The following is a 144,179-nucleotide window of genomic DNA, read 5'->3' as shown; positions in this document are numbered from 1 at the left end:
AATAGGGCTGAGGGTATAACTCGGAGGTAGAATGATCCTGGGTTCCATCTTCATTACTGAAAAAAAAAAAAAAAAGGAAGAGTTAAAAACTGAAAGAAAAAAAAAAGTATACAGGTGTGTGCTACCATACCCAGCTGAGAGTACATTACTTAGGTGGTAGATAGAGTTCTGGCAGTACTTGATAATAGATGGCCACAAACACTGTAGGTATATGATGGCATGTTTCTTCAATGAGTTGTCAGAATTAAGATATTCTCTTTTTTTCAGAAAGACAAATGTTCCCCTGCTAATCTTTTATGTGAGAAGTGTCTGATGGTAGTGTCTTAGCAGGTTCTTACACAGCAGGTGTATTTGGGAAAATGAACAAAATTTGTCTCTTAAAGGTAGAGGTGACATTTGCATGAGAAAGTCCTTGCAATCTGGAGCTGTGGAGCCTTTTGGAAACGATTGCTGAGGAATGTTTCCATTATTGTGTAATCTTATCACTCAAACTGCTTTAAGCATGCATACCTTTTTTTTTTAAAAGCTTATTTCTGCACATATACTCAGATTTTCTTTTAACCTTGTTTATAAATCTCTGAAATAGCTTTAGGAAGATTTAAACCATATTTTAAAAATAGAACTTTCAGGATATCAGGGTAGATGGAAATATGCCTGAATTTCCAAGAAAATCTTTGCATAATTGTTAGATGGGCTTTTTTTTAATTTTTAATTTTTAATTTTTTTTTACTTTTTGGTGCTACTGGGGGGGAACCCAGGGGCTTTTCTATCTCTGGGCTATACTCCCAGACCTATTTTATACTTCATTTGGAAACAGGGTCTCACTAGGTTACTGAGAGCCTCCCTAAGTAGCTGAGGCTGGCTTTGAACTTACGTGATCCTCCTGTCTCAGCCTCCAAGTGCTGGGATTACAATTGTATACCACCACACCCAGGTTAGATGGGCTTTTAAAATGTATATCATGATTTAGTAAGTACAGCTAGTGATGTACTTCTTCTCTTCAGAGCAACAAATCCTTCTCAGTTAGGGTCATTGAGAGCAGACATAGACCTGCTCTTTCAGATTGCTGAATTATAAAATATTTTTACCAAGATTTAAACAACAATAATAAAACAAAGATGCAGACTCAATCATGTTTTCTCAGAAAATAGTATTTCACCTTTGCCTAATTCTATTTTGTTTTGCTTTTATTTTACATTGTGCACAGTAATGCAGAATACTTGTGTTTAACTTATGTAGTACATAGTAGAAATGCAGGCCCAGATTTTATTCTGAAAGAGATGTACCATCAAAAAGCTTAGAGAACTAGGCCCGGAGGTGCCCCCTGTTACACCAGTGTTTGGGAGGCTGAGACAGGAGGTTCACAGGTTCAAGGCCAGCCTCAGGGACTTAGTGAGACCCTGAAAGGGCTAGGGGTAGAGCTTGGAGGTAGAATGCCCCTGGATTCAATCCCTAGCACAAAACAACAACAAAAAACCCCAAACAACAACAACAACAACAACAAAACCTTGGTGAGCACTGTTCTGGAAAGCCCTCCCAGTTCTCTTCTGTGCATCTCTAGCTGTGGCAGGGCCATTTTATATGCCTGTCCCCTGATAATAAGGAACTATTTATTTATTTGTTTGTTTATTTGGCACTGGGGATGGAACCCAAAGGCATTCTATCTCCAAGCTGCACCCCCTAGCCCCATTTTGTTGTTGTTGTGTTTTATTTGGAAACAGGGTCTCACCAGGTTGCTGAGGGGCCCGGCTAAGTTGACAGAGCTTTGGACCTGTGATCCTTTTGTACTATTACAAGTGGGCGTGACCAGACCCAGCTGAGAAGGGACCATGTAATGAGACAGTGTGCAGTGTTTGATATGCACAGGGCCCTTGGAACCTGGTCCTAGCTCTCCAGAAGGTTTGAACATAGTGGGGAAAATACATGTAATAAAAGACCGTGTAATAATATTTACTTAACTCCAAGTACCACAGGATGTGGTGGTATGTGCCTGTAATCCCAGTACTTGAAAAGCTGAGACAGGAAGATCACAGTTTGAAGCCAGCCTCAGCAACCTAGCCAGGCCCTATTTCAAAATAAAATTGGGTTGGGTGTGGAGCTCCAAGGTAGAATTCCCCTGAGTTCAATCCCTGTTACCACAACAAAACAAGACTAGTTATCAGTAAATGTTTAAGGGAAGGGTCAGGAGCAGACTTTTTCTAGTCCCCAGGGGCCAGTGGTATGTCCCATGGGGTATACTGAGCTCTGTGTGGGGCCTCAGTGGTTCTTTGGAAGTAAATGAATACAAATATATTAGAAAGGATTTAAGCCGGGCGTGGTGGCGCAGCTTGTAATCCCCGCGCTTGGGAGGCTGAGACAGGAGGATCACGCAGGTTCGAAGCCAGCCTCAGCTACTTAGTGAGGCTCTCAGCAACTTAGTGAGACCCTGTTTCCATATAAAATATAAAATAGGTCTGGGAGTGTAGCCTGGAGATAGAAGGCCCCTGGGTTCCACCCCCAGTACCTAAATAAATAAATAAATAAATAATAATAGAAAAGGTTTAAAAAAATTTTTTGCAGTACTGTGGATGGAACCCAGGGGCATTCTACCTCTGAGTTACACCCCCAGTCCTAGTTTTTATTCTTTACTTTGAAACAGGGTCCCACTGATTTGCAAAGGGCCTCAAAAAGTAACTGAGGCTGGCTGTGAACCACGATCCTCCTCCTGTCTCAGCTCCCAAATGCTGGGATTACAAGCTTGTGCTGCCATGCCCAGCTTCAAATTTTTTGAAATTTAACATTTAACAAATACTTTTACAGTTTGCCCTAAATAACTCTAATAACCACTCTTTAAACCTGAGCTTTACCTGTTTTTTTTTTAAACTTGCCCATGTGCTAAATACTTTTGCCCTTTCTGTCATACTTCAATTTTAAAGTTGAGCGGTATTCCATAACCAGTAAGTTGTTTACTAAAATGAGAATGTTTACCTTACGTTCCACTGATAATTAATGTACAAACTAATATGCTGGGTCTTAGCAGCTGTAGGGATTTCAAAAAAAATCTGTGCCATACTACTAGAACCTGTTTCTCTTTCAATGTTTTTAGCTAAAGTTGACAATATCTGGTTGCCAGGGAATAATTAGAACATTTTGAGGCAATGGATTTGTATCATGTCTAGTTCCCATCTATTGGCTCAGGCCAGATGATAGACATTGTCTGGGCTTGGTTGTGGGTATTATTCTTCCTTGATTTCTTTTTACCTTTGACCTTATTTCCCACCACAAAGACAGCAATGTGATCGAATAGATTACTGAATTCTGGAACTACAAATTCTTTTTTTCTTTAGAATTGTCTTTACTACTATATAATATCAGGATGTGGGAAGCTAAGACAGGAGGAATTGAGTCCAGCCTCAGTAAATTAGGAAGACTTTCAACAACTTTAACGATACCCAGTTTCAAAAAAAAAATTTTTTTTAAGTAGAAAGGGCTGGGGGTGTAGCTCAGAGATAGAATGCCTCTAGATTCAATCTCTAGTACCAAATAAAAATGTAAAAAAGAAAAAGAAGCTGGGTATGGTGGCACACACGTGCAATCCCAGCATTTGGGTGATTAAGACAAGAGGATCACTGTTCGTGAACAGCCTCAGCTACTTAGTGAGGCCCTTTGCAACTCAGTGAGACCCTGTTTCAAAATAAAGAATAACAAGCCGGGCATGATGGCACGTGCCTGTGATCCCAGAATTTGGGAGGCTGAGACAGGAGGATCCAGGTTCAAGGATAGCCTCAGCTACTTAGTGGGCCCCTTTGCAACTCAGACCCCATTTCAAAAATAAAGACTAGAAAATAGGGCTGGGGGTATAGCTCAAAGGTAGAATGCTTTTAGGGTTCATCCCCAATACTGCAAAAATAAATAAATAAATAGTAACAAATAGGGCTGGGGGTATAGCTCAGAAGTAGAATGCCTCTGGGTTCCATCCCAGTACCCCCTCACACACACACACACACACACACGCGCGCACACACACACACACACACACACACACACACACTCTATAATTATCTGTTGGGGAAGGGAAAGGAGTAAGTCAAGAAGAGAGGTGCTATTATGTTTCAGGTGTGATTCTTTCCACATCTAACTTCAGCCTTGAAGATATGTGGTGGCCCATTCCTGTAATCCCAGTACTTGGGAGGTTGAGACAGGAGGATCACAGGTTTGAGGCCAGACAGACTTGGCAACATAGCAAGATCCTGTTTCAAAAAAAAAAAAAAGTTAAAAAGGGCTTGGGGTATAGCTCAGAGGTGGAATACCCTTGGATTCAATCCCTTAAACTCCCTCTCCACAAAATATTGGAGTCAACACAAGAGGCTGAGTAACTACTGTTGCCCCCACCAGCCTGTGCATTCGTGTTTTGAGAAAAAGGAGACAATAATTAGAACAAATTTGGATCAGGCAGCTGATCAAAAAATAGCTAAAGCCCTCCTCTCATGCCTCCAGTTGGTGCAGTCACTGGCAGGCTCTATCCTTGGTCTGACCTGGCAGGGGCAGAGCTCACATTTTATTTTCTTAACGTCTCAGAGGAGCCTTTTCTGGAAGCTGAATGGTTATTTCAAAGTTGAAAAATTAAGTTAGGTTCCTGTGGAAATGTACGAAAAGAAAACATTTTTCTTGACTTCTTTGATTGATAGAGGGAACTTGGCTCGGGACACATCTCTAAGTCCAGTGGTAGGGAGGGGAGTGCCCCGGCCAGGCCGCAGACCCTGGGTCCCACAGAGGCTGCCAGCTGGGCCTGAAGCACCTCTGAAGCCACACGAAGGTGGCAGATCTGCCACAGATACCCTCACTTCAGACCTGAAATGATGTCCTTTCCCTCTGTTTGCTGCCTAACAAAGTCCTACATGATAAACCTCAATCGCCCCTTTTTGTTTTCCTTTTTGGTACTAGGAATTGAACCCAGGATCATTCTACCTCCAAGCTACAGCCCCATCCCTATTTTATTTTTATTTGGAAATAGGGTCTCGTTAGGTTGCTGAGTCTCACTACTTGCCGAGGCTGTCTTAACTACTCGTCCCAAGCACTGGGATTACAGGTGTACAACACCACACCTGGCTAAACGTCCCTCTTCACTCAAAGAGGCACTTGTCCAGACACTTGGGAATGAGATGAGCTAGAAAGAGAAGTTAGAACTGGGGAAAAAAGTCTGCGTAGAGGAGGAACTCCAGCCCCATGTGGATCTTTTATCTAGGGAGAGGGAAGAAAGAGAATTTGAAGAAACAGCATGTAATTGTATGATCAGAAGTTGACTAAGCACAGACAAGTTGGCAGAGGCTGGCTGAGGTTGGAAAGCATTGCTATGTGTTGGAAAATGTTTTACATTTTTTATTATGATAAAATATACATAACAATAACATACAATTTTACTATTTAAAACATTCTTTTGGTGCTAGAATTGAACCCCAGGACATATTCTACCTTTGAGCCATACCCCCCAATCCTTTTCATTTTTTATTTTGAAACAAGATCTCACCAAGGTGCTGAGGGTCCTACTGAGTTGCTGAGGCTAGCCTCAAATACTTGATACTCCTGTCTTATATATATTCAAAGAATGGGGAGTCAACCCAGGAACACTCTACCTGCGAGCTATACCCTCAGCCTTTTATACTTTGAAACAAGGTCTTGATAAGTTGCTGAGGCTGGTCTCAAACCTTCAGTTTTTTTCTGTCTCAGCCTCCCAAATTGCTGGGATTACAGGTGTGTACCACCACGTCTGGTGAATGGTTTTGAGTTCTATATAACTGAAATGTGCCATTTTGCGATTATCTTCACTCCACATTGCTTGTGAGATTGGCTTTTGTCAACGTAGCTTTAGTTCATTTGTTTTTACATATTTATATAGCATTATATATGAATACAATAAAGATTTACTTATCTACTCTTTGTTTTTACATATCAAATTGCTAAAAGGTTTTTTAAAGTAATCTAGTATAGTAATAAAGGAAAAGAAAATTACATATTATTATTACCTCCTGGGAGGTAAAGTTTTTAGGAAGTTAACAAAATTGAAAATTTCCATACCGTTGGGCTATCAATTTCACTTGTAGTTAATCCTTCCACAGAAATCACAGAAATACTTGTATAAGTATAGGGAAATATTTATCAAAAGGGTCATTTAAAAAAAGAAATATAGAGAATAAAGAAATTTTGCTTATTAGTTTACTTAAATGAATTATGGTTTAGTCAAATGATGGGGTATTGTGCAGTATTTGAATAGTGTCAGGCTAATTGGCACCTAAACAGGGAAAGATACAGGGAGCCTACTTCATGGAGGCTGACAAGCCACAGTGCAGCAAGCTCTCAAGAAGCTTGCTGAGGCTGACCTTGAACCTGCAATCCTTCTGTCTCAGCCTCCCAAGCACTGCCTATAGGTATGCCCTGCCACCGGGCCAGCCACAGCAGCAAATGCATGAGGCTGTTGCCAGGGTAACGTGGTAAACTGGTAAGCTCTTTTACAGTAACTTTTTTTTTTTTTTTACAAAATAAGTAAAAGGAATATAATCTAAACCAACGATTAAAAGGATAGTATCATAAACCAGTAATATAGTCATTCATTATCAAGTATTCCTTTTATGCATAGTTTTGTTGTTGTTTGTGGTGCTGGGAATTGAATCCAGAGGCACTCAACCTGCAAGCTGTAGGTTGCCGAGAGCCTCACTAAGCTCCTGTTTGACAGAATGTTGTAGTAGGTTTGTTTATAACAGCTACAGTGTCACTGGGCAATAGTGTCAGGTCCGTTAGAATTTTTTCTTTTCTTTTTGAGGAACTAGGGGTAGAACTCAGGGGTATTCTGCCTCTGAGCTACACCCCCAGCCCTTTTTTTAAAAATATATTTTGAAACAGAGTCTCACTAAGTTGCAGAAGGCCTCACTAAGTAGCTGAGGCTGTCCTTGAACATGACCCTCCTGTCTCGGCCTCCCAAGTACTGGAATTAAAAGCACACCTGGCTCATCCTTTTCTTCTTCTTTTTTTTCGATACTGGGGATGGAATGTACCTCCCAGCTATACCGCCAGCCCTATTTTTGTAATTTTTTTTTTTAAGTTTTGAAACAGGGTCTCTGAGTTGTGAAGGGCCTCGCTAAGTAGCTGAGGCTGTCCACGACTATGATCCTCTGGTCTCCTGAGTGCTGGAATTACAAGCATGCACCACCATGCCCGGCTTCTCATTAGAATCTTTTGAGGCCACTTTTGTATATGAGGTCTGTCAGTAACTGAAATGTGGCTAGCTCTTGACATTGTATCCTGTTCTCATGCCTTTGGAAAGATGGGTAGCTTCCCTGAGCTTCCAACGTAGAAGAGTAATAGAATCAGAATGGACAACATTCTAATTGGATGATCAAAACTCTGGTTTGAGATGAGAGTGGGAGAGAAGGTACTGGTTTAGCAGCACCAGGTGCTTGTGTTTTAAGCTGAAGATAGGCTAAAGAAGTCACAGAAAGCCTTTTTAAAAATTTTTTTTGCAGTACTGGAGATGGAACCCAGGGGAGTTACACCCTTGAGCTATACCTCCAGCCCTAAGTAGCTGAGGCTGTCTGCGAACTACCATCCTCCAGCCTCAGCCTCCTGAATGCTGGAATTACAAGCCTGGGCCATCACGCCCGACCATAGAAAGCCTTTTTATTAAATGGAGTTTACTTTGAAGATTTGTATAAAAGGCCTAATGCAGCCAGGTGTGGGAGTGCACGCCTATAATCCCAGTACTTGGGAGGCTGAGACAGGAGGATCACAGGTTTTCAGTCAGCCTCAGCAATTTAGTGAGGCCTTCTGCAACTCAGTGAGACCCTGTTTCAAAATAAAAATAAAATCGGTTTGTGACTGTAGCTCAGGGAATAGAATACCCCTGGGTTCAGTCTACACACACACACACACACACACACACACACACACACACACGCAAGAACATAGTACAGATGCATTCAACCAACCAGTTTTTCCTGGCATGCATTCAGGAACTTCCAGGCCTCCTTTCATTAAGGCTCATGGACATGAAAAATGGAAATTAGCCATCAATTGGTTATTGTTTTTTAAATGTCTTATTTTAAGCTAATGAGGGATTGTTTTAATAACAAGTTGTTGCTTGCTTTTATTCAATTGCTCTAGAATACTAACAAGGGCAAAATGGGTTAAGATTAGATTTATTCTATGAAAACATGACTTTCTCCAGGTTAAATAGCATTGGAGAACCAATCTGAGGATTTTCCTTCTTGATAAGTGAAAATCAGAAGTCTCTCATCTTCCTTCCTTCCTTCCTTCCTTCCTTTCTTTTCTTGCGGGTCTAGGGATGGAACCCAGGGGCATTTGACCTCCGAGCTACACCCCCAGCCCTATTTTTTATTCTTTATTTTGAAACTGGGTCTCACTAAGTTGCAGAGGGCCTCACTAAGTAGCTGAGGCTGTCCAGGAACCACGATCCTCTGCTCTCAGCCTCCCAAATGCTGGAATTACAAGTGTGGGCCACCATCCCTGGCTTCATTTTTTTTTTTCTACTCCCATACTCTATTTGAACAATGTTAAATACTAACACTCCCATGGTATAATTTTTCTTCTTACCAAAATGTTTGTTAGTAAAGAGTAACTCATTAATGTTAGGTTTGGGCTGGGAGGCTGAGACAGGAGGATTGTAGGTTCGAGGACAGCTTCAACAATGTAATAAGACCCTGTTTCAAAGCAAAAAATAAAATGAGGCAGAAGAATGTGGCTCAGATTAGAGTACTCAATCCTGGGCTCAATCCCCAGTACCCCCAAAAAGCTAGCTTTATTGTTGATATGTGGAAATTTTCAATTATATGACAATGATGTGCCAGCTAGCTTTAAATAAAAATGCAAAGTCAGACAATTCAGTCATCCATGTATTTTTAAACATTGTAGATTCTTTATTTTGGGGGGGAGGGTACTGGGGATGGAACCTAGAGACATTCTACCTCCGAGGTACACCCGCAGCCGTATTTATTTTTGAAACAGGGTCTCACTGAGTTGCAGAGGGCCTCACTAAGTAGCTGAGGCTGGCTGCAAACCTGCGATCTTCCTCCCAAGTACTTCCGCCTCCCAAGTACTGGGATTGCAAGCATGCGCAACTATGCTTGGTGAAATTTTTAAATTTTAATATAGAAAGTATACATTCATACAGAAATCTTGACTTTTGAATCATTGCCGTTAAAAATAGTAAACTATCCCAGCATATGGGAGGCTGAGACCAAAGGATCACAATTCGCAGACAGCCTCAGCTACTTATGAGGCCCTCTGCAATTTAGACCCTGTTTCAAAATAAAAAGAATATAAAATAGGGCTGGGGTGTAGCTCAGTGGTAGATTGCCCATCTACCACAAATATATATAAATAACCTTTCCAGTGTACTATCTTTAAGCTTCAGTGATCACATTTGGACTTTGTGTAGAGAGCTAATTATAATTAGTTCAATTTTTTGTCAAGATTCTTTTTTTTTTTTTTTTTTTTTTTTTTTGGTACCAGGGGCATTTTACTTAGCTATACCCCAAGCCTTTTTTATATTTTTGCTTTGAGACAGGATCTTGCGAAGGTGCTAAGGCTAGCCTCCAACCTGAATCTCCTGTCTTGGCCTCCCAAGTACTGAGATCACAGGTGTGCGCCACCAGTCTGGCTTGTCGATGGGTTTTAAATCATAGAAAGCAGACACCGATGGCTAATGGTTATTGTTGCAGGGGATAGTTTGGGGGGGAAAGGTGCGTGGTGTGTGTGTGGAAAAGTAACCCCCCCACCCACTATCACACAGACAGACAAACAGAAAAACCGTGGATTCTTGTCCTAAGCTAAGAATAAGTATTCATCGCTTGGACAGCTGCTGAAGATTTAAAGAAGTTTATTAAAAAGGTAGAAATATAGAGATAGTTACAGCCCTGTGCCGGAGTGGGGCACGGGGGGCAATTCGAGTGAAAATGCCAACGAACTCCAGTTTACTGAGTTTTTATCCTGTCTAAGTCTAGCAGGTCCCTCTGATTTTGGAGATCATGTTACCCCTTATCTCCAACCCCGGCTCTGCTTCTGTTATCTCTCCAGCCAAATTTATGGCCTAAAGGGGGAGACATCTCTGTCTCCAAACACAGGCCTAGATTTATGGCCTGAGAGGGAGGCATCTCTGTCTCCAGACACAAGCTTTTACCTTTCGTCTTCTCCCCCAAAATGTGTTAAATTGTTCTTAGGAATGCAAGGACATGTTAGCTAACCCTGGCTTTCTTAGTAAAGAAGACATATTTCAAGATTGGACATCTTTCCCAGTATTGACACATTAATACATTTTAAACCCTCTTCCCAATACCAGTACAGTTATCTCTATTTTTGAAGATGGGGATCACAGTGGATGTTCCATTCCTTATTTAGCTTTGAGTTCACATTATCCAAGATAAACCTTGTGCTTTTTTTTAGAATTGCTTTTTTTCCTTACTGTAAAAAAAAAAAAGCATAATATACAACCAGAAAAATTACTTTTTTTTTTTTGTGGTGGTATTGGGGGTGGAACCCAGAGGCTTTCTACCTCCGGGCTATACTCCCAGACCTATTTTATATTTTATTTGAAAACAGGGTCTCGCTAAGTTACTGAGAGCCTCACTAATAGCTGAAGCTGGCTCTGAACCTGTGCGATCCTCCTGTCTCAGCCTCCCAAGCACAGGGATTACAAGCGTGCGCCACCACGCCCGGCAAAAAATTACGTTTTTAATGGTACAATCCTGAGTGTTGGCAGATGCATTTACTCATATAACCACCACCACATTGCGGCTAAGAGAACTCGACTCGTTATCGTTCAGATTCCACCAAGCCTGTTTGTCATCCTACCTGGGGATCCATTTTCCATCCTTGTAAGTTTCCCTTCTCCAGGGTGTCTTGTGGCATCATGTCTGTGCAGCCTTTAAAGCTGGCTTCTTCTTCTTTTTTTTTTCTTTCTTTCTTGTGGTACAGGGGATTAAGCCCAGGGGTATTTGACCTTTGAGCTACACCCCAGCCCTATTTAAATTTTTATTTTGAAACAGGGCCTCACTCAGTTGCTGAGGCTCGTCTCGAACCTGCAGTTCTCCTGTCTCAGTCTCCCAAGTACGGGGATGACAGGTGTGTACCACCACACCCAGATAAAACGCTTCTGTGTGATGTCTTACACTTCCTGGCACTCTCCTTTTTATTGCTTGTGCTGTGTAGAAATGCGTCAGTCTGTCCGCTCATTAGTTTAAGGACACGTGGGTGTTTTCATTTTGGGGTGATTGTGAATTTAGCCTCTGGAACCATCCAGGTTCAGGTTTTTGTGTGAGGGTTGGAGTTCATTTCACTTGGCTAAGGAGCTGGGCTAGCTGGATCACTTGATAAGTGATCACAGCTGTACTGTAGCGTAAAAGCCTGCCATGGCTTGTGCCGCGGGGCCTGAGATTCCCCTTTGTGTGTGCTATCGGAGCTGCGGACCTTGGCAGACCATCCACTCGTGAACAGTGGCATGTCAGTCCTAACAGTTATATTTCAATCAATCGATTTGGGGGATACTGGAGATTGAACCCCGGGGTGTTGCACCTTTGAGCTATACTGAGCTCTTTTTTTTGTTTGTTTTTTTGTTGTTTGTTTGTTTGTTTTTGGTGGTACTGGGGTTCCTGGAAGCCCTTCTACCTCCGGGCTACACTCCCAGACCTATTTTATATTTTTTAAACAGGGTCTCTTAAGCCAGCACAGCTGGCTTCAGACTTGCATGATCCTCCTGTCTCTGCCTCCCAAGTGCAGGGATTACAAGTGTGAGCCACCACGCCCGGCTCTATTGTTTTGTTTTGTTTTTTTTTTTTTTGAAACAGGGCCTTGCTAAGTTGCTGAGGCCAGCCTTGAACCTGCAATCCTTCTATCTCAGCCTCTCAAGTACTAGGATTACAGATGTGTGCCACCATGCCTGGCTTTTAAATTAACTATTTCTTGCTGGGGATTGAACCCAGGGCCTCAGCATGCTAGACGTGTTTACTGGAAAGTTACACCCCTAGTTTTGGTTTTCTGGCCTTCATCTATAAAGAAAAAGCAAATACCATCATATCTTAATTTTGTTCAAAAGTAAATTTAATTTCCCAAAGGTTGCCATTTTATTAGTGTAACTGGCCATGATTCTTAGTGTCTTCAAGCCCAGGCTTTTCTTCTGTAAATGTGGATAAATTATTGCCTTTCAGTGAGCACTTAATGAGATGCTGCCTGGAAAGCACTTAGCAGCGGCACGAGTACACGTGAGCTATATGAAAGGAATGTGAAGACCAAGCCTGGGATTCTCAGGGCCGCTCTCAAGGCTTCGGAAGCAGAGGCGTCAGAGTGCTTCTGTGACAGAGAAGCACTCTGGTTTTTACATTACTGCAATTCGCCAAGGTCAGGTGGTCTTGGAATCAAGTCAGCGTTTCCCTGTCATGGTGAAATTTAAACACACACGGTAGAGTTTGCAAAGAAGTTCAGGTATCTTCTCTTTGACTCTTTCCCTACATATTCTAATGTTCTATTCTTTTAAAAAATTAGTTCTCGTGCTTTCTATTGAAACTTCATTTTTTTTTTCTTTTCTGTGTCAGGGATGGAACTGAGGTCGTGGCATGCTAGCATATACTTCTACACTGAGCCACATCCCCAACCCCTGGAAACAAATTTTTTGAAAACTATAATTTTAAGGTTGAAATGGGAAGATTGCAGGTTCAAGGCCAACATACAGTAACTTAGTAATAACCTGTTTCAGAATAGAAAATAAAAAGGTCTAGGTAGCCAGGCATGGTGGTGCATGCTTGTAATCCCAGTACTTGGGAGGCTGAGACAGGAGTTTTGCAGGTTCAAGGCCAGCCTCAGCAACTTAGTGAGGCTCTGTTTCAAAATAAAGAATAAAAAATAGGGCTGGGGCTGTAGTTTGGAGGTTAAATACCCCTGAGCTCAATCCCCAGTACTGCAAAGAGAAGAGGGGGGAATAAAAATTGTAGTATAGCTCAGAGGTAGAATCCCTCTAGGTTCAATACCCAGCACCACACACACACACAAATTATATATATATATATATATATATATATATATATATATATATATATATATACTTATTTAAAAATGATTGATGAGCTGGGTGTGGTGGCTCACACTTATAATCCCAGTACTTGGGAGGCTGAGACAGGAAGATCAGGGTTCCTGGCCAACCTCAGCTACTTAGTGAGGCCCTCTGCAATTTAGTGAGACCCTGTTTCAAAATAAAGAATAAAAAATCAGGCTGGGGGTATAGCCCGGAGGTAGAATGCTCCTGGGTTCCATCTCCAGCACCACACACACACACACACACACACACACACACACACACACACAAAATCGATGACCTGTACTTCCTGACGAAAAGGTGTGTTATTAAGAGTCCCATGTGAATGTATACTCCTGTTGAAATGAGAGCACAAACTTGCAGGGCCTCATGGCACATGCCTGTAATCCCAGTACTTGGGAGGCTGAGTTAGGAGGATCACAGGTTTGAGGCCAGTCCCAGCAATTTAGCAAGGCTCTATTTCCAAATAAAAATTAAAACAGGGCTGGGAGATAGCATGCCCTGTCAGTCACTAGTACCACAAAAAAAAAAAAAAGCAACTTATAAAAATGAGCCATGCCTATAATCTCAGTACTTGGGAGGCTGAGACAGAGGAACTCAGGTTCAGGGCCCGCCACAGCAATGTAGCAGGGACGTTAGCAAGTTAGTAAGAACCTGTTTCAAAAATAAAACAGGGCGGAGGTGTAGCTCGGTGGTAGAGCACTCCTTGGTTCGATCCCCAGTGCCACACACACACAAACGATACATAAAAATGAACCACAAGTTTCTCACCAGTTAAGCAATACTATGAAATAACATGCCAAACTTAGTTTTCTTAGATTAATATGTAGCATTAATTCTTTCTGCAGTTAGTTTATCCACCAAATAGCACATAAGGTCCTTCAAATTGAGATTTTAGTATCCTCAGCTTAGGAGTCGTGAATGTGTGGCATCTTCGGTCCAGGATGCAGTCCCCGTTCAAAGCGAAGCAAAATGTTTTCATGTTAGCTTTTTTTAGAGGATTACTAATAGTTCAGGAATTAGTCAGCTTATAAACCATCCTATTCCCAACTGCATTTCTCGTGCATTTGAAGGCTCCTTGCGTTCCCATTGTTGTTTATTCTGCTGAGCTAATAAATAGAAACCTCTTTAACCTTGTGTACTGGGTCTCTTGGAAAGCCGTCCTCTGGGGGGTGTGGCATCTTACGCCTGGGTTGTCTTTGGGGACCATGGTCTAAGACTGCACTGAAGTCCACTGTGCACTGGCTGCAGCTCCGGGCTGGACCTGGCTGAGGTTCTATCACGCGTACGTCAGTGGAGTGAAACCAAGTGTGGGTTAATAAAGTAGAGTGGACCCGTCATCAGTGTGTGGGGTCATGTCCTCTGATCCAGGTAAGAGGTTTCATGTTCTGGCCTTGTGTTCCCTTCAGAGCGTGTGGGGCATGTATAAGACTGCATGCTGCGGGACACTATGTGAACAGAGTGTGGTTTTGTTTTAAACTTAAGACTAAGCCTCACGTTGTTTTCCAACCTCGAGATTAGAATATGCACTTCATGGGTCCGGGCTTTCCTGGGAGGCTTCCTCTGGGTTAATACAACACAAATTTGTCTGACAGTAAAAGTGAGCCAGAGAAATCCAGTGCCATTTGTGAAGTTTGAAAAGTCAGCCGCTGCAGGAAGGAATGCCAAGAAAGAAAGTGAGGGCTCCTTCCTTTTCTCCCCCGCTTCCGTTTCTGGTGTGGACAGTGTTACAAAGTGTTTACCCCTCTAGCACAATGTGTGGCGTGTCCTATGAAAGCCAACGTTCCCACCACCCCAGCCTTGTTCTGGCAGAGTGTTTCAGGACAGCGCGTATTCCTCGGTTTTCCCAACACAATGACCTGTAGAGATAGGCATGGGTTTGCTTTAGAAAATTGCAAGTAGCAGTATTAAGCCACTGTGGTTTCCTTGAATATTCCAGAGGGCTAATTAGCAATGAAGTCTTTCAAACAGAAATGCAATTGCGCTGTGTGGTAAAATGTAATCATGTGACAGGAAGTATGTGCTAAAAATATTTGTAAAGGCTGAAATAGGTTCATTTTGCTTAGTTCTCTGCTCTTGTTTCTGCACGGATATAAACCTCTGCAAAGCGTTCACACGGTGAGCCAAGATGAACTGGAGCCGAGGGCCGGCGTCCTCCAGCGCCCCCTTCCTCCTGCTGTGGCACCTCTGTCCCCCCGGGAGGCGTGCGTGTACAGGAAGGCTGGGTTGCTCAGAGTCCTGCAGCAGGACAGCTGGAATCTATTCTCAGAAGCCGGAGCACCTCTTTAGAAGTAGAAGAAGCCAGAGCATCTTTAGAAGGAGAAAACAGAACTGCCTGTGGTGCACAGCTGGAATCCCAGTTCTTGGGAGGCTAAGATGGGAGGATCGCAGGTTGAAGGCCAAGCTCAGCAATCTAGTAAGACCCTGTTTCAAAATCAAACATAAGAGTTGGGGTAGGCTGCCTCTGGGCTCAAGTCTCAGTACCACCATAAAAAAAAAAAGGAAGCCATTAGGTACCCCTTTTCTAACAGTCCTTCAGTGCATCCCGTCTCTCCCAGAGGAAAGAGCCTCCGTCCTGTCAGTGGTGTGCAGGCCCTTCTGCTCTCGCCCCGGTGGTTTGCTCCCTGGTGTGCCTGTGGCATCTTCCGTATTTCCCTGTGGACATATCCACTCTACTTGTCTTAGGACTTGTGCATTTCCGTTGCTCGCATGGGGCACTAGTCCCCAAATATTTGTGTGACTCGCTCTCTTCTGTCTGCTCCCTTTCCCCCTTATCAGAGCACCCTTCCCTGACCCGCTGTGTGACAGCCACCCCACCCTGTAGCACCTCTCTCCATGCTTCTCTTTAGTGTGCTACATAGAAGCTTTTTATTTTGCTGATGGGTTGTTCACTGCTGTATCTGTAGGGTCTAGAGGCAAAACCTGCTAGATAGCAGGTGTTTTTTGTTATATTTGATGAGTGGATACATTTATTTTTAATTTATTTTTATTTTTTTATTGGTGTATTATATTCATACATCAAGTGGATACATTTATATGGCTTTTCTATTAGAAAATTTAAAGCAAAATGAACAGGTATAAGGCAGGTTAATACATTATAAACATGTGTGGTGTTCTCCATTTCTTCCCCTTGATTTCTCTCTTAAAGAATAAATATCAAGCCAGGTGTGGTGGCGCAGGCTTATAATCCCAGCACTCGGGAGGCTGAGACAGGAGGATCATGGTTTGCAGACAGCCTCAACTGCTTAGTGAGGCCCTCTGCAACTCAATGAGACAGTTTCAAAATAAAGGATAAAAAGTAGGGCTGGGGATGCTTGGAGGCAGAATGCCCCTGGTACTAGGGTTTCATCCCTAGTACCGCAAAATAAATTAAATAATAAATAAATATTATGGAGCTAGGGGTGTGGCACAGTGGAAGTAGAGTTTTTGCCCAGCAGGCCTAAGTTCCTGGGTTCAATTTCCAGTACTGCCAAAATAAATACATAAAATAAACAGTAGCTATCCTTACATGACAGTTTCTGGTCTCATTTGTTGAGCAAATTCTGAGTGATGAGCTTCTTCCTACTACAAGTTTAAGAGGCCAGGTTAATCTGTAGAACTATAAAGAACTGGGCATGGTGATGTACACCTGTAATCCCAGTACTTGGAAGGCTGAGACAGGAAGATCACAAGCTCAAAAACAGCCTTAGCAATATAGCGAGACCCTTTTTCTTTTTTTGTGGGTCTGGGGATGGAACCCAGGGGCGTTCTACCTCCGAGGTATACCCCCTACCCTATTTTTTATTTCTTACTTTTGAAACAGGGTCTCACTAAGTTGCGGAGGGTCTCACTAAGTAGCTGAGGCTGTCTGCGAACCGCGATACTCTTGTCTCAGCCTCCCGAGTGCTGGGATTACAAGCGTGCACCACCACTTCCAGAGACCCTGTTTCAAAATTTAAAAATAGCCGGGCACCAGGTATGGTGGCGCACGCTTGTAATCCCCGTGCTTGGGAGGCGGAGACTGGAGGATCGCGCAGGTTCGAAGCCAGCCTCGCTGGCTTAAGAGACCCTGTTTCCAAACAAAAATATAAAATGGGTCTGGAAGTGTAGCCCGGAGGTAGAAGGATTTCCAGGAGCCACTACCAAAAAAAAAAAAAAAAAGAAAAAAGAAAAAAAAGGCCTGGCTTGTAATCCTAGCATCTGGGAGGCTGAGACAGGAGAATTGTAGTTTGCCAACAGCCTGTTACTTAGGCCCTTTGCAACTTAGTGAGACCCTGTTTCCAAATAAAGAATAAAAAATAGGGGTAGGGGTAAATCTTGGAGGTAGAACACCTCTGGGTTTCATTCCTATTACCGCAAAAAAAAAAAAAAAAGTGATATTAGGCTGTATGCAGGATATAGGCCTTAATCCTAACTACTGGGGAGGCTGAGGCAGAAGGACCACAAGTTCAAGGTCAGCCTAGGCAATTTAGCCAGACTCTGGCTCAAAATAACAAGAGGCTGAGGTGTGGCTCAGTGATAGAGCACCTCGCTTTAGTACCACAATAAAAACTTTTAAAAAGTGACACTGGAACTGCACCTTGATTAATGTGTTTATCACAACAGGACCATTTAAAAAAGCAGAAACAATCAGAGGCTGGGTGTGCTGGTATACACCTGTAATCCTGGGAGGCTGAGACTGGAGAATCACAGGTTCGAGGACAGCCTCAGCAGTTAGTGAGTCTCTCTCTCTCGCATGCACGCACGCACGCACACACGCACGTGCTCACACATACATCATACACACAGTTTATATTGTTTTCCAGTGATGGAGAAAAAAGTTGTTGCTAGGACATTTTAGGCGCATGTCTTCTGGGGAAAGGTCCTCCCAGTGCTTTCCTTTGGGACCTATGTTCTCCTTAAGGCATTCTGAGCAAGGGAGTGTTTCGTCACTGAATGGACGCCGTAGTTACATGTTTTCTTTGTAGGAACAAAATCATATTAGACGTAGGCCAAGGATGACTTAAGTAATAAAGTTTTAAAATTCAGAATTGGAAAAGTAGTTGCTTTGATGAATTGGCTGATTTTTTTTTCTTCTTAACTTCCTTCTTCTGCCAGCCAGCAAAAAATATGGGAAATAGATGAGTGCCACAGTATTTGCTTTTGAAGTTTTGCATGCCTGAGACAATCCTCTACACTGTTAGAGGCTTAACACACGGAGCTATTGTGCTCCTGATCTGAAAAAGTTGTAAATCCTGCTGGGCTGATTCCACAGCAAAGAGTATGGAAAGCAAATCTCTAACTTCGTTAACTGTTAAATATTTGGTAAAATGGAACTTCTGTCAACATTTATGTTAAATAAGTATAAAAATACAGAGAGGATAGAGTAGGCGGTGTTACCCAGCTTTTCTCAGGCAGCCTTAAAAAAAAACTCTCTACTTTGTCAGATGTAGTTTTAAAATTGCTAATAGTCAATTGAGGTCTATTATCTACCTGTCTGTGAACTGTGCCTAAGCAGTCTCACTCAGACTTATAAACATATTTCTCTAATTTTTAAGGAACTTAAAACTTTCCCACAGTACCAAAATAATCATGCCAAATTTTTGACCTTTCAACTTCTGATTTTATTAACCCACCCTATTTTCTCCTAGGGGAAAAAAAATACACTTTCCAGATAAATAGCCTGGCATCTTCTAGCAGATCTGCCTAAACTTGAGGCGAGGACTACCGTAATTGTATTGGTGCATTTAATAAAATGGCTTTTTTTTGGGGGGGACTGGTGCCCAAAGAGCTTTTCCCATTTGGAAGGGTTGATTTTCTCTAATACTAACATGAGGCTCAGTGCAGGTTTGCAAAGTGAATGAGTAGTGTCAGTAACTATCAAATACTAGAAGACTGGGAGTCAGAAGGAAGCTCAGAGAAATTAGTTTACAGAAATCGTGTTAGGTCAAATATTTTAGCTGCTGGGACTCCCACTTACGGAAATCAAGTTCAAAAAAAATTAACCAGAAAAGCAAGTGCAAATAAAAGAGAATCGAGGACGGGTTTGCTCATGAAGAGAATATATCTTTTTGTGTGAAGAAAAGCAGTAGTGCATCCCTGTCTACTTGAGATGAGGTACGTAAAAACTGCTATAATTGGTTTTAACAGCATCCCTGTCAAAATGTATGAAACATTAGCCAGTTGGATTCTCTTCTTTCTGGACATGCAGAAAAAATTTTTGTGAATAAATGGAAAATAGTTTGGCAGTTGGCAGAAGGAAGAGGAGAAGCCACAATTCCAGTTAATTTATAAGCCAGACATCTTCAGTGAATGAGTTGGCTGTAGCTCTTCAAAAGAAAAAAAGAAAAGAAAAAAACATCCCACTAATTTCTGCCCTGCAAGTTCTTTTCTTACATCTGTCTTTATTTTATTACATTTATGAAATCAATAAAAGTGTTAATGTCATTGTTGCAGAAGATTCTCTGGCCACATTAAATAAGACATTAAGTCTTCATTATGTTCCTAGTTTCAATTTTGTTGGAAATTTAACCACAAAATCATGGCACTTATTTATATAACTTCTATTGTAAATACTTATTTGATCCATTTCTGTTATGCACCAAGAATGGTGGTTCACCCTTGACTGTTCACTAGAATCTACTAGGAAACTTTAAAACATATCAATATCACCAGGTGTGGTGGTGCGCGCCTGTAACCCCAGATTTTGGGAGGCTGAAACAGGAGAATCACAGGTTTAAGGCCAGCTCCAACTACTTAGCAAGATCTTATTTTAAAAAATAAAAGGCAGCCGGGCGTGGTGATGCACACTTGTAATCCCAGCATTTGGGAGGCTGAGACAAGAGGATCGCGGTTTGTGGATATCCTCAGCTACTACTGAGTGAGGCCCTTTGCAACTCAGTGAGACCCTGTTTCAAAATAAAGAATAAAAAATTAGGGCTGGAGGTGTAGCTCAGAGGTAGAATGACCCTCAGTTGCATCTCCAGTATCATAAAAATAAATAAAGGGCTGGGAGGTGTTGCTCAGTGGTAGAGTGCCCCTGGATTCAATCCTTAGTACCAATGGATGGATGGATAGATAGGTAGACAGATCATAAATAGACTGATTGATTGGTTAATTAGGGCCAGGGATGTAGCTTAGATGTAGAATGCCCTTGAGTTGAATTTCATTAAAATAAATAAATTAATTAGATACTCATATCCAACCCTCCAAATACTCTCCTTTAAGCGATGATTTGGGACTGTAGCCCAGGTAACTGAGGTCTCCTTCTTTAACGTGCCACTAGTGAGTCTAATGGTGGCTATGATTGAGAACCCTGAGCAAGCTTTAGAGAGATGGCCAGCCCCTTCTAGTGTGCTGGTTCCTATGCAAAGTCTATCGTGGGAAGATAATTTTGGCTAAACATATTCAGCAGGCAAACTAATGCAATAGCATGCTAAGCATGCAGGGTTCAGAACAATCAGAAACTAAAATTATAGCCTCTGAGACTGTTAATTTACTAAAGCCCCCCAGAGTGGGTCACAAGCCAGGATTCCCACTGAGTTATGATTCTGCGCGTGAGTTCCCTGCAACCCAGAGGTTTCTCCTTGCCTGAGGTGACCTTGCTAGATAAGGAAAGAAGCAGTATTAGACAATCATGACATTAATTAAGTTGGTTGCCCTTATTTAGGCCAATGTCTGTAAAGTTTTTCTGTAGCTGGGTGTGATGGCATACAGCTATAATCCCAGTACTTGGGGGGCTGAGATAGAAGGAACACGGAATCAGACAGCCTCAGCAAGCTGTTAAGCCCCTCAGCAACTTAGGTAGAGCCTGTTTTAAAGCAAAAGTTTTAAGCCGGGCGTGGTGGCGCATGCTTGTAATCCCAGCATTTGGGAGGCTGAGACCTGAGGATGGCGGTTCCTAGATAGCCTCAGCTACTTAGTGAGGCCCTTTGCAACTCAGTGAGACCCTGTTTCAAAATAAAGAATAAAAAAAAATAGGGCAGGGTGTGTAGCTCAGAGGTCGAATCCCCCTGGATTTCATTCCCATACCCACACACACCAAAGTTTTATTTTTATTTTTTAACTGAAAATAAATGGTATACATTTAAACTGTACTTGGTGCCCTCTCCCCCCACCCCTATTTTCCCTTCCCTCCCTCCCAACAATGAATGTCCAGGGTAACCATGCTACATTTATGCTTTTACACATATTCAGATGTAGCCCCTCATTAATCAAGTTCAGCCTTCTTCCTCTCCTCTCCTTCCATTCAGACTTTGCTGAGATTTCCCTTCCATTATCTGGAGTCCCTCTGGTATCCCCAGTGCTCCCTATATAGCTCAGTGGTGGAGCACTTGTCCAGCATGTATTAGGGCCTGGGTTCAATCCCCAGTATTGCCAAGAAATTAAGAAAAGAAAAAAAAAGTTTAAAAAAGGGCTGGGGGTAGCTGGGCGTGGTGGCCCACACTTGTAATCCCAGCATTCCGGAGGCTGAGACCAGAGGCTCGCGGTTTGCTGACAGCCTCAGCTACTTAGTGAGGCCCTCTGCAACTCAGTGAGACCCAGTTTCAAAATAAAGAATAAAAAATAGGGCAGGGGGTGTAGCTTGGAAGTTGAATGCCCCTGGGTTCCATCCCCAGACCCGCAATAAAAGGGGGACTGGGGGTGTAGCTTGGAGGTAGAATGCCCCTGGGTTCCATCCCCAGGACCATCCCTCAAGAACAAGAGTGTAATACTTCAGTTCTGCTGTGGTCTCCCTTGCATTTGCTTTGTTTACCAGCATCTCACACAATTATACACTTGAGTGTGGCTGCATTTCATTAAAATGTTATTGAAAAAAAGTGGTGGCTGGACTTGGCCTGTGACCTGGAGATTACAGACCTGTGACTAAGGGGCATTTACCTCTTCCAGACAGTGTCCTTGAGAGCTGGGAGGGTCTTTCCCAGCCCTCCTGTCTGCACGGGCAGGTCCTCTTACAGTGCCCTGGATGCACTTGTAACCTTTCAGTAGGAAAGAGGTTCATGTTAGCTTGTATCCAGCCATGGAGAGAAATGCTTTAAGGTTTGTGGCAGGATGTAATTTACTATGTTTCGGTATAATTCTTAAAGTGAATTAGATATTAAAATTCACTCTGTGGAAAGTCATTATCTTTTATGTGTGTGGGGGCACTGGAAATTGAACCCAGGGCCAGCCCCCAACCCCTTTACTTTGAAACAGGGGTCGCTGCTAACTTACTGAGTCCTGGCCTCAAACCTGTGATCCTCCTGTCTCAGCCTTCAAGAACTGAGATTACAGGTGTGTGCCACTATGCCCACCATTCGTTATCATCTTAATTTCTTGGAGCATATTCTAAGACTTTTGTGTGTGTGTGTGTGTGATAATACCAGTTGAACCCAGGGGCATTCTATTTCTGAACCACACCCCCAGTCCTATTTTTTAATTATTATTATTTATTTTGGAACAGAGTCTCACTAAGTCACAGAGGGCCTCAGTTACTGAGGCTCGCTTTGAACCTGCAATCCTCCTGTCTCAGGGATTACAAGTGTGCACCACTACCCCCAGCTTTAAGATTTCTTTTTTAACCTCAAAATATTTCTTAAACTTGGTTTTGTGGTACAGTAGGGTATCTTTAATGATTTTGTGAATACTATTTACCTCAGTTCATTAGGATTTAAGATCACCACGGTACCTGACACGTGGTGCATGGTGTCTTTGGTAAAATTGAACAAATACTGATGAGTTCTCATAGTCCCCCAAACACTGGAAATTGAGTTTCAAATTGTGAACCTGTTTCTAAAGCCAAACACATCTGACCTGAGCACAGGGCTCTTGGTTGTAGTGGAGAGCACAGGGCCCCCTGGCCTTGCCTCTGCTGACCAGCCTGCCTGCCTTCAGCCAGCTTAGAGGCGCCTTGGGAGCGCATCCTCACCTCCCCACCAGGAAGTCTGGGTCCCACTTAGTGAAGCCGCGGCAGACCAGCATGGAGGAGCATGTGGGAGGAGTCCAGTGGTGTCTGAGGAGTGTCTAAGGGTCCACAGGAGGGAGGCCTTTGCAGCCTCAGGTGGGAGGCCAGCGTCGGTCAGAGATGGAAAGCCACGTGTTGGGAAGGAATCTCAGGAGCTGAAAATCAGATGAAAAAGAGCTTCAGAATGGGAGCAGACAAGGCATCTAGAACTCCCTCCCAGCCTCTTTAGTTACCCCAGATCAGGATGTGCATTCAAGCCAGGCACAGTGGTCCCACCAAAAATCCCAGTACTTCAGAGGCTAAGGGAGGAGGAGCTCCAGATCGAGGCTGGTCTCAGCAACTTAGACTATTTGACAATAACAAATGAAAGGGCTGGGGATATAGCTCAGTGGTAGAGCACTCCAGGGCTCAATCCCAGTACCACTCCCAGCCTCCACACAAAGATTTGCATTCTCTTACCTAGCGTGGGTCAGGTTGGAATGCTGCTCCTCGGGTCTCATGAGTCCTGGCTGCACAGTCCTGGCTGGGATGGAAGCATGGGTTACAGCTATAACAGAGCAAGGTGTCATCACCCGCTCACTGGCTGAGCCAGAGCCAGAGCAACAGCTCCAAGTGTCCATAAGCCACAGCCAGATGAGGATATGCCATCTGAGATCAGCCTAACCACACGGCGCCTTGTGTAATCTTTTTTTTTTTTTTTTTTGCGGTACTGGGGATGGAAACCAGGGGCGTTCTATCTCTGAGCTATACTCTCAGCCCTATATTTTATTCTTTATTTTGAAACAGGGTCTCACTGAGTTGCAAAGGGCCTCAAAGTAGTAGCTGAGGCTATCTTTGAATCTGGATCCTCCTGTCTCAGCCTCCCAAATGCTGGGATTACAAGCATGTGCCACCACGCCCGGCTCATGTAACCATCTTTATGCTGGGTATAACATGCCTGCCTCACGCACCACATAGGGTTCTTGAGAAGAGCGAGTGAAACAACGCACCCAATGCACCAAGCACACTGCGTGCTTGGCGCAGAGTAAACACGCCCCACTGTGAGGCTCCACTGCCTTATTACAAATTGCAGTAGGAATAGTAGTAGTACTGAATGCAAGTCTGCTATAGACCATGTAAGTTTTAAAGTACTATGAAACCCAAAGTTATGATTGTTTGTATTTTTATAACATTCACGATAAATATTTTCTTTCTTTCACGTGGTACTAGGGATTGAACCCATGGGCATTCTACCTCTGAGCTATACCACCAGTCCTATTTTACTTTTTATTTTAAGACAGTGTCTTACTAAATAGCTGAGGCTAGCCTCAAGCCTATGATGCTCCTGTCTCTGCCTCCCAAGGGCTGGGATTACAGGTGTGAGTGCCACCATACCTGGCTAGGATAAACATTTTTGAGAATAGGCTCCTGAAGGAATGTCCCTTTGCCTCAGTTACCCGTGTCAGCAGTTTTGTTTAACACTGCATTTATACAGATTCCTCTTAGTGTCCAGAGAACACATCAGTGGACCAAAGCCTAGTTTGAAAACTGTTTTTTGCCTCAGACAGCATAGCCTATTCTCGTACCCCGCTGGTGTGTATACATGTTATAGGCCCTCAGTAAGAGTACCTTCTTGTCATAAGGAAGTGTTTTGCTTTGTCTTGGAGTATAAACCTACAAGGAAGAAACAAAGAAAAGTGTGTGTTCATTGCTTAGAATTAAAGGCTTAGTGAAGTACTTTTCTATTTAGAGGTCTTAAGATGCTTGTGTAGATGATATTAAACCACCTGCACTATTCTATTACTATTTTCTGTTTCATTATTACAGTACTTTATAGCTTATGCACAAAGAAGCACACAGATTTATTTTTGCAACCACTTCAAGGAGAGGAAGTTTCCTTGGCACATTCCTGTGGTTACTAAGTGGCCCACCTCCTCGTCTGCTAGATTGTGGGATTTTGCAGGTAAAAAGAGGAGAGGAAATGAAGAGAGAGTAGCCTGGCAGAGTTATGGAGCATGTTTTTATCTGAGTTTTAGGCTGAGAGCTGCTCCAGCTTCAGACTCATGTGCAGGACTCAGGGGTGCTGGGGGCTTGCATGGCCTCAAAGCCTGAGCAGGTTGGACTTTGAGTTTATGCTTTTCAGGTCATGAGGGCAGCCAAGATGATTACTGAGAAGTTAGAAGCAGGTGCTAGTCGTGGCCGTGGGAAAGGGGGAGTAGCCAGGGTGGCGGCTGCCGGAGCCACGTCCCTGGGGCAGCGTATCCCATAGTACATGGTGTAAAGGACAAACACCAGCAGCGTCTCCTGGACAAACGCTGGATTCAGAGTAACATGAGTTTTTGTACCGCACACCTTTCCAGAGCCTCTAATCTGCCACAGGCATTATGGACACATAAGATGAAGATTTGGAATGTGACCCATCACAGACATTTCATGCAGAATTGGGAGGTTGGGCCAGGGATGGGGACAAGGAGAAATAGCTTTGGGAAAGCTGGCGCTGGCCTGTGGCATGTGCTGTTGATGCGGCTGTGACTTTCCTGCACGTTCTCGGCTCCATTGAGTTCTTGAGAAACCAGAAACACCCAGAAAGTCCCCCAGGCTCACATGGAGTGCCTTCCCTTACTTGACTGATATTTGTTGCCACTACTAACAAAATTAAGAAAGCCAGGAATCTTAAAAGAAGGACAAATGATTGAGGGTATGATTACTGAGATCGAGAGTTTAAAAATAATAACAAATGGGCCAGAGCCTGAGCACAGTTGCAAATAGACTTTCCCCCTACTCCTAAAATTTCTTCTTAAAGTACCAAAGAGAGTATACCCAAAACCTTTAAAAATAAAATTGAAAAACAAGGGCAAGCCGGGCGTGGTGGCGCACGCTTGTAATCCCCGCGCTTGGGAGGCGGAGACAGGAGGATCGCGTAGGTTCCAAGCCAGCCGCGCTGGCTTAAGAGATCCTGTTTCCAAATAAAAATATAAAATAGGTCTGGGAGTGAAGCCCAGAGGTAGGAGGGTTTCCAGGAACCCCAGTACCACAAAAAAAAAAAAAAAAAAAACAAGGGCAAACAGAATACTTGGGCATGGCTGAGCCTGGTGACTAAGGGCAGACAGTAAACGCCACAGCCCTGCGGCTGCCGAGGTCACCAGACCCAGCCTGCCCTCTCCTTGTGTTTTAACTGGAGGTGTTCACAGCTCTCTAGCAAGGTGAACACCATCCTGCCCTCCTCATCCCTCCTCCTGCGACGTCCCCACTGGCCTCTCGGCGCATCTCACTTGCCTGGTTCACGATCACGCATCTCACTTGCCTGGTTCACGATCATCCTGTCCTGGGGTTGCCGTCGTTGCTTTCTTTTCTTTCTCCCTTAAGTATAGGAGGTTAAACCTGGGAGCATTCTACCTCTGAGCTACACCCTATTTTATTTTTTATTTTGCCTGAAGGGTTTTGCTAAGTTGCTGAGTCTGGCCTCAAACCTGTAATAGTCTGCCCACTGAGCCCAGCTGCTTTTTTTTTTTTTTCTTTTGGTGGAACTGGGGATTGAACCCACAGGCATTCTTCCTCTAAACTTCACCCCAGCCCTGTGTTTTATTCTTTATTTTGAAACAGGCTCTCACTAAGTTGTTGAGCGCCTCCCTAAGTTGCTGAGACTGGCTATGAACCTGTGACCCTCCTCCTCAGCCTTCCAAGTACTGGAATCGCAAGCGTGCGCCACCGCACCCGGCTGCCCAGCTGCATTTGCTTTCTAACTGTAAATGTCTCTTTCTTCCTTAATCATGGATTACTTGAGAGTAAAGATTGTGCCTTAACTGTCCTTCTGTTCCCAGGAATTAGCCAAGTACCACACACTTTTAATTAAGGAGTTATCAGTCAGTACATTTAACTAAGAAAAAGAATAGAATAAAGTAGAAACTTGTTAGGTTTTGTTAGAGTTTTGTGATTGATCATTGGATAGTCGCAGGGCCTACAAAACAGTTTGTGATTAGAAGGCCGAACGCTATACCCCAGCCCTATTTTATTTTTTATTTTAAAACAGGGTCCCATTATGTTGCTGAGAACCTATGTTACTGAGGCTGTCTTTGAACCTGTGATTCTCCTGTCTCAGCCTCCAATATTCTGGTATTATAGGCATGCCCTACCATGCCCTGTAATACTGTTATCTTTATTGAGTTCTAGAGATTCCTGTTTGCACACTTGTTGATAACTCATAATGTTATATTAATTTGCCAAAGAGTCACATTTTTGCCAGATTTTTTGGAAATGGTGTGTTGGTAATCCCAAGAGCAGCAGCCAGGCCGGCCCCGAGGACTATGGTAGCTGTTAAGAGGAAGCAGTGAGACTAAGTATATGCAGACAGGCCCTGACTAGAGGGGCGTGAGGCCAGGGCACCACACACCACTGAGCTCCACACAGGAAAGAGTTACACAGCATGTGTCGTGGGCGGCTGCCACAACCTGCTAAGCTGGTCCTACTGTGAATCCTGTGAGTTCTCATGTACACCTGGAGAAATGGAACTCTAAAGCTAGGAGCTCAGTCACTCAACAGATTGTCCCAGCCGATCATCACTAAATGGCAAAGGCACCCAGAAACCATACAACCAAGAAAACAATGATTATATGCAGAGGTAACTCACAGAAGGTACGATTCCTGTAGAGGAGTCCACTGAGTTTTTAATAATACATAGAAACTAGTAGTATACTTGACATCCTGTGGCCAAACGTCAAGTTGCTGGGGATCAAAGAAAGCTATCTGGGTATGCAGGGATGTCACATCTGACTTGCTTTTGTTACTGTCGTTGTTGAGCCCAGGGGCATTCATTCTACCTCTGACTTTTACCCCCAGCACCCCCCACCCCCTTTAATGTTCTCCTCTTGTTCCCACAACCTCAGAGGCAACTGTTTCTTTTTTCTTTCTTTCTTTCTTTCTTTCTTTCTTTATTTATTTATTTATTTATTTATTTATTTTTTCATACAGTACTGGGGATGGAACCCAAGGGCATTCTACCTCCGAGTGACACCCCCACCCCTATTTTTTATTCTTTATATTGAAATAGGGTCTCACTGAGTTGCAAAGACCTCACTAAGTAGCTGAGGCTGGCTTTGAACCTGCATGATCCTGCTGTCTCAGCCTCTCAAATGCTGGGATTATGAGCATGTGCTACCATGCCCAGCTAGTCCTTTTAATTTTTTTTTTTTTTTTTTTTTTTGTATTGGGGATGGAACCCAGGGGCTTTCTACCTCTGGGCTACTCCCAGACCTACTTATTAAGTAGCCAAGGCTGGCTTTGAACCTACAAGATTCTCCTATCTCAGCCTCCCAAGTACTGGGATTACAAGCGTGTGCCACCATGCCCAGCTTAGTCCCTTTAATTTTGAAGCAGGGTCTCACTGAGTTGCAAAGGGCCTCGCTAAGTAGCTGAGGCAGTCCACGAACCATGATCTTCCGGACTCAGCCTTCAAATGCTGGTATTACAAGCATGTACCACCAGGCCTGGCTGGTACCCCTGCCCTTTTTATTTTATTTTGAAATAGAATCTTGCTAATTACTGAGGCTAGTCTCAAACCTATACTGGGATAATGCAAGCATCACTGCACCTAGACTCCAGCCCTTCTGTCTCAGCCTCCCAAGTCTTGAGGTTATAGGTGTGCACCACCACTCCTGGCTCTGACTTGCTTTTTTGATATAGATGAAATCTGACATCAATTATCAGACCTATCTCTAGAAAAATGTGCTTATAGATGTTCTTGACATATTTACTAGTATAAAGGCTCAGAACTGTTATGAATCTTAGGCTCTGTCAAGAAGTGTGACTGCTTTGAAACTCAGCATGTTTCTGGTGGCTGGACCACTTCTCAGGCCTGGGTTTCATCACCAGTGCAGCAATAATGCAGGGTATCTGGATAAATTGGTGGCCTGGTCACTTCTACATTTGTTATGTTTAGCAGTAAAAGAAGGGAGCAAGAAACAGGTGTTAGGACAAGTTGGTGAAAGTTGTCAGACATCACAGCAGTCCATGAACCCCCTCCCACTCAAGATGGGTCAGCTAAAATCACCCTTTGCAAGGAGGCAGACAGAAATACGTGTGACCCATGCAGTTTCTTTGTACTCTTACCTTCCCCTCTAGGCACAACTGGAGATGCAAAGTAATTGGTGAGTTTTAAATCGACAGAGTTTGCTATAATTTTGACCAGTGTTGTTAGCTGAGCACAGCCAAAAAGGGAACCTCTCTCAGGTTAGAGCTGCGGATGGGAAGGTTGCCTCACATCCCTTTGTTGTGCAGTGGGCAGGGAAGTTCAGTTTCTGCCCAGGCCCAGCAGAACACACTGGATCATCCCCAGCCCAGGCGGGTGTCGTTGATGAGCGAGCACTCAACACTTGTGTGCAGGTGTGTGCAACCCCTACCAATAGCTGGTCACCCAGCGAGCAATGGAATGGGGTTTGGACCGTTTCAGACCATCCAACAGAATTCTAACTTCCAAGGAACCCCAAGCAAGAGTAGGAATTAGAAATCTTACTATTATCCTTTGCATGTTTTGGGGGAAATATTATAAATATTAGTAGTCTGAAATTGGATTTTTTTTTTGAGACTGTGTCTCACATTGTTGCTGAGACTGGCCTCTAACCAACTCTTGCGTGCAAATTGTCCTTCTGCCTTCAACTTTCCTAGTAGCAGAGGTTACAGGAGTATATGACTGTTTCAGATTGATCGTTTAAAAAATTATTTTTATTTTTGGAACCTAAATAGTTTTATCCCAGTTGCATGTGTGCATTGGCATCTGTGCTGAAGATACAATTGTAAAGTTTGCCTTTTTATACTTTTTCTTTGTTGATCCACCCATGGGGCATTTTAAAAATTGGATATATGCAATGACCTGTCTTTAAGGCTTGTTTTGAGTTCATACCGCTTTTGAACTCTAAAGACATCAAGCCATTTACTTGACAGTATACCACTCTTTAATTTTAAGTGGGGTGGGTTGATAAGGTGGAAATATTGTCAGCTTACAGTGCATTTTAGTGATCATAGTAAACATTAACAGAGCTGCAGATTACAACTGGAGACAGTCAGTTGCTGGGATTTTTCCTGCTGCTATTTTTACAAGACAAACATCTGGATACTTTCACAATTCCAGATGTTTATAAATCTGCTTCTGTGATGTGAAGAAATTATTTGGGTGTAGCCTTGTTTTGGGTTTTCTTTTTTTCTTCTTCCGAATAGTTAGGATTTGTATAGAAATAAACTTGACTCTTAGATTTTAGACAAAAATGGCAACGTATGAAATTTTATATAAACTGAGTCCTAATACAACTACTTGTTTGTTTGTTTGTTTGTTGATTCAACGGTATTGAGGATCGAATGCAAGGATACCACCGCTGAGCTACACCTCAGCCCTTTTCCATGTTTTTGAGGCAGTCCTACTAAATTACTGTGCACTGACCTTCAACCTATGATCTCTTGTCTCAGGCTCCCAAGTACCAGGATTACCCATGTGCACCACTGTGCCTGGCTATTTTTTTATTGTTGGAATGTAGAAAATGTCTCTTATGAAACAAACTGAGCATGTAGGCCAATAAAGGAAAACTTGCCTGAGGTCTCTAAAATTCATACATTCAGTGTAGTTATTGGGCCTCTACTAAGAGATAGGTGAAGTCCTGGCATTTAAGAGAACAAAGCTTTCTGTCTTCCCAGAGCTTATATACCCTTCCACCCCTTGCTACAAGGGATGGAACCCAGGGACACACTACCTCTGAGCTTTACCCCCAGACCTTTTCTTCTTCTTCTTCTTCTTTTTTTGCGGGTCTGGGGATGGAACCCAGGGGCATTCTACCTCAGAGCTACACCCCCTGCCCTTTTTTTTTTTTTAATTCTTTATTTTGAAACTGGGTCTCACTGAGTTACAGAGGACCTCACTAAGTAGCTAAGGCTGTCCGCGAACCGTGTTCCTCCAGGTCTCAGCCTCCCGAATGCTGGGATTACAAGCATGTGCCACCACGCCCGGCTGACCTTTTCATTTTTAATTTAAAACAAAGTCTTAGTAGGTTGCCGAGAGTCTCACTAACTTGCTGAGGCTGGCTTCAAACCTGCAATTCACCTGTTTCGGCCTCCCAAGTACTAGGATTACAACCATGTGCAGCTATTATTTCTTTTTAACTTGAGATCAGCTAGGCATGGTGGTGCACACATATAATCCCAATGCCTGGGAGGTGAAACAGAATGTCAGATTTGAGGCCGTACTGAGCAATTTAGTGAGACCCTGTTTCAAAGTAAAGAAATAATAAAAATAGGGCTGAGGGTGTGGCTTGTAGGGTATTCAATCCCTAATACCACAAAGAATAAAAATGAGATCATACAGCTGGGTATGGTGGCGTATGCTTGTAATCCCAACATTTGGGAGGCTGAGACAGGAGGATTACAGGTTTGAGGACAGCCTTAGTACTTAGTGAGGCTCTCAGAATATTAGTAAGACTTGTTTCTAAGTAAAAAAAAAAAAAAAAAAATAGGGCTGGGGGCATAACTCAGAGGTAGAATATCCCTAGGCTCACTCCCTAGCACCAAAAACAAACAAACAAAACCAAAAAACCTGTTCTCAAAAGCAGACAACATTTAAGTCAGGACCCTTCCCATGCTAACCTACCCCTGAGAGTAGTCATATTTGTGTCAAGGATAATAGTTCAGTTATAAACCCCTCTTACTGGTCTTTCTCGAGAGTTTAAAGTGTCAAATGTCTTGAATAAGTCGACCATCTGGTTACAGTTTGGGCTCCAACTCCCAGTTACACAACTGGTGCCCAAGTAAAGACCATTTCCAAATGCGAGTAGGCTGAGCTGGTCATAAACAAGCTGAAGTTTTACTTTTTGTTGCTGGTATCCAAGATGTTAGCAGATGAAGTGTTTTTTTGTTTTGTTTTTTTTGGTGGTACTGGGGTTCCTGGAAGCCCTTCTATCTCCAGGCTACACTTCCAGACCTATTTTATATTTTTTATTTCGAAACAGGGTCTCTTAAGCCAGCGAGGCTGGCTCCGAACCTGCGCGATCCTCCTGTCTCCGCCTCCCAAGCACGGGGATTACAAGCGTGCGCCACCACGCCCGGCAGATGAAGTGTTTAATGAACTGAGTGATGCTTGTTTTAGGCTAACTTCCTTATTTATTTATTCATTCATTCATTCCTTTATATTTAATATTGGAGTTTGAACCCAGGAGAATTCTACCTTTGAGATATGACCCTGGCTCTTTTTTTTAATGTTTTATTTTTACACTTTAATTGGTGCATCATAGTCTCACATTGCAATGCAGCTCATAGTGAGGATGATAGGATGATGTGTCTGCACAAGCACTTGGTGGGCTTTCCCCCCGCCCCTCCTCATTCTCCTCCTTCCCCATACAGGATATTGAGATTGACATTGGTATTCTCACAATTGCACATGATGGCGGTGGAGTGTTGCCATCATTAATTCTTACCCCCCAACACCCTCCCTTGGGCCACCTCCTTGCCTTCACCGGAGTTCCCTCCATTATCTCAAGTCCCTCTGCTAGCCCGATCACTCCCTAGCTTCTGCATATGAGAGAAAAATATGACCCTTGACTTTCTATAACTGGCCCATCTCACTTAGCATAATGTTCTCCAGATCTATCCATATCTTTTTTTGCATTTGTAGTACTGGGGATGGAACCCAGGTGCATTCTACCTCCAAGCTATACCTCCAGCCCTATTTTTCATTCTTTATATTGAAACAAAGGCTCACTAAGTAGCTGTGAACCTGTGGTCCTCCTGTCTCAGTCTCCCAAGTACTGAGACTATAAGCAAGTGGTACTCTGCTGGGCTTATTTTGTCCTGATTACTAAGCAGAATTCCATGACCAATAAATATATGAAAAAAATGTTCAACATCATTAGCAATCAGGAAGATGCAAATGAAAACTATACTGAAATGCCATCTAACCCCAATTAGAATGGCAATCATCAAGATGTCAAACAATAATCAATATTGGTGAGAATGTGGGGAAACTGGAACTCTTCCACACTATTGGTGGGATTGTATATTAGTGCAGCTGCTATGAAGATGAGTGTGGAGATCCTCTGCAAACTAGGACTGGATCTACCATATGATCCAGCTGTACCACTCCTGGGTATCTTTCCAAAGAGACTGAAATAAAGTCATAGTAGAACACCCAAATTGGAGGGGGCCAAGATGGCAGTGGCCACGGCCGCCGAATAGGACGTGTATTCCTCTGAGAAGCCCTGGACAACAGATTTTGGTTTAATATCTGATTGCGACAACATACAGAGACATTTCTTCCAGTCATGACTTCCTATCTAGAATATAAGAGAGAGAGTGGATAATGGCAGAATTAGAGGCAAGATGACAGTGAGGCACCCACCACCGCAAGAAAAGTGATTTTTGGAAGAACATCCCAGAAGAGATTAGAAAGTAGACTGCTCCTGCTGCACATGCTCGGAAATTCTTAACAACATATTCTGTAAGAAAAATGTTCCAGGCACATTGGAGGGAGCCTAGCATGGCCGGGCCGGGATGCTCAGCCACATGTCCCAGGGGACTCAGTGCGCCTGGCACCAAGCTCCTCTACGCGGCGCTGGAGGCCGTGATGCACTTGGGAGAGCAGATCCTGCTCTCCGCGGTGAAGCTGTGGGCCTCCACTCTTGGTGGGGAGATAAAATCTCTTGCTACTAAGTACTTGGGTTCACAACCTTTTCAAAAGGCACATACTGTTTTCGTTTATTAAAAATATTGAAGAGGGGGCAAGATGGCGGCGGCGGTGGCGGCCAGTATTTGGGAGAGGCACACAGATCCAATCCAATCCACCTCGAACTTTTGAAGATATCTCCCTGAAGGTAGACTGCTCCTGCCGCACATGCGCAGGAATTCTGGACAACATAACTGCAAGGAAGGTGTTAGGGGGAGAACTGGGACAGCAGCAGCTAGTATTCAGGAGAGGCAGACAGATCCAGTCCAATCCACCTTGAACTTTTGAAGAAATCTCCCCCAAAAGTAGACTGCTCCTGCCATACATGCTCAGGAATTCTGGACAACATACTATATAAGGAGGGTGTTAGGGGCAGGTCAGAGGGAGCCCTGCATAGTTGGGTTGGGCCGCTGGACTGCACATCCCTGAAGACATCAGCGCTCATGACTGCCTCGCTCCTCTGCACAGTGCTGGAGGCTGGGGTGCACTTGGAGCAGCAGGACCCGCACATGATGTACTTAAACATATCCAAGTCAATCGCTCAATCAAGCATGGGAACGAAGAAGGGGGAGGGAATGGGATGGGGATTGGATAAAGGCTAATTGGGTGATGTGTGCATGTAGATCCTCACAAGTTTTGTATTCCATTGGGATGTTTGACTACTGTGCACCAATAAAAATATATTTTAAAAAATCATAGTAAAATATGCATATCTAAGCCAGGCATGGTGGTGCACGCTTAAAATCCCAGCACTTGGGAGGCCGAGACAGGAGGATTGTATAGGTTCAAAGCCAGCTTTAGCTACTTGGTGAGACCCTGTTTCCAAATAAAATATAAAATAGGCCTGGGAGTATAGCCTGGGGGTAGAAAGCCCCTGGGTTCCATCCCCAATACCACAAAAAATATGCATATCCATTTTTATAGCAGTATAATTCACAATAGTCAAATTATGGAATCAATTTAGCTATCCATCAACAGGTGAATGGATTACAAAATGTTTATTTTGAAATAGGGTGCTGCTGGGGCTGGCCTTAAGCTTGTGTGGAAGCCCCCCAAATATTGGGATTACAGGTGTACCCCTCTAGGCGTGTCTTGGAGATTTGTTTTAAACAGTAGTCTCAAGCAAAGTTTCTGGCTATGTCCTTATTACCAGTGGCAAAACATCTGTGATCATGACTTCAATGCATTGAGGCAAAACTGCATGTTTAGTGTTCTCTGATTGCAGGCATTGTGGTACAGTCATGGGAGGTATTCTCCATAAACATGACACTTGTGTGACCTATTACCTGCAAAGGTTACTATCCAAAATTATAAGCCTAGTTTTGAATTTCAAGTTGTTTTTGTAAGACATGTTTTCCTTTCTAAATAGGTGTGTGTGTGTGTGTGTGTGTGTGTGTGTTTTACTGGAGATTGAACCTACATCCCTGGGTTTTACTTGTTGCCTCTGTTTGTGTAGCAGTGGAAATGAGCTACTTCTCTGTGTAGTTTTATTGTGGCTTGCGATTCTGAATGGAGGCTGAATTTGCGTTCTTGTATTGGCAGGATCTCCTTTGATGATTATGTAGTAGTTTCTTCCTGTGGTCTAGAGTTGAGCCATGGCTTCGGTCTTGTTCTGCCCCAAAGCTTTCCTTTACTAGACCCAAGCTTTAGTAAGCTGTTCTTGGCTCACCATGGAAAAGACATTCAGATCCCCCTAGAAAGCTAAGTGGTTGTTTGAAGTGTTCTGGGTTTGAGGGACAGACTTTGCCTACATCACATAGTTTTTCTAAAATTGTACTTAAGCTCAGGCACTTAAAAATTTGAACTTTTGTTCTTTCACTTTATGGTTTTAATAAGCCAGGTATGGTGGCATACTCCTGTAATCCTAGCACTTTGGAGGCTGAGACAGGAGGATCACAGGATAGCCAAGAATAGCCTAAGTAAGTAGTGAGACTCTCATCAACCTAGTGAGATCCTGTTTCAAAATAAAAAAGTTATATATAGGGCTGGGGGGTGGGGTGCCTTGGAGGTAGAATGTCCCTAGGTTTAAACCTCAGTAACCAATAAAAAAATAGTTTTAATAATGTCAAGTAGTCTTCCATAGCTTTTGCTGAGTAATGCTCAATCCAGCTGACAGATTGAAAAGTGTCTTTCAAAAACCATTTTAACTCCTTCCTTCCTTTCTTTTTCCTTCTTTCTTTCTTTCTTTCTTTCTTTCTTTCTTTCTTTCTTTCTTTCTTTCTTTCTTTCTTCTTTTCTTCTTTTCTTCTTTCTACAGGTCTGGGGATGAAACCCAGGGGCATTTGACCTCTGAGCTACACCCCCTGTCTTATTTTTTATTCTTTTTTTTTTTTTTTTTTTTTTTTGGTGGTGGTACTGGGGATGGAACCCAGGGGCCTTCTACCCCCAGGTTACACTTCCAGACCAATTTTTTAAATAGTTTATTTGGAAACAGGGTCTCTTAAACCAGCTGAGGCTGGCTTCGGACCTGTGCGATCCTCCTGTCTCATCCTCCCAAGTGCAAGGATTACAAGCATGTGCCGCCATGCCTGGCTTTTAATCTTTATTTTGAAACAGGGTCTCACTAAGTTGCAGAGGGCCTCACTAAGTAGCTGAGGCTGTCCGCGAACCGCAATCCTCAGGTCTCAGCCTCCCAAATGCTGGGATTACAAGCATGCGCCACCACACCTGGCTCTTTTTTTATTTTATTTTATTTATTTTGTATGTGTGTGGTACTGGGAATTAAACCCATGGGCATTCTTCCTCTGAGGTATAACCCCAGCACTAGTTCTCATTCATTATTTTAAACAAGGTCTCACTAAGTTGTAGAGTGCCACTGGTTCTCTGAAAATTTCTCAGACAACATTTGTAAATGTTAATATTTATAAGGTCTATTTTATCAAGGTAGATTTTAAGGGAGAGTCCAGAAAATAAAGTAGTAGTGTACTTTTTAACTAATATTATTTGCATTTGGATTAAGAGGGAATTTATTGACTCAATAGATGATTATTGGATTTATTTTTTCTTATTTTGAGTGACAGTTAAGGCTTTTATATTTTTCTAATAGTTCCTGCAGATATTAGAATCCTGCAAAAAAAGAAACTTTTTATTTCTTAGCCAAACAATAGTTGTATAAATTGACTACTTTAATTCAATTATAATGTATATCTGATAGAAATTTTATTTTCTTTTACTAAGAGTTTAGCTTATTGTTTATATCACCATACCAACCACAAGAGAAAGAAATTCAAAATGTATATAAAGAGAAAACATTGAAAATATGACTTTTTAAAGGTACCTCAAGTTCAACATACAACTTCTTGTATCAGAAATTGAAGAGCCGGGCATGGTGGCACATGCCTATAAGCCCAGGACTAGGAAGACTAAGACAGGAGGGTCACTATAAAAAGGACTGGGGACAGAGCTTGAAGGTAGAATGCCCCTGGATTCAATCCCTAGTACCCGAGAAAGAGAGAGGCAGAGGGAGGGAAGGAAGAAGAGCAGGCAGGAAGGAGTGAAGGGGGGAAGGAGGGAGGGAAAGAAAGTATGACTCATGGTGTATTTCAGTGTTGTTGATTTTGGTGCTTTGAGTTCTACATAAAGGAGATAGTGTTATCCACACAATCTCACATTTTCTTGGGAAACCCCTGGCCACTATTAGGTGCTTTGTGGATGCTCTGTGGCTCCTGACTAAGCTAGTGGACAAGTGGTTGGGTGTATTTGAGCCATTCCTCAGTCTTTGGTCAGTTGTCACATGGTGCCTTCCTGCTGTTATTTGACTTTCCTGATGACTGGTGACTGACTGGACACTGGAAAGAAATGCTTTTAACAGATTAATGCTGGGCCTTCCTGTCCTCTCTTCCACCCACATCCGAGCAGCTGCCCTTGGGCCTGAGGCTCTGCCCTCCCCGGGGAGTAGGAGACCTTGTGTGACAGTCCTTTGTTGACATGCATTAGGGGCTCCTAAAGCAGCCTGGTGTGCTGATGCACCCCGTAATCCCAGTACTTGGGAGGTTGAGACAGGAGGATTGCAGGTTCAAGGACAGCCTCAGCAACTTAGAGAGGCCTGCAGCAACTTAGTAAGTCTCGCTTTCAAAATAAAAAATAAAAAAGGAGCCAGGTGTGGTGGTGCACAATTGTAATCCCAGCATCTGGGAGGCTGAGACAGGAGGATCATGGCTTGTGGACAGCCTCAGCTACTTAGTGAGGCCCTTTGCAACTCAGTGAGACCCTGTTTCAAAATAAAGACAAAAGTAGGGATGGGGGTATAGCTCGGATGGATTCACCTTTGGGTTCCATCCCCAGTACTGGGGGGGGGGGAATATATATATATATATGCTGGAGGTATAGTTCAGAGGTAGAACGTCCAATCTCCAGCATAAAACAAACAAACATAAAAGCACAGGGAAAGAGGACTTTCCCAAGGGAACTCTTTGTCGAGATCAGCACATGTAAGAAAAGTGTTTTTCTGCTTAGTCTTAGAACTATGTTTTGCTGGATCAGGAGAAAATTTCCTTTCAAGGCCGAGCATGCTCCACGTCTGTACTTACCTGCCCTTTCTTTCTGAACTCACAGGCAGCAGTACCTGTCCAAAGGTCACTGGAATTCCACCTTGTTTGACGAGCAGCACAACCACACTGGTGGATCCGAGTGTATCTGAAGAGGCTCAGGGAATAAATGGGAAAACACCAGCACAACGCTCAGCTGCAACTCCAAAGCCACAAGGTGGGTACGGTGGGGGCGGTGACGGGCAGGGGTTTTGTGGCCAAGGAAGGCTTCCTGGAGGAGGGTTGGACACAGAGCCGTAAGCTCTCAAAGGAGGAATTGCTTTATCATTCTACAGAGACGTGTCAGTCTTTACACCCGAGGCAGGGGCCGATGACATTTCTTTACTCTGGTCCTTTTCATGTTGCTGAATTGTTGGCCAGTGTGTCTAATACATGTGTTGGGCACCACTGTCACGATGGGTCGCCTGCTCTGAAGCCGCGTTCAGGGTACTTTCAAGCGCATGGTTGGATAATCAAGGAGCAGGGACTTGAAAACGCCTCTTAGGAATGTCACCCGCAGAGGGAAGGCACGCCATCCCTCCATCCCGCACTGAGTGGCCAACAAAGGAAAGAAAGAGAATATCATGGTGGGAAGCTCGCAGTGTGTTTTCACATGGTTGGGCTGTAATCCCAGTACTTGGGAGGCAGAGACAGGAGGGTCCCAGCTTAGAGGCCATCCTTAGCTAAGTAAAAATAATAAAAAGGGCTGGAGGTGTAGCTTGGAGGTAGAATTCCCCAGGGTTTAATTCCCAGTATCATGAAGAAAAAAAAAAGGGAAAAAATTATACTTTGCTCATTAGACTGAGTTTATATATGGAAATGCCAAGATCCAAAGCAAAAATGTTATTACTTTAAAAAGCCTTTTTTTGGAGCCCAGTGTGGTGGCACACACTTGTAATCCCAACACTTGGGAGGCCCAAACAGGAAAATTGCATGTTCAAGGCCAGACTCAGCAATTTAAGCCCTTCAGAATTTAGTGAGACCCTGTTTCAAAATAAAAGAATAAAATAGATTGAGGATGTAGAGTCAGAGAATGCCCCTAGCTTCCATTCCCAGTAACACACACACACACACACACACACACACACACACACACACACACACACACAGAGCCTTCTTTTGGAAGGGGCATTTTATTACTTCACTGTCTTTCACAATCAGTGTATGAGATAAATCAGAGCAATGTCCTCCTTCACTGCCTCACTCCAAGACAAAGAAGTATTTCTAGGTACCAAGTAAATCACATTCTCTCCATGTGTGGCCCTTCCCTGGCACCTATGGCTAAAATGTTAGCCCCATTCTTAACTCTAACACTTTATATTCTCCTATGTCCTAGACTATAACAAATTCTGTAACAAATGCCACATTCTCGGTAGCTTATAGACAACAAAAATTTCTCAGCAGACTCACTTCTCAGACTGGAGGGTGGGAGACCAAGGCCAGGGCGGCTGCAGATTTCCTGTCTCCATCCATGCTGGGGATGGAAGCCAGGGCCTGCTAGGCCAGTGCTCTCCCCCTAAGCCACATCCCCACCGGTTTTCTTATTTTATTTAGATGTAGGTTCTCGCCGAGGTGGAGGGCCTGCTTCCCCATGGAGGCTAACATGGTGGTAGAAGGGGCAAGGTCTCTTGGGGCCTGTTTTGAAGGGCACCGATTGCAACGTGAGAGCGAGGCCCTGCTGGCCTCGTTGCTACCCTACGCCTGCCTCCTCGCAGCATCGCCTTTTGGGTAGGGACATCAGCATGAATTCTGGGAAGACACAAACGTTCAGACCATTGCCAATCCCTCCTTATTTCTTCTCCTTAAGGTCTGACCTGGTGGATATTTTACTGGCCCCCCACAGGGCTCTTCTGCAGTTTGCTCTGCCACGTGGCACATTGCGGGTCTACAACAATGCTGTGCTGTCTCCATGATTCTGCTGTTTTGCTTAAAGCATCCAATGTATATCAGAGACCGGCATCCTTGAAATGAGGCTGCATCTTAGGATTCTGAGATGCGCAGCCATATAGATTGGGTACTGTGTGATGACTTACTGACAACAAGGGTGCTCCCTGCCCTGTCTTGGAGAGGAGCCATTTCTAATTTCTCCAGGCTCTTATTGGTGGGGGGAGTGTTGGGGATTGAACCTAAGGGTGCTCTACCACTGAGCATCCCTAATTTTTTTTTGAGACAGGGTCTTACTACTTAAGCTGGCCTCAAACTTGCAGTCCTCCTGCCTCAGCCTCCAAGCTCCAAACATGTGAGTGACTGAGATTCCTGCAAACTCTTCACATTTGAGTGAAGAGTTCACATTGCCAGCTTCAGAATAACTTTTCTAAAGCTAATAGTTCTTTTCCTCTTAGGAGCTTTGATAGACAGCATTCTCCTACGAGTTTTACCAGTAGTGGTAAAACTCCCATATTGTCACATAATGTCTCAGTCTTTAAACCTAACTATTTTGAAAGTCTGGTGATTTTGAAAAGCCACACTAATTTAAATAATTAATGTAAATATAGAGTACTCAGTTCTATTTGCTTCTGAAGTGAAACAGCCCAGGTATAATAATCCATCCTTAAAAAGTGTATATTTACAATACATTTATTTGTAATCAACTTTTTAAAAATAGGAATTCTTTTTCAAATTTATTAAAACGAGTATTTGGTGTATGCATGTCTACACAAGATTTTTATCCCATTGTGATGTATGAATATAATGCACCAATAAAAAAAAATTAAGAAAAGACAGTATTTGAAGTCTTCAGAAATTCTCCAAACACTTGGTGCAGTCCTGGGGATTGAGCCCAGGGGCATTCAACCTCTGAGCTACGCCCCCGGCTGTTTTTGTTTTTTTATTTTTATTTGCTTTTGTTATTTTTTGTTTTGCCCTCCCCAGTGACCCCTCCTCTCCAGGCCGGCCCAGGCCTGTGTGGAGGCCAGGCCCGTGAGGCCTGCTCAGGGCTGAGTGAAGCCGCTCCTCAGCCTAGCTCCTCACTCTCCCCCTCACTGCCTACCGGTGGATGCTTTATTGTTCTTTTGCTGTTGTTTTTTGTTTTTCTTTTTGCTTGTTGATAGACTGAAGTGCCTAGAACTTAATACACATTCCATAACTATTTGTTGAACTAACGAAAAAGTAAATATTTTAAAACTGCAAACGTATGAGAATTCCTATAATACCGATGGTTTTTTGTTTATTTGTTTCTTTTGTGGTACTGGGGATGAGCCAAGGGTCATTCTTGCTCTGAACTACACCACAGTCCTTTTTATTTATTTATTTATTTTGTTTTGAAACAGAGGATCACCAGTTTACTGTTAGTCTTACTAAATTCCTGAAGCTGGTTTCCAACCTGTGATCCTCCTGTCTCAGCCTCCCTAGTACAAGGATCACTGGTATGGGCCACCATGCCTGGCTTAGTGCAGATAGATGTTTTGAAAGGCTGAATTCAAGCTAGACATGGTAACACACTACTGCCATACCTCAGTAAAGCTGTACAGCCCTTGAGCCATCTCCAGTCACCTGCCCCCCAATACCCCAAGCCTGCCAAGCTCCGTTGGCATTTCCTTGATCATTAGTGAGGGTGAATGCTACTTTCCCTCTTTGCATCCTTTGAATTGTAGGTTCTTTTTGTTAATAATCTATGAGTTATCACTTTCTTGTTTTGGGTTGGGTTTTGTTTGTTTTGTGATATGGGGGATTAAACCTAGGGGTATTCTACCTCTAAGTTAAACTGAGGTAGAATAGAAATAAAAATTTAGGTAGAAAGCTGAGTATGGTGGCACACACTTGTAATCCTAGCACTTGGGAGGCTGAAACAGGAGGATTGCGTAGGTTCAAAGCCAACCTCAGCTACTTAGTGAGGCTCTCAGCAAATTAGTGAGACCCTGTTTCCAAATAAAGCATAAAAAATAGGTCTGGGAGTGTAGCCCAGAGGTAGAAAAGCCCCTGGGTTCCACCCCCAGTAACTATCACACACACATACACACACACACACACACACACACTCACACACTAGGTAGAAAGGACATAGATTGGGAAGGAAAGGAAAATATGGTTTTAAATCTGAAGCCGGATATGGTAGCACATACTTGTTATCCCAGCATTCAGGAGGTGGAGACCAGAGGCTCATGGTTTGTGGACAGCCTTAGCTACTCAGGGAGGTCCACTGCAACTCAGACCCTGTTACAAAAATAAAAAGACTAAAAAATAGGACTGGGGTTGTAGCTTGGAGGTACAATGTCCCTGGGTTCCATCCCCAGTACCGTAAAAAGCAAAACAAAACAAAAACCTGAAAAACTTCATAATCTTTAGTTTCATTTTAACAGAGATATTTATTCTTTAAAAGAAAAAAAAAAGCTAGGCCCATACTTTTGAACCTTAATGGGCTGGCTCCATATGGAAAATTCCTGAGGCAATAAAGTCCTGAAAGAGCTTCACTTTTTGTCTGAGTACCATTTGCCTTCAAGGAGAAGATTCTAAAAAAAGTCACACCTTTTTGTTAAAGAGCCCTGCACCCCTGCACCTGGCTCCCTGTCTCCACTGTTATGGTTTGGGGGTGAAGGTTACCATTTGGGGTGACTGTTCCCAGGCATCTTTGTTAGACCCCTGGGGATAATTCCCCAAAAATACCACAAAAAGATAAAAAGCACGGGTTCTTGTCCTGAGCTAAGGATAGATATGCAATAGCCCAGACTCTTGCTGATGATTTTAAATAGTTTATTAAAAAGATAGAAATACAGAAGACAGTTACAGCCCCATGCCATTCAGGAATGGCATGGGGGAGGAGGGGTTGAAGGAATTCACTGAAGTAAAAAACACAGAACAGACTTCTTATACATGGCATCCTCCATCTTGTTCATGTAATTCTGACATAGTAAAAGTCTCTGTAAGGTACCTCCCCTTACTTTCCCACCAAAGTGTAGTTTCCTGCCAAGGTGTCTCTTTTCACTAAGATCATGGTTGAAGGTCGACCCCCTCCTCCCATCCTAGCTACATCGCCTTTAGAATGAGGACGAGGAAGTCCTAGTTCCCCTCTCCTATGAACTTGCTAATTACCTTTAGCTAGGTTAATTTACATTAGAATAGTTCCCTGCTTCTTGGCAGAAACCAAGTCTTTTCACAGATTTGCCCCTCACCCAATTTCTGAAATATATTAATAATCAAAGCTTTCTCAAATCTTCCCAGGCCATTCCCAACTGGTACATCCACTCCTGGGGAGTTGTATCTCAAAGGGAATCACTACCTAAAGTTACAAACAGGAGGCTGCCATTCATGTTGCCCCATTTCCAGCCATGTGCCCCTTGCCACCCCCTCTCTAGTGGGCCCTATAACAAAAAGATAGATTCAATCTGAGGGGCTCTGCCTGCCTCTCTTTGCAGCCGTTCTCATACTCTTGAGACGGCCCGAGTTTCCCCTGAATGTGTATCTCTACTTTCCTTGAATTAAACTTCTGACTTTGTCTCTGACTGGCACGTGTTGAAATTATTTTCACCATGGAAGCCAAGCACCCTCAGCCCTATATATTTTTTAATTTGAAACAGGGTCTCACTAAGGTGCAGAGGGCCTGGCTAAGTTTTGAAGCTGGTCGCGAACCTCTTGGCTCTCAGCCTCCCACGTACTAGGATTAAGATGTGTGCTACCATGCCCATCTAGGGGTCTTAACATATAATCAGATGGGTAAGAAGACTTAGGCAAAAATAAAGGTGAAATGTCATTTTATTAAAATATCAAGAAATTCAGTCCAGGAAGATAAGGATGGCTCCAAGATATTATGAAACAATATGACATGGTAATTGGAAAGATGTGTGAAGGTTTTTGAGGCAGGGTGAGAGGGCCAGGGGTAGAACAGTTATTAGGTTTCCTAAAAATAGTAATGCGAAGGTGAGTTTCCTAATAGTAGGAGGCGTGAGAGTTTGCCAATAGACCAGGAACGTTGCAGGAAACATTCCAGGTGATGCAACAGCCCAATAGGAAGCTTATAATACAGTGTGAAATTCAGTGTGGCCCGAGCCTTGGCTGCGCGGGGGCAGGAGCAGAAAATAGCCTGCTGTGCTGTTTTTACTGGAACCTAGACACACAACACAATTTTCACGAACATCTTCTTGAAACTGTTTGTAGCTTCCAGGATGTATTGAGGTATTCCTATTCATTGAAAAATGTCATAGTAGACATTTTGAGTTCAGGAGGTTTTGCTAATTTGTGAAGCTTGCCTCAAACCTGCAATCCTCCTGTCTCAGCTTCCCAAGTACTGGGATTACAGATGTGGGCCACCAAGCCTGACATAGTTTCATAATAGGTTTTTAACAATCTGAATTATATTAATATGTAAGGAAGGAAGGTTAATTACTTTTTTTCTAATTCATGATCTTATATGTATAGAGGAAGAAAAATTTTTCCTCAGTGTTTTAAGAGTCTATGGCTAGACCTAAGAATTAAACTGAAATAAGATAAACGAGAGAAATGCATACAAGTTTTGATACTTTTTTTTACATATACATGAGAATCTCCATAAGAAAAATGGAAACTGTACCAGTATTGGGAATGGCCAAGGAAGATTTGAGAAATTTGTTTATTAATAAATTTCAAAAATTGGGTAAAGGGCAGATCTGTGGAAGGACTTGGCTTCTGCCAAGAAGCAGGCAACTATTATAAATTAACCGAGCTAAAGGTAATTAACAAGTGGGAAGAGAAGGGGAGCTAGGACTTCCTCATCTAAAGGCAGATTTGCATAATAATGGATAATCTACTTTGAATGGGAGGAGTTCATCTGACCTTTGGGAAAGGAGAAACCTGGGTATAGACCAAAGTTCACAATGGAAAATTAAGAGGATGGGCTTTACCTATGTCAGAGTTACATAAAGCAAGATGGAGGATGTCATGTCTATGAAAAGGCTGTTCCATGTTTTGTATTTTGGTGATTTTGTTCAAAGCAGCCCTTCATGTCACCCCTGTGTAACATGAGGCTGTAACTGCCTTCTGTAGTTCTATCTTTTTTGTGTGCGTGGGGGGGGGGGGTCTGGGGATGGAACCCAGGGGCATTCGACCTCTGAGCCACACCCCTGTCCTATTTTTTATTCTTTATTTTTGAAACCAGGTCTCGCTGATTTGCAGAGGGCCTCACTAAGTAGCTGAGGCTGTCCTCGAACTGCGATCCTCCGGTCTCAGCCTCCCGAATGCTGGGATTACAAGCGTGCGGCACCACGCCCGGCAGCTATTTCTATCTTTTTAATAAATTTCTTTAAATCTTCAGCAAGAGTCCAGGCTATTGCATATTTATCCTTAGCTCAGGACTAGAACCTGCGGTTTTTTTTGAAGGGAATTATTTTCGGGGGTCTAACAAAGGTCCCTGGGGACTGCTCCCCTAAAAGATAACCCTCACCCCCAAACGGTAACATTCATCTTTCACCGTAACAACTTTAAGTGTAACAGAAACTTGAAGCCATTACAGCTGAGTTCTTAAATACTGTGTTGAACAAAGAAATTGTGAAAATACGATTTAAAAAACAGGAGGGGGGCTTTTTCTCAGTTATTGTGAAAAAACTAGAAAGATAAGGGTTCGTTTAACAAGGTGTGTTTATACAGATTTTTTTCTCAGCCTGAACTGCCTATTAATGGTGTTGAGAATGCTTCTTTCCTTATGGTATAGGAAAGACATCGTCCATAGCCCCTCCCCCTTCTGTTTGGAGAAAGACAAAAAGGGGGTTCAAAGTGCTCCTGCTCTGTTTTTCTAATGTTTGTGTGTGTGTGTGTGTGTGTGTGTGTGTGTGTGTGTGTGTGTGTGTTACTGGGGTTCCTGGAAGCCCTTCTTCCTCCGGGCTACACTCCCAGACCTATTTTATATTTTTGAAACAGGGTCTCTTACGCCAGCGCAGCTGGCTTCGAACCTGCGCGATCCTCCTGTCTCCGCCTCCCAAGCGCGGGGATTATAAGCGTGCGCCACCACGCCCGGCCTAATGTTTTTTTTAATAAAAAAAAATCCTTACACCGACATAGCATATTTAGGGGACATATTCTGTGCTCTCAGTTACATTTCATATGAAATTGTTGTTGTTGTTGTTGTTGTTGTTGTTGTTGTTGTTGTTGTTATTTGGTACTGAGGATTGAGCCCAGAGGTGTTCTACCTCCAACCTACACACTCATCCCAATTATTTTTTCTTTATTTTTTGAAACAGGGTCTAACTAAGGCCTCAGTATGTAACTGAGGCTGGCCATGAGCCTGCGATCCTTCTGTCTCAGACTCCCAAGTACTGGGATTACAAGTGTGTACCACCATACTTGGCTGATATACTAATTTTAAAACAATAGCAAAGCCGAGCATGGTGACACACACCTGTAATCTCAGCACTTGGAAGTCAAAGTCAAGCAACTTAGTGAAACCCTATTTCCAAAAAAAAAAAAAAAAAAAAAAAGAAGAAGGTACACACACCTGTAATCTCAGCAAGATGGATAACAATAGTTTCTCATGATGAAAAATCCACTTTGTATGCTGGGCGTGGTGGTGCAAGCTTGTAAGGTAGACAGGAGGATCTCGCAGGTTCAAAGCCAGCCGTGCTGGCATAAGAGTATAAAAATAGGTCTGGGAGTGTAGCCTGGAGGTAAAAGGGTTTCCAGGAACCCCAGTACCACCCCCCCAAAAAAAAAATCCACTTCGTAGCCGGGCATGGTGGCACACACTTGTAATCCTCGCACTTGGGAGGCTGAGACAGGAGGATCGCACAGGTTCAAAGCCAGCCTCAGCTACTTAGTGAGGCTCTTAGCAACTTAGTGAGACCCTGTTTCCAAATAAAGTATAAAGTAGGTCTGGGAGTGTAGCTCTCTACCCAGAGGTAGAAAAGCCCCTGGGTTCCACCCCCAGTACTACACCAACAACAAAAAAATCTACTTCATAGATACATATCTACACATGTGATCTGAGCCTTAACTATAGAGTGCTTGGAATTGGCGTAGAAGCTGGGATGTGTGAGAGATGAGGAGGCCTTGGAGTAACTGTGGGAAGGAAGGGGAGGAACCTTGGACAGAAATAGAGAGCTACGGTCAGGTGGGCCTTGTAAATCATTTATTTATTTCTTGGTGCTGGGATTGAACCCAGGAGCATTCTACCTCTGACCCACATGCCTAGCTCTTTTTATTTTTTATTGAAATAGGGTCTCATTAAGTTGCTGAGGCTAACCTCAAATATGCCATCCCTCTGTCTCAGCTTCTCAGGTAATGGGGTTACGGGCTTTCACCACCATGCCAGGTTCTAAGTGATTTCATAAGGGGTGTAATATTAGAGGAAAGGAAGAGCTTCCCCATTGGGCTATATATCTATGAGAACAAGGACCTGTTCATGATACCTAGAACACTGTGTGGTGCACAGCTAATGTTGAATATGCATTGAAAAAAATGAATGATTCTGAGATGAAGGATAAATGATTTTACCATTTATAGAAATGGAGGACATGGATGAAAGCGATGTTGGTTTGCAGGAAGTAATACATGGAATTTCAGACATAATGGACTGGAGTTGCCGATAGAACACCCACATGTCCAGAGTGCGTACACACACACACTGTAAAACAAAGATGTGGAGTGGGGAGAAGATGAGTTGGGTCCCTGGGGCAGTGGCTGACAGCATTGATAGTTTAAAGTTTAACAAGGGGAGTCGGGCGTGGTGGCACACGCTTGTAATCCCCACGCTTGAGAGGCTGAGACAGGAGGATCACACAGGTTCGAAGCCAGCCTCAGCTACTTAGTGAGGCTCTCAGCATCTTAGTGAGACCCTGTTTCCAAATAAAATATAAAATAGGTCTGGGAGTATAGCCCGGAGGTAGAAAGCCTCTGAATTCCACCCCCAGTACCACCTAAATAAATAAATAAATAAATAAATAAATAAGTATTTAGCAAGAGGAAAGATGTGGAAAGGAGACAGGACCCAAGTGCAACTCTCTGGGGAGCAACTGGCAGCAGAGAAGGGAAAAGACAGACCCTGTTGATATAGAGGGTGGTGGCTCTGGGCTAGTCTCCCCAAGGCTTGGAAACTTAGGCCGCAGAAGCTGTTTCAGTAACTGGAGGATCTGTTTCCTTCAATGTTACTTCCTTTTGATACAAAATATTGCATTGAAACATTAGTTCTTGTTTTAATTAGATACAGATTTTTAGCATCTTCAGTACCGAGCATACAAAATATATTTTTCCTTTAAAATGTGCAGACATTCCTCGATTACTGCTTAACTTTGGAAGACTCTCTTTCATCAATTAGTCTTTTGAACAAAACACACATTATTGTATTATATACTAATAAACGATGAAAGAAGAACAGAAGTCTCTTCTAAGACAATGTTTCTAAAACTCTTTGGCCTTTTATTTACCATCTTGAGATATTTATCTTCTCCATATACCATTTGTGCTTCTTTCTTTAAAATGTTTGTATTTCTGACTCGGTGTACATTTATTTAGGTGATCTCTCTTGCTGAATTAGATGCTTCCTCGTTGCTTCTAAAATGCATGTGCCCTCAGTACCCACCATTGCCAACAGCGCTGGGCGGCTTCCCCTAGTGTCTGAGCTCCTGGAGGACACATGAGTTGGTTTCTCTCTGTTCCTCAAGTATAGCAAACTCAGTGCCAGTCGACCTGCAAACACCGTGGGGCTTTGTGTTTGTTCATTTGGTTTTGGTGGTGGTGAGGATTAAACCCAGGGGCATTCTATCTTTGAGCTGTACCTCTAAACATTTTATTTTTTGTTTGGAAATAGGGTTCCACTAGGTTGCTGAGACTATCCTCAAACTTGGGATCCTCCTGTCTCAGCCTCCTAAGTGGGGTTCCAGGTGCAGGCCACCACTCCTGGTGTAAATATAATTTGTTGGTTTGCCCTTTTTGGTTTGTTTTGTAGTACTAGTGATTGAACTCAGAGATATTTTACCTCTGAGCCTCACTCCCCAGTCTTATTTTATTTGGTTTTGTTTTTAGTTTTTAAGCAAGGTCTCACTAAGTTGTGAAAGGCCTTGCTAAAGAAATTGCTGAGGCTGCCTCGAACCCTCGATCCTCCTGTCTCAGCCTCTCGAGTGCTGAGATTATAGGCTTGTGACACTGCACCCAGCACGAATAGAGTTTTGACCTTGGGTTTTCTTCAGCAGCACACAAATTTTTATTGTTATTTTATTCTTTTTAAATATCACGAGTGTATCACAGATTGTCTAACAATGACATAAAATTTATAAACCCTTGGAAGAAAAAATACACAGTGCTTTGAAACAGTCTCAGAGACTGTATTAGGGATGGGTTTGTAAACTGAGTGGTAGGGAATGTGCTTCCAATGCATGAGGCCCAGCATTCTATCACCAGCAGCAAAGAAAGAGAGAGACTGACAGGCAAGACAGACATACTTAGATTGGCGAAGTTTGAGAAACTGGCTGATGTGTGTCTTTTTGTTTCAGTTCTTCAAGCATCAAACAGTGTCTCGCAGGTAACAATAAGGAATGTTCAGTGATCAAACTAGGCAAATTGATTATAGCAATTTGGCTATTTATAGCAATAATGAAGAACTATTCACTTCCTTCCAGTATTCTGGGTACAAATGTTGAAATTATTTCTGCTGTTAAAGGTGTTTTTTGCATGTGAAAGCTTCTGTTTTACTACAGTTGTGTTTGTGGGGGCACTAGGGATGAGACCCAGGGGCTGTCTACTTCTGAGTTGCACCCCCCAGCCCTTTCTTTTTTGAAACAGGGTCTCAGTAGGTTGCTGTGAGCTGTGATCTTTCTGTCTCAGCCTCCCAAACCTGTGATCTCTCTTTCTCAGCCTCCCAAGTATTAGGTTTACAGGTATGCACGACTACACCCAGCTTACTACTACTTTAATTGATATCTTTTCTGCACAGAATTTTTTTTCCATAAAATTAGCAAATGTTAGTGGGGCATGGTAACACACACTTTTAATCCCAGTATTTGAGAGGCTGAGCATTGTGAGTTCAAAGCCAACCTCAGCAACTGAGTGAGTCTCCCAGCAACTTAGTGAGACCCTGTTTCCAAACAATAGTTTAAAAAAAAAAAATAGGTCTACGGTGTAACTCAAAGGTACAAGTCCCCTGGGTTCCATTTCCAATGCTACGAAAAAAGAAAAAATAATTGCACTTAAAACCCTTTCCTTCCCGATGGATAGCATGTCGACCATTTTCCCCCAACCTATCTTGGAAAATATCATTTTCTTTTCTTTTTTTTTCTTTTTTTTTTTTTTTATGGTACTAAGGATTGAACCCAGGGGCATTCTACTTCTGAGCTATACCCCCAGCCCTATTTCTCTCCCTTCCTTCCTTCCTTCCTCCCTCCCTCCCTCCCTCCTTCCCTCTCCTTCCTTCCTCCCTTCCTTCTTTCCTTCCATGTTTTCTTCCTTCTTTCGTTCCTTTGCAATACTGGGGATGGAACCCAGGGGCATTATACCTCTGACCTACACCCCAGCCCTATTTTTTAGTCTTTTCATTTTTGAAACAGGGTCTCACTGAGTTGCAAAGGGCCTCACTAAATAGCTGAGGCTGTCCACGAACTGCGATACTCAGGTGTCAGCCTCCCAAGTACTGGGATTACAGGCATGTGCCACCATACCTGGCTGAAACATACCATTTTTGTAAACAAGAGGCATGCCATTATTTTCATTTGGCTTTTCTTCCTATGTTAAGAGAGTGAATGGGCTGGGCGCGGTGGTGCGCACCTATAATCCCAGTACTTGGAAGGCTGAGACAGGAGGATTTCAGGTTCACAGCCAGCCTTAACAACTTAGTGAGACCATTTCCAAATAAAAACAAAATTTAAAAAATCAATTGTTCTGCCGGGTGTGGTGGCGCACACTTGTAATCCCCGCACTTGGGAGGCTGAGACAGGAGGATTGCACAGGTTCGAAGCCAGCCTCAGCTACTTAGTGAGACCATGTTCCCAAATAAAATATAAAAATAGGTCTAGGAGTGTAGCCCGAAGATAGAAAGCCTCTGGGTTCCACCCCCAGTACCATACACACACACACACACACACACACACACACACACACACACATCAATTGTTCAATCCCTAGTGCGGTGGGGGGGGAGTACTTAACTGCTAAGCTTGTAGTGGATTGTGATATATCTTTTTCCTTCTCTGTAATAAATTGGTAACTGGCACAGAAATGATGAGATCTAGGCCAGTGCACATCCAGCAACTGTCAGCTCACTGAATCTATAAAGGAGATGAGATAACAGAAAGCCAGGGTGACCAGCTGCGGGAAATGGGGCATGCAATTAGAAAGAGACACGATTCCTCACCCTTCTTCCAGAGGTAGGAGAATGGTTTCCAAAAGAAAATAAAGATGATTCTAAGCCAATCATAGTGGTGAACACCTTTGTTCTTGGAAAGCTAAGATAGGAGGACTCACAGGTTCAAGGCCAGCCTCAGCAACTCAGAGGGGCTCAGCAATCTAGCAAGACCCTGTTCCCAAATAAAATGGGGCTGGGGGGTGTAACGCAGAAGTGTTCAACCTGTAGCACCACAAAAAATAAAAAGGTTATTCTATTTGACCTGGTAAGGCCAAGTATAGAAAAATATATACATGTTACAAGCTTTCACCTTAAACATTCATCTTAGAGAAATATGTTGCAGAGGCTTTTCTGCAACCTGTGATCCTCCTGTCGCAGCCTCCCAAGTACTAGAATTAGAAGTGTGAGCCACCACTCCTGGCTGTTTTTTCTAAGTGAAGGAATATTTTTACCGACTTTTGACGTGTTAGATTTTCTCATCTGTAGTCTGTAAGGGAATTTCTGCAGATTGTAGTATTTTGTGAAATTATCCATTTTTATCCCGTGAATCCAATGAACATTTACTAACAAACCAATTATCTGCAGTATGTCAGTTCTAACCCAGCCATCACAATGTAGAAACCATAGGGTAGAACTTCTCTACCCTCCACCCCGATTTGCTGGGTTTAGGACACGCAGAGTTCATGGTGGAAGGAGCTAGACTCTGGGTACCAGTTACCTTGTCAGCTCAGCCTTGTCCACCCAGGCCAGCCCCTCATGAACACAACAGGGAAACAGTGATACCCACCTAGACCCTGGGCTTTGCCGTGCAAAACCATCTATGATCAAATGATACAAAGTGCTTCTGTGAATGCAATATTGTACAATTGTTGTTGTTGTTGTTTTTCTGTTGTCCTTTATATTGCTTAACCTGGTAGCTCTGAATTCTGGTGTATCTGTTAGCACTCTATTTGAAAATCTGTCTTGTATCAATCTATCTCTAGGGTTTCTGTTTTGGGTTTTTTGTTTGTTTGTTTTGTTTTGTTTTTTTGGTTCTAGAGATTAAACCCAGGCGTGTTTTACCTTTGAGCTATACTCTAGCCTTATTTTACTTTTTTATTTTGAAACAGGGTCCCACTAAGTTGCTGAAAGCCTTGATAATTGCTGAGGCTGGTCACAAACCTGCAATCTCCCAAGTACTGGGATTACAGGTGTGCACCACTATATCTAGTTTCTAGGATTTCCTTCCTTCCTTCCTTCCTTCCCTTCTCCTTCCTTTTTCCCTTCCCTTCCTTCCCTTATCTGTCCTTCCTTCCCTCCTTCCTTCCTTCCTTCCTGTTTTTCTTTCATACTGAGGATGGAACCCAGGGGCAAGTACCTCCAAACTACACCCCCAGCCCTATATTTTTATTTTTTATTTTGAAACTCAGTTTCGGACGGAGAAAAGTGGCACTTACGAGTCCCACTAAAAATTGATCTCTATTACCACAACATCAGCACCTTTCATAGCCAGAAAACACCATCAGCAGAGAAATAAAAACTGTAAATACAAGGGACAGAGAAAAAGAGGGCTGGCAGAACAACCAAACACCACAAAAGAAACCAGTCTGTAGTGCCGCAGGAGGAGCCGCGGCACAGAGCCACGCCAGCACCATCTTCCCTTGCAGCACCAGGCTCCAGAGAGGAGGAGGACTCAGAACTAAGCTCAAAACCAAAGAGGAGATACGCCGGCCTCACAGCTGAGGATGCAGCAGCAGCAACATACTGCCTGTGGCAGTAGCAAATTCACCAGACGGCTCCAGATCAGTGCACTCAACAGCCCACCAGGCTCCAGAGAGGAGGGGAGGACAGCGAGCTGAGGTGAGCCACTGCAGAACAGCCAGGCAGAATTCAGCAGTTTTTTCGGCACAAGGAGCATCTAAAGCTCCCAGGGCCCGGGCTCAGCACACCCTTCAGGGACTCAGAGTGGAGCTCAAAACCAGAGAAGAAATACGCCAGCCTCACGGCTGAGGGCGTGGCAATTGTGGCATACTGCCAGAGGTGGCAACAGCAAGTTCACCGAGTTCACTACAGCTCCATCAGCGCACTCAACAACCTTGAGTCAAATTGCAGCCCCTAGAGGAGAAATCCCAGTACTGCACTCCCAGGAACTTGCGCAGATAGTCTCCCTGGGTCAGAGATTTTTGCAGTCCAACCCAGTGGGGGAGTGGCGGCGGCAGAGATAATCACACATAGTTGCAGCTCCCCGTGGAAGAATGCCCAGCCTGGCACCGCCATGGTCTAAAGCAGCCTCGATTGACTCCCTGGATCTGAGACTTTGTGATACAACCTAGTAAAGGAGTAGTGGTGACTGAGATACCACAGACTCAAGATCCAGAGCACCTTAAGTGAAGTCGTAGTAACCCAGGGAAGAACCCAGAGAAGGCACAAACTTCCGAAATCATGGGAAAGAGGAATAACAATGGAGCAATGAATGCCCACAACCCCACAACATCAGAACCTGATAACACAGAAATTCAGAGATCTCTAGAAGATCAAATCAGGAAAATAACTGTAGAAATAATAGAGGTGTTTTGAAAAGAGTACAGAGATTGTCAAAAAGAGATAAAGGATGCAATCATTGAAGGCCTCAATTCAAAGTATAAACAACCGATTAGACCATATGGAGAATAGAATCTCGCTCCTAGAAGATGATCACTCCAAAAATGAATGCATAGTCTCTAATTTAGAAAAAAAAAAATCCAGCAGCAGGAATTTGACATTGAAGAAATATGGGCCCATTTTAAGAGAGCTAACCTAAGAATAATTGGAACAGAGGAGTGAAAAGAAGGTGAAACCAAAGGAATCAATAATCTCTTCAAGGAAGTGATAGCAGAAAATTTTCCAAACATAGAGCAAGAGGTCGATACACAGGTCCCGGAAATTTATAGATCGGATCAGAAAAGAGAATCCCCATGCCACATAATTGTCAAAATGACTAATGTGGAAGCCAAGGAGAGAATCTTAAAGGCAACAAAAACAAAAGGCCAAGTGACATTCAGAGGCAAACCAATTAGAATCACTCCAGACTTCCCAAACCAAGTCATGAAAGCCAGAAGGGCGTGGAGTAACATATTCCAAACTCTGAAAGAAAACAACTTCCAGCCAAAAATTTCCTACCCAGCAAAACTATCAGATTAGATAGGGAAATAGAAGCTTCCATGACAAACAGAAACTGAAGGAATTTATGTCTTCAAAACCAGCGCTAGAGAAAATACTCAAGGAGATTAACTGCAAAGAAGAAATAGGTAATACACGCCAGAACCAAAGAAACAAGATTTCCCATCTAGTATACAACTAAGCAAAGAAGAATTAACAGTATCTCAAACAGAAATAAAATCTTAATATGTTAGGAATTAAAAATTATCTCTCTATAATCTCACTGAATGTAAACGGCCTCAACTCCCCAATAAAAAGACATAAAGTGGCAAAATGGACTAAAAACCAGAATCCATCCATCTGCTGCTTATAAGAAACACACCTTACAAGTAAAAATAGGAACAAGCTCAAGGTAAAAGGCTGGAGCAAGATAATCCATGCTAATGGAACTCGAAGACAAGCAGGAGTGGCAACTATGATATCAGACAAGTTAGACTTCAAACCCAAACTTAATAGAAGAGACAAAGAAGGTCATATTTTACAGACAAAGGGTCAGTAAAGATGCCTTAGAACTAAAGAACACCATTAACCAAATGGACCTGTTGGACACATATAGAACATTTCACCCAACTACAGCAGAATTTACATTTTTCTCAGCCACTCACGGAACCTTCTCAAAAATAGATCACATCCTAGGACACAAAATGAGCACTAGCAAATTTAAAAAATGTTACATACTTCCCTGTGTCATTTCAGACCATAATGAAATGAAACTAGAAATCAACTATAAGAAGACCCAGATAAACAACATAAACATGTGGGGACTGAACACCACACTTCTGAATGAAGAATGGGTCATAGAAGATGTAAGAGGTGAAATCAGGAAATTTCTAGAAACAAATGAAAATAAAGATACAACATATCAAAACCTCTGGGACACTCTGAAGGCAGTATTAAGAAGAAAATTTATAGCACTGAGTGCTCACATAAGAAAAACAGAAAATCTTCAAATAAATAACCTAACGACATACCTCAAAGCCCTTGAAAAGCAGGAACAATTGAATCTCAAAGCCAGTAGAAGACAGGAAATTATTAAAATTAGAGCAGAAATTAACGAAATAGATAATAAAAAAAATACAGAAAATCAACCAAACCAAAAGCTGGTTTCTTGAAAAAAATTAACAAGATAGATAAACCACTACCCAACCTAACTAAAAAAAAAAAAGAGAGAGAGAGAGAATCAACCCAAATTATGAAGATAAGGGATGAAAAAGGAGACATTACTACTGACAGTGTAGATATTCAGAGGATTATCAGAAACTACTTTGAAAAACTATACTCCAACAAAATGGAAAATCTGGAGAAAATAGACAACTTCCTAGATAAATACAACCTTCCTAAACAGAGTCAAGAAGATATAGAACACTTAAACCAACCATAAACAATCAAAGAGATTGAAACAGCAGTAAAGAGCTTACCATCAAAGAAAAGCTCAGCACCAGATGGTTTCCCAAGTGAATTCTATAAAGCCTTTATAGAAGAGCTAACCCCAATACTCCTCAAACTATTTCACAAAATAGAAAAAACTCGGAGAGGACTTCCGGGAAGATGGCAATGGAGAAAAGCGGGACTTACAAGCCCCGCTAACAACCAATCTCTATTACCACAAAATCAGCGCCTTTCATAACCAGAAAACACCATCAGCAGAGAAACAAAAAGTGTAAATACAAGGGACAGAGAAAAAGAGGGCTGGAAAAATGAGACACCAGAAAGAAACCAGACCGCAGTGCTACGGTCGGAGCCGTGGCGCACAGCGGCACGGGCGCCATCTTCCCTTGCAGCACCAGGCCCCAGAGAGGAGGGGAACTCAGAATGGAGCTCAGAGCCAGAGAGGAGATACGCCGGCCTCACGACCGAGGACGCAGCAGCAGCGAGATCACCGGACGGCACCAGACCAACGCATTCAACAGCCCACCAGGCTCCAGAGAGGAGTGGCGGACAGTGAGCATTCAATAACAAAATGGGCAAATGAACTAAATAGACACTTCACAAAAGAAGAAATTCAAATGGCCAATAAATGCATGAAAAAATGCTCAACATCTGTTGGGGTCTTCACGCCACCTGACAAAACTTCCGATGAATCAGCTACATGTAGCACCAAGCACATATGGAGGGTGTAACTACTCCCCTTGCCCCCGCTAGCCCAATTTGGCAATGCTGAGCCTTATTGGCTCATATAATGCTTCCGTGCTCTTGAACTCCTCGTGCATTGTATAATGATTGGCTACAAGTTACGTGCTTTGCGCATGCAAGAGTGACCTTTAGCATGATAGGTTATAATAGTTTACTGTTGGAAATCCCCCTTGCAGTTTTTTGCTTTAAATTGGGTTGTCTGAGAGAAATAAACGAGATCCTGCTTGACACGACTCCCGGCTCCGTGTGTTGCTGCTGTTTGAGACCATCAGCACTCAACCTTCCACTTTAGTCCCACCGCTGACGGGCTGGACCCATCAAACATCATTGGCAATCAGAGAGATGCAAATCAAAACTGCGATTTCACCTAACACCAACTAGAATAGCAATCATTCAAAACACAACAAGAGATGCTGGCGAGGATGTGGAGAAGTAGGAACTCTAAGACATTGTTAGTGGGATTCCAAATTAGTGCAACCATTTTGGAAAACAGTATGGAGAATCCTCAGAAGAATGGGAACAAATCTACCATTTGATCCAGCAATACCACTTCTGGGTATCTACCCAAAAGAAAAGAAACCAAACTACCAAACTAATGCATGTGTATCTATGTTCAAAGCTGCACAATTCACCATAGCCAAACCATGGAACCGGCTAAGATGTCCATCAACAGATGAATGGATTACAAAACTATAGGATATGTACACAATGGGATTTTATTCAGCCATTAAAAAAAACTCAATTACATAATTTTCAGGGAAATGGATGGAATTGGAGGACATTATGCTAAGTGAGATTAGTCACAGTCACAAAAAATAAGAATTCATATGCCTTCTCTAATATGTGAGTGTTAGGGAGAAATGGGTCATAGGAGGAACTCTAGATGAAAAAGGAAATCCTATAGAGGAGCAAACAAGGCAACCTAAAGGAGGAGAAAGGAGGGGGAAAGAGGAAAATCTCTAAAACACACAGTGTACTTAAACATATCGAGGTCAACCACTAAGCCAAGCAAGGGAAGGAGGTACGGGGAGGGAATGGGGTGGGAATTGGATAGGGGTTAAATCAGTGATGTGTACATGTATGTACACACAAGTTTTTTACCCCAATATGATGTATGCATATAATGCACCAATAAAAAATTTTTAAAAAAAGAAAAAAGAAACTCAGTTTCACTGAGTTGCAAAGGGCCTTACTTAGTAGCTGAGGCTGTCAGAGAACTGGGATACTCCATTTTTCACTCCCCAATGCTAGGATTACAAGCGTGCATTACCATTTTCTAGAATTTAATTTCTAATTAATCACATTTTTTCTTTCTGTGTAGATGAGTAACTACTATTTTATCTCTTTCAGCATTACAGAGTAACGGTGCAGCCCTCTATAGAGTTATAGTTGTTTACCAATGTCATATTTAAGATGAAGTAAAACTAAAGCAACTATTTAACTTTTGAGATAGGCCAGATGTGGTGGTGCATATCTGTAATTCCAGTACTTGGGAGGCCAAGACAAGAGGATTGCAGGTTTGAGGCCAGTCTCAGCAACTTAGTGAAGCCCTTAGCAACTTACTAAGCAAATTTCAAAATTAGAATAAGGTTGAGAGTATAGACTGGAGGTAGAGTGTCCCTGGGTTCAATCCCTAGAAACAGCAAATAAGAAGGTGAAGATAGAATTTGAAGATAGGCTCCCCTTGGAACATGGAACAAATGTTGAAGTCAAGATCCTTGGTTAAGGTCCAGTTCCAACTGGTCAGGCCCTTTACAGTAGTTTATAATGGTGACAATTTATGCACCTAGGATACAAGAATTGTTATTGTTTAATAACAAAACATCAGTGAAAAGTTGAATTCTGTTTTGTTTTTCCTGCAGTGCCTCCAAAGCCATTACATCTGCAGAATTCCCCTTCATCTTTGTCCACTATACACCAAACCCCCAGGCATAAAGCTTTACCTAGTGCACGACCCAGGATGGAGGAAGTCAAATCTACCTCTGCGTCTTGTGTCTCAAAAGAAAAGCCCAGTAAGGTCTCAGATCTCATCAGTCGCTTTGAAGGAGGCAGGTAAGAGCTAACTTACCACGGGAGATGCCGGAGGGAGGAAGAAAGCTGACTTCAGAAAAGACAATAGAATCATAGATTTCCTAAGTCAAAATATATATTATCTTACCTTACATCATAAAGGCTTGGTAGGCCTTTAGCGAACACATTTTTAAAGTAACTCAGTCTCAGAAAGCCGGGCGTGGTGGCGCACGCTTGTAATCCCTGCACTTGGGAGGCTGAGACAGGAGGATCGCACAGGTTCGAAGCCAGCCTCAGCTACATAGTGAGGCTCTCAGCAACTTAATGAGACCCTATTTCCAAATAAAGTATAAAATAGGGCTGGGAGTGTAGCCCGGGCGCAGAGCCACAGGTGCCTGCTCTTTCCGACATCGTGCTTTTGTATGGACACACTTCCTTGTTTCCTGGAGCCCCTCTCTGCCCTTCCTGGGGCCACCCTGCTGCCCCCACCCCCACCCCTGCATCCTGTGTGTCCACGTGACTCTTGTGCTTGTACATCCAGAGCTCGCTCTTTTTTGACCAATTTTATTTAATGTGAGTTTTTATACCCATTTGGTCCCTCACCCCATACCCACAGATAGGCTTTAAAAAGGAATATTATCAAAAGCAACATTGATACTTAAATTTTGCTTTTTTACTTATATTTAGTTTTATAGTCTTTAGTTCTAATGTGTGGAAAAAAGAGCAGGTGAAATATTGTATATTTCTTACTTAAAGATAAAAGCAAAGCTATATAAGTTTCTGTTCTACTTAGAAGACCCTCAACTATATTTTTAAAAATATTTTACTACACCGGGCATGGTGGCGCACGCTTGTAATCCCCGCACTTGGGAGGCAGAGACAGGAGGATCGCGCAGGTTCGAAGCCAGCCGTGTGCACTGGCTTAGGAGACCCTGTTTCCAAATAAAAATATAAAATAGGTCTGGGAGTGTAGCCCAGAGGTAGAAGGGCTTCCAGGAACCCCAGTACCACCAATACACACACACACACACACACACACACACACACACACATAAACACACACACACACATATACTCTCCAGCACTGACTTAAGTAGAATTTTATATTTATATATGTAAATATAAATTTTAAAAAATATATTAATAATTATATAAAATTTTCTTGATCGCACTAGGGATTGAACCCAGGGGAGTTTTACCTCTGAGCTTTATTCCCAAACCATTTCTATTTTGAAATTTTTGTGTGTGTGTGTGTGTGTGTTGTACTGGGGATGGAATCCAGGGCCATTCTACCTCTGAGCTATGCCCTCAGCCTGATTGTATTCTTTTTTATTTTGAAACAGAGTCTCACTAAATTGCTGAGGCTGGCTGCAAACCTGAGCTCCTTCTGTCTCAGCCTACCAAGTCCTGGGATTACAGGCATGCGCCACCATGCCTGGCTAGAAACAGGGTCTAAGTTGCTGAGGCTATCCTCAAACCTGTGATCCCTCTGTTTCCTCCTCCCAAGGACTGGGACTATACACATATGCCACAACATCCAGCTTAAATAGCATTTTATGAAAAAAGTTTATCAGAAAGGTTTTGTCTCTGTTACCAGAAGTCTAAATCGAATTAAACAGAATACATATAGCTTTACTTTAATCCTTGAAGTCAAATATTTCCATTCATCCCAGTGTAATACTTGGGGATGTTTTCCTATTAGGTGATCTTTTGATTTGCAGGATTCTTTGTTATTTATGTAATGGAATTATAGTTTGGAAATATTTTCGGAATGCCCTGGAGATTATGGCCAGGCACTAAATTGCAATGTTCCTTATTTAAAATAGGACTATATTTAGTTACACATTCTGGAGAAAAATAATTGAGAAGCTCTTCTTCATTTTTTATTCCTGATCAATTGAGGGAACTTTGGTCATAAATCTTTAAACTTTAGCATCTCCCTCCAAATAGAATTTATCATGTCTTTGCTCTTGTGTATTACAGCATTCTTTTTAAGAATGATTTAATTCCATTAATTTACTTTTCAGGGTAAGTTGAATCAATACTAGAAAACTCCTACCTCCTGTTAAAGATTCTAGCAGCCGTGTCCGGTGACTGCGTAGTATGTGGCGTGAGTGCCCACCCCTAGGTTTCAGGGTGGTTTGGGAAGCCCCAGAGGGCTCAGTATTCCAAAGGCTGAGACCTCTAATCCTCACCATTTTGGTAATCCCACTCTGCATTATTTTGAAATGTGCCCAGTTTTTCCACTTAATAATCTGTTTTATTTCACACTTTCAAGCTGCACAAATTCAAAGTCATTTTCAATGTAAAGGTAGAAGGTTTTTTTTTAAATAAAGATGTGCCGCACTTTATGATGTGGTAAGCAGGCATTTTCCGCCTGCAGATGGAGCATAATGGAATTACTTTGGCAGGTCTAGTGGAGGGATATGACTTGAGGCGGAGTCTACTGCCAATACAAACAAACAACGATCTGCTCCCCGTGCAGCATCTCCAGGGAAGACTGGCCTGGAAAGTGAGCGAGTGGGTTGATCTCTATGCCTGAAAGACCATGGGACAACATTTTCTCTTCTGGTTTATAAAATGTTCCTTGTTTATTTTCCTAGGATATATAAGAATTTACATGTATGCATAAATGTTCCTATATATATGCATATGTCATATATATGTACACACACACTCATATATATGTGTGTGTGTGTGTGTGTGTGTGTGTGTGTGTGTGTGTGTGTGTGTGTTGAGTCTGCAGCACTTCAGTGGAAAACTTGTATTTACAATGAAGTGACATCCATGTGTCTGCAGGTGGTTTTCAGTTTGAATCTAGTTATTCCAGCCTAAAGTAGCATTTTGTGAAATAAAAGGAGCCCAGTAGACGCTGAGTTGTTACCACAGGAAGTTGACTGGGAGAAGGGACAGCTGGTGGAGTGGAACCTGGTAGAAGGGTGGTAGAATGCTTGCTCCGTCACACTGCTGCTAAGACCTCGTTGGAGTACCACAGTTTTATTGTGGATAGAAATTCCAGTAACACCACTTTATTAAGAAGAGTGATTGAAGCCGGCATGGTGGAACACACTTGTAATTCCAGTACCTGAGTGGCTGAGACAGGAGGATCACAAGTTTGCGACCAGCCTTAGCAACCTAATGAGACCCTGTTTCAAAACAAAAACATAAAAAGCTGAGGGTGTAGCTCAGACAGAATGCCCCTGGGTTCAGTCCCCAAAACAACAAAAAATGTGAGTACGAAAAAGTAGATTTTTTTTTCACTGCTGTTTCCTTTTTCTCTTCCTCCCTTTTCTTTCTTTCTGTCAGAGTAAGAGAGAATAATCTTTTTATCTATGAAGACTTCAAGCTTGCAGAAATAACACTGTCCTGAAGACAGACATTGTCCTTCCCCAAGGGCTTTGTGAGGCTCTCTGTTGCCCTCCTGATCCGCATCCACAAAGCTCAGAAATCTCTCACTGGTTCTGTTGCCTTCACTGGCCCCTCGCTGCCTCACTCTTCCACCTGCGTTTGAACCCTTCGTGTCACTTAGTAGGGGACATGTCCATCAGAGCAGTCCTGGAAAGTCCGAGCGTGACCACGAGTGGTTCAGAGGGTCTGTCGAAGCTCTCCCCACTAGGCTGTCAGACACTATGTGGTCAGGAAAAGAAGGATATTGGATTCCAGACTCCAAGGACTGCTTGAGAAATCATCTAGGCCAAAGGCGTAGTCTCGAAGGCGAATGTCAGTGGTGTCCCTTTTGTGTATATGACCACCTCCAACTTTTATATGTGAAACATTTTCTCCTTCCAGGCCGAGCATGGTGATGCACGCCTGTAATCCCAGTACTTAGGAGACTGAGACAGGAAGATCTCAGGTTAAAAACTAGCCTTGGCAACTTAGCGAGACTCGCTGCAACCTAGCAAGATCCTGTTTCCAAATAAAAAAATCAAATAGGGTAGGGGTGTAACTTGGAGATACATGCCTGTGGTTCAGTCCCCAGTGCCACACACAAAGGATGTTTCCTTTCCTTCCTGTTGGGCTAGACTTGGCCCCGTCTTTCCATTCCCTTCTCACTTTCTTTCCGTCTTTTACTCTCTGTTTCCATTCTCTGATCCAGAGCAGCAGTGAGCAGGTGGGTGGCATGAAGAGACGGCCACTTCCTTCTTCACACTGCCCGTGGGACCTTGCTGTCCCTGCCATCACCTCTGCCTGCCTGGGACGGTCACCAGCCCTGGGCTTTGTTCCCACTTTTTCTCAGCATCTGAATCAGCTGCTCCTCATCCCGTCCCAGTATTCTCTCGTTTGCAACATGGTGAGACCGTGGGGAGGTTGAGGCTTGGACTCAGCCGTCTAAATTGTGGCTTTGCCACTCTTTACCCATGTGACTGGCCACAGGTGCAGTTGTCTAAGCCTCAGTTTCTCTGTTTATGGGTCCCTGCTTCTGGAGTTTTGCTGAGAGGGAAATGCAGCGGCTGGTGTTAAGGGCTTACCTTCCTTTGGGGCACTTAGGAAATACTAAATGTTGGGGCACTGAGGAAACACTAAATGTTATGTGCTGTTGTACTGTTACACTCATCACCATTTATCACAGTTATTCATAGTCAATCCAAGGTGTACTCAGAGGCATGCGATGGTGCATACCTGTTATCACAGTACTCAGGAGGCTGAGATAAGAGGATCGCAGGTTTGAGGCCAGCCTCAGGAACTTAGCAAAACTCTAAGCAATTTAGTGAGACCCTGTTTCAAATAAAAAATAACATAGGGCTGGTCGTGTAGCTTGGAGGTAGAATGTCCTTAGGTTCATTCCCCAGTACCAAAAAGAAAAAGAAAAAAAATGCATATTTATTGAGCATTCTGCATGCACCAGGCCTTGTGCTACAGGAGCAGTGAAGCAGAAAGCAGCAGGACCTTCACCTCACGGAGGCCGCGTCTCTCCTTGCTGTTTCCCCATCAGGTCATAGGGATCTCTGAGCCTGTGTCCCGAGCACTGTGGCCGGCCCCGTGGCCACAGCGTCCTAGGCTGGACTGCCAGCACGTAGGATCATTGCTGAGTACAGGGAGTGGGACTTTATGGTCTTGTTAGCAGTGTCAGGACAGTATGTAATGTCGAGCAGTAATAAGGACTTAAAAAAGAGTGAGGCGCAGAGCTAGTGATGGGGACTGCGATTTAGACTCATGTGTTTATATGTGTGCATTTGTTTATTATTTTTGTGTGGTAGTGGGGATCAAACCCTGTGACATTCTACCTCTGAGCTACACCTTAGCCCTATTTTTATTTTTTAATGTTGAAACTCAGGATCTCACTGAGTTGTGGGGTGCCTTACTAAGTTGTTGAGGGTGGCTTGGAATCTGCGCTCCTCCTGTTTCAGCCTCCCAAGTACTGGGATTCAGCATGCACCCGCGCTATGCTGGGTGTGCGGGTTTTGTTGTTGTTGGGGTGTGTGTGTGTGTGTGTGTGTGTGTGACTGGAAATTGAACCCAGGGGCATAATACCTCCAAGCTAAACCCCCAGTCCAATTTTAATTTTATTTCTTATTTGGAAACAGAGTTGCACTAAGTCGCACAGGGCCTTGCTAAGTTGTTGAGGCTGGCTCCGAACCTGCAATCCTCCTGTCACAGCCTCCCAAGTTCTGAGATGACAAGTGTGGGTCACGATGCCCGACTTTGCGGTTTTAGGTAGACCTATCGACAGGCCTCTAGAGAGGTGACATCTGAGCAGAAAGCTGAGTGATGGAAGGGGAGCCGAGCCATGTCGAGGGAGGCTGTCCTGAGAGCCGAGGCTGAACGGGCTCAGGGCACGCATGCCCGCCCTGGGAAGGGCCAGACAAGGGCACCGGTGGGGGTGTCGGGACTCGGGCCCTGGGTCCAGGGGGCATAGAGTCTTGTGTCATCAGGACTTGACTTTCCTCTGAAGTCTGCAAGGCAGCCCTCAGAGTTTGCTTTGACTTATAGAGACTAGATTGAAGAATGAAAACAGAAACCAGCTAGGAGACCAGGTACTCACAGCACATATAGTAAAATTATTGAGAATGATTTCTTCTTTCCAAAGAAAAATAGCATTGCAGCTCATAACCAGTTCACACACTGGAGGTCGTTATGTTTGTTGTTAAAATGTTAAGGAAGTAAAAACCTTGAGAACATCTGGGTATGGTGGCACAGGCCTGTAATCCCAGTACTTGGGAGGCGGAGAGAAGAGCATCACAGGCTTGAGGCCAACCTCAGCAGCTTGGCAGGAGCATGTTTCAAAGTAAAAAATAAAATAGGGTTAGACAGGCGTGGTGGCGCACACACGGCTCATGGACAGCCATGTCTACTTAGTGAGGCACTCTGCAACTTAGTGAGACCCTGTTTCAAAATGAAAACAAATAGGGCAAAGCGTATAACTCAGAGGTCAAATGCCCCTGGGTTCCAATTCTCAGACCCACACACACAAAAATAAATAAATAAATAAATAAATAAATAAATAAATAAATAGGGTTGGAGGATATAGCTCAGAGGTAGTATTCCCCGGGTTTAATCCCCACTAGCTCAAAAAAGAAAAGAAAAAAAAATATCTTGAGAAAAGATGATTTATTAAATGTACTTCTTACATCTAAGTCTCTACTAGTACTAGTAAAGTAGTAAGGTAATTGTACTATTTTAAGCAGCTCAAGGAAGAGAGACATCAGACTCATCGTCTTAACTATTTCAGAGTAGATGGCAACTCAAGAACCCGTTTCAAAGACCATCAGAGAGAGGGAAGAAAATGTCCTTTGAACTGTCGTAAACCCACCTGTATTCTCAAACTTTTCTGTGCCAGTGTGTTGATGCTTCTTCCGTCTTTTGTCTTCTAGCACCGTATCAAATTATAGTAATGAAATGAAGAAAGATTCTGCTCTGAACCTGACCGCACCCCGAACCCCGGGGCGGCATGGACCAGCACCCGCACCTCCACAGAAGCTCCTGTCCCCGCACCCACCTCCGAAGCTGGGGGCCGGCGCCGACCAGACTCCGGGGGCACCGACGTGCGTGGCCAACGGCGTGGCGGCCGCGCGGGGCCAGATGGAAAGGGAGGACCCCGGCGCTCCTGTGCACACTGCCGAGCCCCCCCTCCACGCACACCTGGCCAACGGGGAGCGAGACGAGGGCAGCGCCGCGCCGGCGTCGCCCACCAGCGCCCCGAGTGCGTCTGACAGTAGCTGCAGGACTCCGAGCCTCGGCCCCGAGCTCGGCCTAGGAGAAGCAGGGGCAGAGACAGAGGCCAGGGTCCCGGAGAGGGAAAACGGAGAGAGCCCCGTGGAACCGGACCAGCTAGACCAGCACCCCGAAACGAAGGTAGAGCGCAGGCGAGCCCCTGAGCAGGGGTCGCCGCCGTCCGTAGCTGTCGCCACTGTTCACAGCCGCAGTGACGGGGCCGAGTCTCCAGCTGCCCAGCGGCGCTCTGGCGCCCCGTGCCGGGCGGGCGCGACTTCGAGGCAGTGGCTTTTGAACTTGCTGTTGTGATTTCAAGTGTTAGAATGGTGCCGGAACTTTGAAATGAGAACTCTGCCTCCCAGTGTTCTTTACGCAGGAGGGAAGTGTTCTGTTGTGGCTCTGTAGAAGCGCAAGGCAATTTTCTATGATTTATTTTCTTGATGTTTTCTTTCATTTCTCTTTCTTTCCTTTGATTTTTCGTGTATATGTGTGGTATTCCTATATTGAATCCAGGGGCATTCTACCTTCAAGCTGTATCCCCAGCCCTATTTAATTTTGTGTTCTTCAGGGTCTCCAAGTAGCTGAGAACCTCACTACTCACCATGGCTGTTCTTAAACCTACAGCCTCAACAACCTAGCAGACCTTCAACAACTTAGCTGTTCCCTGTTTTAAAATAAAAAGGGCTGGGGCATAGTTCAGAGGTAGGACAGCCCTGGGTTCAGTCCCCTCCCCGGTACTGGGGAGGCACAGGGTTCACCAGAGTTGAGTAATTTATTAGTAGGAAAAGAAGTCCCAGAGGTCTGAGTGGCTTTCCAAGGTCACCCGCCGTCTGTGGCTCACCAGTGCCCAGACACTCTGTGCTGTGACTCCCAGGCCAGTGTTGTGTCTCTGAGACAAGTCGCAGACCTAATGGCTAAAGGCAGGGTTGTCAGCGAGAGCCCCAGCCGTAGCAATGGACTGCAGAGATGGGAGTCAGATTCTTTCTGAAGAAGGAAGGGGCTGGGTAAACTACCCAGGTGGTGTTTCTGCTCATGGGCAGAATCCATCCAACAAAGTGCTTGATTTGCTGGGGATTATATTTATAATTTACCTGTGCTCAGGTAAATCAAAGTGTTGAATGTTCTTAATAATTAAAAGGAAATCTTATTTTTGTTGTTGTTGTTTTTGGTACTGGGGATTGAACCCTGGGACATTCCACCTCCAAGCTATACCCCCAGCCTTATTACTTATTCATCTATTTATTTATTTATTTAGTGGTACTGGGGGGGTGGAACCCAGGGGCTTTCTACCTCCAGGCTATACTCCCAGACCTATTTTCTCTTTTATTTGGAAACAGGGTCTCACTAAGTTGCTGAGAGCCTCACTAAGTAGCTGAGGCTGGCTTCGAACCTGTGCGATCCTCCTGTCTCAGCCTCCCAAGCGCGGGGATTTACAAGCATGTGCCATCACGCCTGGCATATTCATTATTTTGAAACAGGGTCTCACTAAGTTGTGGAGGGCCTCAAAAGTTGCTCAGTCTGGCCACAAACCTGTGATCCTTCTGTCTCTGCCTCCCAAGTATTGGGATTACAAGTGCCCAGCTAAATCTTAAAGAAAAGAAAACACTAAAGTATCTTGATTCAGTGATATATACCTGCAATCCCAGTACTTGGGAGGCTGAGACAGGAGGATCGCAGGTTCGAGGCCAGAATGTGACAACCTAGACCCTGCTTCAAAACAAAAAATAAAATAGGGCTTGGTCAGTGGTATAGCTTAGAGGTAGAATCCGGTGGGTTCAATCTCAGTACCACACACACATACCAAAAAAGATAAAAGTTAGTAATCAGAGTCAGTAGTCACCATGGGCCTAACAGAACTAGGAAATCCTGGTGCTACTTCTGTCTTTTCCACCAACTTGCAGTTTTTTGTTTTGTTTTTGGTTTTTTACAGTACTGAAGATTTGAAGATTGAACCCAGGGGCATTCTACCTTCAAGCTACACTCCTGGCCCTGTTTTTTATTCTTTATTTTGAAACAGGGTTCTCACTGAGTTGCAGAGGGCCTCACTAAGTAGCTGAGGCTGGCTGCAAACCTGCAGTCTTCCTGTCTCAGTCTCCCAAGTACTGGGATTACAAGCGTGTGCCAACACACCCAGATCTTGAAGACATTTTTGTATAATTCCAATAACAAGCCCATTGTAATTTTGTTCTTTATTCATATCAGTTTAGTACTTTGGGAATATTTAAAAATTATGACGTTTAGACAGTACTTGGGATTTCTTGGTTCACAGGTACAATATAAATATCAGATTAGAAAGCTGTTTATATCTCTGAAGACAAGAATAAATTTGCATTGCTTAGTTTCTCTTACTGATTATATATAACTATGTAGGAGAGTTGAAAATCTAAAACTTGACAATTATCAGAATATTTATAGATGGCAAATCCAAGTCTTAAATCTATTTCAAAAATTTTTATGGCACTATATCTTCATTGACATTAATATGGGCAGGCACTCCAAAGGACTGATTCTAAAATATTAGAGTAAAACGTGACTGACGGCAGGGTGTGGTGGTACAGAGATGGAAGGATTGCAGGTTTACGGGCAGCCTTAGCAATTTATCCAGGCCCTCTGCAACTTAGTGAGGTCTTGTTTCAAAATAAAATAGGGTTGGGGTTGTATCTCAGAGGTGGAATGCCTCTGGGTTCAATCCTGAGTATAACAATAAAAAGTGATTGGTGGTTGTATGTAGAACTGGAAGTAAAATCAACCTTTGACTGACTCTGTGAGGTGCAGATCCCAAATACCCAGAGTCCATGGCTCGTCTCATCCAGCTAGAGAAATATATATATATTTTTACACTCAAACAGCGAAAGTTTAAATGAGGAAGTAGGTGGGGAAAAGTGACTCAGACTTGGTAACTTATCTGAAACAGTAGAGAAACAGGACATTGCAAAGTGAATCTCTTTACTTCTTGATATCCTGGTCGGTTTTACAGCCATGGTGAGAAGAGGAGACGGTTGGCACCAAGAAAGCCTTTTACAGCGGGACGATGCCCCCAGCCAGTGTTTCTAGAGTAAGAGCTGTTTTCTTGAAGGGAAATGGTTTCCTTGGTGATGAAGCTGGTGGTTGTCCGGTGGTACTTTTTCTATTTCATGTTACATGCTGGAGTGTATACGTGTTCATCGATGAGCCTTACTTGATTTGGGAGAGATTTATGTTAGTTTTATTAAACTAGTAAAACAGAGTAGTAGAGCTGGCCTTTCTCCTAAAAGGGCTTTTAGTCAGTGGATGAAACATGCTGTGTGTGGAAAAGAAAAAGGAAAATATTCTCAGCAGAACTGTTAATCCACACGCCCCATCTCTCCCATCTGGAAACTTAGACCTTAATATCTACATGGTGACAGTGTGTTTGTCCCCCTTTGCCGCTCTGGGGCTTGCTATATCGCCTTTCCTTTTTCTAAAATGCAGACATGAATGTTTTTGTTTTGTTTGGTGTTTTGTGGTACTGGGAATTGAACCCAGGGACATTCAGCCCATTTTATGTTTTGTTTTGAAACAGGGTCTTGTTAGGTTGCTGAGAGCCTCACTACTTGCCCAAATTGTCCTCAAACCTGTGATCTTCCTGTCTCAGCCTCCCTAGTACTAGGATTATAGGCATGTGCCACTATGCCCGGCAAACATAAATGTTAATAGTGTTAAGATGGTAGATTTTGTTAGGTATATTTTACTAGAGTTCAACAGGAAAATCTTGAAAAAAGAAAAAAAGAAAGAAAAAAAAAAGTACAAGTCAGGCGTTTTGGCACATGCTTGTAATCCCAGCATTCAGGAGGGTGAGAATTAGGCCCTCTGCAACTTAGACCCCGTTTCAAAATAAAGAATAAAAAATAGGGCAGGGGGTATAGCTTAGAGATCAAATGCCCCTGGGTTCAATCCCCAGAACCACCAAAAAAAAAAAAAAAAAGTTAAGCCAGATGTGGTGGCTCATGCCTGTAATTAATTCCAGTACTTGGGAGGCTGAAACAAGATCGCAAGTATGAGGCCAGCCTCAGTAACTTAACAGACCCTCTACAATTTAGTGAGATCATTTTTCAAAATTAAAAATAAAAAGAGCTCAGAGGTAGAATGCAACCAAGTTTAATCCTTAGTATCAAAAAAATAAATAAAACCAACTAGGGCAGGAAATCATGACACTCCTGGCTGGTATGCTCAGCAAGGTCAAAAAGCGCATGCCTGTAGTTAAAGGGTGTGACTATACTCAAGGTCCCTCTCAGTGATAACAGAATTTTATGCTGCTGTATGGAGATATGTTCCCAACTTAGCATAGGCCTCCAGATTGTCAACTGCTTCTTTAAACTATCTTTTTTACTTCCTGGTATACTTTTTTTTGGCAAATGCGTAATCATACATCATAGTGAGATTTTAAGTGATACAAAGGTACATGCATATAGCATTTGGTGTTTATTTCCTTCTTCTGAGGAAAGTTAAACTGTCTATTGTATTGAACTCTTAAGACATAATGTAATATTTTGAGTTTCACTATGTAGACAACTGAAAAATTACTTCTTTGTTGTTGTTGTTGTTGTTGTTGTTGTTGTTGTTGTTGTTGTTATTTTTGCACTATTAGGAATTGAATCCAGGGGCCTTCTACCCATGAGCTACACTCCAGCCCTATTTTATTTTTCATTTTGAAATAGGGTCTCACTCAGTTGCTGCAGGCCTCACTATGCTGCTAAGGCTGGCCTCAAACCTGTGATCCTCCCGCCTCAGCCTAGCAAGTACTGGGAGTATAGGCACATGCCATCATGCCTGGCTTACTTCTGTCTTTATATAGCCAGTTTTAGAGATACACATCTGAATAGTCTTAAAAAAATTCACTTAAATCAATATTAAATTAGTAGACATTTTCCAAATGTCCCCAGGCATGGGAAAATGAGGAGCTAGAGAATGGAAGGCACGGTTGCAGAGTTACTTTAGGAAAGTAGATGTGCATTAAAATAGCATGAATCATCAGCATTAAAAATTGGGAGCCGGGCGCAGTGGCGCACGCTTGTAATCCCAGCATTTGGGAGACTGAGACAGGAGGATCACAGTTCGCGGCCAGCCTCAGCTACTTAGTGAGGCCCTTTGCAACTCAGTGAGACTCTGTTTCACATAAAGATAAAAAAATAGGGCTGGGCGTGTTCCTCTCAAGTAGAATGTCTCTCAGTTCCATCCCCAGTATGGGGGGGGGGGGGTTTGAGAACTAAGCCAGGCCTGGTGGCATATGCTTGAATCCCAGTACTTGGGAAGTTGAGACAGGAGCTTTGCAGGTTCAAGGACAGCCTCAGCAACTTAGTAAAGCCCTCTGCAACCTAGTGAGACCCTGTTTCAAAATAAAAAAAAATTTAAAAAATGGGACTAGGGGAGGGTGTAACTCAGTGGTAGAATTCCTGTGGATTCAATCCCTCGTACCACAAAAAAAAATTTTTTGAGAACTGACTTGAAAATAGTCTCACTTTGTGAACAGTTCCACTGATTTTTAGGGAATATTTTGATAACCAATCAGCTGGGCATGGTGGTATACCCCTGTAATCTCAGTAGTTGGGAGGCTGAGGCAGGAGGGTTGAAAGTTCAAGGCCAGCCACAGCAACATAGTGAGATCCTCAGGAACTTAGTGAAACCCTGTTTCAAAATGAAAAAATCAAAAGGGCTGCGAATGTAGGTCAGAGGGAGAATGTTCCTCCGTCAGTCCTCAGCACCACGAAAGAACTGAAGGAATATAGTGAGCACTGATGACGACTTTAGCTGACACTTGCCAGGTCTGAGATCTCTAAGTTAAGTCAGGTGTCACAGCAGAGTAAAAGATTGCAGTAGTTAAAAAGCAGCTTTTATAGAGAAGCTTATTAAAACCCACCAGTTACAGGGACTGGAAGGGAGTATCGTGTGTGAGCGCACACTGCGTGCCCACCCCAGAGCGTGGCCTCCAGGACGAAGTCCCGCCGGCGTGACGGGCGTGGGTTGTCTTAAATAGCTCAAACTGTAGTATGCGAACTCTGCTGTAAGACTCGAGGAAATTGTTCAATATGTTTTAGAATGAATTTCATTAAAAATTGCTATCTTTCCCCCAATTTACATACTTGAATTGTTAGGCATTGCTCATGTTTAAATCCATCAAGGCAAGTGCTGCATTTCTTTTCTTTTTTTTAAATTTTTTATTGGTGCACTGTATTCATACATCATAGTGGGATACAAAAAAACTTTTGTAGACATACATGCGCACATTGCCCAATCATCCCCCACCCAATCCCCACCCCATTCCCTCCCCATCCCTCCCTCCCATGCTTGGCTTAGTGGTTGACATCTAGTATTATAGCAATTTATCCAAAATTAAAAATGATAATCTCACATAACAGTTTCATTTGTCTGATACCAAGCTTTTGATAACTTAAAGATAACATTTCAATATTTCTTTTTGCTTTCTTACCAGAGAATATTTTTTTCTTTTTTTTTGGGGGGGGGGTGAAACTATCATATATTTATATATTTATTTTTCAGAAAAAATTTATCCTAATATGGAATATAGACTCTAGATACCCAAAACAATCTCGAAAAAGAACAAAGCTAGGCCGGGCGTGGTGGCGCACGCTTGTAATCCCAGCATTCGGGAGGCTGAGACCAGAGGATCGCGGTTCACGGACAGCCTCAGCTACTTAGTGAGGCCCTTCGCAACTCAGTGAGACCCTGTTTCAAAATAAAGAATAAAAAATTGGGCAGGGGGTGTAGCTCGGAGGTCAAATGCCCCTGGGTTCCATCCCCAGACCCGCAAAAAAAAAAAAAAAAGAACAAAGCTAGAAGATATATATTTTCTGATTTCAAACCATATAAAGCTACAATAATTGAAACAGTGTAGTACTGTTCTAAAGGCAGATATATAAACCATTGGATTTAAATAAAAGCCTAGAGATACATTCTTCCATATATTGTTATTTTTGATAAGGTTTCCACGAACATTTGGTGGAGGAAATAATAATCTTTTAACTAAATATTGTTGAAAAATAATAATTACATAAAAAGAATAAAATTGGACCCTTACCTAACACATATACAAATATTAACTCAAAATAGATAATAGACCTACATATAAATCTTAAGACTATAAACTTTTAGAAGAAAATCTGGGTCATAAAACCTCACAACATTGAAATTGGCAGTGATTTCTTGGATATGATTTCAATGGCACAGGCAACAGAAGGGTATACAAACTCCCTAAAAAATAAAAAAATATTGTATATCCAAAGACAGTGTAAACAGAGTTAAAAGTTACTGATAGAATGGGATAAAATATTTCCAAATGCTATATCTGAAGGTATATTAATATTCCAACTAGAAATCCTAAAAATTAACAATAAAAGCAAACAATACAATTTAGAGATAGGTATAAGACTAACATAAATAATGAATCTCCACAGATAACTAATCTTAGTTGTCTGTTGGATGGAAAATCTTGTTTCTCTGGTTCTGGTGTGTGTTACCTATTTCTTCTTTGTAGTTAATCTCTTTGAGTATTTTCTCTAGCGCTGGTTTTGAAGACATAAATTCCTTCAGTTTCTGTTTGTCATGGAAGCTTCTTATTTCTCCATCTGATTTGATAGAAAGTTTTTCTGGGTAGGAAATTTTTGGCTGGAAGTTGATTTCTTTCAGAGTTTGGAATATATTACTCCAAGCCCTTCTGGCTCTCATGACTTGGTTTGGGAAGTCTAGAGTAATTCTAATTGGTTTGCCTCTGAATGTCACTTGGCCCTTTGTTTTTGTTGCCTTTAAGATTCTCTGCTTGGCTTCCACATTGGTCATTTTGACAATGATGTGGCGTGGGGATCCTCTTCTCCAATCCTGCCTAAAGGGAGTTCTATAAGTTTCCTGGACCTGTGTATCGACCTCTTGCTCTATGTCTGGAAAATTTTCTGCTATTACTTCCTTGAAGAGATTGTTGATCCCTTTGGTTTCACCTTCTTTTCTCTCCTCTATTCCAATTATTCTTAGGTTAGCTCTCTTAAAATGGGCCCATATTTCTTCAATGTCAGATTCCTGCTGTCGGATATTTTTTTCTAGATTAGAAACTATGCGTTCATTTTTGGATTGCTCATCTTCTAAAAGCGAGATTCTATTCTCCATGTGGTCTAATCGGTTGTTTGTGCTTTGAATTGAGGCCTTTACTTCATTAATTGCATCCTTTATCTCTTTTTGGCTCTCTCTGAATTCTTTTTGAAACACCTCTATTAATTTCTACAGTTATTTTCCTGATTTGATCTTCTAGAAATCTCTGAATTTCTGTTTTATCGGGTTCTGATGTTGTGGGATTGTGGCCATTCATTGCTCCATGACGGTCCCTTTGCCGAAAAATCTGCTGAATCCCGCCTGGCTGTTCCGCAGCGCCTCACCTCAGCTCACTGTCCGGGCTCTTCCGCAGCAGCTCACCTCGGCTCGCTGCCCACTGCTCCTCTCTGGAGCCTGGTGGGCTGTTGAGTGCGTTGGTCTGTAGCCGTAGCCGTCCGGTGAGCTCGCCACTGCCGCCAGCAGTAAGGCGCTGCTGCCGCGTCCTCGGCCATGAGGCTGGCGTATCTCCTCTGTGGCTCTGAGCTCCATTCTGAGACCCCCTCCTCTCTGGGGCTGGTGATCTTTTTGTTTCTCTGGTGATGGTGTTTTCTGGCTATGAAAGGCGCTGATTTTGTGGTAATAGAGATTGGTTGTTAGCGGGGCTCTTAAGCCCCGCTTTTCTCGGTCGCCATCTTCCCGGAAGTCTTCTGCATTTCTTGATAAACCCATAAAAATGGGAAACCTGTCTTTATACTTTCATGAGCTCTTATTATCCAGGGAATACTTTAACGGGTTATCTTGGTATATTTTTCTCAAATTTATTCAGTTTATTTTCTCTATATAGATTAACATAGATATATTAATAGATATAATTCTTTCATATACTAAATTTATATTTAGCTTTCTGTAGTGGGCCAGATATTAATGTATAGAATTGTTCTTGTGTTTTTGGTGCTGGGGCTTGATCGTAGGGCTGTTCTACTCTGCACTACACCTGCAGTCCTTTTGATTCTTTCGCTCTGCAACAGGCTCTCACTAGGATGCTGAGAGTCTTCCTACATTGCGAAGGCTGTCCTCGAATCTCCAGTCCTCCTGTCTCAGCCTCCTAAATGCTGAGATTAGCACCACCATGCCTGGCTAGAATTGTACTTCTGGGGCCTGCCTGCCTGCCTGCCTTCCTTCCTTCCTTTGGCACTAGGAACCCAAGGACATTCTACCTCTGAACTATACCCCTACACCCCTATTTTTCATTTTTTATTTTGAAACGGTCTCATGAGTTGCAAAGGGCCTCATTAAGTAGCCGAAGCTGTCTGTGAACCGTAATTCTCGCTCCCGAGTGCTGGGATTACAAGCATGCGCCACCATTCCCGGCTCTACATACCGCTTTTCCGTCCCATGCCCGCCAAGTTTCATTGTAATTGTTAAAAGTGCTGATTGATTTGGAAACACAGATAAGACAGTTGTGCTCAGAGAATGCTCACTAGGAGTGGGCTGCTGGGATTTGAAGCAGCTAGGGTTTGAATGATGAGTGGGTGGTCGCCAGCTGTCGAGTGTGTGCTGAGCTGGAGATTGAGCAGAAGCATAGGCAGGACCTGGAGGCCGGAGAGACACACATGGGAGCAGAGGGGAGGACATTTCTTTATTTTGAGGTAGGGTCTCTATGTTGTCCAGGCTGCTCTCAAACTCCTGGGCTTGCTGTCCTCCTGTCTCAGCCTCCCGAGTAACCACAGGCATGTTCTGCTTCTACTGCCCAGCCAAGGGCTAGGCTTAAAAAAAGCCAAACACCGACTACAAAGCCTTGTGTGCTTGTTAAAAGGTCATATATTTTTGCCGGGCATGGTAATACACGCCCATAATCTCAGTACTTGAGAGGCTGGGACAGGAGGAATGCAGATTTGAGGCCAGCAGAACCCAGTAAATTAGAGACCCTGTTTTAAAATAAAAAGGGCTGGTTGTAGCCAAGAGGTCAAATTTTTTTTAAATATATGCATTTTCTTGTCCTGAAAACAGCAGAAACATTTTTAAAGATTTTTTTAACTGACTATAAAGTGAACAAGCCTCACTGAAAAGCAAGAAAATTTAGCAGACCAGAGAAAGTACAAAGACCATTCATAATTCCACATACCAGAGAAAACTGCTTAGACCTCTAATAGTCTAGCTTGTGTGTCTGAACGAAGGCTTGAAAAGCGTATCCAGTAGCGTCTGTATGTTGGCTGTTGTCCTGTTCTTTTGGGTGCAGCGTGCTGTTTTCCTATGCCCTCTGGCTGTGAAAACACTTAACTGGAGCTCGGAAGTGACTGTGATCACACATCTCTGGGTTTTAGAAGAACGAGTTACACGAGGGGGAAGGCAGGTGCGGGGTCGGGCTCAGCGCGACCCACAGCAGAGGGCCGTGGGCAGAGGCCCTTTATGAAATACAGGAGGTTGGGAGGAGAAGCATTTTGGGGCAAAAAAAAAAAAAAAGCGGATCTTAGCCGGGTGTGGCGGCACACGCTTGTAATCCCTGCGCTTTGGGGAGGCTGAGACAGGAGGATTGCACGGGTTCGAAGCCAGCCTCGGCTACTGAGTGAGGCTCTCAGCAACTTAGACCCTGTTTCAAAACAAACAACAACAATATATATATAATGTCTGGGAGTATAGCCCGGAGATAGAAGGCCCCTGGGTTCCATCCCCAGTACCACCAAAAAAAAAAAAAAAAAAAAGCAGACCTTGATATACTGATTTTGAGAGACTTCTGGAAAGTCTAGGTACTTCAGTTTTCCCGTAGCTGTGGCCAAAATATTCAACAACCAACTTAGAGAAGGCAAAGTTGCTGGGGCTTACGGTTTCAAAGGTTTCAGTCCATAAGAGTGTCTCTGAGGCAGAAAGCCAGTGACCGAGGGATGAGGCTCTCACAGGATAGCAGTAGAAAACAGAGAGAGGCGGAGGAGGGGCCAGTGGCATATTTGGTTCCTAAGACCACGCCCGTACCATAACCAACCCTGACCCTTCTCCAGCAAGCCCGCCTCTGAACCTCCACCGCTGCGGGTATGCTTTCACACAGGAGCGTCTGAAGGACAGTTTAAACTCTGACACCAGGTGAAATTGTCTGCCACGGAGGTGGAATGTTCTGGAAGCATGCTTTATTGGTTAAGCATGCAGGCTTTGAGTTCAAATCCCTGCTCCATTACTTACCAACTGGCTGAACTCAGACACGGCTCCCCAACTTGTCGAGGACATGGAGGTTGCAGAGAGAAAGGCTAGTGGTGGCGCTGGGGTGAGAGGTACAGGAGAGTCGCTAACTGGGTTCTTTTTGTACTACTGATTTTATGGCACCTGCAAGGCACTCATTTGGAAATACTGAGTAGGCACATGAAGCCCAAGAAGCAGGAGGAAGACGTCACACTCGTGTGATTGATAAACTAAAGTGGACCGTGTAGGAACAGCAGGTGCACGCAGGGAGCACAGACATAATGGCTTAGTGATGGCAACGAACTGCCCACGAAGGGGAAGGAGAGAGCAGTGTTTCAGAAGCCCGGAGCTTGGAGGAGGTAGCCAGCTTTAAGGAAAAAACATGGTCAGCGTTTAGAATTAAAACTAGAAGTGAACCTGGAAGCTTCAGTGGAATATTATGGCTAACTAGCTCAGTGAGTTAAGTAGCTGAACTAAACTGAGTAAATTTATGTTGCACATATACTATGGCAAGGTGCTATAGTGAATAAAAGAGAAAAGTTAAGCTGGGCACAGTGGCCCATGCCCATAATCCCAGTCACTTGGGAGACTGAGACGGGAGGATCACAGGTTCAAGGCCAGTCTCAACAATTCCATAAGACTCTCAGAAACTTAAGACTTGTTTAAAAAAAATTTAAAGGGCTGGGAGTGTAGCTCAGAGGTAGAATGCCCCTGGGTTCAATCCTTTATATCAAAATAAATAAGGGGAGGGGAAGAGGTTATAGTTGAGTGGAAGTTAAGATTTGCAAATGACTATTATTTGTGATATCATAAGTTAAAAGGAAAAGGAGATAGTCTTCATCCAAGTTATATCCCAGCCCAACCTCTGTGTTCAATTCCCAGTTCCCCCCCCCCCAAAAAAAGAGCTCAAATATAGAGCCATGGTCTAGAGCTTTCTCTGGGTGAACTCAGTGTTATTAGCAGAGGAGTTTGGGGAGAGGCTGGATGGCGGGGGCCCTGCGGGACCACAGTGTGGATGTGTCCAGTTGGGGAGTGTCCCTTGGAGCTGGCGGGGTATCCTGGATGTGGAGCTTGGAGTGGTTGGCTGTGTGGTTGACCATGGTTCTGACGGCCTCAGCCAACGATGGTGGGCCAGGCAGTACTGCCCCCACCTTGCTGAGTGGCTTGGAATTCAAGAAAGTAAAAGCAAACCGCAGAGTGAGGAGTTAGGCAGGATCACAGCAGTGCCTGGAGGACACGGAGTCGGGCAGAGTTGGGGTTGGACAGCTGGTGAAACGAGCAGGAGAATTTGAAAAGATCTGGTGCTTGGAGGACACCATGTACAGAGACATCCAGCTTAGTGTGGGAGAAATGGAGAGGTAAGAATTTCAGAACAGCAGCTGCCAGTGCCCACCTGTCATCCCAGGACTTGGGAGGCTGAGACAGAAGGACACAGGTTCAAGGCCAGTCTAGGCAACTTAGCAAAGCCTTGTCTCAAAATAAAAAAATCAAAAGGGCTGGGGATGTGGCTGGGTAGTAGAGCCCATGGGTTCAGTCCCTGTACTGCAATTACAGAAACAACAATAGAGGAATTGTATGTGGCTTTAAAAACAAACAGAAAAGGGGGCATATACCATGGGCCTAGTGGTCGGGCTCTGGGTTGGAGAACCAGCTCAGCCACTTACCAGCTCTGGGACCCTGAGCAGTTGACTTAAACCTCTCTCTGCTTCAGTCTTCTCATCTATAAAGTAAAATTATCTATCCTCCGATGTTGTTATGAAGCAGAGATCACTTAAGAAGTTAGAACAGTGTCTTGATGTCTCAGAAAAGCTACGCATTTGCTAAACACAGGAATTCTGTTTTTTCACTTACGAGTCAAGAGATGCCATTGGAGAGATCCAGGAGTCGGCATCTTTTCAGTCCATATCCATCCAGCCCTCTCCGTCGGCTCTGTGTGAGCCCGTGGTGCTCCCTCTCTGGGATGCAGAAGGAGAGTGCTGCGAATCAGGAGCATCTGAGTGAAGCACATAGAATTGTGTATACAGTAGGCACTCGATGCCGTATCTCATCTACCATAGCTCCCCGCGATGTCCCGCTGCTTAGTTGCATGAGAAGGATTCTTCGCAATTTGGAATACTGCAGAATGCGGGTGGCCAACACAAGCCAGTTTAAGGCGCCTAGAAAGATGACCGTATGGCATATGTGACGTTCAGATATCCTTGTACTCTCACGGCAGGGCCTCACCTACTCCCAGGTGATGTCCAGCACGGCGTTTAAATGGCATGCCGAGTGGCGCACGCTTGTAATCCCCGTACTTGGGGGGCTGAGACCGGAGTATCACAGGGTCACAGCCAGCCTCAGCAGCTTAGTGAGGCTCCATCCCCAGTGCCACAAAAATAAATAAACTGATAAATAAAATGGCACAGCTAGATTTTAATGCAACTCACAAATTGTGATACAAAAACAAAATGTTTATTCCCTAAGTAGTCTCAAATTTTTATAAAAGAATGGGCTTCCTAGAATACTGAGGTGCGTGGTTCTGTACAAAGCCATACTCTCATCAGGGTGCAGTGGGGTATGCTTGTAATTCTAGCAACTGGGAGGCTGAGACAGGAGGATCCCAGGTTTGAGGCCAGCATCCGCAACTTAACAAGACTTTCAGCAGTTTAGCAAGATTCTGTTACAAAATAAAAAGAACAGGAGGATCACAGCTTTGAGGCCCACCTCAGCAACTTATCAAGGGTCTCAGCAACCTAGCGAGACCTTGTTTCAAAACATAACAAAAATGGGCTTGGATTATAGCTTGGAGGTAGAATGCCCCTGGGTTCCATCCCCAGTACTGCAAAAAATTAAAAGATAATTAACATAGATCATTTATATACATATGTCTTAAACATAAAACCTAATGAGTATATGGGGAAAACTCATCAGAACTTTTAGAAGTTTCAAGTAAACATTTTTAGAGAAAATACTCTTTCTGCTTAAAATAAAATTACATATAAAAAATTATTTCAGAGTTAAGCACATCAATATCGGACTCATTGTAGAATAATTAAAGATGCTGCCTGCAAGGCATCCTTTGGGAAACGAATTGCTCGTTAGCATTACGCCTGCTCCCTGCTGGCGGATGACACTACAGTTTTGAAGAATGAATCGCTGGCTCCACACAAGCGCTTTCTGCCTGTCCAGTTAATGAACTCTGTGCGCTGCAGCCGGGACTCTTGGTCCTGCTCCCTGCCATATGGGAGAGGCATGCCAGAGGCCTGGAAAGAGCTGCAGGAGCTGGTGACATCTGCAGATGACGAGGCGCATTCATGAGTCAGTGAGCTCAGCTAACACCCAGGCCAGCCCAGCCCGGGGAGCGGAGCAATCTCCCCTACAGGGGACTGGGACTGTGGAGCATACGGAAGTAGCCTCGGTGGGGCATTAAGCAGAAAGAGGGAATTAATTATGTATTTTATTATTCTAACAGAAGTGTGTCTTTTTCAATTCTGGTAGTTTAGATGTAACATTTTTGTTATGAGGCAGTACACTGGGAATCAACTATCAACATATGGGAAAATATCACATATTTGGGAGTTAAAGTAGCTATGTTTAAATTTAAATAATTTAAATTATGCTTAAATAATGAAGAAGGTATGGTGGCGCACACCTGTAATCCAGTACTTGAGAGGCTGAGACAGGAGGATCCCAAGTTTGAGTGACACCAGCCCCAGCAACTTAGCCAGGCCCCATTTCAAATAAAAATTTTTAAAAAGAGCCAAGGATGTAGCTCGGGTTTAATGCCCCTGAGTTCAGTCCCTATTACCAATATAGTAAAACTAATAATTGCTGGTATATAAGGGCTCTAGCCTAGTGTGTGTGTGTGTGTGTGTGTGTGTGTGTGTGTGTGTGTGTGTGTGTGTTTGAGAGAGAGATAGACATAGACACACAGACAGACAGGGGATGGAACCCAGGAACATTCAACTTCTGAGCAATATCCTCAGCCCTTTATATTTTGAAATAGGGCCTCACTAACTTGCTAGGGCTGTCCTCAAGCTTGCAGACCTCCTGTCTCAGCCTCTCAGGTACTAGGATAGCAGGCATGTGCTACCACACCCAGCTATAAATTACTTATAATTCATAGTTATTTGTAAATTATTTTGAAATGTCAAGCCTGTTTGTTAGACTTGAGTAGGAAGGAGTGACTTGTTTAATATTAAACCAAAATTATATAACCATTACTGTTTCCCAAAGGATCACAATAAGTGACATCTTAGTAGAAGTACCTAATGTCGAAGTAGGGGTTATATAATTTTGAGGTGACAAATGTTAAGAATCAGTATTTACTTATTTAACTTTCCTATTTAAAAAATAAAAAATAATATCAAGCTAAGTTGGGTACAGATGCCAATAATTCCAGACTTGAGAGGCTGAGACAGGAGGATCACAGGTTCAAGGCCAGGGGTGCCCTGACTAATGAGATCTTGTTTCAAAATAAAAAGATCTGGCCCGGTGTGGTGGCGCACGCTTGTGATCCCCGTGCTTGGGAGGCTGAGCCAGGAGGATCGCACAGGTTCAAAGCCAGCCCCAGCTACTTAATGAGGCTCTCAGCAACTTAGTGAGACCCTGTTTCCAAATAAAATATAAAATGGGTCTGGGAGTATAGCCCGGAGGCAGAAAGCCTCTGGGTTCCACCCCGAGTCCCACCAAAAAATAAATAATTAAAAAATAAATAAAAAAGGTCTGGGGATGTAGCTCAGATAGAATGCCCCTGGATTTAATCCTCAGTACACACACACACACACACACACACACACACACACACACATCACGTTCCATTCTGCAGTGGGTTTTGTCAGCAGGTGTTTGTATTTTGCTGGTTTGTCTTCTTTTGCACACATCACTGTCTTGCTTTTCATCGTGAAGGAGGGTGAGAGAACCAAGCTTTACACTGGGTCGCTACTTAGAATTCTGCATCCGCCTGCATGCTTGGAATCTGCTAGAGGCCCAGGATTTTGTTTTGTTGAATGTCTGTTTCCTGGAAAATAGGAATAAAAATTGTATCTGTTTTATAGAGATATAGAAATTAGTGAATTTCTATAAAATGTTCATAACAGTATCTGGCACAGCACAGACAGTAGGTGTTAGCTGTTCTTACTATGGTGGTGGTGGTGTATTATTTAGTTAGTTATTTATTTTTAAACAAATTTTTTATTGAACATAAATGGTATACATTTAAACTATACTTGGTGCCCTCTCCCCCCCGCCCCCATTTTCCCTTCCCCCCTCCCACCAATGGTTGTCCAGGGTGACCATGCCATATTCATAATTTTACACATATTCGGATGTAGACCCTCATTAATCAAGTTCAGCCTTCCTCCTCTCCTATCTTTCCATTCAAACTTTGCTGATATTTCCCCTCCATTATCAAGTGGTGTATTATTTAACCTGAAACAACGCTCCATGATTCCATGACATCCTCATCTCCACCACAAAGGCCCTGGTAACTTTTCTGCAAGCCTATATATAAGCAAGCAATTAAAGTGTATGTCAGCAAGCCTGCTTTGCTTATCTTTGTGTTGGCTGTGGCGAGGTCAGGGACCTAATGTGTAGAAGACCATCTGTGTGGAAGCTTTTATAGCTTTCAGTAATAACTCCTGGCAGCCCCCTTGGATTTTGCAAAATATGACCGGGATATCCACAGTTTGTCAAGTTCAGCTAACATATGCCTTGCAGTCAGCAAAAGATGGTTTGTCTTTCTTTTTTAAGATTGTTTTTTATAAACTTCCTTTTTAAGATCAAAACCTCAGGGGTGACTCCATCATAGAGCAATAATAGTGTAATCTGTTGGTTAACATTTTCTGGCTCATGAACGCCATTTTCTCATGGCCCAAGTTCTGCAGGATTGCTCTTTTTAAAGACACCATCAGAATTAGGAGCAGACCATAGAAAATACCAGGAGTGAGTAAAAAAGACACATCACCACTCCTAGAATAAAGCTAAGGGCTTAAAAAGAACATTGAGTAGTAAAGTGACACAAGATGCAATCGGCCCATTCGGTGTGATTCCATCTTCATGACATTCTGGAAAGGGACGAGTCAGTGTTTACCAGGAGCTGGCACGGTAACCTGGAGTAGGTTGACAACAAAGGGACGGGAGAAAAGTTTGGGCATGGTCTAAACGCTCTGTATCTTGACTAGGGTAGTGGTTATATGATTGTATGTACCTGACCAAACTCCTAGAATTATACACTGGAAAAGGTGAGTTTTACTGTTTGTAAAGTATGCCTCAGTAGAACCCACTTAAAAAAAAAAAAAAGACTAAAAAAATGGGGCTAGGGATATAGCTCAGAGGTACAATGCCCCTGGGTTCCACCCCCAGTGCCACACCAAAAAAAAAAAAAAAAAAAAAAAAGAGGCTGGGTGTGGAGGCAGACACCTGTAATCCTAGTACTTGGGAGGCTGAGGCAAGAGGATCGTAGGTTCCAGGCCAGCCTCAGCAACTTAGCAAGACCATGTTTCATAATAAAAAATAAAAGGGACTAGGGTTTAGCTCAGAGGTAGAATGTTCCTGGGTTCTAACCCCAGTGCCCCCCAAAAAGAAAGAATTGGGGAGCGAGTGTGTTGGTGCACACTTGTAACCCCAATAAGTACATGGGAGGTTGAGACAGGAGGATCATAGATCACGGCCAGCCTCAGCTACTTAGTGAGGCTCTCCACAGCTTAGTAAGACCCTATTTCAAATTAAGAATAAAAAATAGGGCCAAGGGTGTAGCTCAGAGGTAGGATGCCCCTGGGTTCAATCCCCAGTACTGCAAGAAAAAAGGGAAAAAATTGGGGAGCAGAGGGCGTGGGGAAGAGTGCCAAGCAGGTAACAGCAGTGCCAGTACTTTGCCCTGAATTTATTAAATTAAATCAAAACCTTGACTAAATGAGGAATTTGATGACTTCCTAGCTCTTATTTTAATATTGTTCAGACCATACATTATTTACATATTATAAATACTTTGCATAAAAATACCTTATTCCAGCCAGGCATGGTGGCACACACCTGTAATCCCAGCACTTGGAAAGCTGAGACAGGAAGATTGCAGGTTCTAGAAAACCCTCAGCAATGTAGTGAGACTCACAGCAAGGAACCTAGTAAGACCCTGTTTCAAAACAAAAGCTGAAAAGGGTTGGGGGTATTGCTCAGAGGTCGAATACCCCTGGCTCAATCCCCAGTACTTAAAAAAAAAAAAAACACTCATCCCAGTGTGTATAATCACAGACACTCAGGAGAGTGAGGCAGGAGGAGGATGAGTTCAAAGCCAGCCTGGGCTACATTGAGTGAGAACCCATCTCAAAAAAACGAATTAATAAAAAATAGCATTTATACCAGCCTCAGCAATTTAGTGAGACTATTAGCAACTTAGTGAGACTCTGTTTCAAAACAAATAATCAAAAGGACCAGGGGTATAGGTCAGAGATAGAATGATTCTGGGTTCAGTGCCAGTTCCACAAAAATAGATAAATAAATAAATCAGCAAATAAATAAATACATTTTAATAGGACTGAGACCTGGGGCTTTGAATAGTTAATGAAGCCTCTTGGACAAGAAGTGGAAATTCAACAGGCAGTTAAAGGAAAGGTAAGTCTTAGACACCTGGGGAGGTGAGCAACGGCATGTGCCAGGAAGAGAAGATAGAAAAGAGAAAGGTTTGGAGGTGGTCAGGAATGTGTTAAAAAAGGATGACACCCATGTTCAATTGACATGTTTGGAGGGAGAGAGGCCCCTAAAGATATAATGAGAAGCAAGTAGAAACCAGCAGAAGTTTGAACAACCTTAAATTGTACGTGGATTCTGGATTTTATCTTCTCAGTGAGGAGACTTCTGAAGGCTTTTATTTCAATGGAAAGGAAGATTATGTGTGCAAAACAAGATTTTAAAAAGATCTTTATACAGCAATATAGAAGGTTGATTAGAGCCAAAATCATTTGGAAACTTTTTATTGGCTTGGACTTAACAGGGGATGTACAAGCTAGACACTGTTAAGAATTGGAGAGCCAGGCTAGGTGGCACATGCCTATACACCCAGCCCTTGGGAGATGAGATGGGAGGATTGCAGGTTTGAAGCCAGTCTCATCTGCTTAGTGAGAACCTGTTTCAAAATAAAGAATAAAAATAGGGATTGATGTATAGCTTGGAGGTAGAATGCTACTGGGTTCAACCCCCAGTAATTATACACACACACACACACACACACACACACAGAGAGAGAGAGAGAGAGAGAGAGAGAGAGAGAGAGAGAGAGAGAGAGAGAGAGAGAAGGGCAACACACAGGGTGGCAGTTCTGAGCACTTATGGATAAATGCTGAAGACATAATACCATGAGTAGGACTTGGTAGCTTTCTGAATTATTTCATGGGAACAAATCGAGGTTAAAGTAATTCAAGGTTCCAAAGTCAGATAACTGGGAAGAGATAGTGGCATTACCAGGCTGGGAAAGTCTAGGGTATGGAGGCTAGTTAGAGGCTCTCCAAAGAAACTGATCTGACATCCTGTCAAAGTAGTAATAAATATAGAGCAGTAGTTAGCATGTGAGAGTATGGTGCATTCGTTCTTTCGTGCTGTGTTACTGAATGTCAGTGGTTTCACTGAAGCGTTATAATGGACATAGGAGCATGAAGCTAACAGACTTCTGATCATCAAGAGCCGGCAAGTTTGTACAAATATACTGAATGGTTAAATAAATATATGCTGGGGAAACAGTAAGGTAGAATTTAATTTAAAAACAATATGAGTGGATCCAGGTGCATGCCTGTAATCCCAGCAACTCAGGAGGGTAAGGCAGGAGGAGGATTCCAAGTTCAAGGCCAGTCTGGGAATTTAATGAGACCTTATCTCAAAATAAAAAGGTCTGCGAGCAGGATGTGGCTGCTAATAACTGTAATCCCGGTACTTGGGAGGCTGAGACAGGAGAATCACAGGTTTACAGCAACTTGGTGAGACCCCTTCCAAAATAAAAAATAGGGCTGGTGATGTAGCTCAGTAATACAGCACTTACCTAGCATGAGAGAGGCCCAGGCTCGATGCCATTAACTCCAGAGAGAGAAAGAGAAAGAGAAATACGTGTGTCGAGAGGCGAACGAAGGCATAGAAAACACAAAATTAACGAATTGATCATCAAATCTCAGCAACAGACACACGGAAATATATTCTACTATTATATAGAATCAAAATTTTTCATAAAATTTTTCATAAAAAGTTTCCTTAAAGGCAAAATGTTGCATGCATAGAGCCAATGATTAGACAAGATGTCTGAGAGTGATGAAATCATTTCCAAAGAGGGGCCCAAGAGAGGTGGGCGAAAAAGAGGAAAGGATAGAACTGGGGAATGGATTCGTTCAGTTCCGGTGGGATGTCCTTCATGGCTGAAAGGAATTGTGTACCTGATAAAACTGCTTTGATCAAAGAATTTGATCAAGTGTTTCTTACTTGAGAAATGTCACCCAAACTTCCTTTTCTAATGTGTGATTATCTGCTCTAATTTTAGGAGACAAATGAACAAAAACTTCACAAAATAGCCAATGAACTTTTGCTCACAGAAAGAGCTTATGTCAACCGACTCGACCTCTTAGATCAGGTAATGTTGTCCCTTGAAGAACTGTTTAATGTTTTGGGCATCGTGCACCATCTCAACGGAGACACTGAAGCATTTTAGAAACTGCAAGGTGGGCCTGTTTTTAGCTAGTGAAAGCTATTTGTTCAAGGAAATCTTTAGCTCTTTCATTGGGTATAAACATTTTATAACTCATAAGAGTAGAGGCTTCTGTCCAAGTTACAAAATGACCTTTTCTGTGTCTCATAATATTAAACATTAATCTACTTCTTGGCCATTTATTGTGATCCTGGGGGGGGCGCATGTAACTATTTTAACCTAAATAAGGTACGGTTTCTCATGCTACTATGAATATATCACTGATTCCATTTGTCTCGCTTGCTGTTTAGCTCTGTGTGAGTGAGCTTAGCTGATGTGGTCATAGGATTTTTGTTTTTATTCAACCATGTATGGAACATGCAATATTCCTAATGTAAAGTCATTTAGTCGCTCGTGTGTGTGTGTGTGTGTGTGTGTGTGTGTGTGTGTGTGTGTGTGTTACTAGAGATTGAACCCCGGGGGCATTCTATCTCTAAGCTACACCCCTTGTCCTGATTTTTTTTTTTTTTTTTCGGTCCTGGGGATGGAACCCAGGGGCATTCGACCTCTGAGCTACACCCCCTGCCCTATTCTTTATTTTGAAATAGGGTCTCACCAAGTTGCACAGGGCCTCACTATGTAGCTGCGAACTGCAGTCCTCAGGTCTCAGCCTCCCAAATGCTGGGAGTACAAGCCTGCGCCACTATGCTCAGCTCTGATTTTTTTTTTTTTAAATTCTTTATTCTGAAACAGGATCTCACTAAGTTGTAGTGGCCTCACCAAGTACTGAGGCTGGCTGCAAACCCAGATCCTCCTGTCTCAGCCTCCCCAGTACTTGGATTACAAGTGTGCACCACCACACCCGGCTTCATTCACTCTTTTTTGAATGTGCTAATCAACTTTATCATATTTGTACTTTCATCATGGCAGAACCTTGAATATGATTTCAAATATATATTTGGAACATTTTTAAATGCACCATAAGAATAACTGTTGAAAACTAAAGCATTGTAATCCTGCTTCAGCAATTTAAAAAAAACTGTCATTTGGCAGACTATGAACACAGACTTCAGCCAGGCATGGTGGCACACACTTGTAATCCTAGTACTTAGAAGGCTGAGACAGGAGGATCACAGGTTTGAGGCCAGCCTCAGCTACTTGGTGAGGTCCTCCACAACGTAGTGACACCTTGTTTTGAAATAAAGAATAAAAAATAGGGCTGGGGGTATAAGTTGGAGGTAGATGCCACTGGGTTTAATCCCCAGCACTGCCAATAAATAAATAAATAAATAAATAAATAAATAAATAAATAAATACAGACTCCTCTTGTTAAAAAGAGAAAATGCCCATGTTTGAGTTTTAGTTGAAAGAAGAAATTATTGCACTTCTGCCACCAGAAACCTAGAGTTTCATGAAAGCAGACATTCCTGGGTTCACTTTATCTGCCTGCTAGGGTAGGCCTTAGAACCTGACTATATATAATATAATCTCAAATATCACCTGGCTATTTCAAATAGGGAGGTTATAGCTCAAATACTCATCATAAAACAAAAATTCATGTGGAGTTTGGGCCCTGAAACAACTTTTCTTCCACATAGGAGTTATATCCCTGGGTCTTTTAGGTATTTCCACCACGTAACTATTTCTTTTCCTCTTCTCAAGTTCTTTCTTTTTTAAGCCAAATTAACTTGGCTGCATTTGCTGATCTTTTAGAACTTTAGAGTTTAATTACTATAGTATCCTGTCTGTTGGAGTCTCTAAGGACATAATTTTTGTTCTTTTTGCCTCCCAAGAAAATGCAGTAGAGGGGAATTTAGAAATTAACAGCCATCTGGACATTATGAAGGAGCAGATCTCCTTCTGCCAACATATAACAGAGTGGCAATTAAGAGGTATAGTAGCCCTAGTGGAGTATAGCTAAGACTGAAAGGTGTTTCTTTTTTCTTTCTTTTTCTTTTAATTGTCTTTAATGAACCTATTATGTCAGATTATTCCCCATATTTTCAGTGTTTTAAATTTTCATGTATTATTATTTACTAAAAAGCCAGCATCTGAGAACTGAAATAAACTTTTGTTTATGTATTAGGCATTATCCACTCATTGGCCAGATACTAAGCACCTTTTCTATTGTAGAAACTAACTCATGTATATAACCTCCTCTCCCAAGGTACATCCAAGTTTAATTAAAACAAAAAATTTATGTCAACGAATTTTAATAAAGTACAATATGTAATAAGTTTTAGAGAAGCCATTTAAAACATAAAGGAGGTAAAAAAAATGCCACATTTACTGTGTTTCAGTGTTTGCATATCCCTTTAACTCGGAATCAGAGGGCAGATCCTATTAACCTCAACTGGAAATTCTCTGGCACAGAAAGATATATTACTTACCTTGACCCTCCACAGTTAGGGGCATAGACCAGGTTAGAATCAAAGATTCCTAATTCTTACTTATGGTTCTTCCAAATGAAAACCTATGTCTACTCCTGCATTTCAAATGATTGACTTCTTGAACCATGAATTTCTCCACTTATTCCTCAAAATGTTGTAAAGATCCCACTACAGGCCTAGCATGGGGCTTATTGGTAATCCACAAGGCTAAGTAACATTCACTTTATTCTCTTACTTAGGTATTTTATTGCAAACTATTGGAAGAAGCAAACCGAGGCTCATTTCCAGCAGAGATGGTGAATAAAATCTTTTCTAACATTTCATCAATAAATGTCTTCCATAGTAAATTCCTCTTGCCAGAGCTGGAAAAACGAATGCAAGAATGGTAAGAGGAATAGATAGAAATGATACGTCTAAGGCACTCATACAAGATGCTATGTTTGAGCTTTTAAATCAAAATAGAAATCCCACACACAGCCTTAGCTAGACATTGTGCCATGTTTTTACATTAACACTACTTACGGAAGAGTGATTCATTTTCAGCTTTAGCTCTCTACTCTCCAAACTATCTTTTGACTAGTGAAGACAAGATAATCGGATAACGTGGCGCTTCAAGAATTCCATGGCAGTTCTTACTGTGCCGTTACTAAACTGCCTTTGAAAAGGTGCTTCTTGTGTACCGGTCTCACAGCGAGTGGCTCTGATAAAGGGCAGGGTGTGCGTAGAAAGTGATTCCCCCATCGGGAGTCCTGTTCACACGCTCATTCTACAAGAAATCTTCAGGGCTTGTTTCTGTGTTTGTCGCAGGGAAACCACTCCTAGAATTGGAGACATTCTTCAGAAATTGGCACCGTTCCTAAAAATGTATGGGGAATATGTGAAAGGATTCGATAACGCCATGGAATTGGTCAAAAACATGACAGAGCGTATTCCCCAGTTCAAATCAGTGATTGAAGAAATTCAGGTAATAATACAGTTTGGTTCAAGATTATGAAGTAAGTTTTCATATAAATCATATGGTCTTTTAGATCTAAAATTAAGATCTAGAGATTTGTATCAGAGATACCTATATTCAAAAATCTACTCTGTGATGAATCATGCAAAAATACCTCTGCAGAGTTAAAATATTTACTGAGCACAAGCCACATAACAAGTGGCTAAGTCTCCATGTGCTCATGTGCTCTTTTTTTGTCTTTGTATTGTAACACTCCAAGATAATCTCCCCAGCCCTATTTTATTTTTTAATTTGAAACAAGGTCTTGCTAAGCTTCTGGGGCTGGCCTCAAATCTGTGATCCTCCTGCCTCAAGCTTCCCAAATACTGGGATCACAGGCATCTGCCCCACGGCTGGCTCTGTTTGCTTTTAAGACTAGGAAGAGCCCGGCTTTATTAGGGTCCATGTAGATTTACAAAGCAAGTTCCCAGTTTGTGCTTCTCACATTCTTTCAGAGGTTGAAATGTTGGAAGGAATATAAGTAAATATAAAGGATAATTGCTATGAACCCTGAGGTTATTACTTAATATCTATATCCTGATTTTCTTGTATTTTACCAAACCTGGATAATACATTTTAGTAACACCATGCTAATTTCCATTTGATTCTATAGTCAGAATTATTAATAACTTACTCCTTGGTATCATTTAAATGTTGAAAATGCATTTTGAACCTCATGCAATATGCTTAGGGACTGGAATTCTGTGGCTCTTTGCCTTCTTTTAAGTCATACATATAGTTTTTATGGCATCTTCTTAAACTCTAACTCTAAGGAATTTTTTAGTTACTTTGCTAGTGTTTGCTTTTGTGATTATAATGTGCATCTTAATATATCACACCCTACTTCAGGGTATGCTTTTTTTTTTTTTTTTGGTGGTACTAGGGTTCCTGGAAACCCTTCTATACTCCCAGACCTATTTTATATTTTTATTTGGGAACAGAGTCTCTTAAGCCAGCGTGGCTGGCTTTGAACCTGTGCGATCCTCCTGTCTCTGCCTCCCAATCGCGGGGATTATAAGCGTGCACCACCACGCCCGGCTAAGAATGCCCTTACTTTTAAATGATGGTTTTATTTGATACCAAATTGTTGGCTGATGATTTTCCCCCAGCGCTTTGGGAGACCTTATTTCCAAATTAAAAAAAATAAAATAGGGCTGGAGGTATAGATTGGAGGTAGAATGCCTCTAGGTTCGGTCCCCAACACCACAAAAAAGAATAAAAAGGAAATCCAGCTTTTTTTCTTGTGTGTGTGTGTGTGTGTGTGTGTGTGTGTGTGTATCACTGGTGACCTCTGAGCTAAATCCCCATCCCTTTTATATTTTGAAACAGGATCTTGCTTAGTTGCAGAATCTGTTCTCAAACCTGCAGTCCTCCTGTCTCAGCCTCCCAAGTACTGGGGTTACTGCTGTGCATCTTCACACCCGGCCCCACTGCTTCCTTTAACTGAACATATTTTAACAACACAGATTTCGCCTGTCCCCTCGGGTCCTCTTCCTGGACTTGCTCCCTGGTCTGTCTGTCTTTCTGCCCCTCCTCAGAGGTGGCGTCAATGCTCCTCCCCTTAGAACCCGTAGTGAACTTGTTTGCTCTGAGTGCGAACACCATGTGCCCACGTGGCTCCCTTGCCCTGCGGTGCTACGTCATGGTGTAAGTTCCGTGAGAATTTTGATAGGATTTTCTACTCTGTGTAATACGAATAACAGCACATCTTGTTTTTCTTCTTTTACATTAACAGTTTATTGAAAGCAAGCAGTACAGGCTTAATTTTCCCCTAAAAAATGGAATTTGGTTTCTAATAAAAAAGAATGTCTTCACCTAATGAAAAATTCAACTTCTTCAGACAGATAACACGAGACCACATCTTTTCATTCTCCTGTTTGTAGTCTTTTTATTTTCAGTTCAGAGGAAATGGCATTTATGATGGCCTTATTATGAAATAGTTTCTTCTAAGTCCAGAGACAGTCAATGTAGTTGCGCTTAGTAAACCTCACTAAATAGGTATGTTTTTTGAAAATTTCTATAGAATATTTTTAAAATGTGACTTCAAACCCTTGTCATGGCTAATTGAAGTGGTTGCCAGTTGTCTGGGATTCTCTTGCTTAAATTTTTGCTTGATTTTTCTTTTTCTTTTTTCCACTTTATTTTGTAATATAAAAGCCGTATGTTGTAGCCACAGCTGGAGCCTGAGTCCTCTGCACAGAGACTCTGGTGCGGTTTTTATAGGATGGTCCGTGGACTCCTGTGGCAAGGGTGGGCCATGGTCAGGTCAGGCCAAGAGCAGCTCACCCAGCCTGTTGTACCTGAGAGGGAGACCTAGTGGACACAGTTCCTGTCCAGAGGCTAATAGCAGCAGCTTCTTGGGCACAGGAGCTGACATGATGCCAGTGCCTCTGGGGCAGGAGGCGCACCAGCACAGAGCCACAGCATCCTGTCACCCTACAAGGGACACGTGGGGCTTGCTGATCTTGTTCCCCCAGAGGCTACCGCCTTGGAGCCCTTGACACCCAGACCAGCGTGGCCATTGTAGTTCCCAATAGTGACATATGCCTGAACCTGGTCCACTGGCCTGTACAGTCTGCTTCTGCATAGGCGTAATATTCAAAACCCATCCTTGAATGATGCACCAAGAAAAAGACTCCTTGATGGGCAAGGCGAAGAGATAGACCTCCTCCCAGGACAGATCTTCATGTCCTTAACCAGGCGACCCAGCTTGGTGACAGGGATCCACTCCGTGTCCTCGGCCTTGTCCTTGAGATCCCCAGGGCTGCAGCCCTGACCAGGGCCAGGACTAATCTGCCACGACCTCCCAAGTCCCAGCCTCCGGACCCTCCCACTGCCAGCGTCATCTGCCATTTGGAGTTTTCCGGGAGAAGAAGCTCTACTTGATTTTCTTGTCTGTTCTCACACTACATCAGTGGTCCAAACAGTAGACTTTACTGTTACAGGAAATTTTTTTAATGATATGCTTTTTTTCAAGTTTTTATTTTATTTTACTGATGTGTTATAATTATACATTCTAGTCAGGTTCAATGTGTTAAAATCTTAGATGCACACAGCTCCTTGTGTATTTCCCTCCGCGTCCCACCCTGCTCCCCTTCCCTCCCCACGGGCATTAGAGAGATTGGTAATAATACCACCTTCACATATTCCCATAGAGTCACTGGACTGTTTTCTCCCCTCCCTCCCGCCCCACGCCCTTCCACTACTCTATTTATCTATCTTTATGTTAAAGTCCCTCGTGCTCTCTTTTTTTCTCCAGCTTCCACAAGAGAGAGTAAACATACCACCCTTTACTTTAAAAGACTGGCTGACTAATCACACTTAACATAATATTCTCTAGTTCCATCCATTTTCCTGCCAATGGCTGTATGTATATATATCACATTTTCTTTGTCCATTTACCAACCCAGGTATTCAACAGAAAATGGGGCATTTTACAATACATGTTCTTGGCTGGGCATGACACACACTTGTAATCTTAGTGCGTGGGAAACTGAGGAGGATTGCAAGTTCATAGCTAGCCCCAGCCTCTTTGTGAGGCCCTCTGCAACTTAGTGAGACCCTGTTTCAAAAATAAAGAATAAAAAATAAGCCTGGGGGTATAGCTTGGAAGTAGAATGTCCCTGGATTCAATTCCCCGTACCATAAAAATAAAATAGCCGAGTGTGATGGCGCACACTGTAATCCCAGCATTCAGGAGGCTGAAACCTGAGGACTGTGGTTTGTGGACAGCCTCAGCTACTAAGTGAGGCCCTCTGCAACTTAGTGAGACTCTGTTTCAAAATAAAGAATAAAAAATGGGCAGGGGGTATAGCTTGGAGATAGAATGCCCCTGGGTTCCATCCCCAGACCCACAAATAAAATAAAATAAAAATAATAAAACTCACATTCTCTGGTTCCTTTCTTCCCAGATTGTGACTTGATAGACTGGGTGGTGAAATTCCTGCAGAATTTCACTTTGCAGGGAAACGCTGCGCTGGGTGAAAGTTATCGTAGTGACTTGTTGAACTGCCTAACGTGGATGATTCTTTAAAACCCTTGCCTGTTACAGAAGCAGAAGATCTGCGGGAGTCTGACTTTGCAGCACCACATGTTGGAGCCCGTCCAGCGGATCCCTCGGTATGAGATGCTCCTTAAGGACTACCTAAGGAAGCTGCCCCCCGACTCCCCGGACTGGAACGATGCGAAGAGTAAGCGCATTGTGTTTCCTTTTTCCTCCACCATGGGATAATTAAGGGACCTTGTAGTTTCAAAGTGAGATGCGTATCACGGCGACCTTAGTCAAATGTTATTGTCTGAAAATAATCTCACTGGAAATTGTTATCAATGCCACTGTTATGTAAGCCACTTCTGAGCCCAAATCACAAGTTTAGAGCGATGCAAATCACATTTCCTGTTCTGGATTCATGTTACTCACTAACTGTTAAATATAAACTATGGTCTTCCATCTGGAGTAGCAACACACAATTACCCTCTCACAGGAAGAACACTGCCGCTTTGAATCACAAGTGCTTGCTGTCTAACTAGAAAGGTGGGTGCATACTAAAAAAGCTAAGATGATATATACCTTGTAAAAGTAATCTAAGCAAAGTCGGCCTCACCTCCCCTAAGATATAATAGGACACGGTGCTTCTTATTGACTAATAACATTTTTCCCAAAATAACTTGGTCAAGTTGTATTAGTTGTCTTTAATTTTTCCATTAGATTCAAAAGAAAGGCTGCTTTGAACTGGGGGTGGAACCCAGGAGCATTCTACTCCCAACTACACCTCCAGCTCTCTTTACTTTTTGTTTTGTTTTGTTTTGTTTTGTTGTTTGTTTTGTTTGTTTTTGGGGTACTGGGGATAGAACCCAGCGGCTTTCTACCTTCAGGCTACCCCCTGACCTATTTTATACTTTATTTGGAAACAGGGTCTCACTAAGTAGCTGAGGCTGGCTTCGAACCTGCGCGATCCTCCTGTCTCAGCCTCCCAAGCTCTGGGATTACAAGCGTGTGCCACCACGCCAAGTTCTTTATTTTTGTTTTGAAACAGGGTCTCACTAGTTGCTGAGAGTCTTACTAGATTTCTGAGGTTGCCCTGAACTTGTGATCCTCCTGTCTTTGCCTCCTACGCAAGTGCCACCACACCTAGCTTGAAAGGCGTTTTTAAGAGTCACAAATCCTTAACACCAGCCATGTTCATCTAGTGAGACTCTCAGCAACCCAGCAAGACCCTGTTTAAAAAAAAAAAAAAAAAAGCCGGGCGTGGTGGTGCACGCTTGTAATCCCCTCACTTGGGAGGCTGAGACAGGAGGATCGCATGGTTCGAAGCCAGCCTCAGCTACTTAGTGAGGCTCTCAGCAACTCAGTGAGACCCTGTTTCCAAATAAAATAGAAAATAGGTCTGGGAGTATAGCCCGGAGGTAGAAAGCCTCTGGGTTCCACCCCCAGTACCACCAAAAAAAAAAAAAAAAAAAAACATAGGGCTGGGGGTGTAGCGTAGAGATAGAATGCCTGGCTGAGCGCTAGGTTTTATCCCCACTACCAAAAGAAAGAAACAAAAAAGAAAAGAAAACTCACAAATTCTAGTAATACTTTAGTTTTCACACACACACACACACACACACACACACACACACACACACACACCCGTGCTAGGGATTGAACCGAGAGTCTCACATATATGCTGTACCACTGAGCCACACCTCCAGCCCTCTTAACACAGTTTGAAAAATCAGTAAGCTATAATTCTAGTACTTATTGAGACCTTGTTTCAAAATAAAAAATATAAAGGGCCAAGAAAGTATCTCAAAGGTAGAATGCCCCAGAGTTCCTGAGTTCCATGGTACCTTAAAAAAAATCAGTCAACTATTAAAAATATAAAGTAAAGCCAGGTAATGATGGCACACTAGTAATCCTAGTACTTGGGAGGCTAAGATAGGAGGATTACAGGTCATAGCAATATCACTTTCAAAAGCACAAAATGAAGCAGGGCGTGGTGGCGCACGCATGTAATCCCAGTGTTCGGGAGGCTGAGACTGGAGGCCCTTCACAACTCAATGAGGCCCTGCTTCAAAATAAAGAATAAAAAATAGGACAAGGGGGTGTAGCTCGGAGATCAAATGCCCCTGGGTCCCATACCCAGACCTGAAAAAAAAAAAAAAAAGAAAGAAAAAGAAAGAAATCAGGCTTTGCATATAGCTCAGAGGTAGAATGCCCCCTCCACATACTCTGGGTTCAATCTCCAGTACTGCAAAATAAATAAATAAAAAGATAAGTGAAAGTTTTAGAAATGGCTCGATATTAACAAACACAGTCTTAAAACATTGCTACTTTCCCTTATAATTTCTCACCTTCTGTTGTAAGTGGACCTTGAGAAAGACAAGCAACAGAAAACACCTTTGGCTGAGTGAGAGCCTGTATCTTTTCTTGACACAAGCTGTCTCTGATAGGTTCCTTTCACCAACCAAGTGACTTAGTGACCACAGGAGCTTCTCTTTTCCTTTGCCTCTTCTACAGTTTAGCATGAATTTGACTCACCATGTTCCCCCAGCCCACAACTCTCTGAACTGCGTCATATCCCCATTTTTCCCCAGGGGGCCTGAATGCTGGGTCCCATGGTGAAGCTGCTAGTGGGTTGGAGGCAGAGTCACCTGATCCTCCTCTCCCTCTCTTCAGCAATGGCCCCATCTTTGTCTCCTTCATCCTGGATCCTGGATCAGGTACACAGAATCACCTACAACTGGAGCATTCTCAGAGATGTAAACACAGAGGCAGTGTTTTCTGTAGTCAAAGACTTTGCCTAAGAAACCTAGGTCAAAAACAAAATTGTGCGCTAGCCATGGTGGTGCGTGCTCATAATCCCTATACTTGGAAGGCTCAGACAGGAGCACTGCAGGTTTGAGATCTTCTCCAGTGACTTAGTGAAACTCTAAGAAACTTAGTAAGATCCTGTTTCAAAATAGAAATAGGTAGAGAGCATCCTGGGGTTCAATCCCCAGTGCCACACACACACAAAGAAATGTGAGCCATAGCTGGGCATTTTATTACTCTTTGTGGGAGTGAGGTACTGGGGATTGAACCCAGAGACATTCTACCACTGAGCTGTACCTCCAGCCTTATTTTTATTTTGAAATAGGGTCTCACTAAATTGTAGAGGGCCTAAGTTACTGAAGATAGCCTCGAACCTGCAATCCTCCTGTCTAAGATTATAGGCGTGTGCCACCAAGCCTGGCTTGTTTTATTATTCTTTGGGGCTTTGCATTACTGTTCAAAATAAAATTCTAAGGAAACCACAGAAGAAGGGCTGTGAGAGGCCTTCAAGTGGGAAGGGAAGCTGAGGAAGTGCGTTCTCAGCAGTGCGAGGCTGTCCAAGAAAGACTGTGTGACAGAACAGGCCTGTATGCACAGAGCAAAGAGAAGAGAGGAAGCAGGACATGACTTCCACGTGAGAAGTGCTCCCTGGGGTTACCAGCAGGGGCTATTGGCTTTCATGACACTCCACTGGCAGCCCCTGGGGCTACCACAGCGTGCACACCAAACAGTTCCATTCCCTTGCCCACCATCGCCTGCCCCAGCAACAAAGCCCTCCAGTTCTGACGTCCGAAGATCCCTCTCACCTGACCCCAGCAGGAACTGTGCATGCATTTTCCCCAAGAAAGTTTGTCTATGCCTACTGGTTCATTTGCTCATAAGATTAGTAAAGTACACTCTACTGTTGAAATGTTGTAGAACTCTGAGTCAAAAGACCTGGGTTCAGACCTGGCCCTATAACATCTCAGCTGTATAATCTCAGCCAAGTTGCTTTTTTTTTTTTTTTTTTTTTTTGTGGTACCGGAGATGGAACCTAGGGTCATTGTACCTCCAAGCCACACCCCAGCCCTATTTTTTAGTCTTATTATTTTTGAAACAAGGTCTCACTGAGTTGTGAAGGGCCACTAAGTAGCTGAGGCTGTCTATGAACCATGATCCTCTTATCTCCGCCTCCCAAATGCTGGGATTACAAGTCTGGGCCACCTTACCCAGCCCAAGTCACATCTTAATTGTCAAAGGCTATATAAGAATCAGTTGAAGCTGGGAGTGGTGGCCCATACCTGTAATCCTAGTACATGAGAGGCTGAGTCAGGAGGATCACAGGTTCAAAGATAGCCTCAGCAACTTTGTTAGACTCTAAGCAACCTAGGAAGACCTTGTTTCAAAACAAAGCAAAAGAGTTTGGGGTGTAGCTCAGGGGTAGAATGCCCCTGGGTTCAATCCCCAGTACCCAAAACTGAGAGAGACAGAGGAGGAGAAAAAGAAAAATTACCAAAAAAAGAACAGTTATAACAGTATATTATACTATAATAAAACTTATTTTAAAGTCTATGAATTATTTCTGGAAATTTTCATGTAATATTTTTAGACTTTAGCAAAATACAAGACAAAGTGGGGCTACTTCATATATGAGAGCACTGGACAAAGTACTTTGTACTTAGCCACTAAGTGCTGGTTGATTTTTCAAGGTGTGTTTATGAATGAGACATACCTATGAGCTAATCATCGTACATGACTTTTTATAAGGAAGGACCCTTTAAGTGATCTGCTTATGAGTGAACTTTTTTTTTTTTTTTTTTTTTTTGGTGGTACTGGGGTTCCTGGAAGCCCTTCTACCTCCGGGCTACGCTCCCAGACCTATTTTATATTTTTGAAACAGGGTCTTTTACGCCAGCGCGGCTGGCTTCAAACCTGCGCGATCCTCCTGTCTCCGCCTCCCAAGCGCGGGGATTACAAGCGTGCGCCACCACGCCCGGCGTATGAGTGAACTTTTAAGCTTTCCAGTTTGTAAGTGGAAATTGCGTCTCTGGTCTCAGATTTGTTCTTATTTTAGTATATAAGTTACTCATTTATCTCATAGCGCAGGAAGGACAAAGCATATTTATTTACTTTTCTTTTCTTCCCATTTAGAATCACTTGAAATTATATCTACAGCAGCAAGCCATTCTAATAGTGCAATAAGAAAAATGGTAAGTGGTTTTTAGAGGAGACAGGAACATTCTGCTTAGTTGATTGTCAGTAAAACTACCCACAGGTTTGGACCAAAGTGAACAGATATAAGTGAACGAAAGGAATGTTCGCAAAATGTCCACTGTTATGTGGAATAATCCGCTCCCCTCTTCTCTCAGGTTTCAATTTATTGAAGCATTTTATATCAAAATGTATGTTCACTCCCGGTACCTTCTAAATGACGTAGGTTTGAGTTAAGGCCATAGTGTTATTCAGGCCACTAAGCTGAAACCTCCTTATATTTGATCTTCCTGCACTTCCTTTTATTTTATTTATTTTTTTATTGGTGCACTGTATTCATACATCATAGTAGGATACATAATTTTGTAGACAGACATGCACACTTTTCCCAGTCAGCCCCCACCCAATCCCCACCCCATTCTCTCCCTATCCCTCCCTCCCATGCTTGGCTTAGTAGTTGACATCTAGTATTTTAGCAATTTATCTAAAATTAAAAATGATAATCTCACATAACAGTTTCATTTGTCTGATACCAAGCTTTTGATGACTTAAAGATAACATTTCAATATTTCTTTTTGCTTTCTTTCTTACCAGAGAATATTTTTTTCTATTTTTTAGGTGAAACTATCATATATTTATATATTTATTTTTCAGAAAAAAATCTATCCTAATATGGAATATGGACTCTAGGTACCCAAAACGATCTTGAAAAAGAACAAAGCTAGAAGATATATATTTTCTGATTTCAAACCATATAAAGCTACAATAATTGAAACAGTGCACTTCCTTTTAATTTCCCAGGAGAATCTAAAGAAACTCTTAGAGATTTATGAGATGCTGGGGGAAGAAGAAGACATTGTAAACCCTTCAAATGAACTAATAAAAGAAGGACAGATCCTCAAACTAGCTGCTCGGAACACATCAGCACAAGAGCGTTACCTTTTCTTAGTGAGTATTATAATTGTCGGCAAGTTACGAGTATAATTTAACAAAACAAAATCACTCTATACATCTTAAAAGGTAGGATCCCACATTACATCTACTTGGCTTCGTCAACACTCTCAGTATTTCATGGAGGATATTCTCAGTAACTGGAATTTAAGTACCTTTTGATAGACTTTTTTTTTTTAACTTAGTACTGAAGATTGAATCCAGAGGCATTCTACCCCTGAACTACACTCCCAGCCATATTTACTTTTTATTTTGAAACAGAGGCTCATTAAGTTGCAGAAGGCCTCACTAAGTAGCTGAGGCTGGCCTTGAACCTGTGATCCTCCTGTCTCAGCCTCCCAAGTCCTGGGACTATAAGCATGTGATACCAGCCCAGCTTCTTTTTGTGGTGTACTTAATGGGTGAAATTTGCTTGAGTTGTATATGCTGAAGACTTTTAGCCTGTGATTGTAGGCAGCAGTGTGTGTTTGGGATACACTATACCTTTCGCTTCTTTCAGATATTCTCATTCATCATTTTGTTTGTTTAGTACTGAGAATTGAACACAGGATTCAATTCTACATCCAAGCTATACCCCCAGCCCTTTTTTTACATTTTTTTTTAATTTTTAATTTTTTGGTGGTACTGGGGCTCCTGGAAGCCCTTCTACCTCTGGGCTACACTCCCAGACCTATTTTTATGCTTTTTTTTTTTTTTTTTTGGAAACAGGGTCTCTTAAGCCAGCACAGCTGGCTTCGAACCTGAGCAATCTTCTTGTCTCTGCCTCCCAAGCACAGGGATTACAAGCGTGCGCCACCACGCCCGGCCCCCGGCCCCCAGCCCTTTTTATTGTTTTCTTTTTATACAGAATCTCACTTTCATTGTGTTTTCTTTTGTTGTTGTTGTTGTTTTGTTTTGTTTTTTGTTTGGTGGTACTAGGGGTGGAACCCAGGGAGTTTTCTACCTCCAGGCTATACTCCCAGACCTATTTTCTATTTTATTTAGAAACAGGGTCGTACTAAGTTGCTGAGAGCCTCACTAAGTAGCTGAGGCTGGCTTCGAACCTGTGCAATCCTCCTGTGTCAGCCTCCCAAGTGCGGGGATTACAAGCGTGCGCCACCACGCCCAGCTCTCTTTCAGGCTATTGGGTACCACTTCCTGAATAATTATTTTGGCAAACTATTTTCTGAAAACAGTTCTCCTAATCTTTATAGTCACTATTTTTAATCTTCTAGGTTTAAAAATAGAAAAACAAAGAGCTATCTGAGCAAGATTGCAAGCCTTTTGTCTAAAAACTGTGGGAACAGTACATGACATTGCTACACAGTTCCTTTTCAGTGCAGTTGGTCCTTGTCCCTCCTTTCACTCCCTGGAAATGACGATTAGTCTGGAGTTTATTGCCAATGCAAGAGTCTCCCTGGAGCATCCAGGCCAACTTTTTTTTCTTTTCTTCTTCTTTTTTTTTTTTTTTTTTTTTAGTTTCTGTACACATGACCTGTGTTCTTTGTTATCCTAAAAAACTTGAACTTCTTTCTATATCTAGTAAGATAATAATCAGAGTAATGGTTAGCATCAACAAAGAGTAAGCTGACATTGAATGACTCAGGAAATGTTAGCTGTGTGCCTGGTGTGAAGGGCAAAGAAACAGACGTGCAGATAGAGAGGCTGCCAGTGGCTGACGTTTTTGCTGCCAGACATTCACCTCACTAGCTGTGACGGGAATTGTCCTTACAGGCTGAAAACTTTCTGTGGGCTGTTTCTAGCCCTCCTTGATAGGAAACCTTGTAGGAACTAACCGACATTAAGAGGAATGTTCAGTATCTCTCTTTTTCTTTCTGTACTAGAAATTGAACCCAGAAGGCATTCTTCCTCTGAGCTACATCCCTATCCCTTTATTTTTTACTTCAAAATACAGTCTCAGTTAGTTGCTGAGGGAGGATCGCAGCCTCCCAAGTACTGGGTTACAGGTGTCCTACCATACCTGGCTTCCGAGACATTTATGAAAAGGAACATTTGGAGATGGATGTGGTGGCACGTGCCTATAATCCCAGTACTTGGGAGGCTGAAAAAAAAAAGGCTGCAGTAATTTAGACCCTGTTTCAAAGTAAATAAATAAATAGGGCTGGGGGTGTAGCTCAGAGGAAGAGCGCCTCTGGGTTCAATCTTCAGTAACCAAAAATGGAAAGAAAAGAAAAAGGTGTAATGCATCAAAGATACAGAATAAAAAGATCTGCCTAATGCACCGTTCAGGTTCAGACCCCCGAGGTCTACCCTCTGTCTACATTATGGGCACCTGAGTCCTTTTTTCTTCTTCGTCATTGGTGGTACAGGCTCTGTGTTCAGCTAATTGACTTGGTTTAATTTCCATATTTGAGACTCTGCAAATAAAACTACTTATTTATATTTATTTAACATTTTATTGTTTATATTTATTAGGTCAAAGGTCTTGGTGTAAGGCTAAATTAAGCTACCATCTGGAAGAGGAATAGCAAAGGGCCTTTAGGGGAAGTTGGTCAGCTGGTGACTTTGAGAATACAACCCATCTCCTCAGTTACTGTCATCGAGCCTGTCCCACCATTGCCTCCCAGGGAACGGAGTCTCCTGGTGGGAACTGAGGAAAACCACATTCATATGCTTTGTTTTGGTTTTCTTTTTGTTTGTTTGGGGTGTTGGGGATTGAACACAACCTCTGAGCCATACCCCCAGCCCTATTTTATTTTTTAGGGTGAAACAGGGCCTCGCTAAATTGCTGAGGCTGGACACGAACTTGCAATCTTGCTATCTCAGCCTCTCAAGGACATAGATCCCCTAGCAGAAATATAAATTTATGCCGGGCACATGGGAGGCTGAGACAGGAGGATCACAGGTTCAAGGACAGCCCCAGCAACTCGAGACTCAGCAACAAAAAATAAAAAGCTGGGGGTAAAATCAGAGATATTCCCCTCTGGGTTCAAGCCAAAGTGCCAAAAAAAGAAAGAAATGTAAATTTATGATATTAAGAAATATTTTAAATGTACTAGTGATCTTTTATTTCTACACTCCCCAGTGTGGAACTGAAATTCGTGACAGCAATTACGGGAAGTTACAAAACAATGAACAAGAAATAACTAGTGAGAAATAGGCTTTCAGAATGAGTACAGCGGACCATGTCCCATTTGGAGGTTTAAATGTCCACCGGCATGTCTAAGCAGAGGGGGGCCACGGGAAACATCTAAAATCACACCTCAGAAAAGCAGGAGACGAGACACCCTTTTGAATCTCAGTGCAGAGTACACAGAGCGCAGTGTGAGGTGCCTGGCTCCCCATCCTCATCTAGTTGTCTTGGCCCAAGGACTTCTGCAGACAACGCTCCTGAGGCTGAGGCTCCCGCAGCCCCTGAGCAGCAGAGGGGGCCTGAATGCCTGTCGACTGGTCTCTGTCTGCACTGATAGCCCAGCTGATCTCTCACTTAGAGTGAAATCATAGAGAAAACTTGAAAAATTACAAATTGAGAAACTTGGTGAAGTTAGTGAAATAAAACCATATTAGAACTTAGAGCACACGCTGTTGGAAAAGCAAAAGATCGTAGAGACAAAACAACATAGATAAAAGGAGAAGTATGAACCTGCTCTTAGGAATCTGCCCACAATTAACCCAAATATTTAGAGTTTATTTTAGGTATTTCTTTGCCTGTCTTAACATATTCAGAAGTGAAGTATGTGCTTTCACAAGGTCATTAGAGATGAATTTGTATCATGTCAACCTTTTAACATATCATTTATGTTTTTAGTAAGGGCTATTAATTGTTGACTAGAAACTAGGCACTATATTTAATTTGATTCAGTTTCAAAATTAAGTCAGCTAGACACAGTGATTCCTGCCTATAATCTCAGTACACAGAAGGCTGAGACATGAGGACTGCAGGTTCAAGGCCAACCTCAGCAACTTGGCTACTACAAAACAAAAAAGAAAAAGAACTGGTGATGTAGCTTAGAGGGAAAATGCCCCTGGGTATTTTAAAATGAATGAAATTGAGTCACTCATGTTTTACTCTTTTTTACTTGTATTGGTGCATTATAGTTTGATGTTGACATACACGCACACAGCACTTGGTGGGCTTCCCCCTGGCGCCCTCCCCAGCCCTCCTTTTCCATGCTATGTCCTTCATTTTATTTATTTTATTTATTTTTATATTTTTACTTTTTGCAGTACTGGGATTGAACCCAGGGGCATTCTACCTGCAAGCTACACCCCCATCCCTATTTTTTATTCTTTATTTTAAAACAGAGACTCACTAAGTTGTGGAAGGCCTCGAGGCTGGCCAAAAGCCTGTGATCTTCTGTCTCAGCTTCCCAAGTACTGGAATTACAAGCATGGGCCACCATGCCTGGCTATGTCCTTCATTTTCTTTTCTTTTATTTTTTATTTTACTTTCTTTTTTTTTTGGTGGTACTGGGATTCCTGGAAACCCTTCTACCTCTGGGCTACACTCCTAGACACCTATTTTTTATGTTTTTATTTGGAAACAGGGTCTCTTAAGCCAGTGTGGTTGGCTTCGAACCTGCGTGATCCTCCTGTCTCTGCCTTCCAAGGACGGGTATTACAAGCGTGCGCCACCACACCCGGCTATGTCCTTCATTTTAAAGTATACCTTGAAAAGAGAAAGGTCCTACCTTTAAGACTTTTTAATAAAAATTGGTCAGGCGTGGCGCTGCACACTTATAATCTCAGTACTTGGGAGGCTAAGACAGGAAAATCACAAGTTTGAGGACAATCTTAGCAAGACTCATCAATGTAGTGAGACTGTATTTCCAAATGAAAATAAAATACGGCTGGGAGTGTAGCTCAGAGGTAGATGCATCTGGGTTCAATCCCCAGTGCCACACACACAAACAAGAAATAAATCAATAACAATAATAAAAATTGATGGCTTTTTTATATATTTACATGTGGTAAATTCTTAAGTCAGAGTCAAGGAGTCATAAGACTACTACTGAAGAGTGCTGAGCTCCAGCACAAAATATAGATCTTGGCAAAGCAACTTACTTTGTACATAAGGTTTAGTATGCTAGCCTCATGTGTATTGACAACATTTAAGTTAACAAATTGGCTGTTTGTGTTGGGGAGGGAATACTGGGGATTGGACCCAGAGGCATTCTACCTCTGAGCTACACCCCCAGCCCTCTGTTATTTTTTTTTTTCTTTATCTTTATCTTGAAACAGGATCTCGATCCACTGATTAGAGTCTCACTACCTGCTCAGGCTTTCCTCTAACCTGGGATCCTCCTGTCTCAGCCTCCCAAGTGCTGGGATTACAGGCATGCGCCACCATGCCCAGATATTAATTGGCTATTTAATAAAAAAAAAATGCAGGGTGTGGTGGCACACGCTTGTAATCCCAGTACTTGGGAGGCTGAGACAGGAGGATAGCAGGTTCAAGGACAGCCTCAGCAAGTAGTGAGACTCATCAACCCAGTGAGAACCTGTTTTGAAATAAGAAAAAGTTGGCCTGAAGGTATAGCTCAGAGGTAGAATGCCCCTGGGTTCAACCCCCAGCACCATAAAAAAAATTTTTTTTATTATTTTTATTTTATTTATTTTATTATTTTTATTTTTATTTTTTATTAAACACTGGTAAAAAATAAATTGCTAAATCAAAATTAGAAAGTGTGGCATATAGGAACTTCAGCTTTGAAAGCTGAGGGCTTGCGTGAGACATGGGAATGCAGCTCAGTGGAGGAGCACTTGCTTAGCATGCATGCGGTCTGGAATTTGAGTCTCAGCACCATTTCAAAGAAACAACAAACCTGGGCACGCTTGCAGTCCAAAAGTGATTGGTTTACCTAAGCATTTGAGCTGCGAAAGAAAAATACATTTAAAAACTTTAAGAATGTGATCACTTTTTATATAAGCATCAAATCCCAGGGCAATGGTAAATTTTGCTCAAGTAGGCAGTATCATATTCTCTTGAGATTCTATAGAATTTCTCTCCAAGGCTACTTTTAATACTGTTTGCTTTCTCTTCCTTATCTTGTTATTTATTGATACGTGTTCTGCCTCTTTGCAGTTCAACAACATGTTGCTATACTGTGTGCCCAGGTTCAGTTTGGTGGGCTCAAAATTCACAGTACGAAACAGGGTTGGCCTTGATGGAATGAAAATTGTGGAGACTCACAATGAAGAATATCCACATACTTTCCAAGTGTCTGGGAAAGAGAGAACACTGGAACTGCAGGCCAGGTAAGTGAGCCATTCCCATCTCACTGCTTTCTGAGAACATACAAATAAATCACAGGACAGGAGCCAGGCATAGTGGCGCGGGCCTATAATCTTAGTACTTGAGAGCCCGAGACAGGCGGATCACAGGCTCAAGGCCAGCCTCAGCAACTTAGCAAACCTTGATTCAAAATAAAAAGGGCTAGGGTTTAGCTTAGAGGTAGAACTCCCCTGGGTTCAATCCCTACAACACTCCAAACAAAAAGTCGTAGTACAGAATGCTTCTGAGGGTTTTCCCAGGCGAAGGCTGTGGACCTCTAGGACTCTGCCTGGATGGGAATATAGAGCCGGGAGCTCTCTTTTGATTCCTCACAGCCAGGATCAGTGCTGTGTAGACAGTGTCCATTCAGTCAGTGACTGGCTCTCCACAATGACAAGATGCTTGGCAGATGAGTTTCCTACATCCCAGTCAGAATCTTGAGACTTTTAGGAAAAAGTTCTTCCCTGATCCTTTCTCCTTTCAGTTCACAAAGTTTTACTTTATTATGCCACACTAAATGATTGAGTCCCTAGAGGGTCTGCATTCTTGGGACTCGGGAGAACATTAAAGGAGAGAAATGTGTGGCAGCGTGTTCAAGGTAATGGATGATTCTCCTATGCAGCTCTAGGTCACACGAAGAGGGTCACTTGGCGGCCAGGTGGCCTTTGGTGATCAGGACTTCTGGAATATGGCTCTCCTTATATGCTTTACTGAGCAGAAGAGAACAAGTTGGAGTTCTGGGCTCACCTTCCCTAGGGGGAAACATGCATGAACTTTTGGAAGACAGAAGGCTGGCAGGATGCAAAGTCCCCAGCTTTTGAAGACACAGCCATCTATTTAGCCTGCAGAGGCCTAGCATGGGGAAAATTTGCACACCCCAGAGAGTCGTGGATCTGAGGCTGTACTGGTGTCAGAGCCCGGGAATTCACAAAGAGATGAAGTCCTGCTCCTTGGCTCCGTAGCACATGGTCCTGCTGCTCCAATGAGGTCTTCCTCCTGGGAATATGCACCAAGTCACCGCCTTGGGAGCTTAATGTTCAGACTTTCAAAAAGAAATCATTTTATTGGGAAACCCTGTCCAGGGTGTCTGAGAACTGGTGAGGTTATAGCAGTGGAAGGTGTGGCTGGCTGGAAAAGTCTAAAGAAACAGTAACTATTTCTCTGATTCCCTGCAAGGAATATGTACTGAACTGCCATTTCTTAGGGGGATTGCTCCAAACTCAAGCAGGTAGCGAGGGCTTGGCTTTGAAGGTCATAGCTATCCTACAACCTGGTAGGATTTGCGTCCCAGCCACTCACAGTCCAGAGAGTGAACATATGAGGCTGTGTGGAGCCTCCTTATGTGACCTTATGCAGTGTTGACTCACTGCATTCCTGGCCCTGGCAGCAGAGCACACATCAGAAGTTGGATCATCTTAATGGTCCTCATCCCTGAGGAGCAAAGCTACTGCTGGCTCCAAACTCCAGTGCACTTCCAAATCTGCAAGCCCAAGAAATGTGTGCAACTGCAAGGATGTTATTTCTAAGATTATTTTTCTTTCTTTCCCTTTTTTTTTTTTGAAGGGCGGGGGGACTAGAGAATTGAACTCAGGGGCATTCTACCCCCAAGCTACACACCTAGCCTTATTTTATTTTTTAGTTAGAGGTAGGGTCTCACTAAATTACTGAGGTTGGCTTCAAACCTGTGATCATCCTGTCTCAACCTCCCAAGTACAGGGATTATAGGTGTGTGCCACCATACCCAGCTTTCTGTTCTTTGACTTGGCTAAATGGAGACTTCAGCCTACTATTAGCAGGTTAGGTTATTTAATTTTCAAGATGGGGCTCATTAGCATTCCAATTAATATTGGGACTATGATCATATGAGTTAAGTAATTATTTTCCATCTGGTGTATAATGGCTCCCAAGAACAGAAACAAACTTTGAAGGTACAAGAAAGAGCATTAGAGTGATTTACATGCAACCAAAAATTGAGTGTATATTTGAAACTTTTTTAAGTGAATTTGCTTCTGAAGCCAACTTGGAGTGGGAGGGAGAGTTTTCCTTTTCTTGCAAAAGTGTGAGTCATCTTCAAGACTGACCTTACATCTGTGCTTCCTCTTCCACATTCAAAAGGTTAAAAATTATTTTGGGGTTTTTGTTATTGTTCTGTTTTGTTTGCATTGCTGGGAGTTAAACTCAGGGCCTCACGCATGCTAAGCAAGCCTTCTACCACTGAGATACACTCCTGCCCCCAAACCTGTCCCCAAAATTCTTTTATATGATTTGTTTTGTTTTATGGTACTGGGGATTGAACCCAGGGGCATTCTATCTATGAGTTACACTCCTAGCCCTATTTTTTATTCTTTATTTTGAAACAGGGTCTCACTAAGTAACTGAGGCTGGCCATGAACCTGTGATCCTCAGTCTCAGCCTCCCAAGTACTAAGATTACAAGTATGTGCCACTATGCCCAGCTTATATGTGGGTTTTTTTTTTTTTTGTTTTGTTTTGTTTTGTTTTTGGTACAGTGTTTTCAAATGGTAAATTGATTTACCCCTCCCCCAGTATTGGGAATTGAACCCAGGAGCAGCACTCTACCTCTGAGCTATATCTCTGATCCATCCATCCTTCCTTCCTTCCTTTCCTTTCTTTCCTTTTTTTTTTTTTTTTAAGACAGGATTGCATTAAGTTGCCCATGCTGACCTTAAACTTGGACTTTTCCAGCCTCAGCCTCCCAAGGAGCTGGGATCCAAGTGTATGCCATGACACCCAGCTGATAAATGGAAATTTAAAGTACAATAATAAGTAATCCATGTATGGTAGCACACACTTGTAATCCTAGTATTTGGGAGTCTGAGATAGGAGAATCACAAGTTCAGGGCCAGCCTCAATAACTTAGCAAGATCCTCGGCAACTTAGCAAGACCCAGTTTCAAAATAAAATAGGGTTGGGGGTATATGGCTCAGAGATAGAACCCCTTGAGTACAATCCTCAGTGCTACACACACACACACACACACACACACACACACACACACACACACACTATAAAATATGATAAGTAAATTAAGAGTTGAGAAATTTGCCATTACTTAAAAATTAAGACAAAAAGCATAAAAGCTTTCCTTGTTTGCTTCTAAAGGACTGCATGCAGCTAGCAAATAAGTGTGAGGCTATAGCAGTAGAGCTGTGGGACAGAGCCAAGCAGTGGGGAGTTTCTTTTGTTTTGGTTTGAGTAGGACTGAAGCCCCTAGGTGGGCAGTAAGCAGAACCTTCCATGTGACAGATTCTACCAACATTCTTGGCACATCGTGGTCCTTAATAAATCCTGGAGTTGGGAAGTGGCACATACCTGCTGTTCTGACTACTCCAAGTGGCTAAAGAAGGAGTTTCACAGATTCAAGGCCAGCCTCAGCAACTTAATGAGACCTATTTCAAAATATAAAATAAATAGTTGGGCATGGTGGCAATGCCCGTAATACCAGTAATTGAGAACCTGAGAGAGGAGGATCACAGGTTCTAGGACAGCCTCAGCAACTTAGCAGCTCTCAGCAACCTAGCAAGACCCTGTATCAAAACAAAAGTAAAAAGGGCTGGGTATGTAGCTTAGAAGTAGAATGTTCTGAATTTCAATCCCCAATAACACACACACACAGTCACACACGCATGGAATGAAAAAAGGTGGCTAGAGCTGTAGCCCAGTGGAAGAGCTTTTGCTTAACATGTGCACAGCTCTGGGTTCCATCCCTAGCACTACTTATTAGCCAGGCATGGTGGTGCACACTTGTAATCCCAGTACTTGAGACTGAAGGATCACAGGTTTGGGATGGCTTCAGCAGTGAGACTTAAAGCAACCTAGCAAGACCCTATTTTAAAATAAAAATAAAATAAGGATGGGAGTAGCCGGGCATGGTGGCACACTCTTGTTATTCTAGCACTTGGGAGGCTGAGACAGGAGGGTCCCACAGGTTCGAAGCCAGCCTCAGCTACTTAGTGAGGCTCTCAGCAACTTAGTGAGACCCTGTTTCCAAATAAAATTTTAAAAAAAATCTGGGAGTGTAGTCCAGAGGTAGGAAGCCCCTGGGTTTCATCCCTGGTACCACAAAAAAATAAGGATGGGGGTATAGCTTGGTTATAGCTGTCTCATGCATGTTTCATACATGTGGGAGTGGAGCGGGTGACAGGTTGGAGCTCACTCTGGACTCATCTATCTAACATAGCAAACAAACAGAACCACTCATAATCTTCACAACTGAGAGATCGTACTCAGTGAAAGGGGATTTTCAAATACATGACAACAGCCAGCTACATAAACTACTCGTGAGGGGGAAGAAATAAGATCTGCCTCAGCTGAACAAAGGGAGCTTGATTATAGTCAAGGAAAATTTTCTCCTAAGGAAAATGACTAAACCCTGGCCATTAACCCTGGCCCTTCCTCTCCAGACATTATACACTCAGTTTATCTGTAATGGGTTAGGTATGGTGTTGCTAAAACCTCCTAAGAGAAGGAAAATAAAGTTGTCAAAGGAAGCGTTAATAGCTCCCTGAGGCTTTGTGAAGATATTTTAGACTCTTTTTTTTTTTTTTTTTTTTTTTTTTTTGGTGGTACTGGGGTTCCTGGAAGCCCTTCTACCTCCGGGCTACACTCCCAGACCTATTTTATATTTTTGAAACAGGGTCTCTTACGCCAGCGCGGCTGGCTTCGAACCTGCGCGATCCTCCTGTCTCCGCCTCCCAAGCGCGGGGATTACAAGCGTGCGCCACCACGCCCGGCGCTGATATTTTAGACTCTTAAAGATACTTGTAATCTTCCCTAAGATGGGTTGTGACTAGAAGCCTTCAATAGTCTTAGTATGTTTTAGGAAATTGGAAAATCAGCTGTTGAAGCCCGAAATGTTAGCTGTACAGTCACTTGATAGATGCAGCTAGATGCCCCTTGTTGGCTTAGTGTTGGGCGGCATGCTAATGAATAGGGCCTAACTCTTCCTTCGGTTTCTGGTACCAAAGTCAGTAGAGTCGGGTGCTGTGTTTGAGACTTTATTTGGCAGTTGCCAGAGACCCTGCTTACGCTTTTATTGCAACGTCTTCTGGGCATCCCTAAGTGTTCCAGAAAGTTGGACCAACATTGAAGCATAGTTTTATGCACCAGGTGTAATTCATTAGTGTCCTCTGCATTCACTTTAATTTTATTTTCTTTTAGCTCTGAGCAAGACAAAGAAGAATGGATCAAAGTAAGCCTTACTTCTGGTTTTTTTTTTTTTCTTCATTTTTGTTTCATGGTAACCTTTCTATGTGTACAAATGTGAACCTACTACTCTGTTCACATAGAGTCATTAGAACAAGTTTATTTATTACTCTGTGTGTGTCTGTCTGTCTGTCTGTCTGTCATCAGGGATTGAACCCAGAGGCTTTCTACCTCTAAGCTACACCCCTGCCCTTTTTACTATTTTTATTTTGAAACAAGGTCTTGCTAAGTTGCTGAGGCTAGTCTTCAACCTGCGATCCTCCTGTCTTAACCTCCCAAGCACTGAGATCACAGGCATGCACCACCACACCCAACTCAAGTTGATTTAATTCTAAATGTCTCTATCAGAGATATTTGTTTAAGAAAGTATGGTCATTAATTTGCTGTGATTTTTAATGTGTGCTTTGAATTTCATTTATATTTTAGGCCCTTCAAGAGACTATTGACGCCTTTCATCAAAGACATGAAACCTTCAGAAATGCAATTGCAAAGGATAATGACATGCACTCAGAGGTTTCTGTAAGTTGATTGAGTTCTTAGCTTTAAGCCCTTTCATCTTCTTACAGTTGCAGAAGAGCTAATCGTTTTATTACCCATCTTTTCCCTTTGCAATGTTGGAATTGGCTGTTTGGATACCATAGTGAGTGCTTCTGCAGACCTCTAAACTTCTTTAACACATTTATTTCTTTTCCTGGGTCTTGAGTTTCAGCACATGGTTTGAACAATGTTATCAAAGTACTTTAAAAAGAATAAAAGGGAATTACCACGCAGCTTTGAAATGATAGACATCCTTTCTTTACAATTAATCTGTTGCCTTTAGACTGCCGAGCTGGGAAAACGAGCCCCGAGGTGGATCCGAGATAATGAAGTGACCATGTGCATGAAATGCAAAGAACCTTTCAACGCCCTGACCAGGAGGAGGCACCATTGTCGAGCTTGTGGGCACGTAAGGGAGAGTTCTTGTTAAATTTTCTAGTGGCCATGCACAGTGGCGCACGCTTGTAATCCCAGTAATTGGGAAACTGAGTCAGAAGGATCACAGATTTGAACCAGCCTCAGCAACTTAGTGAGACCCTGTCTCCAAATAAAATAGGGCTGGGGTGTAGCTTGAAGGTAGAATGCCTCTGAATGTAATCCTAGCACCACCAAATTAAAAACAACAAAAAGTTGTTAATGGCTATGTAACTGATCTAAAAACATCCACTTGGGAAATACCAAAAAGTCCTTAGCAAATTAACTAAACCCATTTTGATGCCAATTATGTGAAAAGCACTGGGCTGTACAATGGAGGGAAAAACAAGCAAGGAAATGACTCTGGGTCCATGGAGCTTGCATTGTAAGAGAGAAAAGAGATAAGAGTTTCAAATTACTACTGATGGAATAAGAAAGCAATGGCATTAAGATGGAGAGTATTAGGAGTGAAGGGAAATTTGGAATCCATTTTAGAAGAGAGGCCTATCTGAGGAGGTGGTATTTACTGAGATGCCTAGAGGAGGAGAAAGAGCCCATCCCAGGAAGAGGGCAGGAGGAGCACCGCAGACAGAACAGGTGCTGGTGGTCCTGAAAGGTCACACGGCTGGGGCCTGATTGGCAAGGGGAAGTGTGGCCTAAGATGTGCTTCGAGGTAACGACCAAAGAAGTTGATGTTTGAGAGGACAAGAGATGGAGCCCAGTCTAGAGGGGAACAGCCCCCCATTATAACAGGAGGATAGAGGGCTGCAAATATAGAAGGGTTGGGGTTGTTTTTACTTTGGTGGTGATAACAAGGGAGTTTAGGTTCAGTATTATATCTTCATTGAAGAGTGGGCAGAGTCATAGACTGAAAGTGAAGGAGGGAAGGAAGTGGGAGGCTAAAAAATGAGGGCTAAGACAGGTGTGGCGGTGCACGCCTATCATCACGGTACTCAGGAGGCTGAGACAAGAGAATCGCAGGTTTAAGTCCAGCCTCAGCAATTTAGGGAGACCCATTTCAAAAAAGGTAGAGTATAGCTCAGAAGAAGAATGCCCCTGAGTTCACTCTCCAGCCTACAAAGTAATAATAATAATTGTAATAAAGGCTGGGAGCCAGGGATGGTGACCATAACTGTAATCACAGTACTTCGGAGACTGAGACAGAAAGATCATAACTTTGAGGACAATCTCAGCAAGTAGTGAGATTCTCATTAACCTAAGGAGAGCCTGTTTCAAAATAAAAATACAGTTGGGAGTATAGATTGGAGGTAGAATGCCCCAGGGTTCAGTCCCCAGTAACACACACACACACACACACACACACACACACACACACACACCTGCACACGCGCTATGAAGACAAGTCAAGAGAATATAAAAGTAATCTAGGATTCTGATAATTTGAGAAATACATAGGAAATAAAATCAGAACTTAATATGGTGAATCTAGCAGGTGAGGTAGGAAGATGTTGAAATGGCTCCTGTATCTCCTACTTGCCTTGGGTAGTTGACTGGCCAGACCATCCCCTCAATGCCTGGTGACCTCGGCCTGGAGAGGACAGTGAGGGAGCAGGGTGAGAGGAGAGGTGTGGGACAAGAAGAGAGCCCAGAAAGGGAGCATGAGAAGATCCTGGCCAAGTATCCAAAAGTATAACTTTTAGAGGTCAGGAGTAGAAGAATGAGCAAAGCCCATTACAAACAGTATATATATACACTGGCCGAGCATGGTGGCTCATGCTTGTAATCCCAGCATTTAGAAGGCTGAGACAGGAGGATTGTGGTTCGAGGCCAGCCTCAGCTACTTAGTGAGGCCCTTTGTAACTCAGTGAGACCCTGTTTCAAAATAAAGAATAAAAAATAGGACTGGGGGGGTATAGCTCAGAGGTAGAATGCCCCTGGGTTCCATCCCCAGTACCGGAAAAAAAAAAAAATCTACCATTTATGTTTAATTTTCTCTTATTCATTATTACCTATAATTGATTATTGCTTAAACCTTTAAATATGATTATTCTTCATTGTCCTTTTTTAAAATTTCAGGTGGTTTGTTGGAAGTGTTCTGACTACAAAGCGCAGCTTGAGTATGATGGGGGAAAACTGAGTAAAGTTTGCAGAGACTGTTATCAAATAATAAGTGGATTCACGGACAGTGAAGAAAAGAAAAAAAAAGGAATCCTAGAGGTATGAAATGTTGAATATTTGCCTTTTGTATGCAAGAACATAGAATTCTCTTCACCATTCAAAATACAAGTAATATATTCTAATATATAATTAATATTTTTTCTTTAAGTACTTAACAAGATATTTTTGTTGATTTTGTTAACTTTTGAGACCCCTACTTGACTGTATAGAAAGGGGGCCTCTATGGCAAACCAGCATGATTTGAGGATATCAGTGTTAAGTAGCTCCTCTTCTCATGCCCAGATCATAGTATGTTTTCTTTATAAGGAAGCTTTTCCTTCCATTTCAACATATTGGCTCCGAAATTCACTGCATGAAGTTTTTCAACTTCAGCCTAATTCTATTTTACTGCCTGAAAAACTCTTTGAATGTATTGCATTAAAATAGCCAGTTCAGCCGGGTGTGGTGGCGCACGCTTTTAATCCCAGAGTTTGGGAGGCTGAGACAGGAGGATCACACAGGTTCGAAGCCAGCCTCAGCTACTTAGTGAGGCTCTAGCAACTTAGTGAGACCCTATTTCCAAATAAAATATAAAATAGGTCTGGGAGTGTAGCCCGGAGGTAGAAAGCCCCTGGGTTCTACCCTCAGTACCACACACACACATACACACACACACACACACACACACACACATAAAGTAAAAATAAAAAATAAAAAAGCCAGTTATCCAGACATGGTGGTACACGCTTGTAATCCCAGTACGTGAGAGGCTGAGGCCAGAGACTTACAGGTTCGCAGCCAGCCTTAGCTACTTAATGGGGGTCTTCACAACATAGTGAGACCCTGTTTCAAAATAAAATAATAAAATAGGGCTGAGGGTGCATCTCAGAGGTAATATGCCCCCGGATTTCATCTCCAATGCTACAAAAAATATTAAAAATAAAGAAGCCTGGTGTAGTGGCACATGCTATAATCCCAGTACTTGGGAGCCTGAGACAGGAGGATCACAGGTTTGAAACTAGTCTGAGCAATTTATGAGGCTCTCAGCAACGCAGTGAGACTCTGTTTCCAAATAAAAAGATAAAATAGGTCTGAGGGTATGGTCCAGAGATAGAAGGCCCCTAGGTTTCATCCCCAGTACCACAATAAAATAAAATAGCCAGTTCATTATAGTCATTTAATACTAGTGATTGCAATCTGCTAACTGTATTTTTATTTTTAAATTTTATTTATTTATTTATTGTTGGTACTAGGGATGAAACTGAGGGGCATTCTACCTCTGAGCTAAACCATAGCCCTTTCTTTCTTTCTTTCTTTCTTTCTTTCTTTCTTTCTTTATTTATTTATTTATTTATTTATTGCAGTACTGGGGATGGAACTGAGACAGCCCTTTTATTTTGAAATGGGGTCTCATTAAGTGTCTGAGACTGGCCTCAGACCTATATCCTCCTGTTTCAGCCTCCCAAATACTGGGATTACAATTGTGCTCCACCACACCCACCTTGATAACTGTATTATTATTAAAGTATCTCCCAAGTGAATTTGACTCATGCTTTACCATCAATTCAGCCTCTCATGCCTGGGAACACTAATGTATTTTGTATCTGAAATGAGTTTCACATGCAAAGCTATTAATAATATATAGGGTAATTTGTAATAAGACTTTTACAGCAGTAAGTTCAAAGAAACTTAGAAATAGGATTCTATATATCTAAGTTGGGGATGGTGGTCCACACCTGTAATTCCAGTACTTGGGAGGCTGAGGAAAGGTTCAAAGGTTCAAGAGCATCCTTGTCAACTTATCAAAATCTTGCTTCAGAAATAAAAAAATAAAATAGGGCTGTGGTTGTTGCTTAGACGTAGAATGCCCTGGATTCAATCCCTAGTAGTGTACATGCATACAGACACACACCCACACACACAAACATACATGTGTACACACACATGCTCACTATCTATCCAAAGTCAGAGAGCTATTTGGTTTATTAAGAATTTCTGAAGCTGGGCGTGGTGGCGCACGCTTGTAATCCCAGCATTAGGGAGGCTGAGACCGAAGGATCGCGATTTGTGGACAGCCTCAGCTACTTAGTGAGGCCCTTTGTAATTTAGTGAGACCCTGTTTTAAAATGGAGAATAAAAAATAAAATAGGGCAGGGGGTGTGGCTCGGAGGTTGAATACCCCTGGGTTCCATCTTCAGAACCGCAAAAAAAAAAAAAAAAAAAAAAATTTCTGAAGAATCAATAACTGCTTATTGAGCTTTTACAAATACAAAGGTCAGCCGGGCGTGGTGGGCACGCTTGTAATCCCCGTGCTTGGGAGGCGGAGACAGGAGGATCGCGCAGGTTTGAAGCCAGCCGCGCTGGCTTAAGAGACCCTGTTTCCAAATAAAAATGTAAAATAGGTTTGGGAGTGTAGCCCGGAGGTAGGAGGGCCTCCAGGAACCCCAGTACCACCCAAAACAAACAAACAAACAAACAAAAAAACCAAAAAAGCAAATACAAAGGTCATTTCTGTTAAATGAAAAAGGATTTTAAACTTTAAAATCCATTTAGGTTAAAATATAGAACCATAAGCTCAAAGTATAATTCTCAGTAAGAACCTGAATCCTCCTGGGACATAGATGTTACTTGTGCAGACCAAGGGAGGCTTTCACAGGCAAGAAGGGTGGGAGCATATGCTCTCCTGGCCCTAGGAACGGCGCCTCTGCCCCCGAGCCTTGTACTGCCAACCTAGGGAACTGGCACAACAGAATGAGTCAGAAAATGTGATTTAAGGGTCAGGTATAGGCTGTGTCTATGAATTAAAAAAATCTTTAGCTCATGTTCTAGACAACCTTATACTTAGGGGAAAATTAATCACTTATTTAGTTAACTCATTTAACCAAATAAATACAGTGTGAAGTTCCTAAGTAGAAGATAAGCAAGCATACACACACAACACTTAGATGCAAGTCTGAGACTCACACATTGTGCCAGCTAGAGTGTTATGTGCTCTGGAACAGTTGTCAAACATTCCTAGCAAAGAGTCAAAGAAAATATTTTATTCTTTTCAGGCCAAGAGGCCAAACCAAGGATATTAAACAAGTACTTTTTTGGGGAGGGGTGATTTGGAGATTGAGCCCAGAGGCATTCTATCTCCAAGCCGCACCCCAGCCCTTCTGGACAGTCTCCCTAAGTTGCTGAAACTGTCCTCAAACCTGCGATCCTCCTCTCAGCCTCAAAAGTACTGGGACCACAGGCATGTGCCACTACCTTTTTTAACTAAGCAGGTACTTTTAAGAGGAAAGAAAACACATTTCCAAAAATTTTTTTTCAATATGAACAAGAGGGGTTCTTTTATTTTTTTAATAGGTGCATTATATTCATACATTATATTGGGGTAAAAAAGTTGTGTGGACATACATGTACACATCACCCATTTAACCCCTACCCGATTCCCACCCCATTCCCTCCCCATCCCTCCTTCCCTTGCTTGGCTTAGTGGTTGACTTCGATATGTTTAAGTACATTGTGTGTTTTAGAGAATTTCCTTCTTCCTCCCTCCTCCTTTAGGTTGTCTTGTTTGCTCCTCTATAGGATTTCCTTTTTCATCTAGAGTTCCTCCTATGACCCATTTCTCCCTAGCTCTCACATATTAGGGAAAGCATCTGATTTCTAATTTTTTATGACTGACTAATCTCACTTAGCATAATGTCCTCCAGTTCCATCCATTTCCCTGAAAATGATGAAACTGGGTTTTTTTTTAATGGCTGAGTAAAATTCCATTGTGTACATATCCCACAGTTTTGTAATCCATTCATCTGTTGATGGACATCTTGGCTGGTTCCATAGTTTGGCAATGGTGAATTGTGCAGCTATGAACATAGTTTGGCTTCCTATCTTTTGGGTAGATACCCAGAAGTAGTATTGCTGGATCAAATGGTAGATTTGTTCCCATTCTTCTGAGGACCCTCCATACTGTTTTCCAAAGTGGTTGCACTAATTTGCAATCCCACCAACAATATTTTAGAGTTCCCACTTCTCCACATCCTCACCAGCATTTGTTGTTGTTTGTGTTTTGAATGATTGCCATTCTAGTTGGAGTTAGGTGAAATCTCAGTGTAGTTTTAATTTGCATCTCTCTGATTGCCAATGATGTTGAGCATTTTTTCATGCATTTATTGGCCATTTGAATTTCTTCTTTTGTGAAGTATCTATTTAGTTCACTTGCCCATTTTGTTATTGGATGCTTTTTTTTTAGTGTTGAGTTTCTTGAGTTCTCCATATATTCTAGATATTAGTCCTCTATCGGAGGTGTAAGTGGCAAAAATCTTCTCCCATTCTGTTGGCTCGAGGTTGAGGATTTCCAAAAATTTATATGGACAAAATTCAATTTTGTTTTGTTTGTTTTGATAATGGGGATTGAACCCAGAAGCTTTCTGCCTCTGAGCTATACCCCCAGGTTTTTTTAAATGTATTTTTATTTTGAAACAGATCTCACTAAATTGCTGAGGCTAGCCTCAAACCTACAATCTTTCTCCCTCCCAAGAATTTGAATTACAAGTGTGTGCCATCACACGTCACTAAATTCAATATATTTAATTCAGTGTTTTTGCAAGTTTATATTTATCCTCTTGACTGCTGAGCCATTGTCAGGATTTCAAAAGATCAAAAATATAGCCAGGTGTGGTAGTTATAAATCTTAGTACTTGGGAATTTAGTAAAATGATCACAGGTTCGCAGCCAGCCTCAAATTTTTAGTGAGCCCCTCTGCAACTATGTGAGACCCTGTTTCAAATTTAAAAAGAATAGAAAATAGGGCAGAGGGTATAGCTCGGAGGTAGAATGCCTCTAGGTTCAATCCTCAGTTGCACACACACAAAAATATTCAAAAATATGATTTGGTATGTAGCTTTTTGTAAGGTGGTTCTAATAAGAAGAATGGGGGAAGATGACATTTCACTTCATTGGACTCCAGTTAGTGGTTCTTATCAAATTAATTGTAAAATTTACCTTTAGAAACTATTCTTACTGCCAGGCATGGTGGCACATGCTTGTAATCCCCACGCTTAGGAGGCAGAGACAGGAGGATCACGCAGGTTTGAAGCCAGCAGCGCTGGGTTAAGAGACCCTGTTTGCAAATTTAAAAAAAAAAAAAAGAAAGAAACTATTCTTACCTCCTGAACCATGCAGAAACAAGTGGCAGGCTAGAGGTAACTTGCAGGCTGTCTCTTGCCAACCAGTGCTTTTTAAACTCCCTGTAAGGAAGCATCCATATATTTTCAAACCATCACAGATCAATGAAAATATACCAAAGTCAGCCGGGTGTGGTGGCGCACGCTTGTAATCCCAGCATTTGAGGGGCTGAGACGAGAGGACCGCGGTTCATGGACAGCCTCAGCTACTTAGTGAGGCCCTCTGCAACTTAGTGAGACCCGGTTTCAAAATAAAAAATAAAAAATAGGGCAGGGATGTAGCTCGGAGGTCAAATGCCCCTGGGCTCCATCCCCAAACCCACACACACACAAAAAAAAAATACCAAAGTCAAATTGCTATAAAAATTCTTAAATGTTTACTCTTACTTTCTGTGCTCATCTTTACCTGTTGCCAAAACAGTTTGTAAAATAGCACTTTGGGGAGAGAAAGCCATCTTTGCCAAAAAAAATTTCATTCTTACTAATAGAGCCACATTTAATTTACTTATTTATTCATTTATTTTGGTGGGACAGGAGATTGAACCCAAGGGCATTCTACCTCTAATCTACACTCCAGCCCCTTTTATTTTGGAAGAGTCTCACTAGGTTACAGAGTCTCCCTAAATTTTCATGCACTAGCTTTATACAAATGATCCTCCTGTCTCAGCCTCTCAAGAACTTGGGATCACAGGTATGTGCCCCCATGCCTGACAGATCCCCATTTTAAAAACCTACATACAGCCGGATGTAGTGGCCTATACCTATACTTGGGAGGCTGAGGCAGGAGGGTTGCAAGTTTTGAGGTCAGCCTCAGCAACTTAGTGAGACCTTATTTAAAAAAAATTAAAAGGGCTGTGAGCCAGGTGTGGTGGTACACGCTTGTAATCCCAGCATTCCAGAGGTTGAGACAGGAGAGGATTGTGGTTTGTGGACAGCCTCAGCTACAACATTACAACTCAGACCCTGTTTCAAAATAAAGAATAAAAAAGCGAGCTGAGGTTGTAGCTCAGAGGTAGAATACCCCTGGGTTCAACCCCAGTACTACAAAAAATATAAAATAAAATAAAGAATAAAAAATGGGGCTGGGGGTATAGCTCAGAGTAGAATGCCCCTTGGATCAATCCCCAGTACCAAAACAAAGCAAAAACCTATATACTAAATAATATTTTTAATTTTGTCAATAAAAACTTGCGGAAATTTGCTTATTCTCTTCATTTAAGTACCTACAGTACATTCTTGGTTCAGCCTCTTGGCCTGATAAGAATAAAATACTTTTCTCTCTGACCTATTATAGAAAAGTTTGTTGGCCACTAGACAATATAACTTTATAGGACACATAATATGTCCATAAAACCCATAAACAAGAGTGGCATACCCTAAGGATTTCATAGGTAGAAACAGAAGCAAACAGCTAATTTTTATAATATGTATAATAAAGGTCATTTAGTTAAATGGTTTTGTTCCCTTTTTAGCCAGTGATTAATATATTAAGAAGCAAAGCAGAAAACTGTTAATGGCTTTTTTAAAATGTGTTACAATGAAAACAGAATTATGTCAGATACGAGGACAGTTGCTCATCAGTTTTTGTCTTTTTGCTATTGGCATCTCCCATTGTTGGAACATTGTGGTTAGAGGTTCACGTCTGAATTCTGACTGACGGGGCTAAAATTCTAGCACACAAGTCCCAAGTGTGTGAACTTGAGAAAGCTATTTTAAAATGGTGAGCTCAGAGATAATGAAAGTATGTCTTAGTGTTGGTGTGAGGATTAAATTAAATAATATATATTAAGTAAAGACAAATACCTATACAGTAAGCAGTCAGTAAATGTTAGGCTGGGTGCAATGTCGCATGCCTGTAATCCTAGTACTTGGGAGGCTGAGACAGGAGGCTCAAGGTTTGAGTCCAACCTGAGCAATGTAACATGGCTCCCAGCAACTTAACAAGATCGTGTGTGTGTGTGTGTGTGTGTGTGTGTGTGTGTGTGTGTGTGTGTTGCTGGGGATTGAACTCAGGGCATTCTGTATCCCAGCTATATTCCCAGTCCTATTTTATTTTTTTTATTATTTTGAAACAGGGTCTCACCAACTTGCAGAGGGCCTCACTATGCAGCTGAGGCTGGCCATGAACCGAGATCCTCCTGTCTCAGCCTCTCAAGCACTAGGATTACAAGTGTGTGCCACTACACCCAACTGTGAGATTCTGTTTCAAACCACAAAATAAAGGGGTTGAGGGAATAGCTCAGAGGTAGAATGTCCCTAGGTACAATCCCCAATATCCCCCCAAACAAAAATGATAAAATGTTTACCCATTTAAATTTGAAGTCTAGTTAACAAAGAGTTGAGCTATATGTTTTCCATGTTAGTGACAGAGTTTAAACCAGGAATTACAAATTAATTTATGTTGAACAATCTAAGGAGACATTTTAGATAAATACATTATGTTGGATGACTATATCCCTTAAGTTGAATTACCTCTCTATCTGGGTTATATGTTTATTCTTTCTCTCTATTTTAATAATCATTCTAGATTGAATCCGCAGAAGTTTCTGGAAATAGTGTGGTGTGCAGCTTTCTTCAATACATGGAGAAATCAAAACCTTGGCAGAAAGCTTGGTGTGTGATCCCCAAGCAGGACCCCCTTGTGCTGTACTTGTATGGCGCTCCCCAGGTAAGGAGTCCACGGGCGCTTGAAGGGCCCGGTACCGCCGAGGACAGAGTGAGACATGTGGACAGCAAGCTCGGGCTATGTCCTGTCTCTGTAAAATTGAAAAATAATGAATAATTAAAATTAAGTTTAGGTTGGTTAAATTTTTTTTTGGTGTGTTTTGTTTTTTGTGGTACTGGGGATCCAACCAAGGGGCATTCCACCTCCAAACTCTACCCCCAGAATTTTATTTTTGGTTGAAACAGGGTCTCACTAGGTTGATGAGAGTCTTGTTGCTTGCTGAGGCTGTCCTCGAACCTGAGATTCTCCTGTCTCAGGCTCCCAAGTACTGGGGTTATAGGTGTGCACCACCACCGCTGGCGTAGGCAGATTGATGTTATAGGAATTATCTTCTTCACCCTGTGAATCATTTTTACCCTTTCTTTTCTCATTGCTATTTTGTGGGTTTGAGAAAAGGTGGCTGAGTTAGAAAGAAACCTGAGATGTCAAGAAGCAAGAGGGGAGAAGCCCACCTTTGTAATGATAGGAAATATTGTTAAGAAAAATTGAGCCCAGCATGGTGGCACATGCTTGTAATCCCAGCATTTGGGAGGCTGAGACAGGAAGATCGCCATTCTCGGCCGGCTTCAGCTACTTAGGCCCTTTACAACTCAGTGAGACCCTGTTTCAAAAATAAAGAATAAAAAAAAAAAGGGCTGGGTTGCCGGGCGTGGTGGCGCACGATTGTAATCCCTGTGCTTGGGAGACAGAGACAGGAGGATCGCGTAGGTTCAAAGCCAGTCTCGCTGGCTTAAGAGACCCTGTTTCCAAATAAAAATATAAAATAGGTCTGGGAATGTAGCCCAGAGAAAGGTTTCCAGGACCCTAGTACCACCAAAAAATAAAAATAAAAATAAATAGGGCTGGGGTATAGCTTGGAGGTAGAATAACCCCTGGGTTCCATTCCCTGCGTCGCAAAAAAAAGAAAAGAAGAAAAGAAAATTTGGTGTGGTGGCACATGCATGTAATCCCCATATTCGGGAGGCTGAGACTGGAGCATGACAGGTTTTAAGAACAGCCTCAACAATGTAGCAAGACCCTCAGCAACTTGGTGAGACGTGTGTGTGTGTGTGTGTGTGTGTGTGTGTGTGTGTGTGTCTTACTGGGGCTTGAACCCAGGAGCATTCTACCTCTGAACTCTACCCCCAGCCCTTTGTAGTTCTGTTTTGAAGCAAGGCCTTGCTAGAGTTGCTGAGGCCCTCTGGATCCCACGCCCAGGCCTTGGGCCGCCTCTCGGTGTGAGTCCGTGGGTGGTGTAGGCAGGAGGTTTTGCAGGTGCCAGGCCCTGTCACAAGCACGTCCATCTCACCCTCCGCCCTGTTCTCTCAGGACGTCCGAGCCCAGGCCACCATTCCACTGCTGGGCTACGTGGTGGATGACATGCCGAGGAGCACAGACCTGCCGCACAGTTTCAAACTGACCCAGTCCAAGTCGGTGCACAGCTTTGCTGCGGACAGCGAGGAGCTCAGGCAGAAGTGGCTGAAGGTCGTCCTTCTAGCCGTCACAGGTGAGACCCTCGAGGGTCCGGATGAGCACCTAGCCGCCATGGACGATCACGCTGAACCCAAGAAAAAGTCAGGAAGCTGAAGCCCGGCTCCGCCTTCCCGGCTCTCCTCTCCTCGCACTTTATGTTGAGAATAGAGGCCCATCGATGCATCTTTTGGAGACTATTTTCCTATGTTTGTGTACTCGGTAAAATTTACTGCAGAGCCATTCTCCCGACAAAGTTTTGAAATAATGTGAAGATGGAGCGTTTTTATGAGCTATTTCCTTGAAATGGTGTCTGTTGATTGTATCACTACCAGGTTAGAGCGGGCCACTTTCCTCTAAGAAATCCTCCAGTGTCTTTCACGTATAGGATGAGTAACAGTTTGAAAGATACTTCCATGTTGCCAAAATAGACCCACGGTGAAAAATGCAGGGACAATTTCGGGTAGCGTGTTAGCTTATTTAGTTTCTAAATCTCAAGCTGCATAAATGATGTATATTCTTCCAAAACAAAAGAAAAAGGACAAATTGTTGGTGTTCAGACATTTGACTCAAGGTAACACTTGTTTTTGTAGAAATACAACTAAGAATACAATATCTAAAGTATAAGCAATTATCTGTATATAATATTAAATATAAATATATATACTATACATGCTTTTCTCTAGAGCTTTAGGCTCACATTCATCTCTAATTTATTTTTTAAACGACAAGCATGTTTTATCTTGAAATTATGTGTGTTCTAAACTTAAAAACGTTTTTGGAGATTTGTATTTGATTGGCATCTAAGGGTATGGATTTTTTTTATAAAAAGCAGTATGTGGCATGGGATACATTAGCGAATTCCAACAGTATTTTAGAGTATTATTTTTTTGTTGTTCTGTGCCTATCTAAAACAGTGCCTCTCCTAGAAGGTGCTATTAATACCTATTTAAATATAAGATGAGGGTTTTGTTAATGTTTCCATCTTGATTGATTATTCTGAGAGTAAAGTGCATTTTGGTTATTGGGATGGTCAAAGTCATACGGGTTATTTTCCCTTTAACAATAATATAATTGTTGGAGTAGTTAACATCAGCATGTACAAGAATCTTCACCCAGCCTTGAGCTGTGTAAAACTTGACCTTACACAGAACTGGGACGTGTGGGAAATACCTTTTTGTAATGTGTTCCTTTTCCATAAGACTGTTATGCATGGCTGAATAAGGACTATATATAGTGGGCATTTGGTGTGTTGGCCTATTACTTTGTCAGATATGAAACAAAATTCGTACCTATGTTTGGGTGAAGGGGTCGATAGGCAGTTACAGAAGCTTCCGCTCCACCATCTCACCAGACAAGAGTTGGAGGAAAACAGTATTGACAAAAGCAATATTTTAATGCTAGGTTTTCAGGAGGTACAAACAAATGAAGAATGTGAAATTTTTTTTCCCTTTTATCCTCTGGAATTTTAATGGGGAAGTTATGATTCCTTGTCATGAAGACTGCTCTTCATTCAATTGTACTTGTGATTAAAATATCACATTTAGTTGAGTATTTAACTTAATCTTTCTCTCAAATTAGATTTTCTCCTTTTTACACTGTTATACCATAACCATTATCATATTTTATGTACCCATCTGCTAAAAATCCATAAGAATGACCCCACTATCCTCATCTTTTAAAACTGCACCTTAAATATAGAAGAGATTTACTCAGAATTTGATAAATTTGCCATTTACCAGGCCCTGTTGCTTTAAGAAGCCTCTCTTTCTTAGCCCCCTCCCCACTCCAGAGGAGCAAGTGAACCAATTATGGCGGACATGCTTGGGTTCCCTTCCTCCATGAAAGGAACACTAGCCATGACCATTAACATTAAACCAAATACTTAGAGCTTTTTATGCCCTATTATATTCAGGGCCAAACTAAAAGGAGTTTTAAATTGCTTCTCTTTTTTAGCTGCCAGCTTTAGGGCATTGTGTATGTGAGAGAGAGATATAGTTGTTCAGGGTGGTTACTGTGAAAACTAAACTCGCTTTAGACGATACTTTGTTTTTCTTAATCTCAAGAGAAGCAGTAAAAACATAGAATGATTTATCATATGAAGATGGCTTTTGTAAATTTGGATAGAACAATAGATGTATGTGCCAATTACAAGATGTATGAGTTAGATTATCTTAAAAAAAAACAGCAAGACGACTACAGTTTTCTTACCATTAAATCCTAGAAAACAAGTAACATGAACACATTCAATGCTATTTAATTACGTTATTTGAAAAGATGCTCATAGGCCTGGCCTGGTGGCACACACCGGTAATCCCAGTACTTGGGAGGCTAAGACAGGAGGATCTCAGGTTCAAGGCCAGCCTCAGCAAGTATTTAGACTCTTACAACCTGGGGAGACCCTGTTTCAAAATAAAAATGGGTCTAGGGTATAGCTCAGAGGTAGAATGCCCCTGGGCTCAATCCTCAGTACCACAAAGGAAAAAAGAAAGAAAGGATATATAAAGAGTACTTTCATGCTCTTAACATGCATTATCTTTTATTTATTTATTTATTTATTTTCATAGGTATCAAACCTAGGGTCAGTCTACCTCCAAGCTACATCCCCAACCCATTTTTTATTTTTATTCTGAAACAGTCACACTAAACTGCAGAGGCTGGCCTTGAACCTACATTCCTATCTCAGCCGCCCAAGTACTGGGATTACAGGCACACACCAACGGACCCAGTTTATCTTTAATTTTTTAGATGAGAAATATTAGTGCCAGAAGAGTACTTAGGGTATCTAAACACCATTTTTGCTCCTCCCCTCCCCATTCTTCAGCTAGGCACAAAGAGGAACCTTAGTTGTTTCATTAAAGAAATCACCAAACCAGGTGTGATGGCGCATGCCTGTAATCCCAGTACTTGGGAAGCTGACACAGAAAGATCGCAAGTACAAGACTAGCTTCTGCAGCTTAGCAGAACTCTCGGCAACCTGGCAAGATCCTGCTTCCAAGGAAAAAATTTAAAAGGGCTGGAGGTGTAGCACTGGTTTTGATCACCAATATCTATCTATCTATCTATCTCTCTCTCTCTCTCTCTCTCTCTCTCTCTCTCTCTCTCTCTCTCTCACACACACACACACACACACACACACACACGATTAATAACATTTACTTGGAAAAAGGCAAAGAAATACTTTTAGCCACTTATTAAACACTCAGCTAAATGACAGACCTCAAAGAGCCATTGGTTATAAGAAGTGTCTTCAGTCATAAGTGTGTTCAGTTGGGCACAATCCCCGGCGTGTTACCCCAGTACTTGAGAGGCTGAGACAGGAGGATTGCAGGTTTGTAGCCAGCTTCAGGGATGAACTTAGTGAGACCTTGTTTCAAAATAAAGAATAAAATAGGGTGGGGAGTGTAGCTCAGAGGTAGAATGCTCCTGGGTTCAAACACCTGAGCCGTCAGCCAACTGAACCTTAAAACAGAAACCCCACTTGCTTTCTATTAAACATTCCATCCGGGTCTTCACTCGTCATCATCTCTAATTTGGTGCTTTCCAAAGTCACCTTCTCTTTAAAGTGCCCTTTTTCCAAAGTTAAAAATGCTTCTTTGTTAAAACTGATATCCATTAGAAACATTCCAGTCTTTTAAAACTTAAGAGTGTGTGTGTGTGTGTGTGTGTGTGTGTGTGTGTGTGTGTCTACCATTTGATAGGTTAAGTTTGAGACTTTATCTCAAGGTGTTAAGTGGAGCTCAATAATGAAAATGCCACCAGCCACCTTCAGCACAATGGCATCTCCAATGCCGTCGTGTATGCAAGCAATAAAACTCTCCAGGTGTGGCTGCGGGCTGAAAGCTGCATGTGCGGCCGCTGTCACAAGCACATAGAGAACGAAGGGCACAGAAGTGATGCTATCGGTCCAATTGCTGAGGACAGGGGAGGTCAGGGGGAGACACCATTCCTTGGGTTTAAATATTAACAGAAACAATTTCCTTTCACCAAGGATATGACTGTTGAAACAAAGCACACCTGCAATATTTTATCAAGCAGCATTTTGTTTCTGTGAGGTTCAGTTTGACATGCAGGTAGGTATACTTACTTTCACTTTCATTGGGGTGGTCCACTTCAGTTTTTTAAAATTACCAAACTTTTAACAGGAACTAACCTTTTAAATTGTACTCTCAAAAGCCGGGCGTGGTGGTGCACGCTTGTAATCCCAGTGCTTGGGAGGCTGAGACAGGAGGATTGCAGGTTGACGCCAGCCTCTACTATTTAGGCCCTTTGCAAGTTAGTGAGACCCTGTTTCAAAATAAAAAGATTTTTAAAAAATAGGGATGTGGGTATAGCTTAGAGGTAGAATGCCTCTGGGTTCAATCCCCGGTACTGCAAAAAATATACCCTAAAAGCGCACCTGTCCTAGTAATGAATGTGTAAAGAAAATGCTGCACCGCGCTGCTGCAGGGTTGTCAGTCACCGATGCCTTCTAGAAACCTCTTCTCAAAAGTACTCCTGGGCCGGGCATGGGGGCGCACGCTTGTAATCCCAGCATTCAGGAGGCTGAGACTAGGGGACCACGGTTCACAGACAGCCTCGGCTACTTAGCGAGGCCCTTCGCAACTCAGCGAGACTCTGTTTAAAAAAAAAAAAAAAAAAGACTAAAAACTCAGAGGTATGGGTTCCATCCCCAGAACTGCAAAAAAAAAAAAAAGTACTCCTGATATTTATGATTGTGTTTTACTTTTTCTTGTCTCTATTTCCGGATACAGGGTGGGGATTTTCCTCTTCACACTTTAGATTTCATTTATTTATATCCAAAGCCTTAAGTTTAAAAGGTCTTATTTTTCAGATATCCTTGCTGTAGCGAATTAACTAAAATTTCCAACATTACATAATGTTCAGGTTTGTGTCTGAGATTAAGCACATGGTATTTATAAGCTCACTGAAGGGCAAGAATATCTTACTGTTTTCATTCTTAAATTGTGTCATCTTGAGAATGTATTAACATAAGGACTGTGGCTCACCAGTTCCTATTCTTAGGACCGTATTTACATCTATAGGGGATCATATTCTTCATTTTTATTCAGTTTTATTAGATTCAGACGACTTTTTTATTTTCATACTAGTCTACTATAGTTTCTCTAGATGTAGAAAATATGATTATATAGAGAGACTACTTAAAACACCCTTCCTGTGAATTTCTATAAGTATGTACATATGTAAAAATTGACTTTCAATTCTCTTCCCATAGAAATGAAATTTTAATAGAAAGTTTTTTAAACAAGTATTTTAACAAATTATTTATATGGATTTCTAGTGCACAATTCCTCTGTATACATGCCCCCTAGTCACAGTTAGTCATGGGAAGATAACTTCTCTTTCCTTACAGGACAGAGTCAAGAGGGAGCTGATGCACTGCAGAAGGGATAGAAACTAGACACTAGAAATCTCTGTACTTGCATGCAGATGGGATTCATCGCGCCAACTTTGACCTGGGCCTTTAGGTTATAGACTATGGTATCCGTCATGACTTTTTTCCTTTAGGCTTCTAAAAGACAGCTTCATTCTCTGAGCCCATTTTCTGTCCTTCGAGGCAGAACCTCTCTCTCGAGTCATTCATGGTCTTCTACGTTTTGGACTGAGCGCGTGGCAGAAGGCAGCCTTTTCTAGATGGAAACGAAGCACAGGGCTTCTACGAGCGCCCCCTTGTTGGAGTCACTGAGGGTTTCATGGGGACCGCCCTTTTCCTGAAACTGATCATGGTAGATTTAGCAAAATATTAAGTAAAAACCTCTTGGTATATTTTAATGAGTGAATACTAAATAAATAGAATGAACTATCTAGGTTTGGGAAGGAATCATAGTCTGTGTGGGGACCATTATAACAACTCATTATATATTACACAGTATATGGAAATTGGAGTGTACGGTGGGGTGGGGGTTCTTTCTTCATTAGCAAAACAATCATCTGTATATAAAACTTTTTTTTTAAAGCCAGGTTAGCATTTCATCTTGTGACTGGCATTTGACTGATATTTAAAAATGAGTATGACTTGGAATTTTCTTTTGACTTAAGTTGAAAAGGGTATGTTATCAGAATTTGACTGTTGACTCTAATGTGAAAAGTGTACACAATTTTTCTTTCCTAGCTGTATGAATGTAAAATACTTGCATAGTGTATATATTGTGTAACATATGTATATTTGGTCATAAAGGCAGATAATTGAAAATATTGTAAAATTTAGCACTTTAATTCCTATTAAATATTAAACATTTGTATCTTGTAAATAAACACATCCTTAAATCAATTATAAAGCCTTACATGTTATTTAGACTGGAATTATATATGTTCAGTTCAGTGGTTTTTAATTTCTAGTGAGAAAAATTGTATAAGATAGTCATCCCCTCCTCACCAAAAAAAAAAAAAAAAAAAAAAAAAAAAACCAACGAACAAGAAAAAAAACCTATAAAAGTATTTCAAGAATAAAGCTTGTAGCCAGACATACTATGCATGCCTGTAATCCCAGTACTTGGGAGGCTGAGACAGGTGGATCACAAGTTCAAAGCCAGCCTCAGCTACTTAGGCCTTCTGCAACTTAGTTAGACCTAGTTTTAAAATAATAAAAATAGGGCTGGGGATAATCACCAGTACTGAAAAAAAAAAAAAAAAAGAATCACTGGGGATCTGTTAATCCTCAGTGAGTGGCCCTCCCAGGGTCCTGGGTGCTGCTGCTGCTGCCCTCATGCCTTCACTGCAGTTGCTGCTTCTGGTGGCTAGAAATTCCCGGCTCTGCTGCTTACTGCCTGACCATTACAGACTCTTCCTTGGGGAGCACTCAGACATTGCTTCTTAAATGAGAGGATGATAGATTGCCTGGCCCACATACAACATTCGGTTTCTGTATAACTCACAGAGGTCACTTAGTTCACACGGCCCTCCTGCAGAGCGTCAGCCTGACGCCTGATCCCACCCTCACCAAGTCTGTTCACTCCTCTGGGTTGGGCCCTGGGCATTCGGTTCAAAAATTCTCCAGGTGTTTATAATTCTCCAGGTGTGTTATAATGGGAACCCTTGGCTGAGAAGCTTGGGGGGTTTGTTCGGGGCTCACTTCTGTGTAGGCATTCCACATGTACGCAATCACATAAAATTGCTGATGTTCTAGCATTTTCAGATAAGGAAGCAGCTTTGTCTTACTTGGCAGAACCTAAACCTGGTTTACTCAACATTCCCTTCTCCAGGTGTGCATCATGTGGCTGAACAAAACAACCACAGTTGATCCATTTTATATTAATTACTAGACCTCCACCATCTCTCTAGTCCTTGGGGTTGGTGGATGACCTTCCTTCTGTTTTGTTTTGGCTCGTTTTTTTTGTTTTTTTTTTTTCTCTCTCTCTCTTTTTTGCTTCTTACTGAACCCAGGGGCATTCTGCCTCTGAACTACACCCCTGCCCCTTTTTATTTTGAAACAGTCTTTCTGAGTTACTGATGGTCTTGCTAAATGCTGGGGCTGCCTCCAACCTACAGTCCTCAGCTCCTGTGCCTCTTGACAGCAGACACACTTACCTGTTGGCTCCACTTGGATGCCCAGTAGACATCTGAAGTTGAACAAATCCAATACTGAACTAATCTTTCCCCAAACAAACCTCTGTCCACACCTCCCTCGTCTCAATGGATGGCAACCCTGGTTTTGAAGTTGCTCAGAAGCCTTCGTCTTTGCTTCCCCTCTTCTGCTCCACATTCCAGTCCATCAGGAAGCCAGCTCCCGCCTGACACAGAGCCAGATGCTCCTCCTATAGACCCTTTGCTGCTGTCCTCGTCTAAGCCACCATTGCCTCTTCATTACCGCAGCAGCTTCCCGATGAATCTCAAAGCTTCTGCTTGTCCTACCATCTCACCCCAGCTTAGTGCGAATGTCAGTGTGTGTGTGTGTGTGTGTGTGTGTGACTAGGATTGGACTCGGGAGTGCTCTACTGCTGAGCTACACCTCCAGCCCAAGGGTCGCCTCACATTTGCAATCCTCCTTCTCAGACTCTGACTAGGTAATTTGTAATATCAAAACCTTATTAAGCCAGATGTCATGGCACATGCTTGTAATCCCAGTACTTAGGAGTCTGAGACAGGGGGATTGCAGGTTCAATGCCAGCCTGAGTAATTTAGTGAGGGTCTCAGCAATTTAGACCCTGTTTCAAATAAAACGGGTCTGAGGGTATAGCCCTAAGGTAGGAGACTCCTGGGTTCTATCCTTAATTGACTCACTGTTGTGGAGTCTGAGAGTCTGAGAAGTCAATCACCATGCTTAGGATGCCTGTATGTGCCCAGGGCCTTTTTTTTTTTTTTTTTTTTTTTTTTTTTTTTTTTTTGGTGGTAGTACTGGGGATGGAACCCAGGGGCATTCTACTGCTGAGCTACACCTCCAGCCTTTTTTTTTTTTTTAATTTATTCTTTATTTTGAAACAATGTCTCACTGAATTGCAAAGGGACTCACTGAGTAGCCAAGGCTATCCACTAACCGCAATTCTCCTGTCTCAGCCTCTTGAATACAAATCACAAGCTTGTGCCAACATGCCCAGATGCCCAGGGCCTTCCCCCAGCATGAACAGAAGAGCTAAAAGAGAATGGCGTGGTGGCGCATGCCTGTACTCGGGAGGCTAAAAGGGTCACAGGTGTGCAGCCAGCCTCAGCCAAAACCACCATGGCCTAATCATTCCTAACGGTCCCACATCTTAATATGGTTACAATGGCAATTAAATTTCAACATGAGTTTTAGAGGGGATGCCCAAACCCTAGCAAACCGCCCCCATTTCTCAAATATGCAGCCAAGGTAGTCAGATCATGTGACCTTTTCCCTAATCCCTTCAAGCATTTTCCATTTCACTTAGAATAAAAAAGTCTAGCCTGTAGCCAGGCATGGTGGTGCATGCCTGTAATCCCAGTACTTGAAAGGCTGAGACAGGAGGATCACAGATTCAAGGACAGCCTCAAGGATAGTGAGACTATCATCAACCTAGCAAAACCCTGTTTCAAAATAAAAATAAAACAGGGCTGGGGGTGTAGCTCAGAGGTAAAATGCCCCTAGGTTCAATCCCTAGTACCATAGAGAGAGAAATAGAGAAGTAATTCCAATTACTCAGGAGGCTAGGACAAGAGGATTGCAAGTTTTAGGTGAGCCTGGGCAACTTAACAAGACCCTGTCTGTTATGGTTAGATATAAAATATTCCCTGGAAAGCTCATATATTAATGTTCAGAGTTAATGTAATTAACTCATAAGGGTTGTAATCTCATCAGTGGATAAATACAGTGACAGATTTACTGGATGGTAACCTAGGCAGGTGGATGTGGCTGGAGGTGGGTTCCTGGGGTGTGGCCTTAGGGATTGTGCTTGTGTCTTTATAACCCTGGCTTGCTTGCTCTCTTGATAATGCCTCCATGCCATGAGAACAGAGCCTTGCGCTCTCCTTGTCTCTGCTTCCCACCACCATACCCTACATCAGGCAGACCTGGCCTGACATGGACTGAACCTCTGAAATCTCCAGAACAGTGAGCAAGTAAATCTCCCTCCGAGTTGCATGTGGCCAAGCTTCTTGGGTCACAGCAGTGAGACTGCTATCTGAAACACTGACTCAAAACATGTAGCTCAGGGCAGAGCTGAGGGCCAACCCTCAGCTCTGAAGAAAATGAAAAATACATAGATACATAAAATTGTAAAAATATTAGCCAATCTTGGCATAGTAGATTCTTACTTTTTAAAAAATGTCGAACTCTAAAACATTGTTGGTGGGATTGCAAATTAGTGCAACCACTTTGGAAAACAGTATGAAGATCCTCAGAAGAATGGGAACAAACCTACCATATGATCCAGCAATACCACTTCTGTGTATCTACCCAAAAGAAAGGAAACCAAACTACCAAACTCATACATGTGTATCTATGTCCATAGCTGCACAATTCACCATAGCCAAACTATGGAACCAGCCAAGATGCCCATCAACAGATGAATGGATTACAAAACTATAGGATATGTACATAATGGAATTTTACTCGGCCATCAAAAAAAAAACTCAATTTCATCATTTTCAGGGAAATGGATGGAACTGGAGGACATTATGCTAAGTGAGATTAGTCAGTCACAAAAAATTAGAAATCAGATGCTTTCCCTAATATGTGAGAGCTAGGGAGAAATGGGTCATAGGAGGAACTCTAGATGAAAAAGGAAATCCTATAGAGGAGCAAACAAGACAACCTAAATGAGGAGGGAGGAAGAAGGAAATTCTCTAAAACACACAATGTACTTAAACATATCGAAGTCAACCACTAAGCCAAGCAAGGGAAGGAGGGTTGGGGAGGGAATGGAGTGGGAATCGGGTAGGGGTTAAATGGGTGATGTGTACATGTATGTCCACACAACTTTTTTCTCCAATATAATGTATGAATATAATGCACCAATAAAAAATTAAAATAAATAAATATTTTTTAAAAAGAGAAAGGGCTAGGCTCCCTTCATATTTTCTCATCTCTATCAGTATTTTCCAAGATTAACTTTTTTTTTTTTTTTTTTTTTTGCGGGTTTGGGGATGGAACCCAGGGGCATTTGACCTCCGAGCTACACCCCATGCCCTACTTTTTATTCTTTATTTTGAAACTGGGTCTCACTGAGTTGCAGAGGGCCTCACTAAGTAGCTGAGGCTGTCCGCGAACCGCGATCCTCCAGGTCTCAGCCTCCCTAATGCTGGGATTACAAGCGTGCGCCACCACGCCCGGCTCAAGATTAACTTAATAAATAACTTTATATTCAGGAAAATAAAAAAGGAAAGAAAAACACAATTACATCATTTACAGGGAAATGGATAGAACTGGAGGACATTATGCTAAGTGAGTTTAGTCAGTCACAAAAAATAAGAAATTGGATGCTCTTCCTAATATGTGAAAGCTAGGGAGAAATGGGTAACTGGAGGAACTGTAGACGAAGGAGATTCTACAGAGGAGCAAATAAGGCGACCTAGCTGAGGGGTGGGAGGGGGGAGAGGGCAACTCTCTAAAGCACAGGATGTACTTGAACATATCTATGTCAATCACTAAGCCAAGCATGGGAAGGAGGGAGGGGGAGAGGATGGTGTGGGGATTGGGTAAGAGCTAGTTGGGTGATGTGTGTATGTTTGTCTACACAAGTCTTTTATCCCATTAAGATGTATGACTACAATGCACCAATACATTTTTTTTTAATGTCTCAACCAAGTGCAGTGGCACATGCCTATAAAATCCCAGTCACTGGGAGGCTAAAATAGGATTACAGGATTTTAAGCCAGCCTCAGCAACTTAGCAAGGTCACTCAGCAACCTAGGGAGACCCTGTTTCAAAATAAAAAATAGCCGGGCGTGGTGGCGCACACTTGTAACCCCCGTGCTTGGGAGGCGGAGACAAGAGGATCGTGCAGGTTCGAAGCCAGCCTTGCTGGCTTAAGAGACCCTGTTTCCGCCAGGCGTGGTGGCGCACGCTTATAATCCCCGCACTTGGGAGGCGGAGACAGGAGGATCGTGCTGGTTCGGAGCCAGCCTTGCTGGTTTAAGAGACACTGTTTCCAAATAAAAAAAATATAAAATAGGTCTGGGAGTATAGCCTGGAGATATAAGGGCTTCCAGGAACCCCAGTACCACCACCAAAAAAAAAATAAAGAGACCCTGTTTCCAAATAAAAATATAAAAACAGGTCTGGGAGTGTAGCCCTGAGGTAGAAGGGTTTCCAGGAACCCCAGTACCACCACCAAAAAAAAAAAAAAAAATAGGTCTGGGAGTGTAGCCCTGAGGTAAAAGGGTTTCCAGGAAGCCCAGTACCACCAAAATAAAAAAGTAATAATAATAATAATAATAATAATAATAATAATAATAATAATAAGGCCAAGGGTGTACCTCAGAGGTAGAATGACTCTGGGTTCAGTCCCCAATACAAAAAAAAAGTAGAAATGTCTCAACCCAGCTGGTCACAGTGGCACACGCCTGTCATCCCAGTATATGGGAGGCTGTGGCAGGAAGATCACAGGTTTGAGGACAGCCTCAGCAACTTAGCGAGACTTATTTCAAATAAAAAATAAAGAGCACTGGGGGATATCTCAGAGGTAGAATGCCCCTGGGTTCAATCTCCAGAACAAAACAAGTCTCAATCCGCTGTCATTTATCATTGATCATTCCCATCACCACAGCACCTGGACTGTGAGTAAATAAGAGACAGCTGGTCACTGCTCCAGACGGATGGAGAAGTGGAGAAAAATACACATCCTGAGGAAACGGGGCTGGCAGAGGGGACCGGCCCGGGCTTGGATAATGAGCTGCGTCTGCAGTCACTTTCTTGAAGAGGAAGTGATTCATCTGTTGTTTTGCCCTGAATTTAAGCAAAAACAGCAAACCAGATTGCTTAGTCTTAGTAAAGGAAACTCTGCTTTTATACAATAAAATTGAGTCACAAAATAATGAACAATGCAAAAATTAACAAAATGACATATCTATGTAGAATCATATTATGTTTAAAAATGAGAGAATCAAGTCATTCTAAGGATGATCCTGTGGTTTTCACTTTCTGCTCAGTGTGTGTGTGTGTGTGTGTGTGTGTGTGTGTGTGTGTGTGTGGAGTGGAGAATAGGCAGGCACTGGATACAGGGAGGATAGCCTGCAGGATCAAGGCTCATAGTTATAAATATAGGAGGAAGGATCTTCAATAAAGAAAAATTACTAAAGGACATGATGCTTTTCTGATTGTACCTTTTTGTAGTTTTGCTTTTATACCATCTCAGTGTTTCACACACACATGCAACAATGATGTAAATAAAGTACCCCAAAATCTGCACCTCATCATATTGTACTTGCTAGTTTTTCTGAATTATTTTTGTGGTACCGGGATTGAACACAGGGACACTCTACCTCTGAGCTACACTCCCATCCTTTATTATTTTTTTTTTCATTTTTTGAAGCAAAGTCTCTTTCCTCAGATTGTTGAAAGTCTTACTACATTGCAGAGGCTATCCTTAAACCTGATCCTCCTGTTTAAACCTCCCAAGTACTGGGATTACAGGTGTGCACCATCATGCCTGGCTTAATTTTTTCATTTGATAATTGCACTGCAGTTGTTTAAAAGAATCTTTGTTGTCTTTGTTCTTGAAAATATATACTGAAGAGCCCAGCATGGTGGCACACACCTGCAATCCCAGTACCTGGGAGTCTGAGACAGGAGGATTGCAAGTTCAAGGCCAGCCTCAGCTACTTAGTGAAGCCCTCTGCAACTTAGTGAGACCCTGTTTCAAAATAATAATAATAATAATAATAATAATAATAATAATAATAAAAAGTCAGGATGGGAATATAGCTCAGAGGTAGAATGCCTCTGGGTTCAACTTCCAGTACCAAAAGCCAAAACACACACACACACACACACACACACACACACACACACACCAGCGAAACAACAAAAAAAATTGGAGCGGGCCTGGATATTTGCTTTTATTAATTTATCTCCTCTGTTTTTTATTTTTTTTTCCCCAATCTCAAAAATGTAGTTGTGTAAGAAGGTAAGCAACTGCTAACCTCCACCTCATCCATCTAAGAGAGAAATGCTACTGGCCGCAGCCAGCCACCTCTGAGCTGGCCGGTAGCTGCAGCCCAGGGGCAATCCGTTCCTCTCCGCCTTGGTGTACTATCTGGCAGTAAGAGAGAAGCCAAGCTCGGTACCCTCACCACTATGTGTCACCTGAGCCCCCGGTAGACTGCCTGTGCTGCTTAGGTCTTAGAGTTCAAAAGGTTTCCCAGACAGCCGGGCATGGTGGCGCACACTTGAAATCCTAGCGCTTCGGAGGCTGACAGGAGGATCGCACAGGTTCCAAGCCAGCCTCAGCTACTTAGTGAGACCGTTTCCAAATGAAATATAAAATTGGTCGGGGGTGTAGCCCAGCGGTAGAGGACCCTGGGTTCCATCCCCAGGACCAAAAAAAAAAAAAAGGTTTCCCGGACAACCTAAACCCTAAACACAACAGGTAGAGTCTTCTACACCTTCTGCCAGTAATCTCAACAGTTAGGAGGCTCTGAAGTAGATAGGGGGGACAGCCCAGGATCAGGACCAGATGGGACATGCACACTCCCAGAAAGTAATAACTTGGTGCCCTTCAAAATTAATACTATTGCCAGGTGTGGTGGTGCACACTTGTAATCCCAGCATTTGGGAGGCTGAAACAGGAAGATCACGATTTGCAGACAGCCTCAGCTACTTAATGAGGCCCTTTGCAATTCAGTGAGACTATGTTTCAAAAATAAAGAATAAAAAATAGGGCTGGGGATATAGCTCAGAGGTAGAATGGGTTCCATCCCCAGTACCGCAAAAAAAAAATAATAATAATAATATTTAAGCTGGGCATGGTGGCACATGCTTGTAATCCCAGTACTTGGGAGGCTGAAACAGGAGGATCATAGGTTCACAGCCAGCCTCAGCTACTCAGAGACCCTGTTTCCAAATAAAACATAAAACAGGGCTGAGGTGTAACTCGAAGGCAGAATGCCCTGGTTCCATCCCCAGCACCACCACAAAAAATCAAATAAAATGAAGAGCTCAGATATAGAATGTCCCTGGGTTCCATCCTCAGAACCTAATAATATTGATATTTAAATGTTCACTCAGCATTTGTTTAGAGCAGAGAAGAGGAAAAGCACAGAAATAAGGCTTCTGGGGGCAACTGGCAAACCCCTATTGTATTCTGGACTCTTGGTTTGGGTAAGATAATTGTGTGTACTACTTTTTTTTTTTTTTTTTTTGATTGGGAGGTGTGTGTGTGGGGGGGGGGAGAATGGCTTGACCTTGCATTACGCCCCCAGCTTTATTTTATTTTTATTTTGAAACAGGGTCTCACTACTTGCTGAGGCTGTCCTCCAACCTGTGATCCTCCTGTCTACGCCTCCCAAGGACTGGGATTAGAAGTGTGCTTTACCATGCCTGGCCTTTTTATTTTAAAACAGGGTCCTGCTAGGTTGCTGAGAGTCCAGCTACTGCTAAGGCTCCTCCAACCTGGGATCCTCCTGTCTCCGCCTCCCAAGTACTAGGATGACAGTCGTAGGCCGCAGTGCCGGGTTTGTACTTGATATTCACAAAATGAAGACTTGGAGTCAGCTGGACCCATTTAGAAAGCGGCTGGGGAATCTTTCCGTCGTGGGTTAAGAGCGCCCCCTGGCGTCTCAAGCGATGGCAAGTGACTAACCGTGTTCTGAGGCGTCTGGTAAAGTAAAACGTTCTGTCTCCGCTTTCAGCGTGGGCTGGGCTCTGCGCCTCGATATGGCTGCATCTCAGAGGTCACGGCCATCAAGGGCGGCTCCGCTGCTGGCCCACCCTTTTCCAGCTCTGCTAGGAATAACGGTCTTCAATGCAGCAGCCCTCCGGCCCTCCCAGTTTTCTCTGCCCTCTTGATTCTCACTTTCCTTCCTTTAAAAACATCAAATTTAGCTGGATGTGGTGGTGCACGCCTGTAATCCCAGTACTCGGATGGCTGAGACAGATGGATCGCAGGTTAAAGACCAACCTTAGCAACATGGTCAGACTCTCAGTCATCTAGTGAAACCCTGTTTCCAAATTAATTAATAAATAACTAGCCGGGGGTGTAGCTCAGAGGTCCCTGTGTTCAATCCCCAGGGCCACACACACACACACACACACACACACATCTAATTCCACGGCCAGGTGCAGTGGACCTGTAATTCTGATACTTGGAGGCTATGGCAGTTGATTGCAGGTTCAGCGCCAGCCTCAGTAAGTTAGTGAAACTCTCAGCAACTTAATGCAAACTTATTTTTTTTTTAAAAAAAAAAAAAGGAGGATGAGAGGGTGTAGTTTGGGAGTAGAATGCTCTTGGGTTCGATCCCCAGTACCAAAAGAGAGAAAGAACCCACAAAACATCAAATTCCTTCAACTTGTCCACCCCAGGAATCATAACTATATCCTGGGATCTCCAAGATATAGGTCTCTTTTTAGAGTTTTGGGTTCTTTGGGTTGTGTGTGTGGGTATTGTACTGGGAGACCGAGCCCCAGCACATTCTACCTCTGAGCTATACCCTCAGCTCTTTTTTATTTTTATTTTAAACAGGTGAGAGTGTCACTACTTGCTGAGGCTGTCCTCCAACCTGTGATCCTCCTGTCCCAGCCTCCCAGGAACCTTGGGCAGACTCTGGAGACCTTTGTGTTTGCCAGAGCTAGGTCGTGGTGCTGCTGCTGTCAGGCAGTGTAGAAAGGCCCAGGATGCTGCTGAACAGGAGAGGCCTCCCGCAGCAGATGCCTTACCCAGCCCTCAGGCGTCCCTGAGACGCCTGCTCTGAGCGTCTGCTTCCCTGGTACCGTCACCTGCCCAGTCCCCAGGTGTGGATGAAGAAAGCCAGTGCTGTCAGCTGAGGCTTTTCTGCAACCCTCTCCTCCTTCCTCCAGTCCTCATCCAATGCTTCATTTCTCTCTGGTTCAAATGGAAAGATGACAGCATCTATTCAGAAAGGTTTATGAGCTGTAAGTAATTTCCTGAGAGTCTCAGTTTATAGTTGGTTGACGTGTGTGTGTGTGTGTGTGTGTGTGTGTGTGTGTGTGTGTGTGTTTGGGATTGAACCCTGGGGCATCTTTTACCTCCAAGCTATGCTCCAAGCTCTTTGTATTTTGAAACAGTTTCACTAAGTTCCCGAGGGTCTTGCTCAGCCTCCCAAATACTGGGATTACAGGCATGCATCACCACAGCTGGCTGGTTGATGAATCTCTAGCAATAAGACCCCTTTAGTAAAGTGATAGCTTATCTCTTGTATGAAATCTGGGAACTCACGGAGAGACAAGGATAGCTTGAATCCCATGCACTGGGAATATGATATGTGACCTTCAGTGTATAAGAATCACTGTCCTAGCCGGGCGTGGTGGCGCACGCTGGTAATCCCAGTATTCAGGAGGCTGAGACCAGAGGATGGCAGTTTGCAGACAGCCTCAGCTACTTAGTGAGGCCCTCTGCATCTCAGTGAGACCCAGTTTCAAAATAAAGAATAAAAAATAGAGCAGGGGGTGTAGCTCGGAGGCCGAATGCCCTTGGGTTCCACCCCCAGACCCACAAAAAAAAAAAAAAAAAAAAAAAAGAAAGAAAGAAAGAAAGAAAGAAAGAAATCACTGTCCTTAAATAAATCATGATTGCTAAGCTTCTGTGTGTGTGTGTGTGTGTGTGTGTGTGTGTGTGTGTGTGTGTGTGTGGCTAAGGGTTGATCTACCTGTAACCTATACTCCTGGCCCTTTTTGTTTTTTATTTTGAGACAGTGTCTCTCTAAAGTTACATGTGCAGGCCTCATACCTCCGATCCTCCTGTCTCAGCCTCCCAAATACTGGGATTATAGGTATGTGTCACCACATCATCTGGCCTAAACTTTTCTTTTTAGAGCCTTTTCTCTTCTGCCAGGCTAACTTCACACCTTTTGGGGATATTTCCTTGGTTTGCCATTCCTTTGGGCCACGATTTGGAGTCGCCAATGACCACTCCCCACTCCAGGTCATTATGAATAGCGATCCTGTTGAACTTGTGAACTCAAGAGGGAAGGAATTGTTGTGTGATGACTTAAGAAATCAATTAAGCCAGGCATGGTGGTGCATGCCTGGAATCCTAGCACTTGAGAGACTGAGACGGGAGGGTTACAGGTTTATGAACAGCCTCATCAATTTAATGAGACCCTGTTTCCAAATAAAAATAAAATAGGGCTAAGGTATAGCCCAGAAGCAGAAGGCCTTTGTGTTCCACCTGCAGTACCACAAAAAAAGAAAGAGAAAGAAAGAAGAAAGAAAGAAGAAAGAAGGAAAGAAAGGAAGGAAGGAAGGAAGGAAGGAAGGAAGGGAGGGAGGAATTTACAGAGGAACTACGCGGCCTAAGGAGGCCTCTGCAGGCTCCTTGTTTAAGTGGTTAACGTTCCTATCTGAATCCTTTCCTGCTCCTCCTCACATCTCATTATGGTCCTTGTGAACTGTTGGGTAAGATCAAGTCTGCAGAAGAAATTTTCAAGATTTAACAATGACCAAAGAGCACAGGGGTTCCTGCTTTCAAACATGTTTTCACTATGCCTATCCCAAAGCATTTTTATTTTTATTTTTATTTATTTTGTGTGTGTGTGGTACTGGGGGTGGAACCCAGAAGCTTTCTACCTCCGGGCTACACTCCCAGACCTATTTTATATTTTATTTGGAAACAGGGTCTCACTAAGTTACCGAGAGCCTCACTAAGTAGCTGAGGCTGGCTTCGAACCCGTGCGATCCTCCTGTCTCAGCCTCCCAAGCGCGGGGATTACAAGCGTGCGCCACCACGCCCGGCTTCACAAAGCATTTTTAAATAGACCACATCTGTCTGGTCGAAAGCTGGAAAGAGGGGACCCACTGGTGCGAGTGGCCACAAAAGCCCCAAGCGCAGTGTGGGAATGCAGATATTAAGAAAAGAACTTGTAAACTGGGTGTGGTGGTGCAGGGCTGTAATCCTACGACTTGGGAGGCTGAGACAGGAAGATCACAGTTTCAAGGCCAGCCTCAGCAACTTAGTAAGACTCTCAGCCACCTAGAGAGACCCTGTTTCAAAATAAAAAAATAAAAATAGGGCTGGGGGTGTAGCTTGGAAGTAGAATGCCCCTGTGTTCAATTCCCAGTACACCCCTCACACACACACAAAGTAAACTGGGTGTAGTGGCACACTCCCAGTGCTTGGGAGGCTGAGATAGGACACTCACAGGTTCAAAGCCAGCATCAGCAACTTATTGAAGCCCTCATCAGTTCAGTGAGACCTCACTAAAATATAAAATAAAAGATAAAAATGGGGCTGGGGGTAATCCCAGCACCAAAAAATTTAAGAAAGAAATAAATTGTAATACTTTACACATGCATGGAAAAATTCTGAAAGCACAGCTAAGAAACCATTTGTGTCTGTCTTTTTTTTTTTTTTTTTTTTTTTTTTGTGGTACTGGAGCGGAACCTCCCAGACCTATTTTCTATTTTATTTGGAAACAGGGTCTCACTAAGTTACCGAGAGCCTCACTAAGCAGCTGAGGCTGGCTTCGAACCTGTGCGATCCTCCTGTCTCAGCCTCCCAAGAGCGGGTATCACAAGCGTGCGCCACCACGCCCGGCTCATTTGTGTCTTTAAATCTAGATTAGAGAGTCTGGCATGACACCTGCAGGGCTCAGCTGGCCTTTTAACCCTTTGTTATTATTTTTTAACTAATTCCTGCCCGTTTAATTAAAAATTGTGTGTGAGAGCCGGGTGTGTGTGTGTGATACTGGGAATTAAACCCAGGGCATTCTATCTCTGACCTACACTCCCAGCCCAGTTTATTTTATTTATTCTATATTTTGTCTTGGTAAGTTATTGAGTCTCAGCAATTGCTGAGGCTGTCCTCGGACCTGTGATCCCCCTGTCTCAGACATGCCCAACCACACCTGGTTCCTACCATTTCTGTGAGGTGAAAAAAAAAAAACCTACAGACAAGTTTCAGAGAAGCTCTTAGGTGGGGACACGCTCTTCTTAGGTGTGATCTAAAGGGAGCTGGGTTGTCGATATGCCAGTGTTTTACATTGAGACTTGCAGAGTGAGGTGTGAAGCCCTCAGCACACGGTGGCAGGCGGGTGGAGGGAGGCAGGGAGGTGGCTCTCCAGACCCTGCGGGTGAGGTGGGCAGCTCCCAGCCGTGATCTTGGGAGGACTGTCTCCGTGAGGGAAGCCTGCAGAAGTCAGTCTGTGGGCGGGGGCAGGACGCCTCCTCCAGAGGCTTTGGATTCAAGTCAGATTATGGGTGCACCTTCTCTCCAAAGAGTGCAGCGGGTCTCACATGACTGTAAAAGCCTTACTAGCTTAAAAATTTTAAATATCAAAGGAGTTTAAATTCTGCTAAGAGTCACATTTCCTTTTTCTTCTTCTTCTTTTTTTTTTTTGTGGATCTGGGGATGGAACCCAGGGGCATTCGACCTCCAAGCTACACCCCCTGCCCTATTTTTTATTCTTTATTTTGAAACCGGGTCTCACTGAGTTGCAGAGGGCCTCACTAAGTAGCTGAGGCTGTCAGCAAACCGCGAGCCTCTGGTCTCAGCCTCCGGAATGCTGGGATTACAAGCGTGCGCCACCACGCCTGGTTTAAGAGTCACATTTCAAATGTATGAGTTGGATTACCACTATTAAATTCAGAGACACAAGGAACTCCTTAATCAGGGAAGTTTCGTCCAATTGAGAGTCAAGAGAACCTAATTCTACTTCTGTCCCTGCAGTAACTGGAGCTGT

General features: G+C 42.7%; 1 protein-coding gene across 1 annotated transcript; it reads left to right on the top strand.

Moving 5' to 3' along the window:
- Positions 1 to 38,207: 38,207 nt before the first annotated feature.
- FGD4 (FYVE, RhoGEF and PH domain containing 4) lies at positions 38,208 to 140,234 on the top strand (the record flags this gene model as incomplete). Its single annotated transcript, XM_080704931.1, has 22 exons — positions 38,208 to 38,349; positions 58,575 to 58,764; positions 65,535 to 66,015; positions 86,597 to 86,686; positions 89,370 to 89,515; positions 89,938 to 90,094; positions 94,176 to 94,314; positions 99,048 to 99,106; positions 99,909 to 100,055; positions 106,084 to 106,256; positions 111,453 to 111,483; positions 111,924 to 112,016; positions 112,318 to 112,443; positions 114,486 to 114,626; positions 122,268 to 122,408; positions 123,774 to 124,018; positions 124,346 to 124,377; positions 127,649 to 127,843; positions 131,062 to 131,137; positions 131,643 to 131,811; positions 139,176 to 139,281; positions 140,110 to 140,234. The coding sequence occupies exons 2-22, from the start codon at positions 58,673 to 58,675 to the stop codon at positions 140,232 to 140,234; spliced, it is 2,964 nt and encodes a 987-aa protein (XP_080561057.1). The 5' UTR covers positions 38,208 to 38,349; positions 58,575 to 58,672.
- Positions 140,235 to 144,179: the final 3,945 nt, after the last annotated feature.

The sequence above is a fragment of the Muscardinus avellanarius genome (genome assembly GCF_963383645.1).
Source record: "Muscardinus avellanarius genome assembly, chromosome: 11".
Lineage (NCBI taxonomy): Eukaryota > Metazoa > Chordata > Mammalia > Rodentia > Gliridae > Muscardinus > Muscardinus avellanarius.
This window is presented reverse-complemented; position numbering and strand designations above follow the sequence as displayed.